At 41.3% G+C, this 121,896-nt stretch overlaps 5 protein-coding genes across 11 annotated transcripts in view; 4 read left to right on the top strand and 1 right to left on the bottom strand.

Moving 5' to 3' along the window:
* Nucleotides 1-1,012: 1,012 nt before the first annotated feature.
* On the top strand, nucleotides 1,013-14,539 carry ivns1abpa (influenza virus NS1A binding protein a). The gene is made up of 15 exons (XM_068589646.1): nucleotides 1,013-1,205; nucleotides 5,822-6,112; nucleotides 6,308-6,441; nucleotides 7,061-7,230; nucleotides 7,317-7,392; nucleotides 7,510-7,683; nucleotides 9,002-9,127; nucleotides 10,652-10,762; nucleotides 11,325-11,466; nucleotides 11,649-11,873; nucleotides 12,059-12,180; nucleotides 12,463-12,589; nucleotides 12,715-12,846; nucleotides 13,063-13,236; nucleotides 13,352-14,539. The coding sequence occupies exons 3-15, from the start codon at nucleotides 6,331-6,333 to the stop codon at nucleotides 13,612-13,614; spliced, it is 1,953 nt and encodes a 650-aa protein (XP_068445747.1). The 5' UTR covers nucleotides 1,013-1,205; nucleotides 5,822-6,112; nucleotides 6,308-6,330; the 3' UTR covers nucleotides 13,615-14,539.
* Nucleotides 14,540-26,030: 11,491 nt separating this feature from the next.
* swt1 (SWT1 RNA endoribonuclease homolog) lies at nucleotides 26,031-34,448 on the bottom strand. 5 transcript variants are annotated; one of them, XM_068589995.1, is made up of 19 exons: nucleotides 34,276-34,448; nucleotides 33,620-33,689; nucleotides 33,224-33,291; nucleotides 33,017-33,092; nucleotides 32,880-32,947; nucleotides 31,818-32,748; nucleotides 31,484-31,613; nucleotides 31,149-31,250; nucleotides 30,830-31,012; nucleotides 30,206-30,299; nucleotides 29,086-29,321; nucleotides 28,537-28,697; nucleotides 28,110-28,248; nucleotides 27,771-27,910; nucleotides 27,466-27,596; nucleotides 27,116-27,262; nucleotides 26,808-26,874; nucleotides 26,608-26,675; nucleotides 26,031-26,195 (listed from the first exon to the last, which is right to left on the bottom strand). In XM_068589995.1, exons 2-19 carry the CDS (start codon nucleotides 33,683-33,685, stop codon nucleotides 26,087-26,089), a joined length of 2,916 nt encoding a protein of 971 aa, XP_068446096.1. In that variant the 5' UTR covers nucleotides 33,686-33,689; nucleotides 34,276-34,448; the 3' UTR covers nucleotides 26,031-26,086. The 5 variants fall into 5 exon arrangements, with proteins under 5 accessions (XP_068446096.1, XP_068446098.1, XP_068446097.1 ...); XM_068589997.1 differs by having other exon boundaries at nucleotides 28,537-28,685; XM_068589996.1 differs by having other exon boundaries at nucleotides 33,224-33,293; nucleotides 33,625-33,689.
* Nucleotides 34,449-39,354: 4,906 nt separating this feature from the next.
* On the top strand, nucleotides 39,355-74,835 carry anos1b (anosmin 1b). 2 transcript variants are annotated; one of them, XM_068589879.1, is made up of 15 exons: nucleotides 39,355-39,629; nucleotides 49,050-49,097; nucleotides 59,299-59,361; nucleotides 60,028-60,235; nucleotides 60,905-61,089; nucleotides 62,515-62,644; nucleotides 65,294-65,378; nucleotides 65,675-65,909; nucleotides 69,270-69,408; nucleotides 70,350-70,577; nucleotides 71,434-71,528; nucleotides 72,891-73,053; nucleotides 73,235-73,467; nucleotides 73,789-73,930; nucleotides 74,078-74,835. In XM_068589879.1, exons 1-14 carry the CDS (start codon nucleotides 39,453-39,455, stop codon nucleotides 73,927-73,929), a joined length of 2,130 nt encoding a protein of 709 aa, XP_068445980.1. In that variant the 5' UTR covers nucleotides 39,355-39,452; the 3' UTR covers nucleotide 73,930; nucleotides 74,078-74,835. The 2 variants fall into 2 exon arrangements, with proteins under 2 accessions (XP_068445980.1, XP_068445981.1); XM_068589880.1 differs by lacking the exon at nucleotides 39,355-39,629 and adding an exon at nucleotides 47,338-47,402.
* Nucleotides 74,836-75,454: 619 nt separating this feature from the next.
* On the top strand, nucleotides 75,455-83,811 carry LOC137793393 (uncharacterized). 2 transcript variants are annotated; one of them, XM_068589496.1, is made up of 10 exons: nucleotides 75,455-75,536; nucleotides 76,465-78,246; nucleotides 78,964-79,066; nucleotides 79,451-79,598; nucleotides 79,792-79,839; nucleotides 80,015-80,092; nucleotides 80,794-80,931; nucleotides 81,485-81,568; nucleotides 82,072-82,122; nucleotides 82,386-83,811. In XM_068589496.1, exons 2-10 carry the CDS (start codon nucleotides 76,749-76,751, stop codon nucleotides 82,494-82,496), a joined length of 2,259 nt encoding a protein of 752 aa, XP_068445597.1. In that variant the 5' UTR covers nucleotides 75,455-75,536; nucleotides 76,465-76,748; the 3' UTR covers nucleotides 82,497-83,811. The 2 variants fall into 2 exon arrangements, with proteins under 2 accessions (XP_068445597.1, XP_068445598.1); XM_068589497.1 differs by lacking the exon at nucleotides 82,386-83,811 and adding an exon at nucleotides 82,265-82,333.
* Nucleotides 83,812-97,266: 13,455 nt separating this feature from the next.
* The window catches only part of pde4ba (phosphodiesterase 4B, cAMP-specific a), a 132,898-nt gene continuing 108,268 nt past the window's right edge, over nucleotides 97,267-121,896 (top strand). Inside the window, exons 1-2 of the mRNA XM_068589577.1 lie at nucleotides 97,267-97,327; nucleotides 111,128-111,219. Coding sequence (XP_068445678.1) covers nucleotides 111,178-111,219 — 42 coding nt within the window. The 5' untranslated portion in view covers nucleotides 97,267-97,327; nucleotides 111,128-111,177. The remainder of the gene's footprint in view (nucleotides 97,328-111,127; nucleotides 111,220-121,896) is intronic.

Below are 121,896 nucleotides of genomic sequence, written 5' to 3'. Positions count from 1 at the left end.
ATTCGGTGCCAGGCTTTCACCAACAACTTCACACGCAGACAATTAGAGACATGTGCACACACATTCCCCACGCAGATACAAAAGCTGGCTGACACATTGGTATTGAAGCGATTCTTATCCACTAATCTAATTACTGATGTACCAAGGTAGTACTAAGCTCCGCTCAGTCATGAGGTGAATGGGTCCTTCCTCCTCTTAATGAATTAAAGTGGTTGTTGAGTATGAATGTCCCTTTTCATAGACCTCAAAAGACTTCTGTCGCATGTAGAATATGACAAAATGTAATTTAATATGGAAAGGGCCTGCAAATGGGAATTGAATGGCTCATACTTTCAAAAGACAGAAGAGACCAAGTTTAAAAGAGAGATTTTCATAGACATGTCCAACTAAAGGCACATTTTGGTCCAAGGACCAAGTTGAGTACTCGGTCAAAGTTGGATATTCATTACTGAACATGCATTATTGAATATCCAACTGGTTAAGAAATCGACTCAAATACAAGTTTAAGGCACATGTCATAAAATATTGGTCATATCTATGAAGTATTTTTTTTACAATGTGGTATTTATAGAAATACATGTAAAGGATTACATTAAACTACTGAGAGCACAACTACATCCACATCATTAGAAGATAAGATAAGATAAAATAAGATAATCCTTCGTTAGTCCCACAGTGGGGAAATTGTAGGATTACAGCAGCAGCGCACACAAGAGACACTTAGTAAGTAATATAAATAAACAGTAAAACAAACAGTAAAGATAAAGTACATGTAAAAGGTATTTACACGATCATGAACTGCAATACTTCAAAAGTGCTTACACTTCCCTTCAGGTGATTTCATTAAAACCATATATTGCCTATGAGCCGCTAATACATTGCACCCTGGATCATGTCGTCGCTTTCATAGTACAAGTGGGCGTGGTCGGACCGCCCACCGCTGTGAACGTCAGTGGTGGCTCGGCGGTCTCGCATTCTTTTTGTCGGGAGCGCGCTTTCCCGTCACCAACCGGCCATTCTGTCAGAGCGAGTCCAGACCAGTCTGCGAGTGGACGTGCTTCTCCTACAGAGAGGGATCAGACATCGACCACGAGCCCCACGAGCTGAGCCGGGAGTCGCGTTGCGTCTTTCCTTTTAACTCGAACCAAACCAACTCTGAATTCACATTAAATATGTCTAATATCGTTTGCTGCCAAACGCCTCAGGTAAGATGAAATGCTTCCGTTGACGTCTTCGCGGTTCCTTTTGATATTTCTTACAGCTGATGCGAGTTTATTAAATTTATATATTTAAAAAAAAACCGCTATCGGTATATATTTAGATTACATATTTATATTTTAGACTGTTTCTTAAAATGGGTGTAAACTGGTGAAAATGCCTATTGTAGCGTTACTGGCGCGGAAACCCCCACAGCCCCATTTTTTTTGTCAGCTGCCGAAAGTGTGACTCTGCTTTCTTTGTAGTTAAACGCTGACCGCGTACTATGTAAAAACAAAAACAAACAAACAAAAAAAAGGGGGCAAAAATAAATTCAACGAGCACCAGCACAGTAAACCCACAGGCATGGCTTCCCGTCCAGCAGCAGGTTGCCTCGCTAACTAGGAGGCTAACATGCACTAGCCTTCCGCGCGTGCCAGAGCTCTCCATCTCTCGTCGGTTTGCTCGCTGCTCGGGGACTATAATGCTGGCGTCGCCTCGTTTGAAAGCCGACGCATATCTGCGTTTGTAATCCGTGTAAAAGTCGAGTTAATCAGATTGTTAAGAGGCCATGTGGGGGCTGGGTGGTGGGTGTGGGTGGGTCTCGTTCCTGACCTAGTTTCTGGTGGCGGGATGTATGTACAGATTAGCTGTATGCTTTCTGGCACCTCGACAGACGTGGCCCTGGTTCACTACCAGAGGATGAGGCCTTTTGAATGACATTGCTTTGCAGCGAATACACAAACACGAGGTGCCAGGGTGGCCAATTGTAAGACTTTGGGGGTGGTGAGGGTACATCCTGTCCTTTTCTCACCCTCCATTTAGTGCCATGTTGTGACACGCTTCATGGGCCTTGACCAGTCTTGACATATTGATGCGCCACCGCATCAGTCGATATTGAGCTCTGTCGACTTCATCGTATCGATTGTCTAGTTGAAAGTAAATTGTCTAATGTTTCAGACGTCTTAAAGTGCTTTAGTGTTCTCCAGGTGGCAGGGTGCCTCATGTCATGGTAGTATTTGACCTACTGTGCTTTTAATCTGGCTCTGAAGCTGGCAACCACGTGGGTGATTTACAAATGACGTAATGTAGAGTAGTGCTTTCATATAGAGGGTGAAGCAACATTTGGCATGCTCTTTAACGCTGATCCAATAGGTAATTCATTCAACTTTCATTCTGTATGTGTGGTCATGCTCCGATATTCTACTTCATTTAATGGTATCAAAATAAGATGCTCAATTATTTGAATGTGGTGGATTTCTATAATGATGCATTTGACTGTCATGTAGAATCATGTTGTGTTGACGTTATTATAGTCAGTTCCTCAGTTATGCTCGTGCTCCGTCTATATCTTCATTTTACGACCGATACAGTGTTGACTGCATTCTTTATTTTTATTGTCAGAGAGATGTGCTACATTTAGGCTGTAAATTTCCACAGTTAAATGGGGTAAAATATCCAGCAATGCCTCTCTTCACCACTGGAGGGATGTCTAACAAGCATTGATTGTTCAGTGTCAGGCTTCCAATTATGTGCCTGACTGATTAGACGGTAAAATGGAAAACAAAAATACTTTCAGGGCTAAACCTCTGTGACAAAGTTGCGAACAGACTCACTCGTTGTCTTTGGTGCCTTTTGTTCTCTCTCCTGTTGTTGCCTGGTTTGCCCAGATATCCACATTAAACCCCACCAAATCCACCTTGCTTTTGTGTTCATACACGTTCTCATATTGGTGGTTACTGACCTACGCTCTAGTTTTGGGATACTAACCTTGTGGCCACACATGGCAAAAATAGCCACAATTTCAACAAAAAAAGGCAACAATGTAATATAGAGATGCTTACCATCGCAGTTTGTATGTGGGCAGTTCCTGAATTGCCATTTGCTGGTTACAAGTAAAGCTGGCAATGGCATAAGATTTGTGTTATCTGTCTACAGAAGATTTTCTATTTAATCACAGCTGTGATTAAGGCGGCAACTCTATAATAATGAATTATCCAGAGACCTGAGGGCGAGGCTTGTCTGGCAGAGTGTTAGGTTAAGTGTGAGGTGGAGAAATGTGAGGGGCAACAGGCGAGCATGCTGGACCCAAACATGTGGAGGAGTTGAGCTTTTGAGCCTTCACAAGAAGCCTTCTGCCAGATATTGCATAACTACTCAAAACTGGGTCAGTGTTCCCTCCATACACACAAAGGTACACACACACACAGGGTGAATTGTAGCGTTCCATGCTTTTCAGTGCAATACAAAAGACTATATTCTCGCATTTGCCATTTACCTATACATATATCTGGCACACTTTCCAACAGTCTTGGCTTACACATCCGCGTTCCACACAGTAGTGCAGTACGGGCTGTACTTTTGTCCAATGTGTGTTTAACATTCACACTGCTTATGATTAGCATCTTTCTAGGTGGAGAACACTCAAATGTCATCTGACCGCGACTGTAAAATAGTGCACGGTAGTTCAGAGAAAAGCAATTAATTACCAGCTGGTGTTTTCACCTTTGCATAGAAGTAGCAGACAAAAAGTGTAAATTTTGTCCTTTTTGTCCCCTCGACTCTTTTTGTCTTGTGCTGGGTAAGTGTTGTCAAAAGGATAAAGGGGAAACAAGTTAAATGCAGTCTGATGCTAAGTAATCTGATCTAAATACACTTCCTCTTTTCCTTGTGATACTTTGTTTATGATTTTCGAATTAACACTGTGTGGTCTTTAATATGTTGTCCCTTAGCTACAGTACATGCATGTAATGTATACATGTATCATTCTACATAATGTTAGAACTGGAAAGTGATATGTAAATTGAACTTTTTGCACCTAAGTGGTATTGTGATGTACTTCTTCAACCAGTTGCTTGTCACTTTTTACACACCTCATTGTATTGGAATTATTTGCTTTAAAGTCATAGCTCAGGGCACTGATTCATTTTTTCCATTTGAAGACTAATATTAACATTATTTCAGTATTAAAGCGCTGTTCAGACATGGCCTTGGCTCTGCAACAATGCGTTATACCTTTTCCTTTGAACCATTTTTACTGCGGATAAGATGCAGCATACAGTTGGTCTGCACCAATCTCACACTGGCTGTCTTGCATCATCTGCTTCATGCTAACAGCAGCGACACTCTACCCGGGGATTGTGCACAATGCAGCTACACCCGAAACTGTTCTAGATGAAACTCCTGCAAGGCAAAATAATCCTTACATTTTTTTTTTTTTTTTGCTATGTGCCTGACAAGTCCATTTTCCAGAAGTTGCATGCTTCTTTGAGAGGGAGAAGCCTGCTGCAGGGCTTAAAGGCGTCATTGACGAGTACTAATGTTGAACATTCTATTCTGCACACTAACGAGAGGATTTCACTGGAAAATAAATCTTGCACAATGATTAACAGGATGCTACTCAATGTGCCACTGAAAGCAGCTAGAGTCACGAATACATTATATGCGCAGCAGTTGAGTAAATCACAGCTTTTTTTTTCTTTTTTTATGAGTTTGAATGGCATGCAAGTTGGAAATGCAACACTCACAAAGCTGGGCTACCCGAGAGAGCCTTTCTCACATGGAGTCTGGATACAATTTCAGACTACGGCAGCTGCTGTAGTCTGTCTGGACCTCTTCCCATTTGATGTAGTGGTGAAACTGTCGGGTCTGCAGTGTAAGTTTAGTTATTGAACTTCGGACTGCAGATGGCATAGCAGTGAGGTGGTTCAGCATTGAATTACAGCAGTTGTATTTAACTTTTACTGTGAACATTTCTGTGTTTTGTTGGCTCAGTTGGGGCTGCCAATGGCTTTCCAGCTCGTGGAATTCAAACTCTTCAATAGTAGAATCAAATATCTTGAGATGCGGCGATATGGAATAAATGGTCTCCCTTTTGGATGTTACATGCGAGTGGGGCACGTGGGCCAGGGTTATGTGGTGTATATAAAGAGAACTGTAATAGCCAACCATAATTCAAAGCAACAGATAACTATATCCCTCCAATGTACTGACAGTGGAAACTTGTCACGAGCGCTTCCCTCCTGCGTTTTCATCATAGGTCATTGCCTGAATGACACGGTTCCTAATGGGAGGCGCTAGTCAAAGGGGCTTGTTACATAAGATAGAGGTGAGGTGGCCTTGTGTTCAGAAAGACTGGAGACGGAGCTCAAAGCGTGAGACGGATTAAACGGTCTTGCTCGGCCTGGTGGGACGCATCAGCAGGTGTGGAGATTTAAAGCGCTAAATGGAGGGTGTTGTAAGAGGCAATGGGTTTAGCTATCATTTCTGTATGCCTTTTTGGTTTACATCATATTGGGATAAGATGCTAAATTCCAGTTTTCTTAATTTGATGAGGCTACTGTGATCAGATAAGGAGACTAATGTATCCTGAATCGGATAATTTTTGTTGAAATTTAATTTTAAGTTTGTATGCACGTGAGGAATATGTAAACATTATTTACTCGACTGCACGTTAGTAAAAAAAGGCTTGTGAAAAGGACGCTGGAAGAGGGAAGGAGGGGGCGGTGTTCAAGGTCGCTTAGATTTATCACGTGGAACTGATAAATGGCAGAATAGGTCCTCTCTCTCCACTTATAAAAATGCTCATGTCCTTTTTTTTCTCCATTTTCTCCTTTTCTTCTAGGTTATAATGTATGACCAACACAGAATAAGTACAACTCTATAGCCAACGGGATCCCAAGGACTTGATTACAGTCGCTTCAAGCCTGATAGTTTGTCCGTGCGGCTGCTCCCCCTCTCCCTTCTGCTCACGCCCGTTTAGTCGACTGGCATTTCTTCTAACAACGTCCCATCCCTCTCCTCTGGTGAAGAAGTCTTGAGTTCCACTGTGATCTCAGTCTCCTTTGCCTATTGTCTATCTACGGTTCCACTTTCAGCAGTGGCGCTTCCCTGGATTTGCATTATTCTGTATTAGGTAAGGCCATGACTAATGCATAACACTGATTATAATACACAATGCACCTAATCCTCATCCCCTCTCGGGTCATCAATTAATAAAGCCCGCTATAAGAATGTTGGACAGAGTTCAGAAGACAAGCATCCTGGGTGTTATTGCTTTACTGAGCAAACATTCCTCAAAAAAACTAATTGTTTTACCTTTTCTCTGCAGGCATACCATCAAAATTCACAACGATGATTCCAAACGGTTATTTGATCTTTGAGGATGAGAGTTTCCTTGATTCCACTGTGGCCAAAATGAACGCTCTGAGAAAGAGTGGTCAATTCTGCGACGTTCGACTGCAGGTATGGTTGATCCAAACACGCGCTCGCACACCTTTTTTTTCAGAGAGTCTCTCTCTGTGAAACACGCATAACAGGCTGTGTCGCCATGTCGGGGGCGAATATGTTTCAATCCAGTTTGACATGGACAAGTATTTCTCCCTGTACGCCTATTTGCATTCTACATAGTAAACGCAGTTTGGAAAAGACACGGTATAGTTTACTGGGTCTGTCTTTTCTCTTCACACAAGACTTATAAATACAAACATTGCACACTCAGTCTTTTTTTAAATTACACTTTTTAGCTTATTATAATACACTAATAAAAATATGAGGTAATAATGGATCTTAACTGACTTTAACATCCTTGTTCGTCAAAATGATGGACAACAGGAAAGTGTAACACACACACTGGTCAAGCGTCAATATTTACTTCATTGTTTCCTGTTATGTTTCCGTTGCTCTAATATCTTAAGTCGGAGAACCTGTTTCCACTATTTGTATAATGCAGACCTCTGAGTTAGCAGGCAATCAGGAATGGACATTTAGAAATAGCTTGAACTCTGAATATTGTTTTTGGTGGCACATTTAACAAAGCCATGGACATAATTGTCTGTCTCCTTCTTTCTCGTCATCCGTCCAGGTGTGTGGTCATGAGCTGATGGCTCACCGTGCTGTACTGGCTTGCTGCAGTCCCTACCTGTTTGAGATCTTCAATAGTGACGTTGAGCCCCACGGAGTCTCACATGTCACCTTTGAGGACTTGGACCCAGAGGCTGTGGAGGTCTTGCTTAATTATGCCTACACTGCCCAGTGAGTAGAGTTTTACTTATCACAACAAAACATTTTTAAAAGGATGAACAACCTCTTATTTATTTTGTCTTCTGTGTGTCACGCAGGTTAAAGGCAGATAAGGAACTAGTCAAGGAAGTTTACTCTGCAGCTAAAAGGTTCAAAATGGAGCGAGTCAAACAGGTTTTTACTCGTCTGCTTTTGCCAAATATTTACTTCCGCTAATGCTACCATTTTGGCGACATATGATTTTCACGGGTTAAAAAGAACAACTTTTTCTTTTCTTCTCGCGCTCCTCAGATTTGTGGCGACTATCTGCTGTCTAAAATGGATTCCCAGAGCGCCATCTCTTTTCGTAACTTTGCCAGCTCGATGGGAGACGCCAGAGTTTTGGCCAAAGTGGACGCCTTCATCCAGGACCATCTACTGGAAGTTTCTGAACAGGAGGACTTCCTCAAACTTCCCCGTCTCAAGGTACTTCAAATTGAGCACATGTCATAAAGTATTTCAGTACTGACCTAGTAAAACCACATACTACTGTTACTGAAGTGTTTTATCGAGTGTTTAAGCGATCCTAGTAAGTTGTAGATGGTGTTGCAGTGTCGAGGACATTCTCTCATCATGATGCTTCATGCCATCACAAGTTCACAAAAGTTGTCTATTCTCGTCCACCTTGGCTCCTTCATGAAAACTAACCAGCATTTAAGATTAAGATTTGTGCTTTTTACCTTTCTGATTTTGACGTTAGATTAGCTGTACGTATTTTATGAACGCATGCCGCTTACAGATTTACCTACTGCTAAAGCCTGCTGAGACTGGATTTAGGGCACAGGGTTTAAAGCGTGCAAGGCCAAGTGATAAGTTGGTGTTCAACATGAAGACAACAATAGATACTTTATATTATAAGGTGGGCTCTTTTGGTTGTGGTCAGGTGAATTTAATTAAGTTGTTTTGGAATAAAAATACACTGTTGTATTGCCGTAATTATTTGTAAATTGATTGGTCGGCAACTATTTATTTGACAATGAAATACTGTAGTAAAAAACAAACTTTGGCTACTTGCAGCATCTCAAATGTCAGTATTAGCTTTATTTCTTCTAGTTCTGTGTAAATGTTCTGTGTTAGACAAACAAATTAAGCTTTTTGAAGACACTCAAACAAGCCCATTAAATGTTGAGCCTTTCACATCATGAATGGAAAAAAAAGATGAATCATTTGGTTTGTTGCAGCTCCAGTTGAGAGATACAGATGTAATGGGTTCAGATGTAATGGGTTCATTCAAACCAAATTGGGTGCGGTGGTGAAAACTGCAGCCTTTCCATTCATTTTGTTTTAATAATGCAGCAGCCTGCGGCAATAGTTTAAACACAATCAACTTTTGGAGAAACGCAAGCCGACATCAGGCTTTAGTGGCCAATCACGTAACCGCTGCTCCAGATCTGTACAACTCAGTCATGAGGGAACAAAAGAAGTTAATCACTGTGCAGCAACTCGGTGTAAATACAGCCTGATAGTTTAATTCTCCTGTCGTGAACCACAAAGTTTTTGTTTATTGATTGAGAAAATTGAGGACTGGCAGCTATTTTGACCCATTAGTTAATTGCTGATGTCTTACTTGAGTCGCTTGAATGAATGTAGTAAAACCTAATTCTAACGTAAATTAACAATGAACCAGTAAGATCAAGTTTTACAGTAAACAAGGGTCACGTTACCCATTTCTTCAGTTCACTTTATTCCCCCCGTGTGTGCGTCTAACTCGTGTTTTATCCCCTGTGTGCGTGTGTGTTTACAGTTAGAAGTAATGCTAGAAGACAACCTGTCCCTGCCCAGCAATGGCAAGCTCTACTCGAAGGTGCTCAGCTGGGTGCAGCGGAGCCTTTGGGAGAACGGAGACCAACTGGAACGACTGATGGAGGAGGTCAGTACTAGGGCGTGCAGTCGAAACCGACTTTTTTTCCTTCCTACCCTGCCCCATCCACTCCCTCTGACTCCTGTTTGTGACGTTAAGAAGTCATTTTAGGGGGCTGAAGTAGAAATGGCATGCCATTGTCATGCTGCTATGTCAGGATTGTTCTTTTTTGTCCTCTGATTTGTTGAGGTTTTTGCAGTAAGAATCTCTGTACCCCTGAACCATACTACAAGTTAGAGGTGAGCCGAAAAAGAGCTGCTGTCCGCTCTTGTTTTTTTGTTTCTGCTGTTCTCTTTCGGGTATGTGGTTGGTTTACGTTCAACCCCGTTTGAGTATTACAGTGCTCTTCTCCTCTGAAACACAAAAACACAGGTTCTCAAAGGTGTGACCCTTGATTCTGCTGTCTCACTGCCACTTTTACTATCTGAACAGGTCCGTGTTTGTTGCTCCAGCACTAACAGACACTCCTCCCCGTTGATTTATCTCTCCTGTAGGTTTATTAGCAGCAGCAGGAGACCAGACTGAAGAGCCAGGACTGAGCCACCAGGGTAATGAGTCAAAGAAAAAGAGAGGGCGGAGAGGAGCACTACTGCCTCTCAGCAGCCTCTCTTTGCAGCCAAGCAACACTGTGCTCCCATCTGTCCATGCCACATATCTACAGATCGCATCCCATTTCTGCATTTACCAGAAATGCATCGCTCACGAACCTTAAGCATTAAACATGTAATTGAAGGCCCCTTGACTACACATATACCGATATATTCTCCTCCATACCCACCGGCATACCACTCAAATTAGGCATTGGGCATAAAACAGCATTGCACATAAGCATATTGAGATGCCCAGCACACATAATGTGTTTCACCTTCACTTCAATTATTGGTTCCTTTTGCTTTTCCCCCGTCAATTTCTAAAATTGAACCCTTCTGATGGGCAACTAAGTGACTTCAACACATTATCCTCATTATCATTTCTTCTGACGTCAGCGGAACAAACCTATGCGGTTTGCGCGTATTAATGGATAATGATTTACGATTAGCTCAACGGATGCTAGTCCGTCAATAGTCGTCTGGATTTGAGTGCCCATTGCGGCTGCCATCGCAGTGACCCGACTTGTTCAGCTAGAGGACCGGTTTCCAAGCAGCAGAGGTGGAAAGAGGGCCGCGTACAGCCCCTCCTCCTTCTTCATTCTTCACTGAAGATCTTTCCAGATGCAGCCTTTTCATGCTTCACCAGCTCCCTCTTTTTTTAGATGCAAATTAAGGAAAGACACTGTCAGATACCTTCTTGAGCTTCAACACTTAACCCACTCCATGCAGTGGCAGGAGCGTGTGTCTTTTCAAAGGAAGCTTTCCATCCAAGCGACTGAAGATCCAGACCATCGTCCCTTTCCCCTCTTCCTCTTCACAGCACTGCCCCCCTCCCTCCTCCTTCTCCTCCCTCCTTCCCTCCTCTCCCCCTTTTATGCTGGGGTTCTGAGTGTGTTGCCTTGGAGACAGCCACATGGGTGTGTTGTTCCTGTTTGTCTTTCAGGTGCAAACGCTGTACTACTCACCTGACCATAAGCTGGTGGATGGAGGGCTGGTGATTGATGGGCACAGTGAGGTGTTTGGTGGCGAGGAGGACCACCTTCAGTTTGTGCAGGTACTCAACAGCTTGTGCCTGGCTTCACTGTACTGAAGTCTCTACTATATTGTGCTTGGCAGTGTGTAGCTTTATTGTACAGCTCGTACCTGGCCATGCATACAAATACGACACAGCCTGTGCCTGGCAAGAAGTAGATATGGCTCATTTGCTACCACGGTTAATCTACAATGTAAAGACTAATGTCAGTAGATGAGCCAGAAATGAGCCAGGATGTCTGCCAGACTTTGCTGTTGAGCATCTATCAAAACCACACTTTTGTTTTCTAACTATGGCGGTGAGCAGTGATGGCTGTCTCATCTTTTTTTTTTTTTTGCCCTCTATTGTGCCTGAACTGTGTGCCGTTGGCTCTGATTGTAGTTGTGGTCTGAGACTGTTTTGCAGTGTGGAGTTGTTGGTTTCTGACGGCGTGAGATTTTCAATACATTACTCCAATACAAAACGTCCACATTTAGAACAGCTGGATCAAAGCGTAGTTTGGGGTATGATTACCTGGGTGTTGTGGCCACTGGTGGGCCCGTGGTGCAAGCTTGGCTTCTGTAGCTGCACTGTGCTCTTGCAGAAGAAACCCGTACGGGAGAGCACCCAGAGACAGATGAGCTGCAGCTCATCAGGAAGCCTGTCGCCCTCCAACCAAGCGTCAAATGCCCCAAAACTGCCCGGCAGGAGAGAGTGGAAGTACATCGCCTCTGAGAAGACCACAAGTAAGTGTGCACATGTGACTTCAATTCTCCCGGTACCAAATATAGTCAAAGTAGTCCCACAGGTGCCGCACAATGTGAGATTAAAGTCAGACCTCTGCCGACACAAGCGTCTGAATTCTGAGCTCAATCTGAAGACTTTTTCTTTTCCAGTCGCTCAAACGATAATCCAATCTTCCTTCTAGACAACACCTACCTGTGTCTGGCTGTGCTGGACGGTGTGTTGTGTGTGATCTTCTTGCACGGTCGCAGCAGCCCTCAGACCTCTCCCTCTGCCACCCCTTGCCTGATGAAGAGCCTCAGCTTCGAGGCCCAGCCCGAGGAGCTGCAGGAGCAGCCGCTCTCGCCCATGCATTACGCTCGCTCCGGTCTGGGCACCGCAGCGCTGAACGGACGACTCATCGCAGCAGGTTTGCACGCAACAGGGTTGGAAGTAGAGTTGTGTAGATAATTGGTTGTTGGGAACATGGGAAGGTGCATGCTTCTCCTTTTTAGTGTACTATTGGGATTATGCATATCTAAAACAAAGTGTAGGGGGGGAAAGGGTCAGACCAGAGCTCAACTGTAACCGCGATGCATCTTGATGTCCCGACAGGAGGCTACAACAGAGAAGAGTGTCTCAGGACTGTGGAGTGCTATGACCCCAAAGAGGACCGCTGGACCTTCATCGCTCCCATGCGGACTCCGAGGGCTCGCTTTCAGATGGCTGTGCTCATGGTACAGTTCACTAAACATCATCTTCGATTGATTGGCTCTATAATGAAGTCACTTTTTGAATATTATCCTAGGAGTTATCCAGTGTTTTTAAACAAGTTTCAATTGTCTTGTCCACAAATACTTGCACGCTTCCCGACAGACTTTCCAAGTCGTTAGGTTTCTAAATTCTGTTAACTTTGTTAACTTCCAAGTAGATAAGGCAACCGCAATTAAAATGAGTGTTTTTTTAAGTGCCATCTTTCTGTGTGGTCATCTAACGACGAGTTCCTTTACGCCTCACAGGGTCAGCTGTACGTGATTGGAGGGTCGAACGGACATTCTGACGAGCTGAGCAGCGGGGAGACGTACAATCCTCACGCTGATGAATGGGCTCAAGTGCCAGAACTGAGGACAAACCGTTGCAATGCGGGTGAGTCTCTCCTCTAAAGGGATTATTTCATTTAATGGTGTCTTCACACTTAATTAAAGCAGCCTCTTCGTTAATGACTTCCGGCTATTTTACCCTGTTGGCTCATTCCTGTCCTCTCTTTTAAGGTGTCTGCTCATTGAACAACAAACTCTACGTTGTGGGCGGGTCGGACCCCTGCGGGCAGAAGGGCTTGAAGAACTGTGACGCGTTTGACCCTGTGATCAAAACCTGGTCCAACTGCGCCTCTCTTAACATCAGTACGTGTCAACACAGTCTCGCACGCACTCGAAACCTTCCGTCTGATACGTAAAACATAGTCTAACCGTGAAGCAAATGTGTTTTCAGATGCTTACGATTGTCTTTTATTTAAAAAAAGGATTTCAATTCATCAGAGAACCTCTCGTACTCGTGATACTTGCAGCGTGAGGGGAAATTTGAAAGTTGTATTCATGAAATACATTTTTTTTTGTTAGGGAGGCACCAGGCAGCAGTGTGTGAATTGGAAGGCTTCATGTACGTGATCGGGGGGGCGGAGTCGTGGAACTGCCTGAACACTGTGGAGCGCTACAACCCCGAGAACAACACCTGGACCCTGATCGCCCCCATGAACGTTGCTCGCAGGGGGGCCGCCGTTGCCGTCCACGAAGGTAAGCTCAGCTGGCGGGTTCTTCAGTGCCCCGTCGAGACCGTCGTGTTGCGCAAAACAAAAGTCTGAATTTTTAAATTTGGATGAGTCAGTGCGTTCTCTCTCACTCCGTCAAGGCAAACTGTTTGTCGTCGGAGGCTTCGACGGCTCCCACGCGCTCCGCTGCGTGGAGGTGTACGACCCCGCCCGCAACGAGTGGAGGATGCTGGGCAGCATGACCTCTTCCCGCAGCAATGCGGGCGTGGCCATGCTGGGAGAAGCCATCTACGCCGTGGGCGGCTTCGACGGCAACGAGTTCCTCAACACGATGGAGGTGTACAGCCCCGGGATGGACGAGTGGAACGACTGCACCAAGAGCTCGTCTCCAGTCTCCGACTGAAGGGAGGGAGGGGGCGACAGGGGGGAGGGGGGTTGGGGAGTTTCACAGTGCTATCACCTATTTCCAAACTAACAGGCTTAGTGACGTAATCGTGTTTCGTGATGTTCTGTGTGTGTGTGTGTGTGGATGTATGCGTGTGTGTATGAGCGGATATGTGTGGGTGGGGATGAGGGGTCTTCAGTGAAGACTTGCTTAAATTTGGTGGGTGGGGAAAAGGGGGAGGGAGGGTTGTTGCCCAAAACAACATGACGCCTTTGCATATTGCATACAATGTTTTTCGTGCTGTATATATTTAGTTTCTTCCTAATTTTTGTCATATGCCAACATTTAATACACATTTAGTGCTTTTCGTTTCTCTTAGACTTGAACCGTTTTTTCATCGGTCACTTGGGATGCGGCAGTATGGAGTGGTGACGATTAACTTTTGAAAGTTTCAAAGTTTTATTTAAGAATATTTCTGTTGTTGAAATGTAATTTTGCTCACATATTTAAAGGTCAGTGGTTTGAAGCCTTACTCAGAGTGCGAGTTGATAAAAACACCTCATGGCTTTTTGTGTCATTTTAAAAAACAAGCTGGATTGCTTTTTGAATCTTCAATGGCCTTTTTTATATTTTTTATACACTGCTGATTTACTGATAAAATAAAAGTAGTAGCAGATAGCTTAAAGTCAATGAATCTAACCAGTGCCAGTTTTAGTATAGTTTTTGTGCACACACCACACACGCACAACCATGCTTCTGCTAACTAACCTTTTGTTATTGTGATGAACTAATTGATGTAAGTAGAGATGCAGTTTACTGAAGATCCTTTTTTTCTCTCGTGTTTTCAAGTGTCAGGCATTGGCAGATTCATCTGGAAGGAATGTTAGAACAAGAAATTATCACATTTGTAACATTTCTTAATTAATAAACCATTTAAATCTGATTTTTGTCTCCAGCCTACTTTTCTAAATGTGGCAACAGCAACATTTTATTTTACATCTATTAATATCTAGGTTTGTTTCTCTTGACAGGACTGATAGAGGGCACTAGAAGTTGATATTGAAGATATGTCTGGTTGGGACTGTATTATAGGCGTCAGCATTTTTGAAGTCGTACATCAACAGCTGGTGCTTCAAGCCATGACTAAGTTTCCAACAGCTGATTTAAACCGCTAAATTTAGCTTTCACTGCCACCTCGTCTCCCTCCATGTTCTGCCTGCTGGTCACTGCTGTTTAATCTTTCAGTGCCATCATTTTCCTCCCGGGACGACCACACTAAGCCACGATTTTTTTCTTTTTCTGCTCCTCTTAAGTGTCTTTTAGGAGCGATTATACTAAGCTGGCTAACGGCGCTCAGCAGGAAGGGCTGACGACAGTCGCTGGTCTGGAGGAGTGTTGAGAGGACCGGCTGCGTTCGGTGACCTCAGACATCACCAACGGCCTGGCGGTTTATGAAAGCCCTCCTGCACTCATTCACACGTTCGCCTCCGATAACCTGCTGACGCACCTGACAGCCACCGAAAGAAAGTGGAGCAGATGGGCCGTGTGCTACAGGAAGCAGGGATTAAACACTTGGCCTCTGATGAGTCTGTACTCTTAGATGTGGCCAGGCAGACTACTATGTAGGCGAATGTCCAACCACCCTTCTCCCTTTCACTGTTAATTGGAAACAAGGTTTCCTGACTTCCTCTTGGCTTTGGATTTCTAGAAACCTGTGAATGGGACAGACTGAATGAAGAACTTGGTAAAGTAACTAAAGCTATTGTAGAAATGTAAATGCAACTAAGCATTCAAATGGATAATAAACAAACTGTATTTACTACCCTGCCTTCACCCACTGACAGCTGGGATCGGCTCCACGACTCTAAAACAGTATAAGCAGTTCGGATAATGGATGTATTTAGAATTTTTTTTATCTTATTATTCCCACATTACAACCAGCACTTGAATTGCACTGTATTGCATTAGCCAGGCACACGGTAATGCAGTTTCTGATAAGATAAAGGGCCCCTTTTAACTCCAAGTGAGAATTAAAACTACAAGAAGTCCATTTTGTCAGACTGCTCAGGCATCAACAGATTTACAGATTTCAAAAATTCAAATTACAGCTGTGAGACGGGAGGTTCAATGACTTGAGATCGTCGGCCCTCGTTTCCTGTCCTCCCTACACCTGCATGTGTGACGTCTGATGCTTCTACCTTAGTGTGTGTGTGTGTCACAGCAGCAGCGATTGTAATCTCAGCCCGTCAAATCCACTTAGTCATCGTGCACACCCACACACACACATGCGACCGCATGCAGTCACACTCCGGCTGTCAATCACAGCACACACACACTATAATACCAGCCTCTTCTAAAGGCTGCAGGAAATAGACCCAACGTAGGCAAGTTTATTTGTAGAGCACATTTCAACAAGCCCATTCAAAGTCAAAACATAATGCAGAAGAAAATATGATTTCAAAACAATTAAGAACATGTATTTAAAAAAAAAACATGAAAAATAGTCAAAAAGCAACAATTTGAATAAAAGTAAGAAAAATTGATATCCTTTAATCTGCTTCGTACTGTAATTACTGTCACTCAGGCTCCAGAAATCATTTTTTACTCGTAGATCATAAATGAAAACTTCAAAACATTTCATTTAACTCATTTATTATTTCATATATACATTGGAAAGACACAAAACGTTTTCAACACCACATGGAATTGTCCAGTGAATAACTGAGCAGCTTCACTGCGTCCGCTCTGGATGAAGCTGGACGCAGACATCGTGATGAGTCAACTTCCTCTGTGCTCATCACATCCAGCACAAAATGTTTCAAACAGACAAAAGAGCTTCTGTGTCTTCTGCTTCCAGAAGCCCCGGCGCTCGACGGCAGCTATTCCAGTAACACTTTCCTCCAGCTGAACTACATTTCTTCTGCTTCCAGCACCACGTACATCCCAGCAGTTACAAAAGCACACATACACAACGCATACATGGTCGTCAGTGTGAGCACAAATACACCAAAAAATAAAAGGCTGCGAGAGTCTTGGCAACAGCTGCCTAGCAGCGGAGACACTGAAGGAGCTTGTTGCTTGTTTGTTTCCTCTGCTTTGTTTCCATTGGAGCGTTATGTAACTTCAGGGCCGAGAGGAGGAGGAAAGAAAGAGCAGTATTTAACGTCTGCTGACACCCCTTGTTTCCACCCTACAGCCATCAATCCCCCCTCCCTTTCTAGTGCAGTCGTGTGTTTTCATAACCTTTGGAAAATGGCAGGTTGTGTCAAATACTTTTGTTGGTCCATCCCCAGATGATCTGGTTGTACAAGCCAGCCTGCTGCATGGACAGAGAGGCCTGTGTGAAAGGCTTCCTGTCACCGCGTTTACTTTGTTAGAACTACAAATGAAGAGCATCGAGAACCTCTGAACTCAGTTCACGCAAAGTCAGTGACGCACATGAATTATTGTGCACAGAGTCAGTGACCCGCAGCGACAATGTATACACACAGAGAGTCAGCGCTGCGCTGCTTCTGTGCATCACATGACAACCGATGTGCGTCTGAGAGGTCATTAGTGGAAATCCCCCACGAGACAATAACGATTTGCACCGAACGATTTGAGGACCGCGTGACGCTTTGAGATGACGTCACTGATTACTGTTCTCCTCAAGTCAGTCCTGTTGATGCTGCGATGATCTCATGGACCATCTCCATGCTGTCTTCTTAATCTACTGCACCTGTGAAACCTTTAATGATGATTAGGTTAGTTTTTAAAAAATATATTTGGTTGGACTCATTGCACGTCGTCACAACGCGGCTCAAGAGCGACAAACAAGAAGACAAACAAGTGTGCTGCTAACAAAAAGCTCTTTATTTTTGAACAGAAGTCAAACTAATTAAAGTGGCGGTATCAATGATGAGTAACCCGGCAGCTCCCGTTCTCTGAGGCCCGTGTGTTCGCCGTAGTGGTGTGCATGTGTGGCTGCGTGTCAGAGTGTACAAAGAAACAGATTCAAAAAGCATAAGTCAAAGCAACTGCGTCACGCCAGCGACACAACGGATCTCCCTCTCTCCCAGACGGCCAGGCTGCCAAACGCCAAAGGTCTTTGACGGCCCGGCCGCCCGGCTCAGGTGTGGCTCATCCAGGATGATGATGACGCTCTGATCAGCACCTGGAACAGAGCCAAAACAGTGACACCGAGGGATTTGGGGAGGAGGAAGAGGAGGGTCATCACAACGTGCTCTGAGATTTTCTCTCTATGATGGTATTAACAGAGTTTGCCAGTCTTTCACCACCTGTGCTGTGACGGCTTTTGTGTCGAACTCTGATTGCACCTTTTGATTGTATGGAAACGCCAAGGCTGTTTTTACAGACAGCTTTCCATTTGAAAGCAAAATCATTGACCTTACAAATGTGACTCAGTCTCACAGAAAGGCTTATGAAGGAACGCCAGTTAATGATAACAAGGTGCTAATGCGTTTGCTTATGAAACATTTGACCTGAAAAGACTTGCAAAGACTTGGTGCAGTCCAATCACAAGTGATGAAATATTGAAGTTCAGTCATAATTTGGAGTCATATTAAATGATTGCTTCTATATATTTCTAGCAGGGCTATAACACATTTGTCAGAATCCGTCTAATCAAACACGAGGCAGTTTCTCTTCAGTAACTATGTGTATTTCTCTACAGGTTGGTTAGTTTTATGAAACAGCCGTCTGGGTTTGCCCCCAATCGTTCTGTCTGACCCAGTTACATAAAACCAATGTGTTCATATCATAATAAAAGATAATGCTGAAAGGGTTGGCTGCCATGGATAAGGAGCCGGTGATATACAAAGTGAAACACGCAGGCTGGACTTCACACAATGTGAGAGAGAGAAGCCGCATTAAAGCGCATCAGGCCTGGTGACACGTCCTCGGGTGAAAAGAAGTGAGGTGTCGCAAAATCATTCTCCCAAAACCTTGTTCCACAATAAAAGCACCACACAAACAGAAAACTTGGCAGGTACAGTGGAAAGACATGAAAAGCTGCGTCTATTCAAACGGGTCTTGGACTGAAAGATGTTCTAGTAAACAGCAAATATGTTTTGTTTTTTCAACGCACTCTCAAAAACAATGAGATGGACACTGCCTTCAGGGAAAGGCTTCGTAAACACACATGTTCATGTCTTTCCCAACTGTATTGCAAATCATTTAAGAGTGTTCCACACACTCCAGTCCTAACTGATAACAACAAGGTTATCCTGCACAAGTGGCTCATGTAAGCTAACTGCATATAAATGACAAAAAACCAAGAAGTGCACTTGTTCTTTACCGATTGCTGAATAACAGCCGTAGTGTTTCTCTGCCTGTAATCTTATCAATACAAATATAGTGCTTACCTTTTGATTTGTGTGTTTTTTTTCTGAAAGCCAACAGGCGTTTGTTATCGAGCATGATACGCAACACGGATCTGTTTTTTTTTAATCTGACATTTCTCAACTCTTATCTGCTGTTGAGGCCCACAAGCTGCCTGCCGGTGACCCAACAAGCTTCTGGGAAAGGCCCCCCCCCCCCCTGGCTTTATGTAACTGATGACATCATACCACCGCACTGAGCACCAAAATCAAATATTTAACACAACGGATAATGCTCTCACTAAGTAAAGACCGACATCACTTTACGGTGAGCGGACCGAATAAAATATTTACGATCACCACACATTCAGTTTAACTAAAGCGCTCAGTGGTGATATTGTCTTAAATACTGATACCTTTGCTTTTATGTCACTATTGCAAGCAAGAAAGCATACTTACATTGGTTATGATAACACAGTAATAATGATCAATATCAACAACAACGGTACTGATTCAAAATGTTCTTTTAGGTGATCAAGAGCTATAATATCACTATTTTCACTGTTTTATCATTTGCATTTGCATTTATGCTGTTTCACACTTCATATACACTGATAACTGAGCTTTTTTCTTTTTCTGTTGAGAAACCCAACCGTGCTACAGTGTCGCGCTGTCTGTTGCATCGAGGTGAAAGTGATAAGGAAAAGCAACAGAGGGCAAGCAGATGAACAACACATGCCGACTAGCGCCTGAGCGCTATGAGCATACAACACACACATGAACCAGGACACAGGAAAGAGTGTGTACAGCTGTGGTGAAAAATGTCACTTGTGTAAACATGGCATACCTGTACAGGAAGGAGAAGGAGATCAGAACGTTTACATTTAGCCAAAACAGTTTCCGCTGCCCCAAAAATATATACAGATTAACCTATTAAGTTAAAAGAAAAAACCTATGAGCAAATAGTTTATATTTACACATCAAGCAACACCATATTTGCTAATATATTTGCTTACATATATATATTTATTTCTTATTTGTGTATATATCTGTTATCCCTGTTCCTGTTATTATTTCTTTAACTTTATTTTATCTGTGTGTTTAGTTTAGTTTATTTCATTGGATGTCTGTAAGTGTGAGATGCTGCTACTATGACAAAAAAATGTCTCCTTGGAGATTAACAAAGTACTTTTCATTCATTCATTCATTTCATTTAGAATAATGTTTCTGGTCAGCTAGCAAATCTAGTTTTTAGATCCTTCTTGCTGAAAATAGCCGCTGCTTTCTTCGGCTGAAAACAGCACTGAGAACGGTGAGATAGAAACAAAACAGCAGGAATTGCAGGCTGTAAAAGAATGAGTTGAAAAGGTGCTGGAACGCTCTGTAGCGCTGGGAGGAACTGCCAGGTGACACTTCTTTGTGGGTTCATCACCACAAGTGACCTCCTTCCACGTACAAGGTGTCATGTGATTCATTGTATAGACAAACGCCAGTAAACTGAATACACAATTGACAAAGAACAGGTAAAGAAGCAGAACGTCCTGTGGTACGTTTAGACTGACAGCAGCGATATGAGTGGGCTCAACATACCTGCTGAAGGCCTGGAGCAGCTGCGAGATCGCGGAGGACATTCTGTGCAAACAGACCAAGGCGTCCTGTGGTGGTGGAGGACCTCCCACCGGCCGAGCTCTCTGCATCGTGTGAGGGTCAAAGCCCAGAGCTTTGAACACTTCCAAGCTGAAGCATGACAGGAAAAAGATGACCTTACATGACATGAAATGGAATATAAAACCAAATAAACAACCTCCAAAGAGTTGTTTTTGCGCTATTTTTTTTTCTGATTTTGCTTTTTTTAATGACAATCTGCACACATCAGCCTCAAAATGTTCTCGACAGTATAATCATCCCAGCGGTGCATCAGTCAAATCCCTGCTACGCCCACCTTATGTTATACACATGAGACCAGATGTTCTCAAACAGGGCCCACACTTCCTGGTGAGAGACCTGAGCAGACGCGGGTTGTTTCTCTTCATCATTATCATTCATGACGACATCGCAGGCAGGAGGTTCCCACTACACACACAAGCACACAGACATGTATCTTTAAAATCCAAATAAAACGCTGTATAATATGAATATCCTGCAGTCTGAGTCATTATTGTTTTGCTGTTTTGACCTTGTTGTAGCTTGTAGCTTGTTGTAAATGAGCCTTACAGGTATACTATGCAACTTTGTATACACTCAAACAAAATAAATCCCTCTCAATCCTAATTTATGACCTTCTAGAAGTGTGTGGCAGTGTCTGTATCTGCAGAGCGCTGACCCAATGCCTGTGTTTTCTCTTTTTCTCTGTGCATTTTGCTGTGTTCGGGATGTTTCTTTGTGTACTAGTTGTGTAGCCTCCACGCATTTGCAAGCACCCACCCACGCAAGAGGAAGCAACGAAAATAGAGGAAATGGGAATACAGCGAGGCGGATGACCGTGAATCTGAGGTTGACTTTCACGTCGGCTGGGGTGTGTGATGCTGCCTGTGGTCAAGAAGATACGCACTTCTGGTGTTTTTGAACCGGGAAGGGGAGGGGCCAACTGTACATGATGTGTTCACAAATAGCACGCGACAATTCCTCCATTGTATGTCCTTAAAATTCAGCCTTTGTCACTTTTTAAGAAGCTGTAAAAGGTCTACACACATGACACATGCACGCTCACAGCCTGCTTAAGGGCGACGAGAGAATCGCATGCAGTACTTTTCCACTCCAAGATTTTTTTCTTAGCCTCACATACAGTTCATCCCTCCTTCCTTTCCTCCTCCTCCTCCTCCTCCTCCTCCTCCTCCTTCTCCTCCTCTTCCTCGCCCTACTTGCACAGTCCTGGCACAGAGCCAGGCTGTGTGGTACCAAGAAATGCAGCATCATGTTAGCGTATAAACACAGGGGGAAGAGCAAAACTCCATCGTCTTATTAATCAAAACTGTGCCGTTGTTGGAGCAGCCAACTCTACACATGTGGAGAGAGAGACTGAATGAGAGGCTCAGACCAACACACACACACATACACACACACACATCTGTAAGCGGAGTGTAGTCAGATTGAGGCATGAGGTCCAGGGTGCAAGAAGTGCTGCAGTGGACAAGTCAGCATCTTTCTGACACACATTCGAGTGTCCTGTTAAAGCAGATGACCTGGTTCTGCATGTAGTTCTGTTGGGTTCTAGCGCAGTGCAGGGCAGAGCACCAGTGGAGTAAGTGTTGTATCTGAAGGGATGACTCAGTATCTTTGTGCCGCTGTCCAGAGTGGCACGTTGGATATCGTTGCATTTCGATCTCTCTGGGATTTCAGCTTGGCGTGTGAACGTTTATGCTCTGAAGTAGTTCAAGTTCATTTCATTTGTTTCCCAAAATATATTGTTCCATTGAAATCTGCTCCAAGAAAACTGGCATCAAATGTATTTATATTGTAAGATGTATTAGTATTAGTTCATGGCAACACAGCTAAACTCATTTCTAACCATGCTTGCGTTATTTGTGTGAACAATGTGGTGAAGATTGTTCATTTTTTCACTCAGTTGCATATTAAGTTTGGTCACATTATTTACTCTAAAACTACAGCCTGAGTGGTTACATGTTTGGACTAAAGCTAAAACATGTGTTTTTATCACGTCTTAACTGCCTTTTATTGAACATTTCATTTTATTCCTTATGTATAGTGAATTGTTATGTTAAGGACGATGCCAGTCGTAGTTTCAACAATATTCAAGACAAAAAAAACAAGAGTATACTGGAAAAATACACTGTCCAGTCTGGGTATTTTTGGTGTGTTAAAACTGCTCAAATGTCACCTGCATTAAACACTTAAAACAGATGAAATAAAACATTCAAAGGCGGTGAAGAAGTGGCGAGGGCATGGATGGTATGTGCTGTTAACTATTACGCCATGATGGAAAATGGCTGGTAATTTCCTGTTTTGCTAAGAAAGTACACATTAGTCCCTGGCTCACCTTTCTCCTCTACAGAAAGGCCTGTTCTCTCCTGAACGTGTGGCCGGGCTGCTGTATAGCGCCTGCTCTGCATTGGTGATGGGAGGTGAGGGCTGACGTGGGGCGGCTTGGGACTCCTACTGTTTCGCAGAGGATGAAAGCCATGTCTGGGTTTTCCAATCTCTTCTTCCAAATCATTCTTGCTGAGGGCATTCACTCCACTCACGAGGGCCTTACTGCACAGGTTCTTATCATTACTAGAAAGAAAAGAGGACAACGTGTTTGTATCTGTCAAGTCTATACAGCAGTGATAACACAAACAACATTAGCATGCAGCTTTTTTATAATCAAGGTGTGGCCGCTAGCATCAAATTCAGAATCATCTGACCTGCAACTGTGCAACAATAATCAAATGTCTACTTTAATTTTGGAAAATGATCAGGGACAGCATTTGGAAATAGAGAAATAGGTCAGAAGGAAAAAGAAGGTAAAACAATACAATGGCCCAGTGTGCAAGCCAAACTAAACTCTCCATGCTCAGCACATCTATTCTCGCCCAATTATTCTGTCTGGCTCTCTCTCTCCTGAACTGGAACTATCTGGCTGGGGCCTACTCACAGTCACATGCATGTGCATTATCTGCAGACTCTACAGCAGCAGCAGCAGTATATGCCATAGGAGGGGGAGGGGCAACTCACGTGCACAGAATGACAGCACACTCTGGGTACAGACCCCGGTACTGCAGGCAGCACTGCAGCACCCTGTCATCGTTGACCTCGCCCTCCAGACCGTCTGGGGACAAGGAGGTGCAAAGAGAGAGAGGGGAAGGAAGTGGAAGAGGAAGACAAGAGTGACAGAGAAAAGCACGACTATTAAAAAGACATTCGGTCCAATAATAGTATGATAATCGTGCCACATGTGCGGCCACAGATGAAGAAATTCTCAAACACGCCATCAGGCAAATATCCCTTCCACTGTGTGATACATATTATGTGTGTAAATACATGTGTGTACAAATGTGTCTGTGTGTGTACATCCACACACACTGTCTAATACATGTGTAATTATATGCACACACATATGTACAAATGTGTATAAATGTGTTTACAAAATGTGTGTGGGACCATTTGTCAGATTATTTCATCATTTCAAGTGGTACTTAGACTCTCGGCCTCTCTCAGTCCTTGCTAGCATTTAGACATCTCTTGTATGAGGATGGGCGGGTGAAGCCTTGTGAAGCATTCAGGCTTTCTTCCTATTTGAACCGGAAAGGACTCAAAGCTTCGGGGCTTTTACTTTGAAGAAGAACAGCGACATCAGCTGGCAGAGAGGAGTGAAAGCAGCTGTTCAACAGTGTGGTTCAAACACTGAAACGCCTCAATGATTCTGCAGTAAAAGTTAATTAAAACTGTGTGTTCATTCACGGATTTGATGTTCAATTAAAACATTATCAGTGTTGCTTCTGTCGTTTTTTTTTTTACATTGCAGTAAACTAAGTGCTGGTGAATAATATGAAACGATGTGTTCATGATGGGATTCGATCCTTTCCACACAGAATGCAAAAGTTTATTTTAAGTGTACGTAACCCACCAGAAAAACATCGACAACAGAGTTCATTTTTGTGTATTATCAGGGCCCCAAAGGTTTATGCCAACAGATCTTCTTTCTGTGACACAATGTTTTAAATATTAAATATAATATATATAAAATATTTAGAAAAAGATCACATGAGAAAATGTTTCCGGAAAATATGACCATTTTGCATTGAAGTTCATCATTTTATTAGAAAATACGTTTTATTTGTCAAGTATTTCATTCACTTAGTAAGTAATGAGACAACTTATGTCATGATAGAGGATTCTGGCCGCAGCGCACAGCCCCAGTGCTGCTGTTTCCTCCAGTGACTTCCACACAAACAAACCATTTAATTGGGTTCATTTCCTATCACCCATAATTACAAATTCTACGCTGAAATAGTTTGGAAATCATTTCTACTCAAAAGATCAACAGAAGCAAATTATACATATAAGAAAAAGATAATAAGACTTCAAAACATTTAATTTGTTGTAAACATATAACTCATTTATTCCAAAATATATTGTGGTCATCAATAAATTACATTTCTATTTAAATGAAACACAAACTAGTAAAATCTGAAACATCACTGGGTTTCATTCTAGTCTCTATTGAAGCCGTGTTCCTGATTATTAGTGATTATGTGTGACAACCTAATAAATAATCATTTTGTTTCAGCGTCTCGTGGTTGTTGGACAGTCCGACGTGGCAATCTGTTTAAAACATGATGAGTTTGACAATAAGCTGAAAGGATAGTCTTACTTATTTGATTTGTTTTACAATTTTGCCGCACTTGAAGTTTATTACTGTATATGAAGTCTACAGTATTGTTTGTGACTATTGTATTCGATTAAACAGGAAGTACACCAGGAACTTCCACATTTTTTGGATTTTGTCCCATTGGATTGTGTTTGAAAGAATATATTAACGTTTTAGAAAATATGCTTATTGACTTTTCTGCTGGGTTAGATGAGAGCACCCTTAAAAGTCCCCTTTATGTCTGTAAGCTAAATACAAGACAGTTAGCTTAGCATGAAGACTGAAAACGAGTAAACAGCTTGACCGGCACCAAGAAAAAGCTCTTTTTTTTATGGGTCCGCCTTAATATTCAGTGGGCTGATGATAGTATTGTTGGTGTCTCAGCATGAAAGCATAAACATATTATTCCTTTAAGCCCAGTAAAACAAAGCTCATGCTCAAGTGGAACAATCATAAATAACGGGAACAGAGGGCCGAGAGGTAAACCTACAACTTCAGTCATTGTTGCATCATCACACATTCAATATGGTCCAAAAATATAAAAATGGATACATCAAACTATGTTTCCAAAGCAAATATCATCGTTTAAATAATAAAAATGAAAGCCACGATTTAACTGGAAACTTTTTTACAAGATAAAACAATATTTTATGTACAAATGTTTTTTTTAAAAGACTTAATGAACTGAAATATGATAAAGGGTGAAAAATGAGCGATCAATGCTCGACTGTGGAAAACAAGGTAAACAGTTCCAGTCATCGGAGGCACAGTGCAATCAGACATCCCTTCAAAATACCAGACTATAATTCAAGTAAACGATAGGAGTTTATTCTTGGCTGCAGACTCCCAGATTCTGATCCAATCAGGGCGCTGATGTGGGAAGGGGGACGTGTTGACCCGTGGTCCTGATACAACAATCCAAGGCCTCTTTAATCCCCATTAACTGGTTCCCTCCATTACTCAGCTTCTCCCTGGGAACACAAGCAAAGAGATGCGTTAGATACGAAGACGTAGTGAGCTTGACTAATTAAGTCGGCCATTAAGAGCCCAGCCATCTTGTTTCTGAAAGCGTGCGACATGAACACAAAGCCAGAGTTGGAACTCTCCGTTTGTCTTTTTGCTGTGGTTGACTTGAAGAGAGTGGGAAAAGAGTGTTTCACCTGTTTTAATGCACCAATATTTGAATTTAAATCACACACAATCATGATGAATCAGAGTAACTGAACTAAACTTTAACCTTGACTCTTGCTTAATAAATTCCGGTCTGATTTAGCAGACAAATAGAAGTCATAGTGTGACAGCACTCTGCTCTGGTTCAACGGTATATATGTATATCTACACTCGTCCTTCTTGTCTTCGTGTGTGTGTTTCTGTGCGTCTTACTTGTAGTCTGGTTGTGAGAAACAATCAAGAAAATCTTTGGCTGTGAATCTGGAATCCATATCAACAATCTGAAACACGATGCATATGAGAAACGGTGAGCTAAACATGACAAAGACCACTGCGGCGGAACAAGGTCAACATTACTTTAATAAATGGCAACCATCTAATGTTATACCAATAGCATGTGAAATGGTACCAACCTTATTCGAGTGGATGATGGCGAGCAGTTCCTGAGCTTCTTCTAAACCAGGAGCTGATGACAAGAATCTGAGATGGACAAAAAAATACACACATTATAGGGACAACTTGTTTCCCAGCTGAAGCTTGAAAAGGTTGTATATGTTCATCACCACAAGTGACCTCCTTCCACATACAAGGTGTCATGTGATTCATTGTATAGACAAACGCCAGTAAACTGAATACACAATTGACAAAGAACAGGTAAAGAAGCAGAACGTCCTGTGGTACGTTTAGACTGACAGCAGCGATATGAGTGGGCTCAACATACCTGCTGAAGGCCTGGAGCAGCTGCGAGATCGCGGAGGACATTCTGTGCAAACAGACCAAGGCGTCCTGTGGTGGTGGAGGACCTCCCACCGGCCGAGCTCTCTGCATCGTGTGAGGGTCAAAGCCCAGAGCTTGGACCACTTCCAAGCTGAAGCATGACAGGAAAAAGATGACCTTACATGACATGAAATGGAATATAAAACCAAATAAACAACCTCCAAAGAGTTGTTTTTGCGCTATTTTTTTCTAATTTTGCTGTTTTTAACGACAATCTGCACACATCAGCCTCAAAATGTTCTCGACAGTATAATCATCCCAGCGGTGCATCAGTCAAATCCCTGCTACGCCCACCTTATGTTATACACATGAGACCAGATGTTCTCAAACAGGGCCCACACTTCCTGGTGAGAGACCTGAGCAGACGCGGGTTGTTTCTCTTCATCATTATCATTCATGACGACATCGCAGGCAGGAGGTTCCCACTACACACACAAGCACACAGACATGTATCTTTAAAATCCAACAGTGTCAACAAAAAAAACCGGTGTAAAATATAAATATGTAAAACACAATTCAGGGGGTGCAGTATTGTAGAAAAGGAGTTAACTTCTTGAACAGATTGAGTGCAGAGCAACATCACATTTGATTGACGTGACCTGCGGTTGTAGCTTGTTGTAAATGTTGTCCATTATAGAGACGGCGCTGGGAACAAGTCTTGAACTTTTCCAAAACTCCTTCACAAGCTCCTTAGCTTCTTGGACAGCGGCTGAGGTAGAGCTACAGTTTGCTGTGTACCCTGAGGAGACACATGATGAATAGATATCAGCCATCAGACGTGTGCCAATCGATGCACATGAAGGTAGATATACATTCAGCTGCCAGATGTTTTGGATGTTTTTGTAATTAGATTGAGTCATAAGGTCCAGGGCAAGAAGTGCTGATGCAGATAAAGTTCAGATCCATATCAGCCCTTCCCCCTTCATCCACCCACATACCTGAGTTAAAGAATTCAATGAGGTTTAAAACAGTTTGCAGATTTCTTCGTGGGACAATGTGCCCAAAGACAGCGATCCAGTGCTTTTTCAAACACTGCAAGACATCCTGAAGAGTCCAAGGCGGTTTTAGGTAAACTATCTGTTAACGGAAGAAACAACACACGGACAATTGCTCAAATTCTAAATATTGCAGTGTTCAAAATGACAGTCAATCTGGCCAATCTAGACGGTTGAATAGCGCACAAGAGGATATTTGTCGCATATTTTTCACCGAAAACATATAAATGTGATCTAAAATTAACCAAATAAGCGCCTTTGATCCCTTCATGAATACCAGATATTTGTTATCAATGTTTAAAATGCATTTAGAAAAAGTAATTCAAATATAGTCTAAAAGATAACGTGAAATTCCAATTCACAATTTTACCTCCAGCCACAGGTCTTCGTAAGCGGCCTTCATCTCCACCTCCAACACATCGGACAGCACTTCTCGCAGGCAGTCCTCTAGTTCAGAAACGCTGCTGGGGCTCCATTTTGTCTTCTCTTCGTCCTCTCTTGTGCTCAGTTGCTTGTTATCTGTGTAACAAACTGTGTATGGGTGGATACAAAAAATATTTCCATAATACAGCACAGCGGCTATTTTTTTTTTACTAAAGTTTCTCTGCATATATTTGCAGCAGGAGAGCAAGCTGGAGCGTATGGCAGCACAAAACACACACGAGGTAATATGGCAGCTGTTATGGGGCAAATACACTGTCCAGTCTGGGTATTTTTGGTTTGTTAAAACTATTCAAATGTCACCTGCATTAAACACTTAATACAGATGGACTTGAAGTGAGGCAAATGAAACATTTAAAAGGCGGTGAAGAAGTTGCGAGGGCATGGATGGTATGTGCTGTTAACTATTACGCCATGATGGAAAATGGCTGGTAATTTCCTGTTTTGCTAAAAAAGTACACATTAATCCCTGGCTCACCTTTCTCCTCTACAGAAAGGCCTGTTCTCTCCTGAACGTGTGGCCGGGCTGCTGTATAGCGCCTGCTCCGCATTGGTGATGGGAGGTGAGGGCTGACGTGGGGCGGCTTGGGACTCCTACTGTTTCGCAGAGGATGAAAGCCATGTCTGGGTTTTCCAATCTCTTCTTCCAAATCATTCTTGCTGAGGGCATTCACTCCACTCACGAGGGCCTTACTGCACAGGTTCTTATCATTACTAGAAAGAAAAGAGGACAACGTGTTTGTATCTGTCAAGTCTATACAGCAGTGATAACACAAACAACATTAGGATGCAACTTTTTTTTCAATCAAGGTGTGGCCGCTAGCATCAAATTCAGAATCATCTGACCTGTAACTGTGCAACAATAATCGAATGTCTGCCCACTAATTTCTACTTTAATTTTGCAAAATGATCAGGGACAGCATTTGGAAATAGAGAAATAGGTCAGAAGGAAAAAGAAGGTAAAACAATACAATGGCCCACTGTGCAAGCCAAACTAAACTCTCCATGCTCAGCACATCTATTCTCGCCCAATTATTCTGTCTGGCTCTCTCTCTCCTGAACTGGAACTATCTGGCTGGGGCCTACTCACAGTCACATGCATGTGCATTATCTGCAGAGGACAGAGGCTGCAGTCGAATAATCCTTTTTGGTTAGGATGGTTCCTCGCTGAGTGAAATGACCCGGAAGTATCTAAGTGGTCTAAGTGCTGGTGGAATTCTCTAAATGTAAAGGAAAGTAGCTTCAATGCTTCCTTACTTCACTTTCATATTCCTTTTTTCATCTCTAGTCCAACCTCGTTAATAAAGTATTTTATGAACCGGGTCGTTCATGTCGTCTGCATAAAGCAACACTACAAGAAGATGGACGAAGTATAAGATTCAAAACATTCACTAACATCCGCCTGCCCTTGAGTCATAACTTTGTCGCTTAGTGAAAGTGGAGTGGAATCCTCTAAACACCGCGGTTGTCGTTTCCTTCCCATCTTTCCTTGACGTTTTCCACAGAGGTCAAGGAAAAGTGTTTTTTGGACTATTCGACTCCAGCCACAGACTCTACAGCAGCAGCAGTGTATGCCATGGGGGGGAGGGGCAACTCACGTGCACAGAATGAGCGCACACTCCGGGTACAGACCCTGGTACTGCAGGCAGCACTGCAGCACCCTGTCATCATTGTTCTCAGCATTCAGACCGTCTGAGGACAAGGAGGTACAAAGAAAGAGGGGAAGGGAGTGGAAGAGAAAGACAAGAGTGACGGAGAAAAGCATGACAGTCAGTTAAAAAGACATGTTGAATTCAGTACAATGATAAGACCACGAGATGGAGATTCCAAGTCTATGTCAAAGGGTAAATAGTAAACAATGTATCTGCTAAATCTCCTTCATCACATCTCTTTTTGAGGAGAACCTTACACCCCTGTTGAAATAATCTATTGTTTGATTAATATAATATACAGCTAAGACGTGGGTACCTTATGCACGGGTGAAACCTTCCCTTGAGATTCACAATATGTACGCCTTGATGATAAATTAGTATTTGTGTAAGTGTTCAGTTAAATGTCAGAAAAAAAAGTACTCATGGGACACGAGGCTGCAATACACACCTCAAACACTGTAGCATGCTCAATAGCATACTTCGACACACACATACAGGACTTTCTGTCTACATGTCTTACTACTTTCAATGCACAGCAAATTCCCACATTTGTCTTAAATAAACACTCACTGCTGCTCTCAACGGCCTGCTGCATCGACTGCCCCCACAGGTGAGGTCCCCGATTCTTCAAAGAGTTGTAAATGTACGAGATGGCGGGCGTCGCCAGGTGCGCCACAGAACCGGACATGCCTCTCCCTCTTTTCAGGGAATCCAGCTCCTGAAGCACCACCCAGGGGATCAGCACTACAGGGGCTTAGAGAAGATGTGGGGAGACAGTATTGATTCCACATTAGATATAAGATAATATATTTTGCATCATTATATAACTTATGAAATAACCATAAATCATGATACAAGAAAAATCAAGTATTAAAATCATCCTAAACACCTCTAAGGCCGTGAGAGCTGATCTCCTTCAGGTAATCCAGGTGACTGAGGAGAATGTTGGTGTCCAACACAAGGATTAGGTCTTGCTGAGGGGGTTGCTCACCTGTAAAAATTCATTTATATTAAAATAGTTTGTCAAAAGTTAACAACAGAATTAAATTAAAGATAATGATTTTTTCCCCCATAAGTAGAATGTTGTGATTACGTTTTTCAGTGACATCCTGTTTTACACAGGATTAACATTTGACAATACATTCCACAGAGAGTTTAAATTTAAAACTTATGATGAGTACACACAAAATATTAAACGCCTCTCAATTTAACAATAAAACGCACATTGTGTGTCTGCAGCGCCCTCTTCTGGAGGGTCTATGTCCATACAGGTGAGTTCCCCATAGATCTGCAGAACGTTCACCTCCAATCGCTTCTCAGAGCGGGCAAGGTGAAGCTCTTCAACCACTTGCGTCTACAAGAAAAACACATTTTGGAAGAAATAAAAAATACAAATACTCCCTTTTCCATTAAGAAATATTTTAACAACATGACGCGGATGTAATTTCAATACACCAGCTGACAAAATGAAGTAGAAAAATGTACGTGTGAAAAAAAAAAAGCCAAGTTAAGCAATCAATGTAAAACAAACTTAAATAAATAATACGTTTTTAATTACCTGGTCATGCCACGGCTCAGTGAGTGTATGGGATGTAACTGGGAGTAGGCTTATCTTATCTTGTCCTTCAGGTGAAGAACTCGGTGTAGCATCAAAACAGCAGGGCGCTTGTCGGACGCTCTCCTGCACGGCTTTGCTTCCTGACCGCCTCGAGTCGAGATTAGCACCATTATTGTCACAGGTGCAATCTACTGGTCTTGGTTGAACCTTTTTTGGTATCTTAAACGGAAGATGCACACGTGGTGCATGGCTGCATATTTGTTGCTGAACAGATGATGACTCGACTGTCTTACATGACATCAATGGCACATTCCCTGAGATTGTCTCCACATTCTCCACCACATTTGAGCTACTAACTGTCTGCTTCGATGAAGTGGAGGAATCCTCTGTAGTCAAGAAAGTTTTTGCCTCTGTGCACAGCCTCCTTTTGGCCTGATTCTCTTGGGGCCTTTTGCACATCTTCTTGAGCAGTTCTCTTTTCTTCTCCAAAGAAGAACGCTGAGAGAGAGAGGAGGCCTTGCTTGAATCTCTGGTCTTGACATTTCTCGTCCTTGGTGGTTTTGTAGCTCTGCATTTTTTCTTCAATACACCTTGTCTCTGTTCTTTCTGTTCAGCAGAAACCAAACTGGGACTCATTCGCTGTTTTTTTGATTTGGGTGTCCGACGATGGGAAGATGTTTTATCTTTGCTGCTTTTAAATGTCTTCTCTGTCTTCTCAGGAACTGTACCTGCATTGTTTGATGGTTTTGAAGGTCCCCATTGCACAGTCTTACCTCTGCCTGAAATTTTACATTTTTCTTGTTTATAAACAGGTTTCGGGTCTGTCACTTGTGTTTCTAACCGTCTGTAGAGAGCACTTTTGACGTGGCGGGTACTTTTGGGAACATTATGAACGGAACATAAAGCACAATTTTCTGGTTTTGCTGCACAGCTAGATGTAGAAGAACAGAAGAAAAATCACATTCAGAGATAATAAACAAACATATTAATTAAGTGAATGATATTCAAAGACATAATATCAACATAAATGTGTTGTTGAAAGTCACGTAAACTGTATCTAACCTCTCCTTCACATCTTGCTTCCTTTTGCCACTTCTGTATTTCTCAGTAACATCTTGCTTCTTGGATGACTGAAAACATGGAGCAAAACATTACAATTATTTCACTCACCAGAAAACTATTCAAAAACACCTTCTTACCTTTTCATCTTCTTCCCTTGAGGATGAAGACTTCTTGCACGACGACTTCTCACACTTTTCTGGTTTTGCTGCGCTGCTACATGTAGAAGAACAGAAGAAATATCACATTCAGAGATAATAAACAAACATATTAATTAAGTGAATGATATTCAACAAGATAATATCAACGTTGATGTGTTGTTTAAAGTCAAGTAAACTGTATCTAACCTCTCATTTACGTCTTGTTTACTCTCGCCACTTTTGTAATCCTCAGTAACATCTTGCTCCTTGGATGACTGAAAAAAACATTGCATTTCTTTTGCTCACCAGAAAACTATTCTGAAACAATTTTGATGAATTGTTAATTAGTTTGAATCATAAATGCCAAATATTTATGTATGTAATATATGTCTATTTCTTATTCGGGAAACTGTGATGGCTATTTTTTTGCAATTATCTTCTGGTATTTTAGAGACAAAATGAAAAATTACAAACATGATTTTGAGATTCATTGAGAAAGAACTTATTTTTTTTTAAACTTCCAGACCTACTGCCTGCAGTTAGTGTATCCTCTGTTCCTACACAGCCCAGAGCAACCAACCACTCCTGAATACCTTCTTTTACCTCATCATCTTCTTCATGTGAGGATGAAGACTTCTTCCGCTTTCTCTTTTTTGATTTTCTAGACATTTTCCTACGAATGTAATTGTGAAAAGCAGGTCGTCAATGCATCAGCCTTGCACAATACACACATAGAAATGCAGAATTAAACGTATCTTAATGAGGGACTGCAAATATTGAAATGAAAATACCCCTTGATAATAGGGAGACCTGATTAAATGCTCTGTCACTGGTTGGACCCAGTTTGTGGAGCTGTGACGTGTAACGTGAGCAAAGTCAATAAAATCAACACAAATCAGTTGCTTACTACGTTATCCTACATGAAGAACAAACCCTGGCTAACACTGTGCAGTGACACAAACATTACGAGCTGACATCTTCAGTTTGTGGTCAAGTGTATACTGGACTCATATCTAATGTAAAACTACAAGACAGTGAGTATTGTTTTGATCGTTTAGAGCCGACTGTTCGAAACCCAACACACACACACACACACACACACACACACACACACACACACACACACACACACACACACACACACACACACACACACACACACACACACACACACACGCTGAAGTCAACGTTGAATGTTACCGTTAACTTCACTAACGCTCGTTTAACTTGACGCGAACTGATAAAAATAAATTACAGACCCGCGAGAGAACTGTCTTCTTTGGTGTCTGGAAAGTTGTGGTACACGAATTAAGTGGCATAAAGGCTGTCTATTAGGAACAAATGTGTCATACACAGCCAAGTAAACGACACTAATCTGACAGTTTCCCTTCAACTACTGCTGTACTTCCGCATGTTTCTTCTTCTACGACTATTTAATCGTTCTTCTTCTACCACTATTTCTTCTTCTGGTGCGACTTTACCGCCACCGACTGGACTGGAGTGGAAATCGTTGATCTGGTGGAAAATACCGACTCGTTGGTGTTGTTTTTGACTTTGTGTTATTAAATCACTGTCAGCTATTTCTTTTTTTTATTATAGTTCGTTTTAACAATGTTTTTATTTTAGTTTTTTACTCTATATTGGCTCTATGGCACTGGAGTTTTTGAATTAAAATGCATCATCATCAGTATATGGCATGAGGTCAGCTGAGCAGGTTATCGTGACCTCTGGACACAAACACTCACAGTGGGAAAACACATCGAATAGTTTTTCACTCACCTTTGTATTATTATTTATTAAATAGTTATCTTTTACAGCATTACAGCCAGATAAATATACAGCAATTCAACAGAAGCGTGGAATGGAAATTAACAATCTCCTTTAGAGAAAACAAACGCGATGTCTTTAAGTATTTATTAAACAGAAAACTTGGAATAATTCAATTGAATGGACAGAGCTCTTCACAGATGGTTCAGAGATCTGACCCAGAAAAATAGGTCAACATGAGTTTTATACATCTACAATTATTGTTGAAAACTTTCCCCCCTCTTCCCTCCTTACTCCTCCTCGCAACGTTCTCCTTCTTCCAATTAGACAGGCTTTGGTGCCTGTCTGGAAGATATCGTTCAGCTGCAGCCCTGGGAGACAAGAGAGAGATACACAAAGGCAAAACAAATCCAAAAGAAACAAACAATAAAAAGATATATTCTGTTATTGTCCCACGTCGATAGCACCCATGTGACAAGGTCAAGATGAACTGAACTCTGCTTTTCAGAGTTCAGTTCATTCACATTCAGAAAACACTATGATACATTTCCACCTCAAAGGGCAGCTTGGAGTTTAGATTCAGTCTTTTAACAAGAAACATACAAGTAACATGCAAGTAATGTGCTTCAGGAGTTTGACTGTCTTGTATTGTTGAACTACATTATTACCAAAAGTCACAATATAAATGTTCACATGTTCGCTTGATCTGCTGCACACTGACTCAGTTACACACATTATTATGTGAAGAAACTGTCTATCCGTCAGCAAAAACCTCACTGTTTACATCATTCATCGCATTCTATTGAGTCACGTGAGGCTAATAATATCGGAGCATTTTTATTTTGATGAGTTTCAGAATTTGAAATTTCTGAAACCTTAGATTTATGTATGTCCCTTATGAAGCCAATACTGAAACAACACTAGCTTTAATATGCCACATAGTGACACTGTAGCTCCATTTAGAAACCCTGCGTTCCTTTGCTCTTGATATAGCTCATGGACTGCATTCACAGTGAGCTACCTTTGGGTGCCCGGCCCACGGCTTGAGAAACAGTTCTGTTGAAGACGGAGACCAGACGACTAACAGATGAACAATGAGTACTACCAGCTGCAGAAAAGAATATCTGACCACTTCAATAATCTCGGACAGGAATACAAACATGTACAAATTGTGACAGAAACAGTTAAATGCATTCAGTAGATGACACAGGTTGGATTAGATCAGTGACATGTTAAACACATAACGATTATATTATATATAAGTGGAAACAGCTCGTCTGTTTTGTAGTTCAGACGGTTAATTCTTCTGGGTTTAGTTGTGATAAGATGTGTTTATGTGGTGAGTCGTGATGAAGTCCAGGAGTCTGATGTCAAACAGACCAGTTTGTAAGATTTCATCATCACAGGGTGACACACAGCTTCCCTCATTACACAAATCATAAAACTCAAGCTTCTTTGTTAACGTGAACAGCTATTTCACAAATGGAAATCATTCCTTATGTTATTGGGGAATAAGAAGAGACGGAACAATCCTATCACCCACCCAAACACAAACACACACACAAACCGACTCACACTTGACAAAACCAGCAGGCTGCATGGCTGAAGACACAATTTTAGAAGAGTCCAAAGTGCAGCAGCCCTAATACATTTGAATATCAGCCCGAATCACTATTTATACTCACAAATAGGCTACAGAATTAAAATATGAGAAATTCAACCACATCACAGTCTGTTTAGATGTACGGCATTGCAATAGTTAAAAGTTTAACAATGATAATGCTAACTAACTTTCAACTGGTTTTATCAGCTTGTAGCTATATTATATAAAATAAGTTTAGTGTTGAAAAAATAAAACAAGGTCAATGTATTAAACTTGAGATTTCCAGCTCTGTTTTTCCAGCTTGATTATTGGACTAAACACAATCATTCCCGTCTTCACTTTAATATATAGACAGGTTGCTGAAAGAATAGGAAAGCAGGCATTGATTTTAACAGGTGTGAAGCCAAGCTCGGACCTGCTGGCGAGCAGTAGACATTTGATAAAGTCATGGTGAAAATCAAGTGAAGAAAAATAATAGTTTCCAGATCTTTTTTAGATCGTTGAGACTGATTAAGAGCTGAGATTCTGGCACATTTGTGTTCCTTTGTCATCCTGCTATTCAGTTTGTCTGTCTCTATATTCATATTTGTCTCTCTTTCCATGACATTGAAAGACATTTGGCTTTAATCAGTGAACAGATTTGGACAGATGGAGAATGCTTCTGTTGTGTGTGTGTGTGTGTGTGTGTGTGTGTGTGTGTGTGTGTGTGTGTGTGAAACAGTATGAGTATGTGTTGAGGGAGTGTCTTTGCTCCACTATTGGTTTATTCAGAAACCTGAGCAGGGTGTTTTATGAAATTGTGCAAATATTATTTTGTTCATTTAAATAATGGCCAACTACCGTGTGTGTATGTGTGTGACGTGGGTGTGTTTGTCAGTGTGATTGTGAGTGTGAGTTTGTGGGTGTGGGGAAAGAGAGAGAGAGAGAAAGAGTAGGTGTGTGTGCAAGAATCGATTTTATGTATTCTGACTTAAGGACTGCTAGTTCCTTTGAGGTCAAGCGCACGCGCATGACGCACACACACACACACACACACACACACACACACACACACACACACACACACACACACACACACACACACACACACACACACACACAGCTGGCTGGTTCAAGCTTCTTGGATCTCTTTGCAAATCTTTGAGATTTGCTTTCATTAAAACATGCTACCTAAACGATTTACATTGGGCTGCAGGAAATTGTAGTTTTTTAAAAACTTTTTTCTAAATTAAAAGTTTAAAATTCAAAAAAGATATTAATTGAGCCAATAATGGTTGGACATCACTTGTCTTGACCACTATAATAAATGCAATTTCTTCTGTATGAGGACAAAATTAAGTTGAGTTTAAACTACGGGGCCAAAACAGTCCCGCCAGTCATAAATAGTTAGACATTTCCATTTCCCCTGAATCAAAACGTAGGTGATTCTTCCTACATCTTAGGCCAACAGAGATGACTCCTCTGCTGGGTTGCATGTTTATATAAAGAAATAGGTCCTTCAACCATGTGTCCTCAACATCTTGACTTGGCCCTGGATCTAATAAACCCCACTTGGCTCTGCAGTTGCTGTTGAAAGTGGTGACTAACACACTGACTGGCTCTGTGACAGACACCTAACTCCACAAACGCTTCAGGTCTCTCTGCCATAAATAAATGCTCTGTAATTAGTCTGTTTTCATAATTACCAGAGAGAATTCCCAGACTATAAAGGAGAGTTTGTTGTTCAGAATAGTAATCGTAGTATAGTGTTAATAGGCCCAGAACAATAGCCTGCCATGCAAACCATTTGGCTATAAATGCCTTCTCCTGCTTTATTGCACTGCATCTACTCATGTTGAATCTATTATTAGCAGCTATTTTAATTTTCAAGAAAGTAGTCCTTATATTTCATTGAGTAGATGGTTGATATATGTGAATCAGTTTGTTTGTGATGATGATGTTGATGGTGGAAGTAAAGATGGTACTGATCGCCGTGTGGATGATAAAGGTGAAAAGTGAGGTGATGGGGATGAAAATAATGATGCAATGACAATTACCTTGATAATGACAATAATGAAAATGATGACGATGATGATGATGATGATAAATAATCAGTATTAGTGAAACAAGAGATAATAAGATAATGTTTATATTATCTTAATTAACTGGTATGCAGCGTTATCATTGCTACTGTCATGGGGATAATGAATTCATAATTATGAAGACGAAGATAAAACGTGAGTCAAGTCATGAAAGTGGGACTGAAAGCATGAACAATACCAAGTTTAGAAACTGAAGCAGCTAAATTGAACTCGGCCATCTTAATGTAATTGTTTACACCTGCACTTTTTATACAGTCACTTGCCAAAACAAGACATATGTCTCCTTCTGCTATAAGATGCTGATCAGCTGACCAACAAGAGCCAGTTGCATAATGCACCTGCGATGATGAGGAGGAAGGTGACAGTGATGCGTGATGGCTGCGAGGACACTGTTGGCATGCAGGATGAGGACAATGTGCACAGGAAGAGTGAGTGAGAGAGTGGGGAAGAAGGGGGGAGAGGTGGGAGGGGAGGGGGAGTGAATGAGAGAGTGAGGGAGTGGTGAAGTGTAGTGACTCGCTCGATAAGCACCAAAGATGCAATGGAAAATAAACAAGTAATGGACATGTAAAAAAGTGAATCTGATGATGATGATGATGATGATGATAATTATCATGTTATGAGCTGCATTTATGGGGGTGTTTCAGTGATGATGATGATGATGATGATGTATAGACTAATTGGAGGTGTGTGAATCAAATCGAGGCTGGGAGGAAGTTGATAAAGATATGTAAGTAAAACAGATTCGTTTAAAAGTTCAGTAAAACATTGCACTTGTGCCGGCGGTGGGAGTGTCCGCGAGGAGGGCAAAGCCGCTCCGCGAGCTGCTCGCGCGCAGACGGGAGCGGCGCGCGGGGATGTTTTCATTCGGAGCCTAAAGGGTCGCGAGAGCAGGACGCTGACGAGCGCGGACGCGAGGACGACAGACAGTCTGCCGTGTAACTTGCGCGCTTCTTTGAATCCGTATCTCCTTTTCGGGGCCGTAATGTCAGTCCGTCGGGCCGCCTTCGTGCTCCTCTGCGCGGTGCTGGCGGCGACTCGCGCTCGCAGGAGTTCACCGGAGCACGAGGACGTCCAGGAGAAAATCAGCAGCGCGAGATGCACGTCCAGGTGCCTCACGCTGCACATGACTCAGCTGACGACCGCCTTCAGACACCTCCAGGTACCTGCGACCTCGTTGAACTCGTGTTTATTTATCAAATGTTATTTAGCACTCAGAGCTCATTGAAAAGTTACTCTGGAAAGTGAGTGAACTGTAATCCTCAAACAGGAAAACGAGGCTGCGTTTGTTTTTCCCTAATTAGTTTCTTCAGGTGCATTACTGATATTGTTTACACGACACTTGCTTTCACTACAGGTGTTGTTGACAGCATACAGTTTGTTGCACATCTCCTTTAGTATTATTCCGGATAGTTAAATGGGGTCAGTATATATCGTTTGTTTCATCTTGCATTAAGCAATTTTATGATTTGAACTGATATGTTTGCTTCAATGTTCAAACCTACCTCCCTGAAATATTCAACAGGGGGATGTTGAGGGGTGACATTCACAGAAATTGGGACAATCTTGAATCAATCAGATGAAGTCAAATTGATAGGCTAAACATATCTGAAGGATTACAACTACTTTCTCATAATGTGCTGACGTGATGACAGTGAAGCAGAAGCTCCGGTGCATAAATGGATGAATCTGCTCCCAGTGAGGCGTGCAGCCACAGACATTGACATTAACTTTAAATTGGGTGATGAAACTTGATCAAAACATTGAGACATTACAAAAATAATCATATTTAGTTGGTCCAACTGATGGTGCTATACCTCCATCAAAATATTTAAAATATTCTTTCCTTTATAGGGCTCACAGAATGAATGAATGACCACTTATATGGTGCAGATATTTAAAATATGCTCACTTTCTCTCTTACCAGAAGAAACTGTGGGATCTCGCCTAAAACAATGCGCTGTGTCCAACACAGTTTTCATAAGTAATGTTTGAAGAACTCTTGATGTGGCGCAGCCTGAAGTTACCTCGTGTCAGCACTCAGAGGGCCAATGATACCCTGAAGAAATGTAGGTTACTGGTTTATAGTCGATGACAAAATTACTCATCCCAGTGAAATCACTGGCCCGTGTTCTGTGGCCTTTGTAGTGAGGAATGTGATTAACGGGGACATTAGGACGTTACCGAGTTGAAAAGCCACTTATCGTTAACGGCTTCAGCATGTGCGTGCTGTGTAGTGGGTGGGAAAGTCATTAACCACAGAGTTCAGCCTGTGTGCGTGTGCGTGTGCGTGTGTGTGCGTGTGTGTGGTTGCATATGTTCATGTATAAAATAAAAGTTTGGTCTGATCCGCATCCATCCAGAAAAGACTCCCGGCACCTGTGCATTGGGTAATGAGGGTGGCCCCTGGATGACTCTCGCAGTGAGATGTGTGTGTGTGTGTGTGTGTGTGTGTGTGTTTGTGTGTGTGTGTGTGTGTGTGTGTGTGTGTGTGTGTGTGTGTGTGCGTGTGTGTGTGTGTGAGAGAAAGGGAACATTTGCTTTAAACTTTATGAAGTGCAGTGCAGTAGTCAGATGTTAAGGCATCAAAACGGCAGTGATGGAAATGAAACCAACTGACTGGGAGGTATAGCAAACAGGCCAGATATCCAGTTTCAACTTGGGTTTCCATTTTAAAAGTGCAGTACATCCCTTGGTGAATAATTTCAGCTTCTGTGTCTCACTCAACTCCACACTCGCCACGCACGTACCATCAGTCATCATTCTCAACCCGGTCATATGTTTTTTTTCCTCGAAAGACTCAATGAATGTTTTTTTTTGCGTTCCAACCTGTGTGTTGTTTTAGGATTCACTCCCATTGACTCTATGACGTAAACAAGCCTGCCTGTGTCTGTCTTCGTGCGGCGAGGAGAGCGAAGTCTCAGAGTAGAGCAGATGCAGTCATTTCTTCCTGCACTATAGCCTCATCTGGCTCATTGTATTCACTTACCGATGGAACTTTTTACTGGCCCCGGGGCCATCGTTGGACCCTGCATAACGGAGACGGCCTTTTGTCTGACGAGCTCAGAGAGCGAACAGTATGGAGAAAAGCATCAGAGAAAGGAACTTAATTTGATGCAATGATGCTATCGAAAGTGAGACATTGTGGTCTTTCACAGACTGTTTAATGGGCAGGTTGACGTCACAATGACATCATCGTCATCCCACTTTGATTATTACGTTATTCAAATATTTTTTTTCATTCAAACAAGTCCACTTACATGATTTACATTCAATTTAGGTTGACTGATGAAACACATAGTAATGAAGAAAACTCATGTAATGTAGCATTGAATCAATGCTGCATTAAAGGATTTCTTCAAATAAATCAGCATTTAAATCCTAGTGACGATTAGTTGATTCAAAGAAAAGCTAATAACTACTTTTTGGATTTGTTTTTAAATTTAATTTAAGTAAGCAAAAATTACCAATTTGAGGATTTCATGATTTACTTTGTTTTATATCATTGGTAAACTAATATTTTTAGATTTTTTTTTTGGGGGGGTGGGGGGGATCATTAGTTGGACAAAACAAGTCATTTGAAGTCCTCTCATAGGAATTAAATTTAATTGAGAAATCAATAGTCGGGATAATCAATAATGAAAGTAAGCATGAGTTGCAGTTCGAATAGAAACATGTATAAGAAAAATAATTTCCGGCCGAAGTCATAAATCATTAGCAGGACAATGAGAAAACAAGACAGTACGATGTTGTCCTGCAATTTACAAACTCATTCCAGGATATAAAGGGACACTGAACACTTTGTATGTTTTAGCAAATTAAAAAGAACCCCTAAACTTTGAGCAAACAAGGAAGCAAGTTTCCTCTGAGCCACATCCTGGGGAGCAGCATCACTCCCTGAACCTTTTATATATAGTGTCGAGAACACAGAGTGATTAATGGGCGGGAGAGACTGTGTTCATTCATTTAAAGTACATGACGTTTAAAACCCCCCAAAGAAGGAACCTATTTGATAACCGCTCCAGTAACTATAACATCAGTGATGGCAAATAGAGCTTTACTCATCCTACTCTGTCGCCACACTCAGACACCAAGACACAGACACACGCATCGCTTCCTCTGGCTTCATGTGGCTGAACCCTGTGTTTTTGTCTCTCTCTCTCTCTCACTCACACACTCTCTCTCTCTCGGTGTGTGTCTCTGTGTGTGTGGCTAGTGTGTAGCCACAAGAATGTGAGCCACCACTTTTCTATTTACACCTCTCCTTCTGCTTCTTCTCTGGGTTTTCCACTACTTTCCCGAGTATGGTGTAATAGTGAAATTATAGCTCATTGTGTGTGTGTATATGTGTGCACACCAGTATATATTTGCTGGTATGTTGTCATGTACCCAAATTCCTCCTTGATGTAAACTTCTAAAAATAAGAAAAAACACTGCAGCCCTGCCGACAGAGCTGGATCTTTTTTTGCACATACGTAGTAGATCCGATTAGTTTGCGTGTCTTAAGCACTCACAGGTCTGTGGTGCTGATGAGCTGGTTAGCGGTTCAAGCCGGGGCTGAGGCTGAATGAACTGCCTGTCCGTTTATGTTTATGTGTGTATGTGTGTGTGTGTGTGTGTGTGCATGCATGCATGTGTGTGTGTGGGTGTCCCTGCTGCTCTGCGGTAGGTAACTCTAATCTTCCCAGAGGTCGGTCATCCAACCAGTCACGCTCTGAAAAAAGACCAGAGACAACGGTCAGGTTGCACAGAGACAGACGGGGAGATAAGGTCAGGTAGACGGACGTGGTCAAGCACGAAGACAGACAGACAGACAGACAGACAGACGGGGGGGGGGGAGGTATGGAAAGACTTGAGAAGCACACAGACAGGTGTAACAAACATACACATAGAGCAGACAAACCTGACAAACTCATACGCTGACATGCAGGCAGACAGGTGAGCAGAGAGACAGGCAGAGGGGTAGGTGGGTGGCGGCAGGAGACAAAAGGCTTGTTTGATTCACCTCAGAGATAAAGCATCTGTCTCTCTCTGCGGTTGTGCGACTGCCCCCCCCCCCCATCCCCCCTCCTCCGTCATTTGATCGGCACAAGCAGGAGTTTAGATGGGGATCAAATTGTGGCATTGTCTGAGTGACTCTCACCTGAAACCAGAGCATTCCAAGACAGTAAATTGGACTTGCATCGCATCGAGCGTCTTGGTTTTGTTCTTCCGGCTCCTGAAAGAGCGACAGACCGGACGACCATTTCACCCCAGAGAAACCTTGAGGGCATAATATACCTGATACTTAATCAATCGAATACATTCTTCTTCCCAGTGGTCACTACAGGGGTGGAGGAAAAAATCAATACAGCATAGTATCGCAATATTTTGCGCGGCAATATTGTATCGATACACGGAAGCCGAGTATCGATCTTTTATTTAATCAATTCTAAACGTTTTTGGTTCTAGAATAGTAAAATCAATGTATTTTTTGTTGACAAAGCTTTCCTTCGGGGACAATCTGTGGTTGATAAATTGCAATATCGCAATAATATCTTATGGGGACTTAAGTATTGTGACAATATCGTATCGTGGGACATCTGGTGATTCCCACCCCTAGTGGTCACTCTCATATCTACAGCCCGACTATGAAGCTACCGCCGCCGGAAAGAAAGCAAATATGCTTATTTCCAATAACTTTTTCTGGATCATTTCAAGTGATTGGTTCATCGATGATATTTTATTATCACTGCAGTTGGAAGTGAACCAAAAGACGGATGCTGTAAATGTCGGAGAAGGCAAAGTTCAGGATCAACTGCTTGTTGTGACTCTTGTTGTTTACAGGATGTGGGGCACCACAAACACTAAAGTTGACACACACACACACACACATGCACGCACACACACACACACACATAAGCTAATTAGGGGCTTCTGTCGGGAATGCTCAGTCCTCAACATGGCCATTTTTTGGAAGAACTTCATATTCAGTTGAGTGGAAGTCATGATGCGTTCACCACTCGAAACAAACAACACGCACAACATCGCTGTGAGTGCGTCTGGGTCATCTGGGTGTGATTAGCAGAGTTAATGCCTTGTGTTAAATAGACTTTCTACTGCGCCTCACCGCAAACATTGACCACAACACACACACACACACACACACACACTGCCTTTTGACTTTCTCTCACACACACTCTCTCTCACACTCACACACACTTTTTATCGCCGCATCTGGCAGAAGTGGGATTTATATCTCGCTCTCTTTCAAACACTGATGGGTGTGTGCAGCTGTGCGTGTGCATGTTATGACCCGTGCACACATTTCTTTGTGTGTGTGTGTGTGTGTGTGTGTGTGTGTGTGTGTGTGTGTGTGTGTGTGTGTGTGTGTGTCTGCTTCTTTCCTTCTGATGCATCCTGTAACATCGGGTTGTTCCTCCTCAGCAATGATCTCCGTGGATGCACGGGTCATCACAGCCATGTGGAAGTCCTTCAGTGCGAGTGTTTCTTGCTCCGTGGATCGGTTCTGGTTCTGACGTGTCTCTCGTGTCTCGGGCTTAGACAAATTTCTCAGGATGGAAAAAAGTTTGAAGACCTTGAGTTTTAAGTGTTGGTGTGAAATCCAGCCATGTGGAAGTCAATCATAAAAATGAAGTAGGATCTTTGCACGTTTTTGTTCTAAATCCTGTCATAAATCATAATCTAGGTCATAATCGAGGTTGGAGTGAAAGTATTTTTCATGAATTGTATGAAAGCTTTTGGTATTTTTTTTAAATAAAGAAGTATACTTTTTTAAAATTATACCTCACAGACAACTTTATGCTCGTGAATTTAAAATGTTCTTCCACGAAAGATGAAAATACAGTTTTTGAAAAGTTGGCTTCCAAATAATAAAATACCTCCTGCCAGATGAAGAGAGTTCAGCGAAATTTATTGCGTCCTGTTTCATAACTAGTATCCGCCGCTGCTAGCCAGTCTCCTTTCTGCTCCTATTAACTAATATATATTTAAATCTTTCACCATCTTTTGTTCGTCTCCCTCTGTCCTTCTCAACTTCCTCCTTCTCTCCCATTTCCTCTCAGTCTCCCACATCCACCTTTTCTTCTCCCAGTCACCTTTGTCCAATCCTCCCTTTTCTCCCCCAACTCAAGTTTTCCTCAACATGTGCAGCTGTTTTACCGCAGACACACACACACACACACACACACACACACACACGCTGAGACCCCACGAAACTCCACTCTGACCACCGTTTAATAGCCGTGCGGCACAAAGGCCCATCAAAACGGTCTTGATTGGCTCTGACAGCAAATATGTCCCATGAAATTGACTCGGGATCAGTGTGCGTGTGTGTACATCCACGCGTATGTGCACTAATGTGTGTGTTGTAATGTAGAGGACTCTGAAGAGGAGTGACAGAAACAGGGGGAAGTTATGGCGGGGAAGACAGAAACAGAAAGGGAGCGTGAAAATGATTAAGATAGGGGATGAAGATGTGAGGCCAACAGCATGAAAGCAGCTTTATAGCTCCACAGTTAAAATCTGGAGATGTTTAGCTATCCTCAGTCCTTTGAGTGGAGCATCTACATTATGTCATCGCCATCATTCTCAAGTCCTCTCCGGTCATTTATTGAGAAGTTGGCACCAATGTAGAGATGCTGAGGCGACGAGTTGGAGGGTATAAAGACACAAAAAGACACAAAAAGTTAGTCTTTTGGCTCGACGACCAGTGGATTCAGAAGTAAAGAAGCAGCAGACTTGGTGTCTGTGTGATGTAAACTGCTGCTGTAAGAGCTGTATTTAGTAGCACTGTGGCGCGGTCAGAGAGAGCTTTAAAGAAGGGAGGAAAAGGTGAGCAGAGGAGGAAGGTTTCTCCGTCTGTGTCGCGATACCATGACAGCCGTTACTGTGTTCCTCCTCTCGTCTATTCCTCTTTCCACCCTTCCCTCCCCACAGACATGCAACTAATATATTCATCAGAGATTTCGCCTTTACTTTTACGCTCTACTGCTTTCTTCTTTCTCTCTTATCCGAGGAAGCTTGTTAAGCAGCAGTCTCAGCATTATCCCTTTTAACAGCTTACTGCTGAGCCAAAGGAGTTTTTTAAAGGCACACTAGCACTGGCAAGAAATGCACTTGCAGTATTTATTCAAAGATTTACGTCCAACAACAATCTCACAGACGGGATTTCTGTTCAAGCGTTTTGAAACTCGGAGCAAAATTGCTGCGGTCTCGGTTCAGAATTCGATCCTGATTTCGGTTGCACTCCCGATGTCTCTCCTCTCTGAAAACTAACCACCTCGGCGCTGCTGCCAACAGCTGGACGGCCAAGGCAATAGTACGCAGCTGTAGCGGCGGACAAAGAGGGGGGGAGCATGGGAGGAATGAGGCAAACATAATTTGGAGAGAACTTGGAGCTCTGACCATTTTCACACGTATTCTCAATGGCCAGTCTCTGGAGAAAGCAGGCGTGAGGGATGGTTTGTCAGTTAAAAAAGAAAGAAAAATCCCCAAAATTGAGAGGCAGCCCTCCCTGTCTTACAGTCAGAAAGAAGCTTATAACTGTGCCATCAGACCAGCATAGATGGGGATAGAAAAATAAAAGAATAACTCGATGGGTCTAGCTTGTCTTTATATATCATTTATGAGTTATTACAACACAAATCTGACACATTCGTACCAAAATGTTAAACTGACATTACATTCGCTCAGCTTTATATATAGTAAATCCCACATAATACAGAATCACTTCAAATCACAACACACCGGGCGGAGACAAAACAAAACCCTCGGTCCAGACTGTCGAGGTCTTTATCTTATCTTAACCTCGACACACCCAGAGCCTCCTCACCGAAGGCGGCCAAGTGGGATGCACTCTGAAGCCTCTCAGAATACCAAGCCATGACTGTGAAGAGATTATACATTTATTCATCCCTCCAACTTTTCCACAACAGTAAGTCACAGCCTTAATCTTGCTCTCACCTCAGTAAAAATCCTGGACCGTTCTTAGTAACCGTATATTCTTTAAGCTGCTACAGGCAACATCTTCGTAGGATTTATGCGGGGAATAAGTCCTCATCTTCATACATCAAAGTCCAATGTAGCTTCTTCAGCAGTTATTTCACCAAAAAGTCAGTACGCATGTGTTTTGAATGGTACGAATGAACGAGTTCAATCAGCATCTTCTGTACCGTGAAAGCCCTTAAACCCTAATCTCTGACCCTTAACCTCTGTACTGGCACCACAACTCTAACCCCTTAACCCTCATCACACCAGAAGCACAAAGGCTGCTTAAAAGTGTGTGTGCGTGTGTGTGTGTGTGTGTGTGTGTGTGTGTGAGAGAGAGAGAGAGAGAGAGAGTGAGAGAAGAGGAGATGAGCTTGGTTCAGGCTAAATACAGCCCATTTAGGAGAAGTCGTTAAGAGGGCTTAACACACACACACACACACACACACACACACACACACACACACACACACACACACACACGCACACACACACACTGAACACTCATATACTCCCAGGAGGCATTCACACAACAGACAGACCGTATTGTAATAGTTGTTTTGATGTTGGGTGATGGCATCATGAATGTGCTGAGGATGACAAAGCAGAGAGCAGCAGTTCTGCCTCACTGACTGACTTAAAAACTGTCAACAAGGTCTTTTAGTCTGCATTCAAACTGTCTCATAAAACAGAATAACTCAAATATACTGTAACATCCAACATGTGAAACCAACAGGGTTCATGAGAAGTATTGCTTTAATGATTAGTTGATGAAGGAATTAGTTGCCCGACGATAATATTTCATACAGCATTTTGATAATTGTTTTTTAAGTTATTTATATTATACAGTCAAAACATTAAATATTAATTAGTTGGACCATTTTGTGTGCTTTACTCTGCTTATGTCATTAACTGTTTTTGGAGTAGTCCAATATAATCAAGGGATTAATTGATAATTCAAATAATCACAAGTTTCTAACAACATAATGTACACGAGAGGCTAGAAGGCATCTTGACCATGGTATGATTGGTTTATGGTAATTGTAATTAAAACACTTCACACATGTTTAGATAAGTTTCTTTTGAGGTGTTTTATCTGGATTGAAGACACATTTTTATAAATAGAAGAGACTTGAGGGATCGGTTTGGTTGATCTGTATTTCTGTCCCTGTGGTCATGAAATGACGTCTCCCTCTGTCACGGTGGTTATAGCAGCCATGTTTACTGGTGGTCTTGACTCACTTAGCAGTAACTTTACACACACACACACACACACAGACACACACACATCTCACCAATTGACGCGGCCTCTGTCTGGTTCAGCGACCACAAACCCCGAGATTTAAGTCTTTTTGCACCTCAAGGATAATTGTGTAAACAAGAGAAAGGTTGAGTGTGTTTGTCAGGTTTGCTCCGGTTATTCTGACCTTCTATTAACAATATTTAGCTTTCTGTCTCCCTGCATGTCAGCCAGAGGGCTCACACGAATGGCTGAAATGTGGGCAGAATGTGTAAAACACAGGATTTGTCTGTGAAAGGTTTATTTCCCCTCTCTGTGTTTGTTTTAATCCTCATCCTCTCCGTCTCTTTACAGAGCGACCAGGTTCTGGTTTGGTGTGAAAACCACAGACGCTGCGCACAGGTAAACACTCAAACACACAAACTTATACGGCTTTACTGACTTGCATTCAAATCCATGCACCTTAAACCTTTTATTCAACCAGTCAAAACCCTAAAACCCAGTCCGCGATGTCGGAGGAAACGGGCTAAAAAAAAACTTGGACCCTCCATGTTACGTTTTCCCAGTGAAGCTCATTGCTTGCACTTGACAAGAAGACAGATCGTGACATCATAATATATACAAGCATCATGTCTCTTAGTGTTGTACCAGGGCCATGGAAACTCTGCCCGTCTGACTGGCTGGCACATGCTTTAAACTAATATCTGTTCAACCGTTTAAACCAGCACGCAAGCAACAGTAAAATGCAAATAATCGGAGCAACAACAGTGCGTTTGCTTTGTGCTACATTACCATCCAACTGTCACCGGTGTAATGGGCCAAATCGTGGGAAAAGGCATCGCGGGGTCCTTGAGGAAAGACATTCATCGTCACCTCACCGATTAATGAATTGAATCGCCAGATCTGTCAAACTGAGTTTCATCACGCAAAAGCACCACTTTTTAAATCTTGTGTTTTAGACTAAAAAGGACGAATTCGTTGACTAATCGACTGAAAGGTATTGATGATTTAAACCCATCTCTTCTTCTCGGCCGTTGAAAGTGGCCGTGATGTAAGTGTGATGACGCGCAACCAGATGAACCTGAACGGTCGACGCCGAGGCGGAGTATCGCTCTTCAACTCTGCCTCGAGAGGCAAAGAGACGGAGAGCAAAGTCTTTCTTCGGCCTCTCGTATGTGTGGAATCTTAACTCCCCGCCGCACACGTCTCCTGTAATAGCAAATGTTGTGTTTTTAGTTAGAATAACGTCCTCCCATATATCCCCATTATCCATCCACCCTGGAGCAAAAATGATTCCCTGTTTATGCACTTAACACTGCCTGCCAGGAGTCTTTAGTGTGTGTGTGTGTGTGTGTGTGTGTGTTAATTCATTGTTTGATTCAAGAGGAGTTTCCATGTGTGTATTTATAGCTGTCCCTGCTGCAGGTCCAGCTCGTTACAGCTTCCTGGACATTACTGCTGGTGTTTTAGAGCGCTATTCACAGAAACAGGGTCTCCTGATTCTCAAGTAAATCATCATGTTCTAATTCAGACAGAAAAATGTCTCCAGTATTGTGAAAGAAAATATTTTACACTTGACTAATCAACTAATCAAAACAAAATAATGCAAGATCAGAAGCTCTTTTTGGCTGAATAATGACGCCGTATACTGTGCAGCCCAGAAACCGTGACCTTTTACTTACTGACCTGACCTTGCTCAATATTAATGACTTGTTGAAAGATTCTGTCTGGTTTCTTATTGATGTGTTTTCCGAACTCTCCGTTCAGGTTCAGACCTAAAAGCTTCCTCTGAAAAAATCTCCTCTAAAAGCACTCCTAAGTCATATTTTACTTTTTTACAAATGCTTCGTTGGACAGAGGCCAAAAAGCAAGAAACAAACGTGAGCGCGAGTGTTGTTTCTCCTCCTTTTTCTAAACGACGTGTGTATTAGTGGTGTGTGTGTGTGTGTGTGTGTAGGTTAAGGTCAGTCTGGGTTAATATCAACACCAGTGGAGAGCTCGCCATCTTCCAAAACTCCCACCAAACCGACCGTTTCAGTGGATACCGCACTGAGCAAACTCCTGGAGCGGCCTTCAGCGATGCCGAACCCCCTCAGACACAAACACACACACAGCTCCTTTGACCTTACCCCAAACACATATTATTTTCTACGTCTACATTTTACGACCGTGGGCTTCGCGTCTTGCTTGTTGTACGCGTGTGAAGGCCGGCGTGGCGCTGCGCTGTGACCAACATCCAACAACACTCTCTGAAACGGGCCAGCGGGGGCTGCCGCTGTGTGTGTGAACCACAATTTTCCCCCCACAGACGGGGCCTGATACTGCACAGACACGCACAGTGTCTCTTCTTGCTTGTTTGAATTGCAGAGTTATTAATTCGTGCCGTTTTTTTACAGTCTGTTGAACGTGGACGCGGCCCAATTTGTAAGAGTCACCAGAGCGGGCCAAGAAAAATAAATTAGAACAGAAAAGCAAGTATCCCGAGCCTCAGCCGTAATTTCCTAAGATTAATCAAAGTAATGAATTATAATATCGGAGGAAGTCCAGCAGTGTTTAATGCTCCCGAGGTGTGTGTATTTGTTAACAGGACATGTGGGCTTGCTATTTTGTTTAAATGTGTTCCCCACTTTGGGAGCATTACACAACGAGAACACAGTGGACTGTATTATTGTTTCACCAGGCAAACTAATATTCATAGGTTTCAATTCCACTTCTTCTTTATTCTGCATTTGTTTCCGTAACATTTTTGTTATAAGAAGGTGAACTACAGATCCAAACAACAGCTTATAATGAATGACAGACTATTTGAAATATTTTAGTCACGCTATGAGCTTGGTAAACGTCTATTACAGATGTTTATATTCCCCTCAGGATGGATCGTCATAACTTTGGGGATCTCTTGACTTTTCTTCATCATCCAACTTCAAGTCAAAATATATCTTTCCCCAATTCTTAGATTTAGACATGCAGTAATGTCTCAATGACCTTCTCAATATGGTTGTCAAGAAATATTCTAAATTTCAATGTACTATAACTATAAATATTTGAAAACACACATTTCATATTGTGATATTTACCGGAAATGACATACAATATAGTCAACAAGTAGGAAACTTTCAGCTCCCTGGTGATCTCCCACCTAGATTTTTGTCGTAAATTGAGGCGTCATAAAGATAACGTGTCATTTCACCTCCACTAATCAGCCGTGAGTCTAGACGAGTGCTGATATGACACCAGAGTCTCGTAAACACAACGGAACATTTATTTTTAACATGCATTTTAGAAATATAAACGGAAGCCAACATTACAAATATTAAATGTTGTCCAATTGCGAGCAGCTTTGCAGAGAGAAACAGAACGAGGGAGCAGCGACTGGTCCTCAGCTGTTGATCTGTTGGAGGAAAAACAGTTTAATTTTCAGACCTTTTCTCTGGGGGAGCAACATTTATAAACCCAATTTAAGGGGTGTTAGTAAAGTAAATCTTACAAAATGTGACTTGGTCTCAACATGCATTCCATTGAGAGTCCAATAAAGCCCATTGGCAGCGTGACACACTCAATAACTTTTGACAGAGATTGTTACAGAATAATTTGGGGACTGGTATCACTTTTCCTCTATTTCGGATCCTTAGAGCAGGACTGAAAGAGGTTGTTCTCGCTGAGCTTTTTAGGTAACAGTCGAGCTGCAAGATTTCCCATTTCCTCATTTCTACGCATCACTTTTTATGTCCCGGAAATGACACAAAGCAATCACAAAATACATTTCAATATATTATTATTATTTTTTAAATGTCATGGTCTTTTTCTTCACGCAACTTCAATCCCAGAATGCATCGGGGTCAGGTAAGTACATCATGTATGACATTCTCCGTTCCACGTGAAGAATGATAAAGAATTAAAAAAAAAAGAAAAAGGATCGCACTTCTCCAACGTTACTCTTCCAGTGAGAGAAATGCAACGGCAAAAGAAAAGAGATGACGGTAAGCGTGGTTTCATTGACTGTGGCGCATTGTCTGTTCCTCCGTTACATAAGTGAGAGTCTCTCCATTTGGAGACGCACAAAACACACACACCGGGCAGATGTTGCCCTGACGCATATGGTTTGTGTCACGTCATGAGTGGACCCTCTCTCGTGGAAACACACATGGGAGTTCACTAAATCTGAACCACAGCCCTCACTCAATTCCTCAATCTGTCCATCTCCTCCTTCTTTTATCTCGCTCTTTCTCTCTGTTACACACATGCAAAGTAGACGGACTAACGTGTACCAGCTGTGTGAGGCAGCGGGATGTCCACTAAGCAACAGGTTAGATGCAGAACAAAGAAGAAAAGAGCTATCAAGTCTCTGTTACTTTCCCTCTTATCATCTCATCATTGTTCATTCCTCATTTCTTGCTCTTAAAGACGATCACATTACCTGTAATACCAGTTGAAATCGTCCTGTATGCTGAGATGTCCCATCATACTGTACGTTAAAACTCTAGTTGTACTATTGTACTATCCATCCAACTTATTAAAGGCTGTTTGGTTACTTTATAAAGAGCACAGACATATTATATCCTATACTCCAGCCCCTAAAACTGATGGATTACTGAATGGCCCTCCCATGCTGTAGGCCCAGGGGCTTAAAACAGTCAGTGTCAGAGACAAGTACCAACCAGAAAGAGACACAACAATACGACAAAAAGATGCAAAACAGCTACAAAGATACACAGGACAAGCACAAAGAGACACAACACTGTATGCTGTGCAGATTGGAAAACCCTCTGGGGCCCATTTGTTATTGTGATTATTATGCGAATAAATGGATTTGAACTACAAAGAGACATAAAACAGCAAGAGGTAGATGTGTAATGAACTCATCGAGGCCACACAGGCTATGAAGAAACCTTCAGCAGTTTGGATCTACATTCTTTAGTCCGAGTAGAGATGGAAAGCTTTGTCTTTGGGGCTCAGTTCCAGCTTCACCACAACACTCACCTTCACTATTTGCGGTCAGTGTCCACCTTTGAACACGCGCTCCATCACAGCCTCACTTATGAACCAGATATTTGAACTGTGTTAGTTGGGGCCGTTCCAGTGGGGGGGGGGCTGTCCATTTTGTTTACTGGCAGACTTTAAGGTCTCACTGGGCTTCAAATCAAGCGTTGGCTTAAAATGAAATGAACGATCACGATGTTATAATCAAAAGACAGGAGGAAATGATAGAAGAGGAAAATGTTGGACAGGCAGTCCTCCCCGTGTGCCAGTCCAAAGCACTCCCTCCTCCACAGAGTTTAACGTACAACTCGACCCATACAACAGCGTCAGAGCCTGTTTAAGCTCGCAAATGACCTTCTTTCTTTCCCCTTTCCCACAATTATTTCCATTCCTTCTGCTGTTAACTCGTCCGGTAGTTTATTCAGATGTCTGTTTGTGATATGGTACATTTACTTGGACATAAGTGGCAGTTTTGTCAAAAATATTGTTCAAAATGCAAGCTCATGAGGGAATATATCAGGTTTTCAAATCTGCCCCTGATTGAGTCTAACTTTTTTAAAAGTTGGTGAACCAGCTGATCTTACAGTTTAAAACCGTTGTGTGTTATTAATAATTAACCTTAAATGTAGGTGAAGCATTTTGACACAAACACAAACATTGTTTGCCTGCACTTCCGTCCTCTCTCCATACAAAATAGAGCAGTCAGTCCAGCATCTAGGGAAAGCAGAGAAATGTAATGAATTGGAAGAAAGCTGTCGGGATTTCGTCTGAGGTGATTGTGGCCACAAGTGGTTTGAGAGGTGAGAAACTTAACCACAAAAATATCTCAAAGCATTTGTCTCTGCCTGTCCTCCAGATCTCTGTTTCTTTCCCTCCGTTCTCTTTCCCGCCAGCCTTTAAGCTTCTCCCGTGAGCGGCCGACTTGGGTTAGCTCCGCTTGTTCTACATGTTTTTCCAAAGGTCTGGCAAAAGTCTAACATGCTTTTTAGAGGGATTTGTGGAATTTGTTCTGCTACTTTTCACTCACGTTCCACAAAGCCTGACTTGTGTGTGAGTGTGTATGCATCTATGTGTGTGTGTGCATATGCAAAATATATAAAACAAGCAAGCTCATGCCCTGAAATTCAGAATCTTGTTGATCATAAAAGTGCAGTCTAAAAAAAAAAGTTCTTAATGTGAATAGTATACATTGTAATTTTAATATTATTGACATTATTTATAATTGCCACCAGGGGGCGACTCCTTTGGAGTCTCCTTGTATAGAAGTCTATGAGAGAATTACCCAATTTCTCCCTTGATATATTACCTCAGTAAGCACTGTAAACTTAAGTTTATGGTCCTAATTGCTAGTTTCAACTCTTCTTTAATGTTTATTTGGTCAAGTATTGTCCCATTTAGAGTAAAATAGAGAAGGGTACTTCAAAGCAGGGTACTTTAGGGCGTGGCTGTCATGTGATTGACAAAAAATGTTGTCAGCCAAAAAATATGCTTTCACCACGCAGAGTAATCCAACCCTGATACTGAGCACAAAAACATAGCCACAATTTTAAAATCTCACATTTTTTCTACTACATTTATACAACAACATGACAGTTTTTTCACACTGTTAACGTTTGAGAACTTTGGTTTTCTTTTGTCATAGAGATAACAGATTAATGTTATCAAATTAGGGTTTTGATATTGGCTCTAGTGTTTTGCACCAAAACTAAAGGAATGGTATTAAAAACGATACTTCATGCTACACACATGTGTGTTTGGAAAATGTAAAGTAGGCTCTGAACAACTGATGACAAGCTGAACACATAAATGGACATAAATAGTTTTTCACATGTCACACTCTGAATAAACTGGTGACTATATGCAGAGTGAGAACATCTGGTCTTTCTTTGTCTCTCTCTCTCTTTCCTGCTCCCTTTTCTCTGGACCGGTTTCACCATTTGTCTTTCATCTCTTCTCTCCTTTTCAACTGACACTCACTTCTCTCCCCCCTCTATCCACTCTGAAACCATATCTCTCCTCCCCTCCCTCGCCCATTTCCTCTCCTCCCTCTCTCCGAGTGTGGCTGTCCTCCCTCTATTGTGGCAGGTGAGGCCATAAAACAGCAGGGGAGGCCGGAGGACGGCTGAGAGACGAGGTGTGTGTGTGTGTGTGTGTGTGTGTGTGTGTGTGTGTGTGTGTGCGATTGATTAATTATCAGACAGATATCCATGCAAACTGTGCATACAAACGGACACGTAGAGCCTATTAATCAAGGCTCTGTTGCTACAAGTGTGTTGGTGTGTTAAGCAGTAACATCTCTGACCTCTGACCTCTGCTGTGTCTACCGCTCCCTCTCTCTCTCTCACATGCATAACTCATCATGCCGCCTTCAAGGCCAAAAGTGTCCGTTTGTCTCTCAGCTCTTCTTACACAAATATGGTGCATGTACTTTTCAGGGATTTACAACATCCAAGTGATATTCGAGAGAGTAAGGTGTCTGCCACGAACATACCGCACGTGTTTTCAGCTTAAATCCATTCGCTTCGACTCCCCCTTTCCCTCTTTCTTTTCCCTCCCTATTGAATGTATATTCTATTGAACAAAAAATATATACTTGCATGAATTTCTTGTTTTTTTCTCATTAAAAGATATACCTTTTTTTTTAAATGTAATAGTTTTTCACAAATACACTACATGTATTATAATTATTAGCTTATTTTATCATTGCCTTATTTTTCTCGCGGCACTCAGTGAAGGCTTTAAAACCACGGCCCGCCACTGCTACCAGCAAAATATATGTTAAATATCAAACAATTGCAAAGGGGCATTTAAATGTTGGAGATAGGTTCAATGTAGAGCTAATTACAAATACTACTACACACATATGGAGTAAAAAGTACAGCATTTCTCTTTAAAATCTCATGAAGAAAAATATAGCAGCATTACATAGAATTTATTTCAGAACAGTGTTCATTTTATTTCAACCACTGTACAATACAAAAAAAATGTCGGTGGAAATTTGTCTAAAACTTCAAACGCAATTTGTTTGTTAAAGTTACACAAAGACAACATGTAAAATATTAACCATTCTCCTTATCAAGACAAAGTTTACCCCTGACGGTGTAGGCGTACACTTGGACCTTGAATTTCCCTTTTGGGGATCAATAAAGTAATTATCTATCTATCTACACATATGCTATCTGAGTGCAGGGTGTAAAGGGTAAATATTGGAGTGGGGAATATATCTTTTGGAAAGGAAAGGTGCTGAGGTGCGACAAGCAAGAAGGTAGACAAAGGTAGCACAGAGAAGATTTGAGGTCAAGGAGGCGAAGAAGATAATGTGAAGACAGGAGAAAAAGAACAGAGGATTATGGAAAGGAATAGGAGGGGTAGAGAGGAACAAGGAAGGGTATGAAAAATAAAACATGTCTGTAACTGATCAAAGTGGCAGCGAAGGAGGAAAGGGCAAGGATGTAAGATAGAGGTGTGTGTGTGTGTGTGTGTGTGTGTTTGAGGTGTTTTTAAAGAAGATCATGACAAGCTGAGGAGCATGTGGTTGAGTGAAGAGACCCACGAGAGCTCCTTGAAGAAGCGCATCACACTAGACAGGGCCGTACTTCAGGCCTGTACTTTGAATGCCGTGACGAGCAAAAACACTTGTAATTTTCTTTTGGACACTCGTCCTTTAAGTTGGACATGACTTCAAGGAACTAAGACGTCTTCTGACAGACTTGACGAATCCATATTTTATTTTTAAACAACTTCTGATCCAGTAATGTGTGGGTAGCGGCAATTTCTTCACAGCTGGGTGATGCCGGATATGTCGAAAAAACTCCAAAAAGTGTTTTTTTGTAAAAATACAAAAAATGTATAGAAAGACGAGCAAAGGGAGAGAAGCATTTTGATCGCATTTGTGTCATATTTACATGAAAAAAAGAGTGAAATATCGATACTTTAAATATCCCCAAAAGTGAAAAAGTTAGACCCCGGGTATGTCGAAATACTAAAAACTTATATAAAGACAAGACGATAGCGAGTCAACGTGTCCAGTCTGCCCCTGGAGAAAGACTTTTAGTCATTTCTTTCCATATTTAGATTTTGATAATGTCATTTTTGGAATCTATTGTCGTCTACATCATTTGAAGCTGACTGCCGCCCTGTGGAGAATCAATCTACAAACGTTTCACTGCCATAACTTCAAGCCTATAGAGTGTTTAATACTCAGTAGGGAGACTTGGGGGGTGGAGAATCTCTTCATGCGAACCCAAACCTTTTCTTCCATGACTTGAATGAAATGAGCCGATCATACAACACTAAACCGCTATCGTGCTTCACGCTGCGTTTTATTTCCTGCAGGTTAAGAAACCAGCACGTGGGTCTTCACGGTCTTTGGTTTGTCAACGCTAAATGAATCCTACTAATCCCAGTTTGACCCTTATTTTGCACATACAATTAAATTGTACATGGTTTTAATGCAGTGTGATGATAATCGTGACAGTATTCAAAGCAATCCGTCTGCAAATGGGCCTATTTAAATAGCACGTTTTCATCCAACAGTAGCTATACTTGTGCAGAAGATGAAGTTTTTAAGGCTTTTTTGTTGATGCTGTTTGTTCCCCTGGAATCAGTGAGATGGAATAAATTGTAGAAATGATTGAAGCCAGGCACACTGGGGAGCTGCGGGAGACAGATGGAGGGAGTGAGAGAGGACGGGGGAGGAGGTCCGGGGGTGAAACCGCAGTTTTTATATGTTGTCTGGATTTAATTTGGTAAGAGCCATCATTCACCAGTTCACTGAGGTGGCAAACCAGATGAGTGTGTGCATGTGTGCATTAGGAGTGTGTGTTTCCTCTGTTTTCCCAACCTGCTTCAACACCGAGCGCTCTCCAAATGCTAAAGCCCTCTAACACGTTGTGATTTATTCTTGTTTCTTACACTTTTCTTTGTCGTATTTCTTCAAAACCTCAGCTACTTAAAGGAATAGACAGTTTTGGAAATGTGCTTATTTTCACTTTCTGGAGTCGAGTTGGACCAATACGACTCTCATAAGTGCCCTTGAGCTATACGGCTGTAGTTAGCTACTTGTTAGCTTCGCACATAGACTGGAAACACAGGGGGACAGACAGATCCAGCCTACTGACAAAATATGTCTTTAAGTGCACCTCCACATGTGTCTGTGTTTAAAAACATTTTATATCTTGTCTGTCTACTCCGAACAAAATGTGCATAAACAACAATTTTTAGGGGTGATAAGTGACAGGATGCGTTGGGTGAGACAAGTGAAGTGACCCGACTGCTCACAGCGAAGAAACAAAACCAGCCGATTAGTTCAAAATAAACCAACGAGATACAAAGTTTTATTTAATGACCTTTTCGAGGTGCTAGTCGGTGTCAGGTGTTTCCAGTCTTTGAGCTAACTGGCTGCAGGCACAGACATGAGATGCTCTCAACTAATTAACTCTTCATCAAGAAAGCAAATGTGTATCAAATATGTATATTTTCCAAAGAATATTGAAACTTATGCTTTAAGATGGTGTTGATTTTCTCGTTTTCGCATGCGTAATGAAACGAGGGTGGATTGTGTAACTTGATTGTGCCTTAATCCTCATATTTTGTTTATTTCTATTTGTTTGTTTATGTGCAGTGCCTCCAGCCATGCAAAGAACTGTGGGAAACCAGGAAGATGCTTCCTCCAAAGTCCTGTGAGGTAAGAGCGAGAGAGTGTGCATAGTGTATAGCTGTGTGTGTGTGAGTGTGTGACAATCCCCTTGGTGGCTGTGTCACTCCTGCACTACAAACTTGCTTTTCTTGGCACCATGGAGCTATTTTCTGAGCGTTCCTGTGTGTGTTTATGTAAGCTTATGTGTGTTATGAATAACATGTTTGTGAGCTTTTGAATGTATATGCGTGAGTGTGCTGTACCTATGAGTGTATAATGTGTGTGTGTGTGTGTGAGGGGCCCTAAATTATTATTTGTAATGCCAGCCGCTGTGGTCTTCAGATTAGTTTTTCATCACAATAGCTGAAGCGTGTTACTGGCTGGATGGCTGACTGGTTGGGAACACGGGGTAATTCAGAGCTATTAGCAAAAGCTTGTGTTTACATTTTGATGATCTGTAGCCATGTGCACGGCTACAGAGATACACACACACACACACACACACACACTCACACACAGTAATTCATACACAAACCTCCTTTCACACCAGGCTGTCTTCAAAGATTCAGCAGGAGTTTACCAAAGGAAACACTTTCATCTGTGCTGTGTGTTTTTCTAACCTCATGTGTGTGTTTATGTATCGCGTATTATTTCCGTTTTGTGTCTACTGTAAGAATAACACCCCCTCTCCCTCCGCCCGTTCTTTTCTCTCAGAAGCAGACCGAGTGTGTGACGAGCAGGGAGTTTCTGACCTCTCTGAGGTCGTCCCGTCAGGGGGACTGCCCTCCGCCTCAGCGAGCCACCGGATTCGCTGCCGCCTGCGTGGAGAGCTGCTCGTTAGACCAGCATTGTCCCTCCCCCAGGAAATGCTGCTCTAATGGCTGTGGGCACACTTGCCAAGCCCCCGCCAATTTATACAAAGGTAAAGACGGCTGGTTGGGACTTGTTTGTGACATCTTGTGGGCTTTATTGTAATACGTTGCTGCACTGATGGAGAGAACTTGTTTGAATAAGTTGTTTTTGATTGTTTCATCAGCATCACACTGTACTGATCGTAGTACCATTGCTGGTGTTGATCATTGGTTAACCAGGCTATTAAAAGCTGATGTGCTGCCGTTGGCCATGCTTTGTTGTTTCCAATATTTAATGACATCTCGCTCTTGTTCCTATGGTGTTTGAATGTAGTTATTGTGAGTTGCTTTGGTTAAAAGTGTCAGTCAAATCAAATGAAGGCAATTTAATATAATAAAGATCCTTAAATATTGCCTGTTTGACTGCATAGGGTGTCTCAGATGTCGTGGTTAAAAGTACAAATTGCCTCAGACGCTTATGTAATGAAGATTGGGCTACTATGATAATCAAACATAAAGAAAATATTATGCACCGTCTATTCCGAGATCCACTATGTTGATCGTCAAGTCATTTTATTTACATGTCCCACCAATCAAAACTACTCTGTAAACATTATTCAACACAGAGGAGCCCTTCATCCTCAGACCATAAATCTCACAATCAGTTTGGGTTATCTGGTGTGATTTACATCTCTTTCCTGTTTGTCCCTTTTCAATAATACTTCCATGATTTCCTCCAGGTGTTCCTCTGAAGCCTCGCAGAGAGATGAGCTTCCTGGAGGACTCGGAAGGTCGCGTGAAGGTCGTGTGGGTGTCGAAGTTCAACGTCAGCGTGGAGCCGGTCGTCTACATGCTGCAATCCCGCTGGAACATCGGGATTCATCCCAGTGAAGACCATGCCTCTCCATGGACTACTGTGGCCATGGTAAACACCGCACAGCACCCAGGCTTTTATATTGAGGATTTGAATGTTTGGGATATGAAGAACTTCATATTGTAAATCATCTTTTATGCAAAGAGATCATTCTGTTAATATCACCGTCTCTACATTATTGGATCATAATAGTTGACGTAACACGGGCCAACATCGCACCTCATTCTGTCAAAGAGGCTTTAAGCTATAAAAATGGTTCCCTGTGCCTTTAACAGTGGAACAGCGCCACAAAGTTCGTAACATATCTTTAACTCATAACTCTCAATTTGCCTTGAATGATGAAACTTCTCAAGTATGGAGATGGATGTTAGACTCTGTTTCCACCTCATCAGTCTGCTGCCTTGCTGTCTAAACCAGCCAGTCTCCTATTCTGCCAGGGTAAACTGTGTGTGTGTGTGTGTGTGTGCGCGTGTGTGTGTGTGTGTGCATGCACCCTGTACGTTCGCCTATGTATGCCTGTGTGAGGTTAGGTAAATAAGCAGAGCTTAAAAAGGAACCACAGGCAGCCACAGTCGTTCCACCGGCTGACTCCGAATGACTGAACGCTCATTATGGACTTAAATAGATGGCAGCTTGTGTGTGTGTGTGAGTGCGTATGTGTGTGTGCGTGTGTGAGTGTGTGTGTGGATGAGTAGAGTTTAAGCAGTTGATTACATTTGCACTGTCAAGGAGACAAAACATGTGAATCTTTAGCAATTTGAACCATAATCTTGGCAAGTCATTTAATTTCACGATTATAAGATGGAATTCCAATCTGACTTTCCACCTCATTAACTTGGGCTATGTCATGTTTAAAAAAAGGTTTTAGTATGGTTTTGTAAGAGATGGTGAAACATTGGTGCCCAAAGTGGGCTTGGATTGAAGCGAACTGTTTATATTTATGATTCAGAAAATACAGTGATTTAAAAAAACAACAACAGTGATTTTAGTGTTAACATTCAAGTTTTTAGGTACCAATCTCATTCCTGTATGCTAAATATGAAGCAGAAAAACAGTTTGTGTGTTCCCAAAATATAAAACTACTTCTTTTAAATGTGAAGTTGATATTCCCTTTTAGGAAGAAATACCTGTTTATCAATATTTAAAGTGTAAGACCTATACACACTGGGTGTGTGACAAAAAGACTACACATCGAAACTTTTCATACCAGCTGCTGTGCAAATTTAAGACACTTTTTCAAGACAAGATTTAAATAGATTCTTACATATTCAAGGTATTCATTACTTGGTGTGTAAAGACTTTCAGTCCGTGCAGGTTTAAAGGATGCTAAGTTACTCGTTAATCTCTAAATCGGCCATGAATCATGTATAATTGTATAAGTTGGATTAAGAAAAGAAATGAAAATGCATTTGAACAAAACCTCTTTCTTTGTCATGCACATTGTGATTGGTATATGTGATGTGTTTGTACTTATAGACGCTTTCTGAAGATGTGGTTCTGTCAGATTTGAGACCTCAGCGTTGGTACCAGTTCAGAGTCGCAGCCATGAACAGCCACGGCAGCAGAGGCTTCACCACACCCGGCAAACACTACATCTCCAGTAAAGGTAGTACAAACACAGTCTCATTGTCTGCATGAGAGTCCCATGGAGAGTGACAATTCCTCCTGCATGTTCCCCCTAACCCTTATCTGTTGGATTTTTATATTCTGTCTCGAGACGCTGAGCAAAAACACAGACTCTTGCGTTTAATTTGTGTCATTTTATGAGCAATATTACAATTCTCCGAAGAAAAATCAGAACCTCGGGGACGTTTTCTTTATTCTCATTCCCTGTTCTTTCTCTCTCTTTAACTCGGAGTTGATGGATAAGGAACGCCAAGCAGACAGTATCTGGCAGTCCATAAAACACAGACAGGAAACAGAAAATATGCAATTTCAAAAGCACGTATACACACATCCATATACATCAGGCCAATGCGTACTCATTCAGTTGGTTAAGTGCCAAATCCATGTTGCAGGTCTGTGAGACAAGACGCACAAACGCACGCACACACACACACACTCACACACTCACACACACACACACTGTAGGAGGTCTTAGCACTAATGCTTAGCAGGCTTAGGTCATATTGGTGTTGCGCCAGGATTGGCTAGGGATATGGATCCCCTGCCATGATTGGCTGAAGCTTGTCTGCGTTTGAATAATTACTTCAGGTTGGCCCGCGCTTTGGAAAAAGGTTCTTTATCAGTTGTGCACTTATGGAAGATTACAAAGAGGTGTCTGAGATAGCATTTTCCACCGCCTTCAACAAAACTCCAAATCGTATAATTCCTCATGTAATATAGTTAAGAAAGTGTACAAGCTGTGCCACGTTATACTGAAACTTCTCTGGGAGCTCCTGGTGGACCATCAACATATTAAAGCAATAATTAATGGCCATTTTGGGAAATGCACTTATTTGCTTTCTTGCTGAGAGTTAGATTAATAGATTATCATGTCTCTCCATCATATATAATTACACTTCTCTTGCCTGTCTGTTAACCAGTGTGTATTTTGTTGTACTTTTAAAAAGAGAGGGGTTAGGGGTATAACATATGTGTCTATCTGGAAGCAGTGTCATGTTTACCAAACCACACAGTAAAGAAAACAGAAAAGAAGTCAGGAAACCCAGTTACGGTGCAGACAAACTACTACATCCCTGGAAAAAATAGGAACGAATTGGATTTAACAACATACATTCGAAACAATATTTAGTGCATTGAAAAGTACTTTGTTTTCTTGGGCTCTACTAGACAATCACAAATGGCAGTAACGTTACGGTGCTGACATGGACACCCAAACTCAAAACAGACGGCGAGGTGCTTTCTTACGTATGGCTTGAGCTTTAGTGGTGGTGGTTGGTGGATTTTGACAGAGCCAGGCTATCTGTTTCCCCCTGTTTTCAGTCTTTATGCTAAGCTAAGCTAACTGACTGTTGGCTACAGCATCACGTACAACGGACAGAAATTAGTATGGTATTAAATCGATGTGCTTATCTAACTCTAAGCAAGTAGCTTTTAGCTAGTGTGTGTGTGTGTGTGTGTGTGTGTGTGTGTGTGTGTCAGGCCCAGGGTTAAAGGTTAAAGACACATACTTCAACATTCGAAAGAGTCAGAGTCTTGTGTTTCCAGCTCATTGGTCTGATTAGTCAGGAGGTCAGGGGTCACAAATCAGGAAGTTTGCAGATGTCAGAATGGTTGGAGTTCCTCCGCTGTGACCTGACGCTAACCAGAGAGAGAGAATCCGAATTTCATATCGTCTTTCCTACTTGTTCAGACATTAGGGTTGTACAGGATTGCCAGTGATTATGAGGGGAATGAAACAATGGATTGAAATTCACTGATTGAAAATAAACACAGAGTGAAAAAAACTAACTCTGTTTTGTTTGTGATCTATTGCTGGCATTAAGATACACACAACCACACACACAACCACAGGCCAGGTCTTGTAGACCTACAACACTGCCTTAACTTTGATCTCTGCATCTGGGTCAGCCGAGCACAACCCACAGCCTGCCATGGGGGATGTAGTTCTAATCAGATACATTTTGTTGTTTTAATCAAATACAGGATTGGGGTTTGAGTTTCTAATGAGATACAGAGCCAGTGTTGAAAGAGCGGCGACCTCAGGATTTAATCTTGGAGGCCAACAGTGACTATCGGAGGTTGCTTTTTTGGTTTGTGTTGTGGTAGCTACTGGAAAGGGCATCTTCAGGCTTCTCCAGTATCGCTCACCTTTGATGCTGTAAATCTAATTGGTTTTGTAGACCTGAATGAGACTAAGAGGAAGAGGAAATTATCCTTTACCCCCCAGAATGGCTTCTCTATTTTGCTGTGCTGCAACAAATTAAGCATCCAGTTGTTTTTTTTGGACAATTCAGTCAAGCTGGAGAACGGCATCTGCTTTGTAGGAATCATGATCTTTACCCCAATTAGTCTTCATTAAATATTCATATATGCGTCCTTGCCACAGGGCAGTAGGTGACCTGATGTTAGATGTTGGATATAGTCGGGACAAACCGATTCAGGGTGTATTTTCTCCTCTTTTATCTTTGATTTATTGACTACAGTCTCTAATGTCTTCCGACTGTCTACCTCCCAAATCCTGTGACCTGCAGGCACGACCCATAGCTGAGAAAAGTACCAACAACTATAATTTTTTTGACGATCATCGCTGCCATCTCTCTCTTGACAGCGTTTATCTCTCTCGCTACAGACCCTTCGCCTCCAGAACCTCCAATAAATGTCAGAGTGAGCAACCAAACTCTGGACTGGACGGCTTCACAACCAGGCACAGAAAGGTATCTAGATATGTGAAATATGATTTGATAGATCAATGCTATTTTCCTTGTTGGAGCAGTAGCTGTGCATCCTTTCAGGTCTGCAAGCTACCGTTGTGGTCATACAATGTGCTAGTAGATAGTCAGTGATGGCGTAGCTTCATGGAAATTGTTCATCCCAAACCTTTTTCCAATCATGTATTTCAGCATCTTCCATTTATGTGCGTGTTAAAAAATTGTAACTTGACTACTTCCCACACGTGTGTTTACGCGCATGTCGAGGTGGTGTTTGATGACTTGTTGCTGTCTGTCCTCAGGTCGGGGGCGAGCGGCGGGGTCACAGTGTTTTTGAGATGGGAGCCCCCCAGAGAGGGAGACCTGCCAGTCCACAACTACAGAATCACCTGGACGTCTCGACATGCACACACAGTGCACAAACAATCACACACGCTGCACATGCACACAGTGCACAATAATATGCACACACGACCTACACACTCACGCACACCTGAACAGGCCAAAAAGGAAAGCAACAGCAGAGTGACTCAAGGGGTAAGGAAACATTTTGCTATCACAATAACTGAGACTATATATGGATTTAAGTATTAGTTATGTTTTATTAATATGCCAATTTCTTTATTTTCTCCTTTCTGTGCAATCTATTCCCATCAGATACACACTAATAATAATATTTTATGAATGTTATGTGCTGCTACTTGTGCTCACACATACACACATCCTTCAACTTCTATACTTGAAGGGATCCGCAAACCTGCTCACCCAGACCATGAATCTTTAGTTTAACCTTGAAAAACATTTTCAACATTCTTGGAATATGCATATTTACTTTCTTGCCAAGCGAGAAGATTAATACCATTCTCATGTCTGTATGATGAATATGAAGCCAAAGCCAGGAGACCGCTGGCTTATCTTAGAGATTGGAAGCAGGTGGAAACTTGCTTGGCCACGTCAAGAGTGAAAATCTACCTACCAGCACCTCTAACGCTCACTAATCAACAAGTTATGTCTCATTTGTAAATCTGTCCAGAATTTGAAGTGTAAAAAATGACGCGTTGTGGTTTCACAGTGGGGGGGGGGGGTTATGTGCTGGACTATTTCTTGGCCAGGATCATTGACTTTGTGTTGTCTCCCCTGGTCCTCTGGCAACCGCACAGTGACAATAAGACTGCAGGCCAAGAAAAAAAGAGCTCTTCTCCGTTTATTTTATGGCAAGAAAGCGATTACGCGAGTAATATGAAGCAACATATCAAACATTCCTTTCACCCGAAAACCAAGTTTAAACCCCAAAACAGCACTTTGTAGAATGAAGACATGTTGTACAGTATTCAATTCAAACAGACACTTCAGTTTGTAGCTTTTCATTCAAAAGAATACATAAAAACACACACACCACATGCACAATAAACATATATATAGGCACATCTTTGAATATAGCTGCACCTGAGAGATTTTACAAGGTCTGTAACCCCCTCCCTCCCCCCCCCAACACACACACACACATTCCTTGTTGTCTCCGGACTGTGATTTTATAGTTTTCTCTGCAGTGCTCAAACAGAACAGGCTTTGTAAACAGCTACTGTAGGCAAGTCGTGGTGCAAATTGGAATAACTGATTTAATCTAACAATAGAAGCTTGTATATTGTGTGTTTGAGGTTGAACATGAAACAAGTGAATAGCAAAACAAAGCTCACCGTAGGAACGGTGACCTCAAACCAAAGAATGTCCTGCTGAACCACCTGTCGACAGTAAAAAGCCTCCAAACTGTAAATTCATATAATGAGCTTAAATGAGGTGCATATTGTTTTTGTACTTTTAAAATGTGAAAATGACATCCCACCAAAGTTTATTTAACTTTTTAAAGATATTTTGAAGTTGTCTAGTTGTGTTATTATGTCACATGATGTATTTTACAAATCACTGATTGGCACGCTTGCCCTTCACTGTAACAGACATTTGTGCACATGTTCCTTGTGTATCTCACAATGCATGTTGTCTTCAGACAGTCATGTCATTATCTTTACAGGACATAACTTTGTTAGTGTACTATGACAACATGCAGGCTTTAAAATAACATGACGACTTAGCCATGTGGAGTGACTGACAACCGAGAGAAGTGGCTTCCCTGCGTTTGGATAACATGTTTAATTTAAGTCAAAGCATCTGGGTACGTACAGACAACACGCTAGTCATGACAGCACGAGGGCAAGTAAAGCATGATACCTGTGCAGATGTTTGGTCATATGACTGTATTATATTACTGTGGCTGCTAGCAGAACATTTGTATGAGACAAAGAGAGTGAACCATCGCGGTGCTCGTCGTTGCTCAATTCAAAGACTAACTTCTTAAGAAATACAGTAGGTTTCTTGCATTATTCTTTTTAATTATGTGTAATGCTGTTAGAACAGACACGAGGGTGGATTTTGCTGTCATGATTATAGGCGTGATGGTGATGTAATACGTTCACAATGCAACAAAGTCCAGTCAGCAGCTCCAAAGTACCCATAATCACAGTAAACAGCAACGATATTACAGCTTTGACGCAACAGTTATGATTGCCTGTGTGGGGACTGAACATTTTTTCCTTAAATTAGTGAACAGTGCTCTTTGCAGAGGATCCATCAGCTTAACTGTTCAACTCTAATACAAGTATTCACTTCAAGAATAGAGACAAAAAAATCCAAAACATAAACCTCAGAGTTTGGAGGTTTTGAATGCAAGCACGCTCGTGCGGACCGAGCTATCCTGAGTAGTGATGGCGATCCCAGACTGAGCCTGGTGGAGACATTTATCTCTAGTCTGGTTCTCTGTTCTGCTTGACTGGGGTGCCTGGAATTTAAATGAGGCCCCCCTTGCTAGTGTTTCTCACTTGCAGCTGCATCGAGACACACACACGCACACACACAGATAGAGACAGCATCACAACAACAACAGGTAGGTGGAGACCAGAATATCATTTCTGTGAATGAGTTTTCATATCACAGAAAGAACTGATGTTGTATTGCTCCCCATTAGCACATGGTGATACTTTACCTGTATGTGTATAAAACATACATCCTGTCCAGTCAGGATTTTACGCAGGATTTCAGGGATTTAGGGACCTGAAGTAAAAGGGCAAAGTGCAGGAAGTATCAAAACATGGAAAAACCTTGACTGGATCAGTGCTTTTAAATATACATTAGCCTCTTGCATATAATGTTCACTGACATTATGCACCAAAATAGAAATCCAGGCTTTTTCTGTTCCTATGTTTCAAACACACACACACACACACACACATACATACACACACACACACAGCTGTACAGACCATATGTTTTGTCTATCTGAAGCGTAATGGAAATACTTTAACTCATTTTGTCTGCAGGTCACCAAGAAACTGCTTTTAACTTGCTTTTGTCTCATTCTGTTTAAGTACACACACACACACACACACACACGCACACACACACTTGTTATCATCCAAGCATCGCTTTGTTGTGACTGGCTCCAATCCACACAGGCAGACCTGATTGAGTAAGAGCCTGTTAATGAGCTGTCAGTCAAACAGCAGGGTAATGCAGAACAGGTCTGGACTGTCAGTCCCAGCAGACGGACACACAACACTCAGGATGATGGCGCTGAGGATTGTGATGACAGTCAGAGTGATGAAAAAGGTGTCAGTAACTGCCGCTGGCTAAAAGACCGTGGTCCTGAGTTTGTGTTTTGAATTTACGGACGCAGGTTCATCGGAGCGATCCGTCTTCCATTCGACACCGTCTCTTTAAGACCCGGGTCCGACTCGAACAAGTGAAAAGTGAATTAGGACCGACCGAGACGTAGCCAAGAACCACCGTTCCCAAAGGCTAAGAAAACTTGTCTGTCCGTGTTCCCATTCTTAAATGTGTTTCTAGGCACAGTGTGAGCTGTGGCTGCAGGGTTTGCTGCCTGCTACTTCCTACTTCCTGTCTGTCCAGACGGTGGCCTACTGGGGTCAGAAGAGGTTGAAAAGTCCCAGAGCCCAAATTGTCTTCACCACCATAACTCACACAGGTAAACAAATGAACCACTTCTCCTCATCATGGTTGACTTTGTATATTTGACACTAACACTGTATATAAAAGCAATATAACATGTGCTCCGCATAATAGATTTGAACTATTAACTTAATATGAGTTACAGTGCTGGTACATGGTATGTAGCTTGATTTTACAGACCCTGAATCCGGTATTTTTTATTTTTCATACTGCATGTAGCGTCCCCGGCAGCCATTTGTTAACCGAGCCGTACATTGTTGAGTAAGTCGTTTTAGTCGGTAAGTAGTTTGTCTCCCTCCATCTGCACAGTGGAAAGGAGCCATGTTAATAGTCGCCCGGGCAACAGAGGTATTTATAGGTGACCTCTCGGTCAGCCCAGCGGACGACTATAACCATCTGCGGCTCAATTATCAAAACCGCATACCAACAATTTTATATGGAAAATATTGCCGTTTTATAATTTCGGAGCATTAATATTTGACTCCCATGTTTTCCTGGTGCGGGTCAGTTAGGCCAGATAAAACCAATTAGTGCTCCTGAGTGAATGAGTCACCGGAAAGCTAGCGAGCAGCTGCGCACTCGCTGCCGGTTTATGATATTCCTGGCACAATATAATGCATTTATAAATTCCATGTGTTATATAACTTGCTTCATACATCCAGTCATTCAGATAATTAGTTTTTTTTTGCAATGTAAGTGATGCTTACTTTGGAGGGGTTAGGAAACCTTTTAAGGGTTTTAAGGGTTTAAGGTTTTAAGTTTCTGACCATATCAAAGTTTTATTGTGAAAATGTGCAAGAAATATGTCGGTTATCTGTGAGCTGGATGTTCAAAATATTTTTACATTTTAAGGACATCATTGCAAACGACATGCTGTCAAATCAGCCAAAGTTTCAGATGTAACATTATCTCCTCTCCCGTTCTCCTCTTCCTCCTCCTCCTCCTCCTCCTCCAAAGGTGAAGACTTCTCAAACGAGCTCCCCTCTTCCTCATCCTCCTCATCTCTTCCCTCCCTCTCGTCCTCCTCCCCTTCTTCCTCTGACCTCCCCCTTTCCTCCTCTCTGCCTCGCCCTGAATCCCCCCTCAACCCCGTCGCCCCCGGCAAGCTGCGTCTTGAGGTCGCGGCTCCTCATTACCATGACGACCAGCTGCAGGTGAAGGTGTTCTGGAAGTGGCCTCCGCAAGGTGAGTCCACCTGGAAACAGCCGACAACAACAGACTGCACCAAAGTCCTCTCTTTGATGTGACTTATGAACCGCTCGGCTCATTTACAAGCTGCTGATTTTCCACTCAAACAAGCATATGAATGTTATAATAATATTGATAAATGTTATTTAGGCTCATCGTTGCAGTTTTGAGTTGCAGGCACATCAATTTAGAACTGCAACCATGCTGCTTTTTAAAAAAAAAAAGGTATTAAAACTGTTCTGTTTGTGTTTGGTTTGTCTCTACATTGTGTAAAGCGTCTTTGACTATTTAGAAAAGCGCTACATACAATTAAAGTATTATAATTATTCATGTTGCGATACTAAAAATGAATCTGCAACTTCCAGCTGATCAGAATCATAATTTTCAGTGACGATGGCGATGCACTCTCATACACTCACATATTCTGAGACTCGAGAGGCAGATTTTGTGAAAAAATATTCATCTTCAGGTAAATGGAACTCGGAAGGAAAACTCAAAACAGTTGAAATCATCAATCGTTTTGAGTTTATGAAGAATAAAGACAAAATATATATATACTCATCTTTTTACCAGAAAATGGGCAAATCTGTTAATGTAAAAGAAAAATTGTAATTGTAAATTCATAATCTGAATTGTGTATATATACCATATTAAATCCGACACTCAGCGCTATGTATTACTTATTTTTTTCCACCAAAAATGCTTTGCACTGGTCGGGGGAACTTGGCTGAAAACTGTATTTCACATGGGACACAAAGGCTGAGAGCCACCGCTGTAGAGAAAGGTAGAACGTGTATTAGTGTTCATCCTGTCATATTTGTCAAGACATTTATGTCTTTCTTTTGCTTCACAGGCCGGCAGAGACGTCCTGGTCCGTACGTCTTGCGTTGGCGTCCACATACCTGCAGCACTAATGTTACAAGCGCGGAGAAAACCACAACCGTGCAGGTAAAACCCACTTTTATGTGTATCGGTGTCTGGTTTCTATGTGATCATTTTTATTGTGTCTTTTTGTGTGCCTGTGTGTAGCGGAGATCAGATTGCATCACCATAACTCAGATCAGTCTGGAATGCTCTGATCCTCCGTCTGTGTGTAACTTTGTCCCTCCGCCATCATCCTGCTCTCTCCGCATCACTTTTACCATAACTCTGTCAAAGCTCTGGCTGAACTATGTTCAAATGCAACAAAATGAAATATAGGGAAGGGTTTGAATGAGAGTGCTCTCTGGGAAAGTACTTTGCAGAAATAAATGTGTCACCAAATGTGTCACCAAAATTAAAATAAGCCAAACTAAATCTACTTTAGATCCAAATTCAATCACCACCTTCTTGAAAATACATCTTATTTTAAACCTAAATCACAAAGTGAAGCAGGTACCGAGTGTGTACAGTGCACTTGATATCTGCCTGTTGTCCTGGTGTCAGCCGCTCATCTTAAATGATCGCAGATGCAGCAGGTTGTGTGCAGTTTGCTGAGGTCACAGAGTCAGATTGTTCGACATTGAAGTTTAGCTTTTTATTTTTTAAAGTTAGGCCATTTCCTCGGTATTTGAAGCTGCCAAGTTGCAAAGCGGCCAAGTGCAAGTTCAACCTGTGGTGTTCATTTTAACATGGAGCTTTTGTAACACTGGCTCCGAAACAAAGGTCGAGGTAATGTGTATATTTTAAGGCAAGGGCAAGTTTTTTTCACAGCACATTTCAACAACAAGACAATTCAAAGTGCTTCACATAAAACCATTAAAAGTAGACCTGAGTGGTCGGGATGGTTCATAAGGTAACAGCTTAACCTGGTGAAAACTGTGGAACCAACTTTTGGCTCCAGACCTCCTTTTCCCATGTGTTTGAGTCGTAGTAGGAACTCCAAATTAATTAAAATACTTCTGTTTATTGTATGCATTTGTTCAGCAAAGTCAGCAAAATGTATATCGGCAAAAAAACACTTTTAAAAGATATTTTGTAACTATGAACATCCAGCATGATATGAGCCAGATTCCCCAAAAATGCCTCCTGGAACGTTCAATAAGACACCTCTTTGGAAAGATTAGGACCTAAAGAATCGTAATCTGCAACAAAAATCACAATAAAACAAAGTCTTGGCCTGTTGGGAAGGAGTTTCAGTCAAAAAACGCTGTTTGGTTCAAAAATGGAAAAATTACATATTTTATGCCAAAAGATTGTCTGAATGAGGCATGCTGGGACTTTAAATGGCCGCGGGAGGATTTTAGCGCACTGTTTCCAAAAGCTAAAGAGCCTTGTATTATGTCAGCGTGTAATTTAAACACTCTTTTTTTTTTGGTGCTCGGTCTCCAGGGCACCCATCACACCATCACAGGCCTGCTGTTCGCCTGTAAGTACCGGGTCGCCGTGGTGATGAAGACTGACCAGGGGTCAGAGGCCGTTGCCTGGGTTACGACTCCGACTTGCTCGTCCATCCGGGTCAGAGGAGGCAAAGCTTTGAGCTGCAACACTGAGGGTAAAACTATACATCATTAGTAGATTGCAGTCGTGTTTTTATCTGCACATGATAAGCGTCACAGTGTTCAAACTGTTCTGAGAACCGTTCATTGAAAAAAAAAAAAAAAATAATAATAATAAAAACATTCATGAGCGTTAAAGTGTCACAAATGAAGGAAGCGTGTTTTGTTTTGTGTTAGAGCGCCTCCTGGCAGGCAGGAAGGTGGTACTGCGTCCAGAACGACTGTCGGCTGACTTTCAACAACTTAACGGCACTCTGCTCATGAAGCTCCGCTGGAGGATATCCCATCATGCACTGGACCTGGCAGCGGTGGAGGGCTTCCAATTCACTTGGACGCTGCAATCAGGGGTCACATTGGCGACGGAAGGGCAGGAAGACGTACTTGTCTCCCAGACGCAGACAATCGCACCGGTGAGACACAAAGAGATGTCTTCAGTAACAGCGTGTGTGTGTGTGTGTGTGTGTGTGTGTGTGTGTGTGTGCGTGCGTGTGTGTGCGTTTCTTTTCAGTACGGATGGTGAGTCAATGAGTATTTTTATATCTTCCTTTTTCCTTCTGTTTAGTTTATTCTCAAAAGAGGCCGTGTCTGGAAAGTAGTAAGAAAAAGGAGCATCACAACCGAGCATTTAGATATTGTACAATAACGGATAAGTCTGGTGACACTTGTGTCATTGTCAAGCAGGGCTATCAGACGTGTGTGTCTCTGAACTTGCGTTGCTTCATCCTCCTCAGTCTCAGCGGTTGGTGACAGTTTCTGGTCTCCAGGCCGACAGTGTTTACCAGCTGCAGCTCCAGGTGCTGACAGCAGAGGGCAGCAACGGCGCCTCAGTCTCCAAGACCATACATACTCCAGCTATCGATGCCTCACTTTGAGGTATGGTGATGTCACAGAAACACACTTATTTTTTTGTGTAGGTGTTTTTATATGTGTAAATGTTTGTATGTTTCGAGAATATGTTTCTATAAAAGGATAAAACCCTTCATCTTTTGTCCACTTAAACGTACCTATCATCTCTTCCAGGTCCAAACCCCACAGCTGTCACCGTCTGCTGCACCAAGCGCATCTTCACAAACAACAACCTTTTCAACAACATGTTGTACAAATTGTAAAAAATAAGTTTACCCATACATAATGCCAATGTAATAAAGTACTTGCATTTAGTCTAAAACATGCATCCTTAAACCATATATTTTTTTATTTTGTATTAAAGCTGCAAAATGTTTCTAATGATTCGAATTGGCGGTATTGTCACAGCAATGCAGAACATACATGTGCAAAGCATGTCTGCATCTGTATGTTTGGTGATTAAATGGGACTAATCAGGTCATTTCTAATCATCGGATATCACTGGAGCCAAATGAAGAGACTTATAATGCCTTTTGTTTTTGATCATGCAAGTGGAGAATGATAGCACTGACCATATGTACAAATAGAAATGTAAAGCAAACGTCTGACTGTGTTCATTTCAATGCATAATCTGCTGCATTACTGGTTTAAGCCAGTGGGTCTGAGTTGTGAAGCTTTGAAGTAGTATTTTTTTCATATTTTGTTCATATGTTTAAAAAAAGCAAGATTTTCCCTCAAATCTCTTTGAATGTTGCAACATTACTTTGTATCATGGTATATCAATTTCACTATTCATTACATTGTTACATAGTTGATTTAGATATCCCTCTGTAGATATTTCTTTGTTTCGCAGAAGTCCTAGCATTACTTTGAAATGGTTGAAAACTACTGGTGTCAAGCAATCAGTAATTATCATGTTAATATTCCCTCTATGTAACCATTTTTGACATTTAACTGTTGATAATTTTGTACTTTATTCCTTTTTGACAGTTTTATTTATTGTTTTCCTGTCTGAGTTTTTTGTAATTAAATATTACCAAGATACATTGTGTGTTGTCAGTGACCTGTGGGTTAGAAACGGTGGTGTATAAAGTAGTTTATGAAGCCATACTTGAGTAATAGTAAAAAAAATACCTCACTGGAAAATGACTTCAGTGAAAGTCACCTATTACTAGTAATAGGTGAACTAGTAAAGTAATTCTGAAAGTAAAAGTACAAGTAAATGCTCTTTATAATAATATATATATATATATATATATATATAAATATAAATATATATATAAATATAAATATATATATAAATATAAATATATATATATATAAATATAAATATATATATATAAATATATATATATATATAAATATATATATATATATATAAATATATATATATATATATATATATATAAATATATATATATATATATATATATAAATAAATATATATATATATATATATATATATATATAAATAAGAGGAAGACAGGAAGAGGAATTTGAGAAGCATACGGACGCTGCTGACGCTCACGGAGGAGACCGACGCCGTGACGCAATCAACGCGCGACGACAGCTTGAATTGTTGTTTCTTCAAACCGTGGTCAGATGAAACTCAGTTTGTCCTTTCACAGACAAGGTAGTGTATGCTTGCGTTTGTTTTCACTTCCCGCCATGCTTTTTGCTTGTGCTCCACATTACCTCAAAGACATATTCGCACCACCGCTTTTGTCTTCGGACGCCTCCAACTTCCCACTGAAAATGGAGGAAATGTGTGCAGTCGGTGCTTTGTGTTTACGCCTGTGTTTTGGCTGCACTTAGCTAACTCGGCTAGCTTCAAGGAAATCACTAACTCATTCAAAACTTTGCACAACGCGATTCTAAGTCAAATTATCGGATTGCACGCCGTGTTCTTAGATATGTTTCTGCACGGTCTTGCAGCCCAGATGTGTGTCTACCTGATCAAACGTACCGTTCTTACTGAATATCTCAACTTTACGCCAGATTTTAGCTGGGGAATATGCAAATGATTAGCAAAGCAGCTAAAAGCTATATAATCTGCGTACACTGAATATTTGCAGCTCCAAAATGCTGCAATGTTGCTAACATTAGCTAACGACGACTGTCGCCTCGAAACTGCGCTGTGAAAAAGTGATGAGATGGCACAACAGTCAATAAGTAGCTGACTTGTTGTCTAACGTTGGTCATTATATTATGCAAAGAGAGAGTTAACAGTTGCAAGCTAAAACACATTCACAGTGATCCAACCTGTTAATTTAAGATGATGCTGTGACTTCAGTTTCACAATTGGCTCACGCATTAAATGCATATTATCTCCCAGTGAAAGAGGGTTATATTCTTTTAACATTAGTCCTACTTTGCACATTTACACTGCAAATATTAAGGTAAACTGCTTATCAAGAAGAGCTTATTAACGTGGCATTCGTTGGCTCTTGTTTTGTGTCTTTCGTGTGCAGTTTACCTGTCTGCTGCTGTAATCCTGCAAATTCTGCGGGACGAATAAAGGAATATATGATCTTATCTCTCCTATTCTGTGCTCCAACCAGGGGACCATGGTGGTGTCGCTGTTCCAGTCAGTCTACCCGTCATTCAGGAACACCTTATATCTGACATGTTCTAGTCTGTTGTCAAGTCTGTGACCTGTATGGTGGGAAGGGCTTGAGATAAACCTTTTCATCCACAAAGCCAAACATATTTTGCGTCAGGATACAAACCAAGGAAGGAACAATAGCTTGACACGTGATATTCAGAGGATCCCAAAGGAAGAAGAAATAAGGTGTTTGGAGAGGGGGGTGTTGGGGATGGGGTTGAAGAGCCAAAGGAGGACGTCATGGTTCACGGCGGTTCTGCATCCCCAATGAAAACAACACCATCAGCCTCACCTAATTTAACTGTTCCTTCGACATCACCTCCTCAAGCAGCTCCTCCTCTAGTGCCTCCACACGGAAACACTATAGATCAGGACTTGACCGCTGCCAAACTCCTCGGCACAGACCCTACCTCCAACTCCGTCTTGACCCAGCCCTCTACGCTAACTCCCGTTGAACCCGAGCCCTGTGTCGTCACCTCAGCAAGCGCGCCTGCTGCTAACTCAAGCCGAGCGTCAGCCCGGCCCTCCAGCCAGACACCTACCACTACTCGGGGCCAAGTCAATGGCCGTACGTCAGGCAGGAAGAGGACTCCTAAAGCATGCGACTGCTGTGGCTCCAACAGCGCAGGACACAATGTCAGAACATTGGGCAGAGGGAGAGGGAGAGCGAGGGGGCTCGGACGGGACCTCAGAGACACCCCAAAAAGGAAAGTGGAGGGCCAGCTGACGCGTATCAAGTGCTTCGATTTGACCGCGGAGAATGTGGAGGAAGCAGAGGGTGAAAACGGCGGCCATGAGAAGGCGCCGACGACTCTCATAGCGGCTGACACACAGTCAAAAACGGATGTTGATCTGCCTGTCGCAGTCTCCCTGCAGGATGAACCACTGAGGATTCATGTTGCTCCAGGGAAAAGAGATGCGTCAAAAATGGAGGACATGCTGCAAGAAGGGTTAGATGGGAAAGGAGGTGGTGATGGCAGGGATGTGGAGACGATATTGTCTGGAATAGCAGGCAGGGGAGCACTAGTAGTTAGAGGGAGAGGAGGGATGGGGATGGTGGGAGCTATGTCTGCATCACAAATGGATATAGACGGTGGAGTAAAGGGGGGAAGTTTAGGTGGTGTTGTCGTCGGTTCTAAAATGGACGCCCTGGCTCCAGTAGTGTTTGTGCAGAGCCACGGGCAAAACAAAGATACACATATGGACCATGGAGGGCAGACTATTCCCAGCTCAGTTAAATCTTCCTTTGAAAATGGAGACACAGTAAACCTGAGTGACACTGAACCTGAAGAGGATGCAAAGGAGGGCAACGTGATAGTGAGGGAAATGGCAAATGGGCTACTTTCTGTCTCCAGACAGCCGGGCGCTTCAAGGTCAGGATCTGACCAGGACCCGGACTCTGATATGCAGGTGGACAAAACTCCTGACAGAACAGACTCAACGTCTTTACCTGTAACTCTGTCCAACGGAAATGTCCCCGCAGCAGAAAATACTGAGCACTGCTCCACGCTCATGGAGGTGGAAGCTTCTCGTCCGGCGGCGGTTGCGCCTCCGTTCCGGGGCCCTGTGGCGGTGCTCAGCCTGCAGTCCGGCCGGCCGTTAAGAGACCACCGGCTGTACTGTCAGCCGGGAACCTGGTTAAAGGTGGGGACGGAAGAAGTGTCAACAAACGGACGAGAGCAGGATGGAGAGAAGCAGGAGAAAGAGAGGCTGGAGCAGCTCACTGATATGATCCACGGTAAGTGCTCAGTTTGGTGGAAATGAAGCATTGCAAATCATTTAGCTTTTTTTTTTTTTACAGACAAACTAAAAGAAGTGATAAGCACGGCGCCTTTTCTGCCTTCAGACATTTGGAAAACATGTGGACTCATCTGGGAAATGTTTAACTTTTATGGGATGTGTTCTCTTCTGCGAAACACAGTCTGAACTATGTGGGTGATGACTAAATGTATGTGTAGTCGAGGCGCTTTCTAAGCTGATACGCACATTTCTTTACATGATTTGTTTGCCATTGAGTATATTACAAGAAGCAGTCCAGCCCCTAATGTAAGAGCAACCCTGATTCACCAAAATTCACATGGACGAACAACTTTTGTCATCTGCACAGTCTCTTTTACAATTTCAAGAGACAGCTCGCATAGTTCTGTCCCCGTAGAATAAGGTTTGATGTGTTTGTTCGGGGATAGCAGGTTGGTGGCATCACTCATGTTTGCAAGGGAATAAACAAGACTGCAGCGTTGACACAAACAGGCCAAAACTGTTTCAGTGACGAGCAGTAAAGGATGTGCAAGTCATACTAATGTAAAATCTTACATTTATTAACACACAAGTCTGACCTGGATTTGGGTTTTAACATCAGAGGAAACAAAAACTGCTCGTCTTTCAAACAATACCTTGTTTATGGTATTAAGCTGATGGATCATAGGATTCAGTGGCGGTGACTTTCCTCTTTCAGAGTTCCTGGAGAGCTTCTACATGAAGTACGGCAGCTTCATTCCTCTCACTGAGAATGATGTCCTGGAATACCTGAAGAAGAACGGCAACTCGGACCTCAGCAAGTTAGTCTGACACACACACAGACACACACACACGGGTTTATCAGCTGTTTCAGCGTTATGTCTTAATAACATGTGTTTTTTACAATAAGTATGAGCTTTGATGATCTTGGTGTGTTACTGTATATTAATTCAGGACAGTTGTCAGATTATTATGTTAAAACGGCATTCAGAAGAATCGCAGAGGCGCCTGATATTAACGTCACACTGTAGCAGTCTAATTTCCATTAAAAACTTTTTTCAGAATATAGTTTTAAAACTCAGACGTTGTGGCATTTCTTTCCTTATCTGAACCCATAATATACTTTTAAAAGTGTAATAAATACTTCAGAGGATTGCATCTAATTTTAACTACATTCCCCCCACCCCCTCTTGTTTTTGTTTTAGGGAGCTGGACGTCAAAAAGACGATGACTCGGTATCGGGCGGGGCTGGCCTCGGCGCCCATCGCGGGCTTCATGGTGTCGTATAACAAACACACGCTCAGCCTGGAGGACCTCGGCACGCTGGAGGAGCAGAACTGGCTGAATGACCAGGTGAAGGCGGGCGGAGCCTCGTGCGGCGACATCGTTTTCTTTTTTTTTTTGCTGTCGTCATCACTCTGCTTTACGCGCCGTTCGGCCCGCGAACACAGAAGTCACGTTAAAAGTCAAATTCAGCAATCGTGAAAAGAAAGATCACATTGTTTTAGTGATGAACATTTCATCTTTTTCTGCTCCGTTTGCTCAGATTCTCAACATGTACGGAGAACTCATAATGGAGGCCACGCAACAGAAGGTGAGGGAGGGCGTGTTTGTATGCTGAAAATTAACTATATATATATTTATTTATTATTAATAATAAAGCAAAAATAAAGAAATAAATAAATGTATAAATTGTGAAATATAAAACTACATTTAATTATGAAATCTTGGCTGTAATGTGTTGATGCATTTTATTATTTCTCTCTCAGGTTCATTTTTTCAACAGCTTTTTCCACAAGCAGCTGGTTGCCAAGGGTTATGACGGCGTGAAGAGATGGACTAAAAAAGTAAGAAGGAAGATGGGACAGTCTGGAGTTTTGCAACTTTGTTGATTATTATTATTTGTATATTTGTATTAGTTGAACTTTTATGTCACAATTTTTCGGGTTTTTAGTAGGGATGTGGGGAAATCGATACATCATAGTATCGCGATATTTTGCCTGGCGATATTGTATCGATAGAAGTATCAATCTTTTATTTAATCAATTCTAAACATTTTTGGTGGTAGAATAGTCAAATCTATTAATTTTTTGTTGACAAAGCTTTCGTTTGAGGACTATTTGCGGTTTAAAAAAAAGCTAATAAATCGCAATACTCAATATATCGCAGTATCGTGATAATATCGCATCGGGACTTAAGTATCGTGACGATATCGTATCGTTGGACCTCCGGTGATTCCCACCCCTAGTTTTTAGTTTAGTTGCCTTTCAGAGTCTGAGCTCGTCCACCATTTTCTTTGTGGAGTCATCGGCACTGTTGTCAACCACAGTCTGAATTAAATTAGCTAACTGCATAAAGTACGTTCATAAAAATTAGTTAGCTGTGCAAGTAGAGCTCAAAAAGTTACAGAAATGCTGAAAAACCTGTTGGTCCTGTATGTTTTAGAAGTGTTGCCTGATTATCTTTTTTACTAGTAGACGCGTGCAACATTTTGTATCTGGGATATCTAATTTGTGTGTGTGTGTGTTCATTTGTGGGGTCGTTCCAGGTGGACCTGTTCTCCAAGTGGCTGCTGCTGTTTCCCATCCATTTAGAGATCCACTGGTCTCTCATCACGGTCACCATGGCAACCAAAACCATCAGTTACTACGACAGCCAGGGCATCGTCTTCAGACACACCACGGATGTGAGGCCTCTGCATGTTGAAGTCTTTGTAGTTGTTTAAATTTAAATTTTTTTTTTTTTTTTTTAAATATTTGCGAAATGAACAAGATCGCCAGTAATCCGTCTTTCCTGCTCTGTGCTCTGATAAATGATCGGGCCGTTTAATTTCTGGCAAATGACTCGATGAGATGAATAGTTGTTCTCTTAGCTCGTTGGCAGTAATGTCAGATTTTTAGTAATGTCATGATTTGCCTGTAAAAATCCACGTTTTTCATCATAAGGCTGCAAGCCAGAGAGAAGCAGATCATACTTTAACAGTGAATTAGTAGATTTATGTGTTAAAAACTAATTACTAATACTCATATTCTCACAATCTGCTCAAGTAGACTGAGAAGTTTTTATTCAGCCCTAATTATTCTCCATCTGCTCGTGATTCATTACATGAATCTGAATGAAAGATTGTTCATAAAATCAAATAAATACTGTCTCACGGTGGCGAGCTGACAGGTTTGCTATTCTTGTGCATTCTTGACTCGACATAACTCGGTCCTCTCGTGTTCGCTGTCCCCTGTCAGAACATCATGAAGTATCTTCAGTCTGAAGCCAGAGAGAAGCAACAGGCAGCTTTCCAGAAAGGCTGGAAGATTACCATCATCAAGGTAACTAAACCCGGACCGTAATCCTCATGCTGTGCACCGTGTGTCCTGAAGGCATCGTTTATATTGCCTGGCACGGTTGACATTCGCAAGAAAAAGGCAAAGTTCATTATGATAAAAGGAAGACGCTGCAACACAATGTGAATCGCAATAACGCAGAGATAATTCCCAGGACACTAAAAATGTTTGTTAATGAGTAAACAAACGCTGTTTTTGTCATCTTTAATGTTGTTGCTAGAGTCAGAAGTTTTAGTAGTACCAGTACATCAAGTAGTATTTCATTCTTCACTATCTCGCCATGTTTTTAATGCTTTTATGTAAAGCTCTTTTAATTGCCTCAATGTTGAAATGTGCTATGCAAATAAACTTGCCTTGCCTTACAGCGTCAAACACAAGACAGATGCTTGTTTGCACAGTAAACGCATACTTATAGAGACGTTCAGCCCATTAACCGTGAGTGTGACATCGTCTGTTGCCTTCATGGCTGTGACTTGTCGCCCCCTCAGGGTATTCCTCAGCAGAAAAACGACAGCGACTGTGGAGTTTTCGTCCTTGAGGTGAGAGACTTTTCTTCCCCGCCTTCATCCCTGTCCTCCCGTCCTTCATACAGTTCACTACTCCTCCTCATCTCCTGTCCCTGTGTCCCCTCCTCTCTTTGCTTTATCCATCTTTTTTTTTGTTTCTTCCTGGGTGAAAAAGACAAAGTCAAAGACACCGGAGGGAAGCTTCTGTCATTGTCCACATTTTTAATACGACAACCTAGCTGTGGTATGGATCAATTTTCCTCACTGTTTTTCTTTTTTTTTTGTTTTCTTGTCAGTATTGCCGTTGTCTCTCTGTGAAGCAGCCTCTTCTGTTCAGTCAGGAGGACATGCCGCGTATCCGCAAGAGAATCCACAAGGAGCTGTGCGACTGTCACCTCAGCGATTGACTGAATAACGGCCGCCGCGTTCGCTCGCTGCAGCTCGCCTCGTCACACGAGACGATCTGTCCAAGTCTGTCAGACGGCCCCCCGTGTTACCGACGGTCTGTTACATAAGCTAACGCACCGCGGCCCCTTTGGACCCGAGGGAGCTCCAACTGCCACTCTGCCTGTTTGATTGACAGCAGAGCGGCGGCTCCTTTGGACTTGTTTTTTTGTGACTTTTGGAGTTCAATAACATTTTTTTTACTCGCATTGAACTACTGATGTGGCCCCCTACTGACCGACACACATGCTGGTACTGTACCCATCAGGTTGTGTTTTTTTTTTTGCATTCAACGTTTACCTTTTCCCCAGTGGATTGAAACCAAACGGACACAAGGGAGCTCGGACTCGGGACCGAGAACACATGGGATGGACCGGCCTCGCCCAATGAGACGGACCTCTCATCCCAAAATGGAGTGGCCTTACATCCCAAATTGGCCATTTTTTTTTCCCACCAGAGCAACATTTTAAACTGTTTATTTGATGCTGGACTCTGCTGCAGTATCACACCTACTGTTATATGCGTGTTTTCTAACATGTTTCATAAAGTTAAGGATGTTTTTATTCAGTGGACCGATTGGTCACTTAAAACTTGAAGGTTTGGGTTGGTTTCGTTCTGTCGGACTCCAGATATTTGCACGGTTAAGAGGCCTATCCTTTGAAGAGTCTAGAATATAAACTGAATGTACTGATCACATATTCTTCCTGACCGCCTCGCAGGGTGCAGACTCGGCACCGGCTCATGGCACATTTCGGCTGTGGTCTGAAACAGGGATATACTTTTTTTTGTAATGTTGTTTTTATTTTTATTTCAAAGTTTCAAATTTTGAAACCGTAATCCAAAAACAATTATTAAAATTCCACTTTTTCCACCACTTATTTTCTGCCTTTTTTTTTTTTTTTTTTTTGCTTTTGTTGTGATCACTTATGAGGATTCTTATGATTTAGGTTTTGCACAAACATTTTGCTGCCTTTCCAGCTGAGAGCCGTTGTGTGACCATGAACCCACCAATTTGAGTTGAAAATGTTTTGTAAGATTCGTGTTGGGCTGAACAGCTGGCTGCTGATGTGAGGACCACGGTTTCATTTCATATTCACATCACGGGTGCAGACGGTCGTAGCTCTTGTGGGAAACAAGGGGACCTCAGATATTTTCAATAAATCTTCTGTCCAACCTAGATTTAGTTTGTTATATTCCGTTAATGTATTTACAGATTGTATTGTACTTTTACTGGCCTACTACTGTACATGCTTGCTTTGGCTAAAACATATAGTTGTTTCTTGACTGTTTTATTGTTATTAAAAATGCCATTATTGCCGGAAATGAGCTTTTATCCTAAGTGCTTTTGAAAGACCAGTGCAATGGTGTAAATAACCAAAAACTATTTATAGTTTTGGGATGAATGACGTCTGAGCTGTACTTGTAGAGATAATTGAGGTTTATTCCAACCCCAAAATATCCTCTTTTAAGCAAATACATGGCTACATTTATCTGTTTCAGTCGTTTCTCCCTCGTCAGATGTATTTCAGATCCAATATCATGACAACTAGAAAGATGTCACGGCCAAAAAGTAAGGAGAGGACTTAACTGAATTCTGTTCATTCTAATATTCTGATATACATATAATTATGAGGAATATAGAGTAAATCATTGCTTTGATGCCATGTTTTCAATAAGTGTCACGTCATACTGTCCATCATTGATCGATTGAGAGCGACTTCCAAGATAGTCTTATTGCCGCATTAAAGTCTTTTTCATGTGTAAAATATTCTCTTATAATAATCACATCACTGGATTAGCAGGTGACAAAAGACCTAGAGCATGATTTGAAGCTGCGGCCTCATGAACTACCGCATTTCTACATAATTACCAGAAGAGGGGGCTCTGTCTGCAATTATCATCCTGCTGGAGTTATCCTTCTTTTCTTTGGCACCCAGCCAACGCACAAGGTCAGAACGGTGGCTCCGGAGATGAGATTAAGGTCGAGTGTGTCGCTCAAGGTCGTGAAAAACACCTTCTGAGGCACTTAACCTGCCAACTTTGAGACGGCCCCTCTTCTAATCGTTACGCAAGTCTGATTATCTTGCTGCTATATACTTTAATGTCATTATCATTACACAGGCCTGCACATTAGTTAGCCTTCAAGCACAACGTTATGCTAACTATGTGCATTATATATAAAAGGAAATTCCAGTTTGAGATCCCTCCTCTAAGCCTGTGGAGAGCGTTTTCTTCAGATATGCACAACAAATGATGGCCGTGCTGCTTGTTTTGCCCTTGATTGTTTGATTATGAGCACGTTAAGAGTATCGTGGTGTGAAGGGAGTCAAAGTCAACCCTTTCTATTATCAGCTCATCAGTGCTGCTGGGATGACTTTTTTTTTGTAGGTCATTGAAATTTGAATTATTGCAGTAAATGAACTGTGGCAAACAAATGTGTACGATACGTACACCTGGATGGTCACACCTAGATATGTCGGCCAGATAGTCTTCACAAATGAACGCCACAATCTTTGAAGCGTAAACACAATCACCAGGAGTAATGAGCTAAAGTTAGGCTATAAATGAACACCACGGTCACATGATCGGTTTTGTAGTCTAATTTTGCCACTTGTTTTAACAACCGCCTTTTGAAAATACACAAAAGCTTCAGTATGTCAAGTCCTGCAGGACTGCTTTGACTGTACAGACATTGCATGAAGAAAAGCTTTTGTTCATGAAAAGAAGCTTCAAAGGAGGTTCACTATTGAATCATGTTTTCTAAGAAGTTCACAAAATCGTAGTTGCAGCAAACACATAAGGCTGGAAAACTAGCGATGCAGAGGATTGACCGGGGCTCTGAACGTTCCAATAAATCGCTGAATGACCCTCAGTGAGTTTTTGTCATATTTTTTTGACCGTCTCGTTTTCATCACCTGTCCTGAAGGGAGTTGGAGTTTAGGGGACTCTTAAGCGCTTTCCATTTAAATCAATTGTAGTAGAAGACCTGGAATTATCACACAAATTATAATCCCAGGCGTGAACAAAAACGAGGATTAAAAAGGATTCAGGTCATCTGGCAGCTGAAGTAAAAACCATCCAGTGAGATTATTTTATTAGCTCTATCACAAGTGCCCGTCAAGCATTTCCTTTGTTTTTTTTTCAGATTAGTTTGGCTGAATTCAAGTGATATTCTTCTCTGTGACGGCACATCAGTTATGTTCTGTGTACAAAATCTTCTTGTTGTGTGTGATGTAGACTTATACAACACATCTGTCTGTTCAATAAATAAAGCGTCCAAGACGGAGCAGTCTGTGCAGTCCAAGCAGCCGTGAAGGGCATCTTGACTTGATGTCTCTACAAGCCTAAAAAAAAAGAAAAGCAGGCCTTAAAGAAGCAGACCAGACTTGTTTTGGGAGCTGCAAGAACCAAATTCAAAGAGCAGTATATGAATGTAGGTTTGTGTCTTTTTTACACGAGCAAATTTCTTGTCTGTAAATAAATTATCTCCAAATCTTTGCTCTCAAAAAAAGAGAATTAGAGCATTTTTTGGGGGGGTGGGCACTTTTTTTAGAGCAAATTTTAGTTTTGAGAGCATTTTTTGGTTTGAGAGCGTTTATTTTTTGAGAGCATTTTATTTTTTTTGAGCCCTTTTTTTCAGAATTTTTTTTCGGAGAGCAAAATTTTTTTTAGAGCAAATTTCTTTTTGGAGCAAATTTTTTTAAGAACAAATTTTGTTGTTTTTAGAGCAATTTTTCTTTTTTGAGCAAATTATTATAATTTTTTAAGAATTTTTTTTTAGATCTTTTCTTTTTTGGGAGAAAAAACATTTTGAGAGAAAAAATTTTTTGAGAGTGTTTTTTTTGAGAGCGTATTTTTTATTTCTTTTTTTTTAGAGCAATTTTTTCAATTAAAAGCAAAGATTTGGAGATAATTTACTTACAAAATAGAAATTTGCTCAGGTAAAAAAGACACAAACCTACCTTCATAGTAGTAGTAGTGTTGTTAATTACCTGGACAGACGGGCGATTGCTTAACTTCATTGTTTGAGTCAAACTGTTCTTGAGGAAAGGAATAAGAGAGGGAGGATAGACAGAGAGGGAGGATAGACAGAAGTGGGATGGAGTGAAGAGTGTATGAAAAGAGGGATTTATTTTAGAGGGATTGAGAGAAAGGGAGGATAAAGCTCAGCGAAGGGGAGAGCAGAAGATCTTCAACAGGACATTGAGATGGATACGGTGAGCGCTGCAGGAGCCGGATGAAGAGAGTGAGATGGACAGTTTGGAAGGTCTGCTGAGGTCGGCGTTGCTGTCGGGATCAAAGCTAAATGTGGATGAGAGACTTTGCAAGTAGTTATGTAAAACATGAATGAGACTTTGATTCATAAAAAGTCCGATAGAGGGAGGTGAAAATTCAAATTATTCAATTTTCATGCAAAAACTCTCAGGCCAAAAGCAAAGGGGGATTTATTTTCATACTGCAAAAGAAGGAGATATCCACTTGATTACACAGACTGCTGAAGTCTCATATTAGCTTCAGATAAACGGAGGAATTTATATTTGCACAGACGCCGAGGATTTTGACAGCCATCTCTTACACTGAAAGCTCATTAAAAATAGATCTTATTACACTCTCTGAGGTCTGAAGTCATTTTCTCAATCATTTCTTAAATCCACTTTTTAAAGTCACATATGACACATACACACTCGTTGTATATCAATGTGCTCCTGAAAATATACAGAACTTGTTCAAAAATACTTTCTTTCCCAAAATACAATAGCACCAAAATTAAGATCGTGTCTTATTTTCAGATTTGAAGTGAACTCTACCTCATTCATTGATTCATTCTGTTATTCACTTCTTCATTCAGTCAGGTTGACCGTCTGTAAGCACACACACCAAAAGTATTTACTCGCCATCTCGTTGCTGGATTCTGCGGTTGACTGATTCACATCGAACACATTGAGTGTTGGTTTTATATCAAAGTTGAATTTGCTAATCAATTATCCTTTTGCCCCACTTAACAGACATGCATTTCCCATTTCCAATCACTTCAGTTTAGGCATCGTGCCAAATCCGCACGCTGATCCGAGCTGACTGCTCTTCAACAGATGGACATCTTAATCTCCCTCATCATCCCCTCCTCCAACAACACTTCTATCATCGTCCGATGGTGCTGCTGACCGCAGCCAGCAGATTGATGCCGACGCGCATAAACAACAAAATTAACTAATGAATCTGATTAAACAGCGTTTGCAGCAGATTTGACTGAATAAAATCACGTTACCAATGTGTCAATGAGTTATTTTAGGATGTATTTATGTGTTTATTTTGCAGGCACAGTGCACACTCATCAACAGTGAAACTGGAAGTGAGCCAGAGTTAGCCGCAGAGGCTAATTTTCATCTGTTGTCCTTGGCCAGATTGTTTGATGGCAGCCTAAAAATACAAAATATAGTAGAGCATGATACATGAGGACAGACAATTACTGGAGCAGAACATAGAAGTCACATTTGTTGAGTGTTGAGGGACATAATGAGAATAATAATGTTAATAATGTCAGTATTTCAAGAGCTACAAGAATTTCTAAGAAAGCTGTCTCCTGGCTGTGCTTTTAAATTTAAATAACAAGACACAACACAAAGTAAGGAAGCAAACAAGTGTATTTCTGAAAATGTCAGACAGATTCTTTTTTAAAGTAAGTCGAGCTAACTTTCAAACACTTTGCTCTCCAAACAATGTGCAGAGGAGACTGAATTCAACTCAATGACTGAATGTTGTATGATAGTATTAAAACTCCTTTTCTCCATCTGAAAAAACACATTTTAAACCCATGAAGGGGGACGAGCTTGGTTTCAGTAACGTATGTAGACTACAGGCCAATGCATGTTTCTATGGAAGTGTGTATGGAAGTGTGAAGTATTGGTTCAATGTGTTTTAGATAAAATTGAAAAGAACAGAATAGCTGTTTGAGGTCGGGGAATATATTCTTTAACATATTCTTTTGGTTTGCCTGTTCTACTGAACTGCTTGTGTGTCACTGTGTCCACCTGTCTACACTATGATTGGAATAATAACCCGGTCCACCTTTCGGATGCGCTCTTTTTATCTCTCTCTCTCTCTGATTGCATATCTGTGGAACCAGAGTGACACAAAAAATGCTGCAGGTCACCTCATGATTGCATATGTCTGCACGTGCATTCATGTGAATACACTTGTTTTTCTCGGCCTCTAAATGAGTCCCTCTGACTGCATGCAGTCCTAAGGAACTAGCGTGTTTCTATATTTAGACGTTAGCGCCAGGAGAAAGAGCGATGTGAAGGAAACAGTAATTGAAGCAAAGACTGACCCTGAAACAGAACGCACATGTGCTCTTTAAAATGAATCACACTCTTTCAACCCTTTTATCCGAACAATAAGCTGTACTAAGAGTGATGAATGCATTCATGTTTTGAATATCAATTGTCTTCATGTTCTAGTGTTGTTATCTCCTAGTTTGCCGTGAGAAGCTACACCTACTGTATAGTTTCAGAAGCTCGTCCTTACATGTGCCTGACTGAAGAAAAAACATACTAACTTGAGTTTTTTTGTTGCACATATTTGAATAATCTCCTTACTTGTCTTAACGTTTTAATCAAAACTACACATCTAAATTTTGAGTCAGTATACCAACTACTATAGCGGGTAAACTATAACTATAAAAACTATCCTCAAATCTGGTTCAATTCAAGGTAACAGCAAACAGAAAAGTCTTTTATCTGGATTTAACCCTTTAAAAACTGTGGAACCAATTTTTTGCTCCAGATTTCTTTTTCCTTTTCTGAGTGTTTTTCGCTGTGTTTGAGTTATCATAGGAACCCCAAATTAATTCCAATACTTGTGTTTATTGTATGTATTTGTTCAGCAAAGTCTTGTGAAAAATATGTATATCTGTCAAAGAAAATCACTTTTAAAAGATATTTTGATCATGACTATGAACATCCATCATGATATGAGCCAGATTCCCTAAAGAACGGTCAATAAAACACCTTTTTGGAAAGATTAGGACCTAAACAAATCGTAATCTGCAACAAAAATCACATTAAAACAAAGCCTTGGCCTGTTAGGAAGCAGTTTCAGTCAAAATAAACTGTGTCGTTCGGTTCAAAAATGGAAAAGTTACGTATTTTATGCCTAAAGTTTGTCTTAACGGGGCTTGCTGGGACTTAAAATTGGCGCGGGAGGATTTTTACGCACGGTTTCCAAAATGTTAAAGCAGCTGGCGGTCTCAGCAGACCTGCAGCTTTCAGGGACCTTGTTCCAGATACGTGGAGCAGAAAAACACAGGAGTACACACTTGAACAATTAAACCGTATTGTTAATGTGATCGACAGCATTAAATAACATCCAGTTTGTAACATAACGGCGGATGATGAAGATGATGATGATGAAGTTAAACGTGAGCCGCTGGTCTACAACATGTGGGTGTAAGAGTGGAAATGAGGATGAATGAACTGCGCCCTTCACATTCGCCTGCGTGTTATACGTTCATGTGTTTACCTGTGTGTCTATCTGTGTGTTTGTGTGTGTGTCTATCTGTGTGTTTGTGTGTGCAGATGTCGTGTTATGCTGGTGAGTCACGTCTGAAGATGGCGCTGTGAGGACCGACGGGGTTAAACTCTCAAAGAAGAGAGTGAGATGCCACGGTGTGGAGGCAGAGCCTCTCAGCACGCCTCGCTCACAGGACCAGCGAAGTGGGCTGAAGCTTTCCCAGCGAGCGAGCGGTCAGAGAGGGGAGTGGGAGGACTTGGTCCATATATGTGTTCATGAATATGAGTGTGATGATGCAAATTCTGACATTGAGTAATGATGTAAAAATAACCCAATATGGGCCCACTCCAAATATACGGACCTCGTAACAGATTAAAAGCAGAGTCGCTCAATAACCTGAAAGAAAAAGCTGCAAAAAAATAAATAATCATATTTTATACTTATATTAACATTGTTTCCAGCTAGAATCAGAGACTCACATAATTGAGTTATTGATTCAACTGCTTGTTGACGATTTACATTCATTTCTATTTAGTTTGGATCTTTCGCTCTTAGATATTTCTATCGAAGATTATTTTATTATTTTCACGATGTCCTGGATGTGAAGGAGCGTAACAAACATGAAGATGTGGTCATAACACAATGCTAGACTCAAGTCTTAACGATTTGAGTGATGAGTCTTATCTGAGTCTGTCCAGACACACGCTCCATTCAGAGTTTCCTGAAAGAAGTTTATTCTGGTATAGACAGTTTTACAATCTATATCCGCTGTCTTCCAGTTCCTAAACACTTTCTGTGCATCGACACAGCTTGATGTACGAACCTCACTGTAACACGCAGACGAGTCACACACACTATTAACTAAACACTAGACAAACAGACCTCTTGGGGGTTGAGTGGGAAGCAACAAAAAAAAAGCAGAGTCTCTGCATCCAACGGGAACATACAACATGCGTCATGTAACAAATGCAACCGCTCGCCCACAGTGACATCATCTCTCATTGATACGGAGCAGACCAATTCTCATCTGTCTCGCTGCCTAATGACAGTGTTTCAGTCCCCAAAAACCTGCTTGTATTAGAGTAGTGGGAGTATCACTCTGGAATCTGTTTGCACTAAAAACTACTAAACATTACACTAATGTTATAGGCAGCTACTGTTTATTATTATTATTATGTACTGTTTAACCTTCACTCAACCTGTATTACCTAACTTATCGTTTGCCTTTTGTAAATTATGTTCATACTTCCTGCTTACAGTCCACCTACATTTAATGCACAAATCAACCTGCATAATATTTACATATTACCTCAACTAATCAATCTGTATATTCGTTATATATTACAGTTCCACTTCGAATGTTAACTTGTTTTCTGTATATTACTACATATTATTAGTACTACTGCACATCTGGTTGGATGCTAAACTGCATTTCGTTGTGAATGACAATGAAGTTGAATCTAATCTCATTTTAATATCTGTAATATTTGTAGCAGAGTCTACACAGCCTCGTAATCTGCTTTGCATATTATGATTTAGAGATGTTTTAGTTAAATACATGTATGTGAGATTGAGTCTGCATGCAGAGGTAGTTGAATGAATTACATCCAGAAGCATCTCTTCTGTTTTGTTCCCTTTTTCATTCAATGTAATCTTCTCTTCTGTCTTTGGTTGCAAATAAAATGCAGCTCAGCTTTGGGAATATTAATATACCTAAATAGATTTATTTTATCTTAATCTTTTGACGTTTACATCCGACCAGATAGATGTTTATCTCCTGGAAACATATCTTTTCATCCTATGACTGTATTCAAAGCAGTGAGATAGATGAGTGTCTCACAGTCGAGGTGGTCCGCGTATCCCATCAGAGTGTGTGTGTGTGTGTGTGTGTGTGTGTGTGTGTGTGTGTGTGTGTGTTTGCGGTCTTTGCCTCCACAAAGCAAAGGGTAATCACATGTTCTGCCTCAGATAGCGGGGCCTCTCTCTGCTCCTCTCTTCTATTACCATGAACTTGACGGGACAGACTCAGAACGCCAACACAATGTTTGAGCCCTCAGCAAGCGGTTTGAATAGCTTTGTGTGTGCAGCTGTGTGTGTGTAGACGCAGAAAAGCATTGTGTGTGTGTATCTGTGTTGTATTTTCTTCTGCCAGCAAAGAAGACAGACTGTAACTCCTCAGGGTCTCTGCGTACTAGAAAAAGAGACCAAACCTAAAGCTCATTGGCTAAAAGGAGATGTTTCATTTTGGTAAAAATTGACAATATGTCTGTACAACAGCTGTCAGCATAATTTAATCTCATTTAAATAAATAAAAACATGTTTGTAAACAGAAAACACATGGATTTTAATAACTAATGCTGTTTTGTGAAGCATTTTTATTTTTAAAGGAATGGTTTGACATTTTTGGTTAGAGAGTTAGATGAAACATCGTCTTCTAATCTAACTATTGGCAGGCAATGAAGTGGATTTCCCAAAAGGAGTATTCCTTTTCCTTTTTTTTGTTATGTTGAATATTAAAAACTGGAGCAGCTTGATACGATTTTGTTTCACTTCACTATTCATCCTGACAACCTCCATCCATTGAAGCCGCACGAGCCACGGGGTCGCTGGGAGCTGCTGTCTTACTGTTTTTCATAGCAATAAAAAGAGTTGTGTCTCATCGAAATCAACTTTACACAAGCTGCTGACTCCTGCCGTGTCACTCTCATCCGCGCTTCTCGAAGCTATTTCTCTGTCGCAATACTTTACGCCAGGAGATGATATTTCTATTCCCAATCCTGTGTACAAGTCTCTTATGGGCTCAGCTGATTTTTTTACCAGCAGAGAAAACTGTTGTCAATGAGCACAACACAAGACCGATTGAACTCAAGGATTCAAGGCTGGGAACATCGTTTATTCCTGATAGCAGATCCCAAAAGATGCCGAGTCGACTAGACTGACACTTCCTATCCTGACATTGTTCTAATAAGACTAAATGAGATAATTTCACCAGAGGCCGTAACAACTCATTCAGACTAATAACCTAGTGAACAATGAATTCTAGATACGACGGCTGACTCCCTACCTTCAAATCTCATTATTTTTATAAGCCCTGGAAAGAAGCAGTTATGATCGGCAACAGAGCCCCAGCACTGCTGTACACAGTGTGCAGTAGTATTTGGTGCTACAATAGATGGATTTGTGCCTCTCCTCCTGCCTCATTTCTCACAATGTGAAGCACTAAATACTCTATTTGCATTACTGGGGCTCAATGCTAAGCGTCTGTGAGCCTCCTCTCTGTAACATAACAACAGACTCGGTACTTGACACAATAGTTTAAAAGGTCCAACACTGCTTCGTTTCCAAATCCTCATTTCAGCAGAAGCCTGGCCTCGCGGTCTCTTGAGCAGATTAGACATGCTTTGTGGTGGCAGAGAGACAAGAGATTTACAAAAATAGGAAAAATCCAATTCTTTATGTGAGGAAGGATAAGGAGTGCCATTATGAACTAATGTATTAGTACAAATGTCATCAAACAGTTTTGGGTTCATTCCAATTCAACTCAAAAATTAAAAAATGAAGTTAAAAATGTCCCTCATGATGTTTTCGCATGTGTTTTAGAGAGGCTTCGTGTTGCTGAAATCTGTACGTTCTGGTGGATTGAAATGGATCACCACCCCTGTGCTTGGTTTATATATATTATTTCAAGACTATATCATTTTTTGGCACTAGGATTCAAGAATAATTGAGACTGTCCTCCTGCGAGACATGACAGCTGTATTTACTGTCAGCTTGTTTACGTTCAGGCGATAAAGCCCTCTAGTGGCCGGAGGAATCACAACTCTGTTTGTTAGGAGCGATGGAGGAAGTGCCGCACAAAGAGGCGACTGTTCGTTTCCTCTTTCCTACCTGACAGTCCATGTTGTTTTGTTTGAACCATGTGGATATTATTGTAACACTGACAGTTGATAGTTCCTCTTTGCTGATCTTTCTCTAACCCAAACTCAGTCTTTATTGTGCCTGAACCTAACCAAACCTCAACCACAGCCCTGCCACATCTTTTTAAACATCTTGTTTTATCCAACAGTGATTCGTCAAGTTTTTTTTTAAGGCACCGACACGCTGTCAGATCTGAAGACGCTCGTGTCGTCCTTGAGGCAACGGACAAAAGATGACTTTGACGACGACTCGCTTATGGCAGAACATGAGAGGTTTGCGTTTGTGGGGTTTGAGAATCAAAGACGAGTAACACGCAAGCTTTGATACCATTTTCATTCATTTCGCTCCATTTTTTTTATCCAGCTGTAAATTGTGTGCGCACAGAAACTGTTCTCCACATCCTCTTTGATCAGTAAATGTGAGCTCCAGTGGAATTATATCAGACTAATTTCACATGTATTTCATGGTAAAAAAAAAGCCATCTTTTTTTAAAGCCATAGAAAAATGGCGGCCTGTTTTACTAATGTTGTCCCTCAGACATCAGTGCAGTGCTGCTGAGTCGCAGCAAGGCTAAATGAACAGGGACAGACTGGCGAGTGGAGCCTTACTGGAGTAATAACATACAATCTGACTTAGTTACACAATGACAGATCCACAGATTTATTATGGAGAACTTCCCGAACGTGAGAACTGCGTTGACAAAGCGAAATATATGAAGTGACAAGAGAGGAGTACTGCCTGTCTTCCACATGTGTTGTTCTCTTGTTGACTAGAATAGCATGATCTTAAAGTGCACATGATTTACTGCAACATGAGAATCTCTTCACGAGACATCTGTAGGTGGAAAAGGAGACAGATATGAAATGTAGGTAGTGGGAATTCACTGAGCTCTCATTTCTGAACAGTTTTTCTGATACTAATCACACTGAGAAACAATGTTATCTCTCACCTCACATCACCTTCATATAGGGCAAAGGCTCTGTTTGCTAACACAACACTGACTCAATATGTCAGGACAAAGCGTGAACTCTGACAAGGTGGCCGTTATCTCGGCTGGTGTATGTTCATTTCCTCAAATGCATAATGTGTGGCCACATTCCCATGAGTTTGTGCTTCAATAAAACTCTCAATGTCTTCTTTTTGTTAAGCTCTGCTCGGCACAGTGTTGCATCTAAAAGAAGTTTGATCTGTTTGTCTGTGCACTTTATTTTATATTCTATTGTAAATTGAATATGATTTTTGTTGATTTTCTAATGTATGCACCAACCGCCAAGACCAATCTGTCGTATGGAAACTGTTGGAAGAAAAACGTATTTGCTCTTAATCAGCTACTGTTTCACTGTTATATTCAGACTTCTCTTTGAACTCTCCCTTGTTTCAACGTACACACAACCGTGGCACGTCTCCTGATAGGCAATAGAGAATCTGTATGTCTTTGTCTGAAAGAACGGGCAGTTCCTTTATTATCACATGACCAAGCCGAGGCTCATCTCAAGACGTCATGGGGGGATAAAGCCATGAAGACGTTGTGTGCCTCTGTGTCGTGATAAACATGTATTTAAGATTTAAGAAGGGAGCGTTCTGCTCATCTTAAAGCAGATTTGATTATGTAATTAGTAAAGCAACACATATCTTTGTCTCTGCGCCTTCTTGGCAACAAATAAATGTCCTTATTAATGTTTTTACCACAAGGTGTTGAGTACATTTTTCTGTCTGAAACGTACCTGGCAATAAATGGTTCTGATTCTAAGAAAGTTGTTTTTTTTTCACACACTTTGCACTTTAAACTTATCTGAAAAACAAATGCACATATTTCAGTGCAACTCTTTGAAGTTGCTGCAGCTCTGAAGGTCCATATTCTGGAGCTGCCGCTCGCTCTCCTCCCAGCAAAGGAGTCCCCAGGTAGCAGGGAAGATGACAATATGAGTCATTTTCTCATTTCTGCTTCTTTGGATTTAATCCAATGAATAAACTATCAAACACACACCGACTCTGCAGCTTCAGCTTGATTGGCAAATCCTGTCAGCTCTACTTCTTCGTCCTCTGGTGTTGGTCTGAGGACAGACAGACCCCGACAGTGACTCACTATCGCCTCTCTCGGTAAAGCAGTAACAAGACAAGACTTGCCAGCTGGTAGTGCAAACCCCAGCCAGTTTCAGCTGTAAAATGTTGTATTCTGCTTTGTTATTTTTCTTTTCTAACATTTTTTCTTTTCTAACAATATACTTTAATATATGTGGACCCAGTAGTAGAGGTTAAATGCTGGCCCCTATTTATTTTTAGAGCAGGTGGCCAGGCATTAAACAATTCACCCAGATTAAAGCAACTTGAATTGAACATGAATTGAGGAAAAGCACAGATTTTGTCTCTTGTACCTGTGACCCAGGTGTGAAGCAGTGCCAGCCAGATGAATTTCATGGGATCAGTTACTCTTTCAATACACAATCCTTTGTAAAATAGTTGCAGTTAGTTTGAAGACAAAATACGTTCATTTTGTTTGCATGCTTTATATATTATTTTAGCGAAAAAGAACCATGACATTGACTGAAAGTGTGAACAAAGACATGTACATTTAATTACGTCAATGCATGAATTAATATGTATTAAGCTAAACATGTATAAAGTGTTGAGTTTACAGATGTATACATGTTTCAAATGTCGATAGTTATGCAATCCTATTTCATTATTAAACAAAACCAGGCTACTGACGTGAATATACTTCGTTTAATAATATTCACTCGTAATGATAAAGATGTGAAACCACAGTAAACGCTTCATTCTGTAGTTGAGTGCTCGCTGGTCCCAGATCAGCCTCACGAGCTCTGATGGTCTCTCTCGCGGTCTTTCTGCCTCTCAATTGGTCCACACTGCTCGTCGGCTGGAGGGAGAGAGGGAGGGAGGGAGGGAGAGATGGAGGGAGGGATGTTGGAGGGGATCGCCGAGTTTCAGATGTATCTGATACGCGAAAGCCCTCATCCCATCAAACACGAGCAGCTCGCTGCTGGAAGGAAGCCTCGTGAATACTCGGAATACAACTGGGACACGCAGCACTCAGTTTAATTAACGGGCCAGTTTGGTTTCACTTTTAAATCTCGGGTGGAAAAAAAAGAAAAGAAAGTGGACAATCAAGAAAGCATTAGATCATGTGTCTACCAAAACCCGAGCGAGGAGTCCGGATCCCCCTGCTCGCTGTGGGCAGCAGTACAGCAAACACACTCCAGCAGAGGATGGAGAAAACACACGCGGACACGGAATAAGACATCTTCCTCTCTTTTTTGGGCCAGCTGCTGTTCTCCGTCAGAAAACAACGCGCAAAAGGCGTCGGGATTCCCTTTGTCCCCACGTGCGTGGAGGAGCTGCGGAGAAGGTAATCAATAAGCTGTTCCTCTCAGGCTGTCCAATTTTATTTTTATTTTATGAGCCAGACGAGCTTCGAGACGAGAAAAAACATTTCAGTTGGCTTTGTTTGGCTGCTGTTATCGTTAAGTTCACCCTAACCTAACCCCAGCCCCCCCTTTCCCTCTTTCTTTAATTCATATTGGCAGGCTGCATCCTAAAGGAGTGACCACTTGAACCCTACACATCACAGCATCCCTGTCATATCCATGCAAGGAGACATACTACCTCTAATAATGACTGATGTATAGTCTAAAAATACTTGTCATGACATGTCACCTTTCATTATTAATTGGTTATTGGTGCAGAATATAATTATTTGCCGGGCTCTGAGTAGTTTCGTCTGCCCATCAGCTCAAGTGCCATCGATTAATATTCACATTCACATTTCCAGCAGCGGTATTGAACAGTGTATAAATGTCATCCTCAGCTGCGTCTATACCTTCCAGGAAAGCACTCATTAGTCCCGGGAGGAGACACACTGGCCATGTGGACACTGCTTGATATTCAAACAGTGTTAACGCACCCACTTCCAAAAAGTGAATTATGTTATTATTATAATGCATCTATCAGGACCACATGCCCCCAAATTCAAAGCTGTCAAAGCGCCTGTCGGCCACCGAGCAGCTTGATTTGAGTTGAGTTTTACCATTTCTGGTCCTGACTGACAGACAGATTGGTCTCGGCCTGTCTGACTTTTATGATCACATAATTAGCATTTCGTTTTTTTCAATCTGTGACCCAGAGCTTGTTTATGTATTCAGATCATGAACTGTGCAGCAGATTTGATTGAAGGGGAATTCCTCGCAGGACTGAAAGCCAACGTGAGGACTCCCAGTGGTGACTGATTCAAACCAGCAGGTCCCGGCTTTGTGAAGGAAACTGTGAACACACACACAGATCAATCTGCTCGTGAGCCAGCTGGCTGACGAATTTCTTTTCTCTATTCACTCGCTCTTTTTTTGTTGTCATTTCTGTCTCTTTCTCCACTGTCCATGTCTTACTCATAAACCTCTGATTCTCCCTTACTGATACCCGGGCACTCTCTCCACGCTTACCTGCTCGCCTGAGACTCCTCTACCTTTAACTCCTCCAGCTCTTCTCACATGCATCCCACATCTTCGGTCTTTCACTCTTTCTTCCTCGCACTGGAACAATTAGGTGTCATTTGGTGTCATTATGGGGCAGAGATTGGTTACAGTGACCCACTTTGAGATTATAATTGAGTGCTGGGCACTTTGATTACATAACAAAAGTGTGTGTAGTTATCATACATTTAGTAATTTAGCGCTCAGCGTGTGTGCCAACCAATGAGCCTGCTCAGAGTGGTGTACTCACAAAGTAAGTGGGCACACTATCTTTAATACACATCATTGCTATTCTGCAAACATATAACTCAAACACTGATGAAAACCTGCTGGGGCCTCAAGTTTGAAAATCCTAAGCAAACACCATTGATGTCTCATCGAGGGGTTAGTTCATCATTAAAGGCGTAGGGAGGGTTTGTGTTGACGTGAGGAGCAAAAGAAAAACTCCATCATTTATTGCCAATCCTCCTTAAAAAATATGTATCTGCTGCTTGTCAGACTCTAGTGAAATTTTGGGCTGCCATCGCAAAGTCAACTCCAGCTGCTCGCAGCTGTGAGCGGGCCCTCGCTCCAGCACGTCGGGGAATTTTGTGAGAATCGAACAGAGAGTTTAGGAAGATTTGGGGAAAAAATATTTTTTCCCCCCAAAAATTTAAAATGGCGGAAAATATAAGTAGGCGGAGCTTAAGGGTTTCAATCTGTATTTTGCAGAGAACAGCCACCCAAACGTGTGGGCCAAATGTCAAGTCAATCGGTCTTAGGAGGCTGTGAGCTTTCACAACTCAAGTGTTGTCCAAAAACAGTGAGTTTTATTCGGGGGCGCATCCGACTTACTGTACGGTTTAGAAGATGGTCCACGAGACTTTATTTTCAGTTTACATGTATTACATATGCCAACCAAGTTTCATAAGTGTAGGTCAACCGTAGCACTGGGGCTGCTTAAAAGGTTTTTAAAAAATAAGTTTTTTAGGTTTTTAAAATTGAAGTTTTTAAGTTTTTTAAATTTAAGTTTAAGTTTTTTAAATTTTATTTTTTTAATTTTTAAACTTAAACTTAAAAAATTAAAAAATATATATTTTAAAAATATTTTAATTAAACTTAATATATATTATTAGACTTGTTTGCTTGTTTTATGAGTCGTAGTTAAATGTTTTCTCTCCAAGTTCAAATGTTTGAACGTAAAATCAATGTAACTAGCTAAAATGTGTCTAATAGCTTGTTATAAATGCAAGAAATAATAATAAGAAAATAGCTCAAATTAATGAAATAATGAGAATTATGTACGTTATTTGTTTATGGTAATCGCTGTTCTGTTCAAATACTGTAAATGTCATGTGATTGAGGCAGATTCACTTTCCCACTTTGACTGATGAACATGTCCTTCATGTTTTCTGTCATTCCACATATCAAATTGTAGTTTCACAACATACCATTCCTCCTCTTCTTGTATCAGCCATTTATAAACTATTCCGATCCATCCCGCCATCATCTTCACTGGGCTTTTTTTAAGTGGGCTTCCACTTCTCTGGTCGATAGAGCCACGGCAGGAAAATGCCCGTAGATCTATAGGCCAAATGGAATTGATATATAATGGTGGAGGAGCAGACACAGCTGTTTGAGCCCATGCATTAGTATGGGGAAAAAAGATTGAACAAGAAATGTAGACTAAGTGGTTGTCAGCCAACTATAATTACAACATTGACAGCCAGAGCCAATTTCATGATAATTGGGCTTTTGTTAGAAGTATGGAGCGGAAAGAAGTATTAATTTATCAATGCAACATCTGCACACTTGTATTTTCATTTTGTACATAATAGTACCTGTGGAGATATTCTTTTTATAATCTATTAGAACCGCCAGTGATCTGAGACATTATTTGTCATGCGCAACCTGAAGGTTACAGAGTCCACCGAGCTGAGATCAAAAATTGAAATTCATTCTTATTCTTTTACAAAGTTCCCTCAAGGTCCACATAGTGGCCGTTGTAGAGTTTTTAATCACATCCTATGCTCTTCGTCAGAAGATGAAGATTACCCAATGCATGTGTCATGAACACTGTGGCTCTCTGGGAGGTTTTGTGAAATGTTTCATAGTTTGACACGTTTAAAGGCTACAGCTGTTCGATGGCTTCTTTGTCATACTATCTGCCTTACGTCATCGTTTTCACAATCCAGTATAGATTGATAGAAAGGTTGAGAGTTGTTCGGTCTCACTTTCTCTCCTTGCCTCTGAGAGTCAAGCCTCTTGTAAACATCCCAGACCAACATGAAAAATCTTGGTTAATTTATTGTGAATTGAAGTGCATAAACAAAGGGTCGCTCTTCTCTCACTCTCAGAAAGACTGTTACCTTTACAAAGCTATAGTTCTGCTGTTAAGTGTATTAGACAGCAACAAAGCACATACATCAAAAAACAACAAACCAGGCTCATATTTTACTTCTTTGAAACCTTTTTTTTATTTTCAATATGGCTATTTTTATCTACCCTTCCTACAATTTGGTTGTTACAGTTTCTTTGTGTCCTTGCTGCACCTGCACTCTGTTTGCTCTGTCCAAACAAAGAATAGCCTCTGGCAGAATGAATGCAATCCAAGGTGCTCCAGGGGCTTGATGCTTCATCTTGTTTTCATCTTGTCTTGACACATTTTACCCCTTTTTTTGTGTTTATTAAAATATTGGCGGGAAAAATCCGTAATTCATAGGGTTTTTAACTATCGGATGTTGGATTAACCCTTGGATGGTGTTCATTTTTTAAATTTTTAAATTCAACACAATCAAACAATGTTACGTTAAAATACTCAACAGATGTTTTCTTCATCCCAATTAGAAGCAATATAAACAGCAAATATGGTGCGTTAGCTAGCTATCTGGGCTGAGCAGCTCGTTTTCTTTTTTTTTTAAAAGAACTACTAGCTGAAGAGTCGATTTGCAAAAACAGCAAAAACAGTCTTAATATAATAAAAAAATCTAAACTGCGATATCTGTTACATTAAATGAGCCCTTTATTCGTAGTTGCATAAATGTATGCTCCCATGTGTGAGTGCTGATTACACTGTGATTATTTGCCTGATAGACCTCTCTAACTTCATGGTATTGCCCGTGGTTGCTCAAATGAAGTAAACAGCAGCCTAATTATTAACGTTATACAACACTCTCTGCTCAAGATTACAATATGCTACACCGGTGCTTTCAACTACACTTTCAAATGGATGGTGGTTAGTAGTGAAAATGTTAATAAATATAATAATAATATATATTATAAATGTATTATTTTTTACTTGATCGGCTTTCCCAGTGGTTGCTCAACCATGAGATTCAGAATGTTAATTAATGATAATTCATACACTAGTTTTTTAGATATTTCGTTCTGGACCAAGGTGTTAGACAGCCGACACACAGACAAACACACTGCATCAACACTGGCTTCATTGCATTCATGTGTGCTTCTGCCAACACCGGGGTTGTGTGTGCTGTGTCTCTGTTTCGCGACCACTCCCCAATTGAACAGAACCACGATTAAAAAGGTATGAATTACACTCGGTGGTTTTCCCGCCGTGAAAAGAGAAATTGTGTTTGTGTCGAAAAAGATCCTCAGTCTGTCAAGGCAAGAAGAATCTATTTGACCCGAGAGCCAGTAAATATTGTATTTTTCTCCATGTAATACCTTGGTAATCAATACTCTGGTGAATTGCAGCAGATATTTACAGTCTCCAAGTCAACAGCTTTTAACCTTCTCGACTCTTGACTCGGTGATGTGGGAGAAACTTGTGCTTGTTGTTCTCTGACATGCTGAAGACCAACCCGACCCTGCAGGTCTTTAACCACTATGGTATTAATATGAAGTCACAATAGTGTTACTATAGAATTATTTTAGGATTATCCTGTCGATCTCCAAGTCGACCTAACCATAATTCTGCTCTGTCACAGTTACATTTGAGGCTTCAATTTGCAGGTTGCGGGATGTTTTGTGTGTTTGTGTGAACTGGGTTATAACTGATTGATTAGCTTTTCATGAAGACACCAAATAATATACAGTATAGATATATACATAGAAGTCAAAGTGGCACCATCCAACCTTCAGGTTGCCAGCAACTCTGTTCAGCAGAGCATCCTGTCTGTTTATGCGCTGTGTTGTAATTCCATGGGTGAGCAGTGATGTGTAGAATTGCAGCTGTTGACGAGGGTATTAACCCATGACAGCCGTTTGGTTATGATTGGGTCAAACGCAAGTTGATCCCATGAACATAATCCATGTCAAACAGATTGCGTGAAAATGCTGCACAGTAATACTACTGCATAGCTATACCAGCTGAAATGACGCAGGGCAAGTTCAAACGTAATGCTTTGCCGAATCAAAAGTTACGCATCTTTAGATTTTAGTTCAAGATATTCTAGTAACACAAAGATGAATAAATAAATAAGGATACAATAAAAGCAGCTATGTGTACCTTTAAGCAGTGAGATGACAACTAAATATTGTAACTTTATTGCTCAGTAAAATCAAAGTAAAAAAAACATGTTTACTGCAACTTAATAGAGTCACAGAGATAAAGTCAAGCATGTGCAGTATGTAAGAGTATTTTTCCACTGCCATTTGTCCTCTTGTTTTTTTTAATAATAAACAAAGTCCCTCCTCAGTTTTTACGCTCTCTATAATCAACAGGAGTGCAGTCCTCACTCTTGATTGCAGCCCTTTGCTAGAATGGCACCGCTTGAGGAAGCAAAGAAATGAGGAACGCTAATCAATTTTTGATTTTTGCATTGTCTCACCTAGCACTTGAGGAGGTGTTGCTGGGATGCATGAGACACGGCTGTGTTTATGTATATGAAATGACAACATTCAAGTTGGGGTTTTAAAATGGGAAAGAGAGGGCCTATAAAGAGAAATATAGAGGAAATAGAGTCTTTTGCTCATTAAAGAAATTCCCTGAGCACTGATTTTCTGTCACCAATGATCTCTGTGAGGACGAAAGTGGAATCTCTGAACAGAATGAATTTTTTCTTCCTGCAGATAAATCATAAAATGGTGGGAAGTTTTCCAACAGCTGGTTTGAGAACCTATAAGTTGCATAATGGGAGTCTAGAAATCGATTTTAAAATGTCATGTTGCTGTAGCACTTGTTTATTTTTCAGCTGAATTAAAGTATGTGCCCAAGCAGCAATGGACTGTTTTCTCAAGGTTAGTCATTTGTTACATTTGCTGAGTAAACCTGGGTTAGGGGGAAAAAACAAGGTGAAAAATTCCAGCTGAAAAAAAAACCACATTCAAGCTACGAATCTATTTCTACTGCTCTTACTCGTGCTTTGTGATTTTTCTCCTCTTTTTCTCATGTGGGAGGCTTTCAGAGACTGTAGGCGGCAGATTCCTGTTCAATATAGTTTCACATACGTCCCTCTTCAGTGTGTCACGAAACTTTGCTCGCTCGGTAGAGTTTGGCCTATTTAATACTCTCCTTTTGTTCTAGCACAGGCTGGGATCTTCTGATGTTGTGTTTATAGCCAAAGGGAAGGAAGTTTGCTCAACAAGATGCAGATCTGAAATGAAAACATTGTATATTCCTAATAGATGATAGATTACATTTTAATATGAACGGTAATGACTTGGTCTATGTGGCAATGGAGGACACAATGCTAACTGGATGTAGTATATGAGTAGAGTCTCCAGTGTGCCTTTGCTGCATGTAATTTTGTTTGTCTGTGCCCTGTGAAACAACACATTCAGTGGTTTTCTGATCTGATGCCCGTCTCAACTTGTCAGTGCCTTCTGAAAGCATCATCCCATGCTTGAGGTTGGATTAGGGTCAGGCACAAAAAGACCAAACAAATGTTGGTTGCTGCTGTACTTACCAACACGGCTAAACAAGCTAACAAGCTAATGTTGTACATAGTCGATTGCTACATGTCTTCATAACAAACTAGGCACGCTGATATTTCACTCTGAATATCATTTCTTGTGGAAATCCAGAGACTCAAATAATGAATTTTCATCCATTTTTCTGTGGTCAACAGCGAGTGGTTGTGCTCACAGAAGTCGATGAAGCTTGGGTCAAAGTAACACATTTGAACACCATATACACAATAATGGAGGAGGTGCTAGCAAAAGATGTGTTAAATTGTGCCTTTAAAGTCTGGTGTTTTGTTGACCCATCTTTCCATTACGACTTTTGGGGCACTTGCTTAAATGATTCTGTCTGTCACTCTCCTTGAGAGGACAATCTCCATGTGACAGGGAATTCATACGTGGACATTGTTTGTTGTTGACGATGGCGTTTCCCTTTTTGAGAATGACTCCAGTGTAAGCGACACGAGGTCGCAGCTGCGAAACTATTTTCTTGTCCCCAGAGGACAAAATCAATAATTGCACTTTTTAATTGACTAACTCAAATGTATACGGTAGCTATGCCAAGTCGTGCTCTTCCAGCTGAAACAAATTAAGTTACCCTGATAGCATGTTTGATAGTACATTAAGTAATATTGCTAAACTGAGTGGGAGGGTTTGTGAAATATTTGGAGTAGATTTGTTTATGCCAATGTTATGTTTTATCTAGCCTGAGGCTGCGAGTGTGAGGACATTATATACAGATGTAATTACCAGTGTGGCAACCCCCACACTAAGGTGCTAACCTGAAAAAGCCAATCAGGGACCACATATTGTGCCGTTGCAGTAGGTGTGAGGTTTCTAATGTGCTGGTGGACCAAAGTACTCCCATGAACGTCAGTGCCCCGATTCTCTGTTCAAACAATGCATCACAAAGGAAATACAGAACATACAAAGATTTGAATAAATATATAATCATGTGATACCCAGAACACAGAAAATAAAATAACTGCTGTCTTCTGTAAATGACGACAGGAAGGGACTTTTAGGGTTAAGCAAACTGAGATGATATCCCTGATAGGAGCTTTTTAAAGCACCTCTGCCTGGACATCTGAGTGCTTTATATTGGATTAGTGCAGAGGAACTGCTTGTGGATGAAGAGGATTCAAATCACATAAAACATTTTGAAAAGTCATTTTTGAAATGGTTTTTCCTTTAATTAAGGAAGAAATACTAGATTGCTTTTCTGGATTCAGTAAAGTGTCGTATCAATCATCCTGAAAGTGGTTATTTAGTATTATTGTGAAACATAAATTGTATACAGTTTGACAGTGTTTGAATAGTTTATTTCTATGAGACAGAATATATTTAATATATATTTGAATATTAGATGACAAGAACACGAGCTACACTGACTAAATCAATATTTCTTCCAGCCAGTGAACCTTAGGTAAAAAAAAAAAAAAGAAGCAACCTTGAACGACATGATGAAATACTGCCAAGCTGCTTCGTGTCAGACTCTGTAGGGAACGCTTCTGCGGTCAGGAAGTTAAATAACACTGAGCTTTTTATTATGAGGCTTCATGATAACCAGCAACGATATATTCTTATCCTCACGATCAATATACATATAAATATATGCATGTTTTTTATGTAAAGAGAAGGGCATTTATGCTGAAACTGAGCTCAAAATATCAGGATGATGAAAACTGAATTATTTAACCAAGTCGAGGGTAAAAAAAATAACAGGTCTGTTACACTTTTAGAATAATAATTCTTCCAGCAAGTATTTAATTCATGGCACGTTGTTCACTTATGTAGTGGCTGGCTCGTGGACTTCTATTGTGTTCTCCTTTCTCAATGTAATCTTAACTTTGTATTTGTATTACAGATTATTTTTTATGAAGTTTAAGCTTGCGTGTCAAAGGTGAGTTTGCACTGCCGCGTGTTTCCACAGGATTTGTAAGGATTCAGAATCTGTCCAGGATTAACTTGTATGTTAAGGGTGTTCTAAGTATTTATTTATAATCACAGTATTCATTTATACAAGGCCAAAACAACAGAATACTCAAACAGTTCTGAGAATTGTGTTGAGCTTCTTTGTATTGCCGTCACGCTATCGGTGTGTGCGCACACACTCTGCCTCTGTTGCTCTCTGCCTTTCCCTCACAGACAGACACAGTCATGCAGCCGCACACACAAAGATGATCGAAAACATGAGGAAGTGAAAATTGAAAGATGTGGAGCGTCAGTGCACATTATCTCATGTTTCTATAGATCACGCTGCAGACAGTCGCTGCGTGCTATAATATACAGAGAAGGAATTATAAAGAATATATTGCAAATGCATTTGATGTTTTTTTGTTGTACGCCTTTCGTCTACTTGCATGACGCAACAGCATGACAGATGATAGTGACTCAATGACTGAATGCAGACAGACTGAATGTCCCTGTAGCCTCGGATTGACATTAATTGTCACTTAAGTGGTATCTTTCTTCAAGTCTTTGGAGTCTTTTAACCACTCCTTGGGTCACTGCATTAGCTTGTTAATCACTTGTTAAATTAACAAAAAAGCAAAAGGTAGAAATTCCTGGAATATACTGGAAATATATCAGGAAGTGTTAACCATGGCACGTGCAGAGAGAAACACAATTAATCATCATTTCAAACTCTTCTAATGGATTTATTATTGATAGTTTCATTAAAGCAGGAACAACTTTAGACATTTTAAAGGGCGCTATGGTGTCCAGAGTAGCAACACAGTGTTACATAAATGTAGGAGGCAAATCCTCCGCAAAACATGAGGTATCCAGAGGACCAGAAGTCTGATTGGTTTTACAGAAATTCTCACTTTGCAATGAACAGAAGCATGGTCAGAAACATGCATGTTGATTGTTTGTACATTTACAAGCCCTCGTATTAAACTACCAAGCTTAACCTCTTTTTTACAACCTTATAGAACAGAGAAGATCTAACTTTAAGTCAGGTGACAGAAATGTGGACCGGAGGACGGGTCGACTGAGAGTCAGCTGCTCACGTTCTGCTTCCCCTCCTCCGTCTGGCGTCCTGCTGCGCCCGTCGGTCACTCAGGACACTCAGACGTGGAGCTTGTCATCTCCACTCTCGTCGGCTGACACACGACATGCTCTGTCGAAGCCACCTCCCAACGACGCCGCTGCATGTGAACTTGAGAGGGCGTGCGAAGACGCGACGGAACATCATGTCACACTTTGCCACGACGCCTGAAAGTGTCTCCCTGTGCGACATGTTAAATTAAACACCTGAGAACTGCAGGCCGGGGAGGGGGAGGAGGGGGAATTGGTTTCTCGGGGATTTCTTTATGATCCATTGCCTGCCTAATGTCTTGGAAAGGAAATGTTTGTCTTGTAGCCAAGTGCCACTTCCTGGAGGTGTACAGCAGATACTGCACTCTGAATGCCTGCCAGTAAACAATGAATAATGAGAAGCTGCATCGCACTCAGTACAACGAGCTGCAGAGGGTCAAGAGGGAACATTCACCTCCAGAATTATGCGTTCAACAAAAAAACACAGACAAAGCAGTACCACGGTTTAACTACTAGAATTCCATTATCACATATTTAACGCGTGGGTTTGTCGCCAAGCAAAGACTTTGTTCAGAACAGTGCACCTGTTAAGAAGTGCCTTTGCCACTTTGAAAAGCTTTCTGAGGTTGTGTTTCACGTTGTCTAGCTTTCTGCCCCTTTCTTCATTTGACTGCAAGTGAAAGGCGAGACAGGCCACGTTTTCTTTTGAGAAAAGCCGCTGACACTTAAACTCTAACGCTTCAGAGATCATTTGGTTATTATCATTCAGAGAGCATAGTTAGCTTGATTGCTTGCAGGCGTTGATGTTTGTGTGTCACACCTGTCTAAACTAATGTTCCCAATTAGGCAGAAGTAATGCTAATTAGAATACACCATAACACACACCCACACACACACACACACACACACACACACACACCTCGTTAGTAGCAGTGTGCATCATCTCCTGAGTTACAGCACTAATCTGTGTCCATAAACTGCTTTCTACATCTGTGCACAATTTTCAGCTTTGCTCCAAAACACAAATGTCCTCTGTACCCATTAATTATCTGCTAATGGTGATAACTGAAACGGATCCCCACAGAGAAGCTCTGCCACTGATTATTGCCTCTGTATTATTTATATTCAAGACATTTTTTCCTACTAAATTACCTAATTAATGTCATTCATCTCAATAAGCTCAATACTTTTCAAACTTTATACAATATCTTTCGCAAAAAAACTCACACTACACACGATGAGGAGAAAGAACTATGTTTTGCATTTACGCCAATTAAGTCTGGCGTGCTTATTGGTTAATGGAAAAGATTTACGCATCACGTGTAACGACGAGTGAGAGAACAAACATATTGAAGATTTAGTAATTCCAACAAAATGATTTGTTATAATAATAAATCTGTTTAAACGATCGTTTTGGAGAAAAACTGTAATCAGAGTAACAATGTAGCCTCAGAAAAAGGGACGTTAGAAAATCCTTCTACCATTGCAGTGCAATTAAACTCCCTCCAAGACCGTGAACTCTGATCATCGTCAGCAGCTTTGCTCACTATGAAATGTATGTACACGTGCTTTTGAGCTATCCTAGAAATCACTAGCCGACAGTCTGTGTTACCTGTCGGTTTGTTACTGTAAAGTTTAGACAAATTACACTGTGGGAGAACATTTTAATAAAAAGTAATGATCGGTTGAAGGTGCTTTGTCGCGAGCTCTTGTAGCCGTCCAGAAACATCCATGTCAAGGCTTTTAAGAGGAATCCTGTATGTTCTTCTGCAGCGTTTGCTCTTCCTCCATCGGGTGGTGTCATGGGAGTGGATTCATGTAATAGTGTCAAGGTTGTCCTCTCTTTTCCATCTGAAACGTGTCCATCTGCTTCAAGGACATGAGCGGTTGATCTCAATTACCGACTGCACACATGTTGTAGACAGAACACGTTTACCTCCCGGCAGCAGAATAATAAAGTGTATAAAAGAGCGTTTTTTGAGCGCTATAGGGATGAGGAAAGGGTGTGGTCTTTCTCTGGACTGTGATGATTGTTGTAATTGTTGCTTTGGTCATTTTTAAGAACATATAAACATTGTGTTTATGATTTAGTTCATAGAAAGGCAATAGGGTCGTATACCTATTTCCTTTTCAAACATTATTTATTTAGAACATTGCTGTATATGTTTTCTTACTCACTCTTACTTTATTTTCTTATTATTGCCTGTTACATATTCAAAACAAATCAATTAAAAAAATAATCTAATTAATTATTGTGACAGAATATTTATCTCCTAAAGGCGACTTTACTTTGTTTGCAAATTGACATTTTGGAAAGTACACTTTATACTTTCTTGTGTTGAGTTAGAAGAAAAGATTGATCCCATTATCATCTGAACGGTAAACATGACGATGAAACCAGCAGCTGGTTAACTTAGTTTAGCACGCAATGGGATTCAACACATTTCAATAATTGTTGAACTATTCCACTAAACAGAAAGACCTTATCGAGTCCTCCGACTGTGTCTTCCTCCGCTTCCTAATTCTCCATCTTCACGTCATCTTCTGAACCCCTCCTCCTCTAATTGGGCCTGATATTCCCTGAAACATCCATCTCTTTAATCTTTTACCGCCAGTCCCTCCCTCTGTATTGCTGTTTTCCTCGGCTGACGCTTACCTCGCCCTCGCTGATGCTGAAGGGTGGAAAGAAAATAAACCGTCATGGAGTCACAGGAGAACATGTGAGCTCTCAGGGCCTTTTAACGACGGCCTCAATTGGCTCATTAGAGAGAAGCTCAATGACTGTGGAGTCAATCCTGTCTCCTGCTTTGAATGAAGGGAGGGGTGTGTGTGTGTGTGTGTGTGTGGGGGGGGGGGGGGTCAGGTTTCATTATGTGTTATTGAGAGGAATAATTACAAAAATGACACAATTTGTCGAGGCAAGAGCGAAAACTAATAAGGATTAGTAAAATGGAAAGATTAGCTGAAGGAGTCGTGATGGGTGTTAATCAGTTGTGTAGATCACGTGTGCTCGTGCGTGATTTGTGTGTTCATTTTGGTTTGTTTATGCATCTGTTTACGATGCACCCCATTGCTCTACATTACACATGATAATTAACATGTTTTGGGATTAAATATGCATTGATCTTTAAGTTCGTTGTGTTTTATATTACATACCAGTTGTGTGTTATCACGTGTGTACACGTTGTGGTGTTGTTCATGTAAGACTGTAATCTTATTACATAACACATCTAACAGTTATATTCTTACAGCGACTCAAAGGCAGAGGCTGTTTTCTCTAATTTGCTCTATTAGCAGCACAATAAGATAAATGTCAGGATGGTGTGTGTAATTTGCAGTCTTCATAATCTGTGACCCAGTTCAGGCAGAACACCTCAGTAACGCTTCAACATTCACTCTTGACATACTCTCATATTCTTCAAGTCATCCTCTGCCTGCTGTTGCCTCAGCTCGGCCTAAGCGGCTGCTTCTACACCATGAGGAATCGTTTCTGTGTACTTTCCTTTTGTAGGAGCCGCTGTGACGTGAAGTGATTTGTTTTTGAGTCTGCAAAGAGTTAACATACATCGTTGAATACTTCAGTCAGTGCCAAATGTATAAAATGTAGTTTGCAGTAGACTTTAAATGCACAAAGTGTCTTTAGTAGCCTCATATGCTTGATATCATTACTTGTATCAGGTCTGCAACTAATAATAGTTTACATTATTAGTTGATCTGGTAATTGATATCCCATCAAGCCCAGCGGTCTCATATTCATTTGTTCTAAAACAACAAACATATTTGTCTCTTTGTTGTTCCAGGTGTCCATGTGAAGCTGTGGTCGGACAGCGAGGGAGATACTCGAGGAAAGATGAGGAAGAGCAGGAGTGTTCTCACAGTGTCTCCCAACAATGTAAGTCATCATGTCACTGAATCATCTCACCAATTACATAATGGAATGAACATATATATATATATATGTATGTATGTATGTATGTATGTATGTATATATATATATATATATATATATATATATATATATATATATATATATATATATGCCATAATTCAATCAAACACATTTGATGTCATTGCTGAAGGAGAGTTTAAGTACACTGTGTTTAAACATATTGACCTTGTTGTAAAGTCAGGGTTAAAAAACACAAATACATTCCTTGTTCTTACTAATTCAACAAAATGTTTTTTTATAGAGACTAAAAAGAGGCATACACACTGAGTAGCGTGCATGAATCTCTGACAGAGAGACAGAGACGGGTTTATTTTTGTAACAGTGTGAATCAAGAACAAATAGTAGGAGGTATTCAGTTTTCTACTGGCAAAAGCAGCGTTAAGAAGTTGTCTACATCCACACAGAATCCAGGACTTTCTATGCGATACTCTAAATCTTTCCTTTATTGTTAGTCACCCCATGTTGTGACAGCTCTTTTCTGAGCGTTGTCTGGCTCTCTCCTCCTCCATCATATCTCTTGCACACACTTTGTTTGGTTCGGTCCCATCTTCTCCCCGCTGCGTTTCCCTCTTTCTCTGATCTCAATCTGACTAACAGGTCGTATACATGTGGTGCGATGTTTAAACCCCGCCAGGTACCGGCGCGTGCACACATTGTGTATCGTCTTTGACACCTCAGCACGACACATCCTGCACCTATGTTTGATCTGCTGCTGATCCTTGCCACCAATTTAAATGTATGCATGTGGAGAGCTAATCTTTTATCCACATATTCTATTCATTTGTCGCGGTTTTTATTCATGCAAACCTCATACCTTTTTTTTTTTGCACATGTATGAACAAAAAAACAAGCATTTTTCATAACTCGTCCACCCAGCAGAGTCTCACATAATCCTGTGGGAACAGTGGCCTTGTTATAGGTCTATTTATCTTTGAGGGAAAAAACCCTGCTGCTCAGGACCGACGCCTGCAGGTGAGCTCGCTAAGCATCTTTTTTCATCTGGAGCCTTTACGACAGACACTTTTCTTGGGAACTATTTCGATGTAAAACTCAACACTAACCTACTAAAACACAACACGTATTCATGGTTGAATCCTGATTCGACGTGTAAGATAACACAAAGGCTCAAGGCTCCGGGGGAAAAAAAAGTAGTCAACTTCCTTGAGTTGAACAACACTTCCAGCACACCCTGCTGCCACACACCACACTTGCTTTTGAAAATCAATTGCATTCACTTGTTGGAGAAATGGTTGGGAAAGCTCCCGTGCGGCGCCTACACATTCATACTATACGTTCCCACCGTATGGACAGAAACATGCACTTACCAGTGGCTGTGGACGATTGGTCCTGTCGCTCAAACAGTACTGAAGGTGTGGGTGTGCATTATCCATTATTTCTCTCGCCGTGTCATTTTGTACATTGTGTACATTGTTTCTCCATTTGAGTACATTCTTTTCTCTCACTTGATTACCTCACCCATGTGTCCATTGCACGTCCTTTTAATTTTCTCCTTATTTTCCTCGACCCTCTAACCTTTACCTTTACCTATTTTCTTGAAGGGGTGATGTTAAGCTTTCAGCCAAATCACATTCAGTAGAGTGACTCATTGTTCTGTTTTTTTAACCCCTGGATCAGAAAAACAAACTGAAGGGCAGGCTGTTCCTAGAGCAGCTCCCAGACCTTTAAGGTGCAGTGACCGTAGTGGACTTCCACACTCATCAAATCAACACTTCTCGCCTCAGCTTTCGGGCGTCTGACCTGCCGACCTGAGCCGGTCGATCCGTCACTGTAGTTGTCAGCGGCAGCTTCTGGGAGGGAGAGAATATCAGCCTGAGTCACTATGGCTGGGTTGCACCAACAAGGATTAACTCTTGAACTCGGTTCAAACCAGGTTTGTCTTTGAATCCAGTTGCATCAAACTTTAAACCTAGTTTAACCTTAGTTTACAACTAATCCTGGGTAAATCTAACCCTTTGGTAATCTCGGTTTGATTTCCATTTAAATCTAGATCAAAACTGTTGCACCAGTTATTTTAAACCTAGACTAAACCTGGATTAGCAGTTATATTTAGTTTAGGAGAAATATGGCATAATTCAGCGATATTTAGTTTCGTATTTGTTAAACATACATTGTGAATTTGTTTACATTTTGTGGGAATCCATCATGGAAGACATTGAACATAAACTAATCCTGTTTTAACCCTTGTTTTAACTACTTTAACTAATCCAGAGTTAGAATTAAGATGTGCAACACATCTCTGATTCGGCCTTTCACAACAAGCCTTTGCACATGAATGGGAGCAAGCTATTGAGTGAATGACATGTACTTTATTTTAGAGGGGTAAGAGAAACATTTGATAGTACAGAGTCACACTGAAGCGTATGTGTCTTTAAAGTACACAGAAGGTTTTCCATAAACTGGGGCAATATAATTTGTTTTTTTGCCTTGCACCTGAGATTTGATGATAGAATTGATACCACATTTATGTAGCTTAGCTCATGAAGATTGAAAGCAAGGGGAAGTTACTAGCCTGGCTGTCTTAAGTTGAACCAAAATGCCTACGAACACCTCTACAGACGTCTAATAACACAAATCCTTTTTGTTCTACATGAGGAGTTAATACTTCAACAACTTATTGTCACAGTGAGTTTGCCAAGCAACCAGCAACCAGCGAAACCGTTCCATGCAAACAGTTTTTGGGAAAGCACATCACGTCTCCTGAAACCACACACTTCTGCTCGATGTGAAGACAGAGCCAGCTGTGTCTCCCCGCTTCCAGTCTTTATGCAAAGCGGATTGCCTCCCACCTGTAAGTTAACTCAAGTATGGAGTTCACTCTGATCATGTCGAACAAAATGTGGAAGTATTCCGTTAAAATCAGTAAAAATGTCTAACTTTTTCCTTTAAAAGAAGCCAATGTTTTCTGATCTTAAATTTATTCAAGCAATGGCTTGACACTGAATTCACGAAGACGCATCTTCAAACCTTTAAACCTTTGAAAAGGTGGCTCAACATCGGTCTACTACCTTGTACTGTACTGCGATGTGTGAAGGCTCTTACGAGACTTACAACAGATGAGGAAATGAAGGAACACTTTACCGTGTTGCTATGCCCACTAAACGCTGTGTATTTACCGCACAGGTTTCAGTGAAAGTGTTTCCTGAATCAATGAGGTTAAGTGCACTGAGGAAGGATATTGTTATTATAACAGAAGAGATTTAGCTGGTAATGTTCAGCAGGGATTAGATTTGAGTGGTGAAAGTGTGTGTGTGTGTGTTAATGATTTGGCCCATCATCACGCTGAAGTTTGGTGGGTTTGTAGGCTGTCAGTGAACTATGAGGGTGTGTGTGTGTTCCAGTGAACAGGGTTCAGTGTGCACAAGGATCTGCACAGAGTCCTGTGATCCTTGTGGAGTGTGTAATTGTGTGTTGTTGGACTGAGGTGTCCAGAGAGGTGCACAGATTAAACAATGTCCATGTGCTCTCCACAGACCTAATGACCTCATTCCCATGCAGATCACAGCTGTGTGTGTGTGTGTGTGTGTGTGTGTGTGTGTGTGTGTGTGTGTGTGTGTGTGCGTGTGTGTGCTCTAGTGTTTTTAGCTTGAATGCATGCCACAACTGGTGTGTATGACTGCATTTGTATTGAAGTGTGTTTGCTCATCTCCACAGACGATTTAAGCAGGAAACCAATCTTTCACTTAAAATCTATTTCCTAAGGTTTGCAGGGACGTGTGTCTGTGCACACACTCCTCTCATCAAGCCCTGTAATATATCCAGATGAGGTGATGGCTTTAATTTAACCTTTAAACCTCACTGTCTCCTCTAGATTAAATCAGGAATTACAATGGTTTTGTTCAATTAGGATGTGTGCAGGTCCTTAAATGTAATGTATTATCTTAAGTTTAATATGATCCAAATTAAATTACCATTTTTATTTCAATGAGTCATTGGAGATGGCATTTTCAATGACACAGACCAAACAGTCAGTGGGGGTGTTATTTTCATCATTATCTAGTCCTATAGCTCGTACAGATATGAAATGATATAATCCATTTGTAGCGGACAGTTTTCAATGTTAAGTGCTGTCGTAAATGTTGTTTCTGTCAGTTAACCAACAAAAACTATTTTTACATCTACCTGACTGCAAATCATAAATGATGCGAGTCAGAACCAAATGATGGCGTAGAGTTCGATGTAGTTATCTTTTCCTAATACCAACCAAATAAATGAATATTGTTTCCAACTTTACAGCAATAGCTCAACATATCTGGAAAAAAAAAGAGCGTTACAGTACTTTGGATTGAGCCCGGCTAGCTGGTTCCCATTGCTTCTCGTGTCCATGCTAAGCTAAGATAACATGTAGCACACAGGCATGAGTGTGGATCTAATCATGTAACTCCTGGAAAGAAAGCAAATGTATTTCCATTATGCCGGACTGTTTCTTTAAACTTACCTCGTAACCACAGAAGTGTCGGGTTAGCAAAAAAAGGAATTACGCTTGGAGACGGTTTTGATTTTGGGTCATTTTGAAGACGAGAACTTGTGATGTTCAGTTGTCTCCTCATGTTCTTTCATCCTCTCTTTCTTTCCTCCCCTCTCACCCGTAATCTCTCTTGCTGCCTCTCCCTGTCAGTTCCTCTCACTTCCTTTAGCTTCCATCTCTCCTCTGTTATAATACATCTCTCTCTCTCTCTCTCTCTCTCTCTCTCTCTCTCTCTCTCTCTCTCTCTCTCTCTCTCTCTCTGGCAGTTGAGCTTGTATTTACAGGGAGTGTGGGTCAAACCGAACAGCTGTTCATTCTCCAATTAGAGAGCTTGGAAGCTGAAGGTTAAATCTCAGCCAGAGAAACACTTTTTCGTTTCCTTCTTACCTCCTATCTGTCCTGCTCTCATTCACTCTCCTCTCTCTTCATTGACATTAATGTCACCTCCCTCCATCGTCTCTGTGTGGGTATTGACAAACACTGCAGCCGTCCACCGCCCTCTCTATCCACCTATTGTGTCAGGAGGAGTGATGCTGGCTACCACACCAACAATAACTCTTTTTTTTTCCGGTGGTGGCACTGTGGGATTAGAGAAACTGTGACCTCTTGCCCTTTGCCTGTCAGTAACTTTCCCAGCATTGCTTTGACTTCACTCCCTGTCGTTGCTCCTCTTATGTATTGTCAGTGAGCTGCGTTAGCTTCCTTTCACTTATTTTATTTCCTATAACTCAGAGTTTGTGATACTTTTCAAACACAATAAGTGAAAATGAGAGGGACAGTTCGGAAGTGAGAAAGAAAGCATCTCCTAAAAGCTATTTGTTTTCTCTCTGAGCCTGAGAATGAAGGGATTTTAGTCAAATATACACACTTTTTCCAAGTCCTGTCGCATCATTAGTAATTGGACTTGTTGTCATGGTTTGAGTGTTTCCTTGTTTTGTTTTGTAGTTCTGTCTCGTGTGTCCTGTTTCCCTGCACGTCATGCCCCGGTGATTGTGTGCTGATTGTGTGCTGATTGTGTGCCTTGTCCCTGATTGTTTCCTCCTGTGTCTAATCACCTGCACCTTCCCTGTGTATTTCACCCTGTTTGTCTCCTCCCCCATTGGCGAATAGTTTGTTAAGGTTTGTACTCTGTGTGTGCCTGAGTCCAGCTCGTTCCTCTGCCTGTTTTTTGATCCAGACTTTTTGGAAACCCGTCTTATTTTCTCAGAAATAAATGTACTCTGCACTTTCCTCTTTCTCGGAAACCACCACGCGACAGGACGAGAACGTCTTTGTTTCTTTTCTCTTGTACAGACCGCGCAAATCGCTTCTCGTCATTTCACAGCATTCATCCATTCGTACCCTGTTGGTTGTGACTACCATGCAGGTGCCACCTGCCCATTGTGAGGAGATGAATTCAAATTCATGCCCATTTATACGCCAACGCTATATATCCACCGGAAGGGAAGAGGTGTGGGGCTCAGTGTTTTGCCCAAGGACACTTCAACATGGACTAGAGGAGGAAGACGACCTCCTCTACCTCCCAGCGACAGCCAACGTCTCATAATTTACTGTTTACCAAAGTTTCAAAATGTTTTTCATGGACTCCAGCAACAAGTGATGACTTTCATTATCTATTATTCGTAGACTCTTTTCTCAATTAATTAAAATGGAGACATGCCGTTATTTTTTTCTCGCTTGGAAGATTTCGTGCAGCCTTGACATCTGTTGGCTTAATTTTTTTTTATAAAGTCTATAAAATATCACAAAGGCTTCTTGTCTCTGTGTATGACATTGTGAGAGTGGTAAAGTACTATTTGTGAGAGACAAAGCAAGAAGACAAAAAAGCACAGATTGATATTCGAGAAGCTGCGATCACGACTTTTCTTTTCAGAATTGTGTTCTATCGACATTTGAATGAACCAATTAAAGCAGCGATTGTTCTCCACCAGAATATAGTTGGATTTTAGTAGCTGGGGTGAGAAAGGTATGAACAGGATTTTTTTTCAAGATGTCTAGATTCGAAAGAGGTTTTTAATCTTTACATGTTTTTTTTTAGAGTTAATTTCATGTCAACAAATGAAAGCATTGATGGTATAAACAAGGCAACATTATTCTGGGACAGAATGATTTCTGGAAACACAAAGCATGAGCAGAGCGACAGCATGGACTCAGTCTGGATCTCAATCTGCTGCTCATGCTTTGTTACATCTCCAGTCAACTCTCCATCCGTGCATGCTAGATAAATTGGGCTCGAAATTGCTTTGAAAATAGCCTTTGGCGAATTACTCTGAATGTGTTCTTGTGCTCGATCCTCCGACAAGCAAAATTTACCACACATCTCATGTTCCTATATAAAGAGGGAAAGCAGGCAATTCATTTTATGACTCGTCTGAGACGCAGGGATCGGCCTATTTCACAGCAATAAAGAAAAGACGAGGATAAAAAGAAAGAAAGGGCCGATGATAATAATTCACCAAACAGTTTTATTAATATCCTGTTCCTTTGTCGACCTCAGGCAATATTTCATCACTTTTAGCCGCCTATAAATCAAGTTTATTTATCCTGCAATTACTATTTCATCAACGCCGACGACCCGGTCTCTGTTCTCGAAAGCAACATTTACATTTTCTTCCTCTTAGATCAGCGAATTCATTTCAAAATCTCTGCCGTAGTTGAAGTCATCCACCTTTTCACAGACGGGTCGATGACACATATAGAAGTCACGCAAACGCCCTCTGACCCTGAGACCAATATCAACCGTCATATTTCTTTTATTCATTTGTTCTCAAACCCTTTTAGCTGCGAGCAATATATTTTTCAATCATGCTAATATATGTGTGCCGCACACATGAGTGTTTCGCTTCATGTGGGTGTGGAACATGCTCACTGTGTGATGAACGGCATATTTGTATGTGCACACAGTTGGGAGCTCAGCTCTAGATGAACATGTTTTATTTCATACAATACTAATCAGTCTCTTTCACCTCTCTTTCTCTCAGTCTCATCTTCCTTCCACGCTCTTCTCTCCAGCTATCCCCCCTCCCTTCTTCACTTTCTCTCCGCTTTACTCGCCGTTTTACTGCAAGTCCTCCCTCTCCCACTCCAGCTGTTCACCGCTTCCTCGCCGTTATCCTCCCGACATATTCTCTGGTCTGTCAGACTCCCCCCCCCTCCTTTCCTTTTTTTCGACTCTCCATACCTCCCACTCTGAAACAGAAAGGAAGCAGGTGTTATTTTCTCATCTCATCTTTTCCGCCCCGTTGTGTTGTTGCCTTCGCGTGGAAGTGACGAGAGTGCAGCGGGATTTGTGTGTCGGTGGGGGCGGCTGAGAAGTGGGAAGGATGCCAGTCAAGGCTGCCCTGAGATGCATTAAACTCCCAGAGAAAAAAACTCACAAATACTACAAATAGTTGTCGAAAGAAAGCAAGACTGAATTATTTGAAGACTGAATGGCTCACAGACTATTTCAGCTCAGAGGGAGCGAGACATATTCAATTAAATTTCTCCAAACTATGCGCGGAACTTTAATTAATCCCAAATTACTCGCAAATGTATTTACATTTTTCTTCAAAAGAGGGTTTTGAAAACGTTGCTCTCCTGACAAAACTCCCAAATATAATTCTATAGAAAGTAGATGTTATTGTTTAGCCTTGATTAGCTATAAGGTGTCCATTAAAACGAATGGACAGAAATTGTACTTTTAGCTTGAAAATTGAGGTTCATTTGTGTTTTCAGACGTTCCCATTTTGCAACATGAATCTGAAAGCAGCAGTTTGTTGCGTGATCAGGAGACATTTTGATTGCAGCGAGGCGCAGCTGATTGAGATGAGCACCATTTGTGTAATTTGGCAAACACACACACACACGCACACACAAACATACAGGCCACTTTTCACACTTTTTCAAGCATCAAGTCCTCGACTTATTCATAGAGCTAGAAACTGTTCAAACCGTGCAATTTTTCACATATTTCATACATTACGGGCATTATTTCCCTTTTTAAAGCCAGCAATTCAGTTTAGTGTCTATCAACAAACCTTGAAAATATGCATCATTCAGACATTATTGGTATTAATCAACTTTTATAGACAGCAATTTAGTTTAGCGTCCGCTTTTCAACATCCAGCGTTCACGCTGCAACGTCTTTAGTTTGACTTCAACATTCACGTCCGACATCTGGTTTCTACAAAACCTGTGTAATTGGCAAAATTAAAATGTATTCAGTCTTGGGTATGGATGTATGAAAAAGTATATGATTATATAAAATATAACTGACAGATATGACAAGTGAGTTAAGATTTCTTGCTCATTAGTTTAGCTAATGAACTGTTTTTAAACATCAGACTTTTTAAACTATAAAAATGAAATCCTCTTCACTACTTTCTGTGCCTGAGCTCCTGACCAACACCACTTGCAAAATGTGTAGTTTGTTATTTTGTAATGATTTATTGTGCTCTGTTTTCAGGTATAAAGATGTTCCTCATTTAATTATTCATCCATCTGAATCCTGGGTAATAGCTAGAAAGTCATTTTCATGTAGAAAGGAAACCACAACTGTTCTGTATCTGAGTGGCGACACAAGTCCCAGTCTCCTGTTTTTGCCGTCCTGCTGCTTCCCGCTTTGCTTTTCTTTAAAGACATCGGTGACTTAAACCCGTGTTGTTTATTTCCCTGCAGAGTCGTGATAAATCACATGAAAGCAAAAGAGTTGCTGAAGGTCGCTGTTTGAACAAATGACCAATGCTTTTGTGGCGAGGACGGCCTCAAAGGGCTGTGACAGGTGTGTGTGGGGAACACATTGAGTGTTGACAAGACTGTAAACGTACATTATTGTCTCTGTGTTAATCTTATCCAGCAGATGAGACCTTGTGACCTGGCTGCTGGGACTCTGTGTGTGTTTTTGGGTGTTTGTGTGTGTGTGTGTGGAAGAGAATAGACCTTGTTCTCCTAATGTGTGTGAGTTTGTGAGAGATACTGACTGTATCCATGCCTGTCTGGACCTTCCTTGTCTTTGAAAGTATGATGTGCTTAAGACTCGTGTCTGATGAATCGGTGGACGCACACATACTTTAGTCTCTTTCTTCCCACAGTCGACCAAACGTGACACTACCGCGCGACTCTGCGGAAAGGAAAAAAGGAGAAATGGCTCACATGAAAGAAGTTGTACTTGCGGTAATGGTGTCGTTCAGAGTAACACTCACTTCCTGGAAGAGATCACGGTTGATGTGCTCTGTGTATTTAACCGGAGCAACTTGAGCTGTCATGTGGGTTGTACATAAGCAATGAACCATCAAAAAGAAAATGAATTCATAACTCCAACCTTGAAAATATGGAAACTGTTATTACTTCAAAGCTATTTTAAGAGTGATAAAGGCTCAGGGGATTGTTGGGCGTCCAGCATGGTGATGTCCTCTGTCAGTGTTACTGTATCTGATATGTGATTCACTCAGTATCGGGCTCTATCGTACAATATGTGATTTGTTTTTTCTCTAATCAAATATCACCAACCTCCGTCTTCCTATCTTCATCCTCTCCCCTCTGCAGTGCAGTTCTTATCACTTTAATATCTTTGAAGTGATAACTTTGTCCTTTCCTTTCCACCACACTATCTCCTCTCTGAGCCATGCTGGTCAACACAATCACAAGGTTATAGCTATTTTATAATTTGATTAAAACAAAATATTAATAATTTCTAATTAAAAGGTATATCTATTTTTATAATTTCATTGTTTTTCACAAATACACGACATGTATTATAATTATTTTTCAGCTGATCGCGGCGCACTTGCGTCAATAATTGAACATTTTCTAAAATGGAGACATTTGAAGTTTTTCCACTTTTAAAGTTTTGATTCGTAGTTTAAAAATACATGAACATTGCCTATTTTGTATAAAAAGAAGAAAAACAAGACAATCAATAATGTATTATTCACAACAATATGAACACTAGCCACCTTATTACCACCAAGCACACACAATACTTCTAAGATTAAACATACACAATGAAAACATGCAAAGTGAAAATAGTTTGTCAGACTGTTCGACTCCTAATTGGATAGAAGACAGTACTAAACAGCACTGATATACACTATTTCTACACATACAATATTTCAATTATGTATTATATATATATATTATAGATTATATAATGG

Source organism: Clinocottus analis, unplaced genomic scaffold (assembly GCF_023055335.1).
Source record: "Clinocottus analis isolate CAN_PGR_092001 unplaced genomic scaffold, fCliAna1.0.p SCAF_23, whole genome shotgun sequence".
NCBI lineage: Eukaryota > Metazoa > Chordata > Actinopteri > Perciformes > Cottidae > Clinocottus > Clinocottus analis.
This window is presented reverse-complemented; position numbering and strand designations above follow the sequence as displayed.

Coding starts and splice junctions, on each gene's coding strand:
- anos1b (XM_068589879.1), top strand. CDS start 39,453: ATGTCAGTCCGTCGGGCCGCCTTCGTGCTCCTCTGCGCGGTGCTGGCG. Junction 39,630..49,049: donor CCGCCTTCAGACACCTCCAG/GTACCTGCGACC, acceptor GTCTCTTTACAG/AGCGACCAGGTTCTGGTTTG. Junction 60,236..60,904: donor CCCCGCCAATTTATACAAAG/GTAAAGACGGCT, acceptor GATTTCCTCCAG/GTGTTCCTCTGAAGCCTCGC.
- LOC137793393 (XM_068589496.1), top strand. CDS start 76,749: ATGGTTCACGGCGGTTCTGCATCCCCAATGAAAACAACACCATCAGCC. Junction 81,569..82,071: donor GGAAGATTACCATCATCAAG/GTAACTAAACCC, acceptor TCGCCCCCTCAG/GGTATTCCTCAGCAGAAAAA. Junction 82,123..82,385: donor GTGGAGTTTTCGTCCTTGAG/GTGAGAGACTTT, acceptor TTTTCTTGTCAG/TATTGCCGTTGTCTCTCTGT.
- swt1 (XM_068589995.1), bottom strand. CDS start 33,685: ATGTCTAGAAAATCAAAAAAGAGAAAGCGGAAGAAGTCTTCATCCTCA. Junction 31,251..31,483: donor GGGCGCTGCAGACACACAAT/GTGCGTTTTATT, acceptor GAATTTTTACAG/GTGAGCAACCCCCTCAGCAA. Junction 27,263..27,465: donor TCTCATGTGTATAACATAAG/GTGGGCGTAGCA, acceptor GTCATGCTTCAG/CTTGGAAGTGGTCCAAGCTC.
- ivns1abpa (XM_068589646.1), top strand. CDS start 6,331: ATGATTCCAAACGGTTATTTGATCTTTGAGGATGAGAGTTTCCTTGAT. Junction 7,231..7,316: donor AATTATGCCTACACTGCCCA/GTGAGTAGAGTT, acceptor TGTGTCACGCAG/GTTAAAGGCAGATAAGGAAC. Junction 13,237..13,351: donor CGCCGTTGCCGTCCACGAAG/GTAAGCTCAGCT, acceptor CACTCCGTCAAG/GCAAACTGTTTGTCGTCGGA.